Here is a 144,179-nt window from a genome sequence, read left to right on the forward strand (position 1 = left end):
CCTTGAGCCCATACCGGCTAACGGAAGTGAACCAAGAACTGACTATAGGATGCTGCCTTCCCATTTGTTTGGCCAGAGATTTGCATCATTCTGTCCCATCCAGAAGGTGTAAGATTTCCATTGCAAATAGAGATTGTGGAGAGGGGACGGCGGCTGGACTAGGGGAGTAAGATGTCACTTTACCTGGTGGTCCTTTGGATTTTGCTTCGCTTTCCGACGGGAGTGGTGGTGCACACCTGTAATTCCAGTGGCTCAGGAGGCTGAGGTAGGAGGATTTTGTCAGTTCTACCTTTGGTTAAACAATCCCTGCGAAAGGAAACCACATAAGCAGTAATAAATACCTAGAGCAAAGGACTCATCAGGTTATGTAAAGCCAAATCATAGAATAAGGAAAAAATAACAAAGAATTTTTATTTTAAACCATTAAGTTTATTACACAGTTAACTAAAACACACAGTGCATCTGTTTCTACCTGATGGATCATCTCCTTTTATCCTGAAGAGGTTCTTTTAGCATTGTTAATAGTAGAGATCTATTGGTATTGAATTTTCTTACTTTTTATTTATTTTAAAATGTCTATTCTGCTTTCAGTTTTGAAGAGATTTATCCTGGATTAGCAGTTTTTGTCTTCTAGCACCTTAAACCTTTCCATTAACTTTAACCTCTCATTTCTGATAAGAAGTCAGCTATCATTTTAGTCATTTTTACCAATGCATAACACACCACTTTTTTCTAATTGCCTTCAAGACCTTTTTCCTTCTAATTGATCATTTACAGTTGACTCTGATGCATCTAGATGTGATTTGCTTTGTAACTAACCTTAGTATTCACTGAGTTTCCTAAATCTCTTGACATCTTTTTTGTTAATTTGGGATAATTTTAGTCATCATTGTCTTAAATATTTTTTTTCTGTACAATTTATGCCTCTATTCTTCTAGAAATGTAATTATATGTATGTTAGGTCACTTTGTATTGATAGTAACCAAGTCTCTATTTTTTTCTTTCTAATTTTTAGACCAGATAATTTTTATTGGTCTATCTCCAAGTTAACTTTTTGCTGTTTTTGCACTATACAATCTGATGATAGATTTGTTTCATGAATTTTTCGTTTCCAATACCGTACTTTTTATTTCTTTTAAAAGAAATTTTTCATTTATATGTTGACACCCATATCTACGTATTCATTATGATTAAGCTTTTCTTTAACTCCTTGAAATTAGTTATAAAAACTATTTAAATTTTTTCTGCTAATCCTAACATCTGGGTCAGCTCACGGAACTTTTTTTATATGTGATATTTTCTCTTGTGGTTCTCATTTTTCTATCTTCTTTGCATTCTGGCAAAATTTAATGATATTCTACATGCCTATAATCCCAGCGACTCAGGAGGCTAAGGCAGGAGGATCAAGAGTTCAAAGTTAGCCTCCACAACTAAGGGATGCACTTAGCAACTCAATGAGACCCTGTATCTAAATAAAATGCAAAAAAGGGCTGAGGTTGTGGCTCAATGGTTAAGCACCCCTGGGTTCAATCCCTGGTACCAAAAAAAATTTTTTAATTATATTCTGGTCATTTATAGATGATACATCATAGGAAGTCTGGATTATGTTTTCTTCCTATAAAGGATATTCTGTTTTATGTGTCATGCAGGCTAATTACTGGTGAATTGTTTTGATCATATTAGATTTGGTATTATTATTATTATTATTATTATTATTATTGTTATTATTATTATTATTTGGTTCCAGAGATTGAACTCAGGGTACTCAATTACTGAGCCACATCCCCAGACCTATTTTGTATTTTATTGAGAGACAGGGTCTTGCTGAGCTGCTTTAGCACCTCTATTTACTAAGGCTGGCTTTGAGCTCGTGATCCTCTTGCTTCATCCACCTGAGTCACTGGGATTATAAGCATATTCCGTGCCTCACTAGGTTTGGTATTTTTCTTTATTTCCATATTTCATGGTGCATTATACTTGTACATAATGGTGGGATTTGTTGTTATGTTTTCATACATATGTACAATATAGTGATAAAACTTAGCCAATATCATTCTTGAGTATTTCTCTTTTACCTGCTTTCCTCTCTCCCCTGATCCCTTTCCTCTATTCTACTGATCTCCCTTTGATTGCCCTCAGATTCCTTTCACACACACACACACCTTTCTTTTCCTTTTTCCTTTCTGGCTTCCTCATACATTTTCAGCATGAATCAATTTTGGTTTCAAATTTAGGTCTACCATTTTCCCTTTACTCTTTTTTGTGTGGTTCTTTTTGCTAAGGCTTATTTATGAACTCTTAATTAAGTACCTGATATATTAGTGAAGCTGCTGCAACCTGACTCTGCTGAAAACCTAATTTCTTCCAACATTGCCATTTAGCATCATCTTCAGTCTCCTTTATAGCAGTCAAACTCTGCTAAGACTTAAAGAGTCTCATCTGGTACATTCATATCAAAAATAAATTTCCTCCAGGCTTTTAGTATTCTCTCTCTCTAACACACACACATAATCACATTGCACCCACCATAAATAGCTCAGACATTCTTGTCCACAAAATTCCAACCACTATGATAATCTTGCACTTTGATAATTTTCTCCTTAACTCAGTATGACCACCATCTTACTTGAGCTTCATCTCTCTGAAATTAATACCTGAAAATGTTTAGTTTTTCTAGTTTTATACTCTTTTGTGTCAGGAAAACAAATCCCGTACAGTAGAACTATAACAGTTTCAAGTAAAAGTACTAAATTAGTTATATCCTTGCCCATCAATAGTGGTAGAAGAACTTAGGTGAACTTACATAGAAACTGCAACATCTTACATACTCAACAACAATTTCATTGCCCATGGAACCCAAAATTAATTGAAAGAGTAAACCCCAAAATGGATATCTGAAAAATAAACTGGTCAAAATTAGTAAGGCAATCAGAGTTAAATAATCATATATTTTACCAATAGCACTAGCTTAAAAGTATGGGTCTACAATAAGTAGAAAAATACAAGTTAATGGCTAGAGTCATAAAAGTTTCTATTATGATAGGCAGTCTCTTATGATGCTTTAATATTATATGATAGTTGTGAAATGATTACAAACTAATAATGAACATGATCTATTTGCAGATTAAAATGTTCTTCCCTGTATTATCTACAAATTTTAGATACACCTCAAAATGCCCTGGAAAAGAAATTTCTTAAGTCTCATCAAAATGAACTGCCAGGTTTTTTCCTACATTTGACATGACACAGTGCCAAGATTTCTAGTCCTGAATACACACTTTCTATAGGGAAGAGACATATATCTTGGCAATTAATAGATCATTTATCTCATTTCATACAGCCAATTTTAGTCGTAAGAAAAGAAATGTTTATGTATTCATTCTGCTGACTTTAGTCTATAATCTAATCATGGATCAACAAACTTTTTCTGAAAAGAGACTGATAATAAACATATTAGACTTTGTAGGCAAGTCTTAATTGCCACTCAAATGCCAGTGTAGCACAAAAACAGCCTAGACTATGGGTAAATAATATAAGCTTCTGTGTTCTAATAAAACTTTGTTTACAAAAGCAAGTGTCATTGTTGGACACCGTGGTGTGCTCCAACAGTCACAACTACTCAGAAAGCTGAGGCAGGAAGATTACTTGAGCCTAGGAGTTCAGGCCAGCCTGGGAAATAAGAAAGAAAGAAAGAGAGAGAGAGAGGGGGGGGAGAGGGAGGGAGGGAGGGAAGGAGGGAAGGGAGAGAGAGAGAGGAATGAATGAAAGAAAGAAAGAAAGAAAGAAAGAAAGAGAAAAAAGGAATAAAGGGAACAATTTAAAAAAACAGTGTCAGGCTTACAGCTATGATTTGCTCAACACTGTTCCAGAGTATTAATGTTATGCTCACAATAGATGTTTGGCTAGGCTGTATACATACATACATACATACATACATACATATATACATGAAAGCAATTTTGTTCTTTTGTTTGCTTTCTTTTATTTTTTCCATTTTTTTGTTGATACATTATAGTCGTAAATCATGGCAGTATTTGTCGTTACATATTTCCACATGCACAATATAACACTACAGTTTGGCCAATATCATTCCCCAGTATTTTCCCTTCACTCCTCCCTCTCCTGGTCTCTTTCCTACACTCTACTGATCTCCATTTGATTTTCACTTTTTTTTCCTTTTTCCTCTCTTGCTTCCACATCCGAGAGAAAACATAGGCTCCCTTGATCTTATGAGTTTAGCTTATTTTGTGTAACAGAATGTTCTCAAGTTTCATCCATTTTCCAGCAAATGACATAATTCACCTTTATGGCTGAATAAAGCTCCATTGTGTGTATATGCCACATTTTCTTTATTTATTCATCCTTGATAAGCACCTAGTTTGGTTCCATAGTTTGGCAACTGTGAATTGTGCTGCTATAAACATGGGTATGCATGTACTACTCTAGTATTATGACTTTAATTCATTAGGATAAACATTGAGTAGTTGTATAGCTGGGTTATATGGTGGTCTCCTGCCTAGTCTTTTGAGGAACCTCCATACTGATTTCAATAGTGGTTATATTCATTTATAATCCTATCAACAGAGAAAAAAGTGTCCCTTCTTCTCCACATTCTCTCTAGCATTTATTATTGTGCATATTCTTTTTTTTAAGTAGTTGGACACAATACCTTTATTTTTATTTATTTATTTTTAATGTGGTGCTGAGGATCGAACCCAGGGCCTTGCACGTGCTAGACAAGCAATGTGCTGTTGAGCCACAACCCCAGCCCCATATCGTTCATATTCTTGATGGCTGCTATTCTGACTAAAGTGAGATGAAAGCTCACTGTAGTTTTGATTTGCATTTCCCTAATTGCTAATGATGTTGAACATTTTTATAGATTTGTTGTCCATTTTTATTTCTTCTTTTGAGAAGTATCTGTTTAATTCATTTGCCCAATTAAGCTAGGTTATTTGAGGTTTTGGTGTTAAGTTTTTAAAAGTTTCTTATATAGTTTGGATATTAATCCTGTGTCAAAGAGTAGTTAGCAGGGTTGGGGATGTGGCTCAAGCGGTAGCACGCTCGCCTGGCATGCATGCAGTGCAGGTTCGATCCTCAGCATCACATACAAACAAAGATGTTGTGTCCGCCAAAAACTAAAAAATAAATATTAAAAAATTCTCTCTCACTCTCTTAAAAAAAAAGAGTAGTTAGCAAATATATTTTCTCCAATTCCTTAGGTTCTTTCTTCATGTTACTAATTGTTTCCTTTGCTGTGCAGAAGCTTTTTAATTTGATGCCATTCTGTTTATTAACTTTTGTCATTATTTTCTGAGCTTTAGGAGTTCTAATAAGAAAGTCATTGCCTGTACCTATATGCTGGAGTCTCAAATGTATATTTTCTTCCAAGGATTTGCATAGTTTCTGGTCTAATTCCTGGGCTTTTGATCTCTTTCAAGTTTGTACAGGGTCTAATCTTATTTGTCTACATATGGATAACCAATTTTCCTGGCACCACTTGTTTAAAGCCTGTCTTTTCTCCCAATATGTTTTTGGCATCTTTGTCAAGAATCAGATGAGTGTTAACTGTGTTGGATCTTTTTCTGTGTCTTCTCTTCTTTCCCATTGGTCTATGTATCTGGTTTTATGACAGAGCCAATGCAGTGGTTATTTCCATAGCTTTGTAGTACAATTTGAAGTCAGGTATTGTGATGATGCCTCCAGCTTGCTTTATTGACTTAGAATTGTTTTGGCTATTCTGAATATTTTATTCTTCCAAATGGATTTCAGGACTGTTTGTTCTAGTTCTGGAAAAATGACATTTATTATTATTATTATTATTATTTTAAATTTATATATGACAACAGAATGCTTTACAATTCATATTACATATATAGAGCACAATTTTTCATATCTCTCATTGTATACTAAGTATATTCACACCAATTCATGGGTATTTTGATGGGAATTGCATCAAATCTGTATGTTGCTCCTAAAACCAATTTCAAACATATACAATCATATTAGTAGTGATTTTAGTGTCCAAAAAGAGATCTACTAAACAATAATTACTGGGCTGGTTTGGTGACTTGTAGTCCTAACTACTCAGAAGGCCAAGCCAGGAGGATTGCTTGAGTCCAGGTGTTGGAGATCAGGTTAGGCAACATAGCAAGACCCCCATCTTAAAAATAATAATAATTACTGATGTCAAAACACATCTCAATCATTATGCTAGTTACCAACTCTTCATTGTTTTCCTTGAAACTCTAATATACAATTAGTGAATGTCAATTTAGGACTAATTGTGCTGTTTTATAGAGGAGAAAGCTGATTATAATAGTAAGTGAAATCATCTGTCATGAACTGATTTGTGTTTATTTAATCACAATTATCATGCTGATGACTCTACATATTAAGTCTCCACCTATAGTCCCCTAGGTGCTAATTTTAAAAAACGTGAGTTTTCATTAAAAATAAGAAAAGAAACCCCTCCATATGCATTTCAATAATTCAAATTGTATCATAATTTGACTATTAACACAAGGGAAAATCAATGCAACTAATTCAGATTTAAATTCAAGATTACACAGTGCAAAAGAGGGAATAGTCTTGGAAAGGGAAGTAGAAAAATGTAAGATCCCTCTTAGAGGTCAGAAAAAATAAAATTTCCTTCAGAATAACAACTGGACATAAAGCTTTCAAGAAATGTTAGCTACTAGCTTTCTTCTCTGACAATCGGTTTTGTCAGTTGGTTCCCACTAAGTTGTGGACTTTTTCCGACCAGGACCAGATATCTTGTCTTTTGATTTTCATCCACTCCCACACCATGCTAGGGCTTTGGTAGCACAAAATGAGAATTAAAAATATGGTTTTGAATTAAATAATTTCTTCCCTTACGGATAAAGATAAGAATCTCAAGATCTTAGCCTGAAGACTAATGTCCATCTCTCTGCCCCCACCTGTCCCCACCTTAAAAAAAAAGCAGGCCACTGTCTCCAGTTTACACCCTCACTCACAGTTCTATTCACCTTCCCCTTTCCTAATCAGAGGGATCTTGGGGTGGGGCTTCAAGGAACCTCAAAGAGATTGAAGGGGAGGGAGCCTGGAACCATAGACTAGCTGTGACAAGTCATGGGTGGGATTTGGTAGTTCAGAAAAGGAGGTACCAGACCAGGAATGGGGGATGGGAGTGATGGTGAAGTGGAGTGGGCTAGTTTAGGATGGACCAGAAATGAGACATTAAGGAAAGCCAGAAAGGACCAGTTGGCAGGGGGGGGGGGATGGGTGGGTGACTACTAGAATCATGTGGAGGGTCCCTTGTGAGGTCACAGGAGCAAAGGCAGGTGATTGGATGAGAAGGAGAGTTCTAGTTGCCAAGGCAGCGACTAGAGGAGAAGGTCTTCAGTCCATGAGAAGGTCTTGACTAGAGAAGGACGGAGCTCCAGCTCCGTGTGTTCTCCAGTAGAGTCTGTGGATTGACCCCCAGATATCCCTGCTGAGGTGTCACCCGGGAAAGGCTTAAGCCTTCCCGGGCGCCACCCCTCTGTGCTTTGCTACCCACCCCACCCGCCCCCCTGAGCCCCGCCTCCGCCCCCTGACGCCCGCCACAGCCTACTCCACCCTGTCACCGACTCCCCAAGGTGACCACAACATGGCTGCAGCGCCAGTGCTGCTCTTCTTGCTGTTCGTGCTGTGGCTGACCTGGCGAGTGCCGGGCCAACTGGACCCGAGCACCGGCTGGCCCTTGTGGAAGCACAAACTCTGCAGACGACGAATGCAGCAGTGAGTCCACAGGTGGGTGGGCAGCCCAGGGTCTCCGTGGTGGCTCTTTGGGGCTGCATGGGGCTCTGATCCCCCGGTCCCCTGCCCCGTGGGCTGGGCTAGGGGGTCGTAGGATGACGGGTGGGGCGCAGGAGTGACAGAGCCTCAGGACCCTGCGTGTGTCCCCTCCGGCTCTGCCGGCGCCTCAGCCAGCCCGCTCAGGTTGCTGAGATGCTGAGCCTATGGTGCAGACTTCACCAGCAGTCAAATTCATAGACCAATAGTGAATGGAGGGCCTGGGGTTGTAGCTCAGTGGTAGAGCACTTGTCTAACATGTGAGGCACTGGGTTTGATTCTCAGAACTGCATACAAATAAATAAAATAAAGGTCCATCAAAAACTAAACTAAAAAAAATTAGGCAAAAGCTTAAAAAAATAGTAGTGAATGGGAATCTCAGGGTTGAGAAAGACCTTAGAAGCAACTGGTCCAACTTCTTAATAACTGCATGTTGGACTCCTGCTGTTTAATCAAACGTACCCCAGGCTGTAACTCATACTGAAATTCCACCCCTACAAGCTCTCAGTTCTTACTGGAATTCTACCTCATTCACAGAGCCTCAATGCAGGTCTGTATCCAATTCCCTTTAGTCTCTCTTGATATTACTGTGTTCTTTTTAAATAGCTGTCATCTGTGCATTCAATAAATAATTGTTGAGTATCTCTGCCAGGTGCCAGATACTGTGTTAAGCCTTGGCTCATTCCACCTGCAAATCTGCAAACCAAGACTCCCTCTATTTCAGCTTTCCTAAAATTTTAAACACAAGGTTTCACCAGCACTAAATCCATGTTTGTTGAATGTGACCCTGGTCTATATATCTCTGGTTTTAAATTTTCCCTTGAGTGAATATTGTTCTGGTAGCAGTTCTATGGCCATTGAAGTAGTGGAGAGTAGACTAGAGATTGTTCATTTTATAATTGAAGGGTCTAATAGCTCTAATTAGGATTATGAAGTTTTCTTCTCTGTGTTAATTGTCTTTAGGAGAGCCAAATATTCCAGGCACTGTGACTCATATATTTAGTGAAACACTCGATGAATATTGAAACTGAAGAGAGACAATTCTTATTCTATAGCATAAAATAAAATAGCCATTTCCCCTTTCAATTTTAGAGCTACTTATAACAGAAGGTACTCCTGTTGATGCTGCTGATACAGAAAACTAACTAGAGATAAAGGTGGAAGAGCCAGAAGATGCCACCACCATACTTTTCTTATTACATTCATTCTTGCTTTATTTGTCTAAGATGGTAAGTTTGACATAGTTTCTTCAATTAGAATGTTGATTATTTATTAGTTTTTAAGTGGCTTCTGGTCATGAAGTGAAGAACTTAAAATGTCTTTATGAAAATTACTCCTGATCCTTTGAGTAGATAGCTCCTGAAACAAAAGCCATAGGGGTGTGGCTTTAATGGCTACTTGGTTTAGCACATGAGGAAGATTTGCTGTCTACCAAGGCTGGACATTTGCACACCTATAAAAACTTGGTTCTTCCCCTCAGAACCTTTCATTCTGGCAGGGAGATAACAGCATTCACTTGAAACACAGTAAGATAATGACAGAAAGAGAGGTATTTATTCGATGGTAGAACATTATTGTCCATAAATGCATTTATTATGGTTGGAAGGGTGATCAATAAGGTCAGAAAGTGGTTGAGATGTGTTTGAAGCACAGGCAAAGGGCAAACAGGAGTCTGACATGTGGTTTGTTGTTGATTAGACAGGCTGGGGTGGTGGGGGAAGCTGGCAGTCAGAAGAAATGTGTTCAGAGAAATGGAAACATGAAGAAAGGATATTTGGGGAGGGCAGGAGAATGTGAATAGTTGGTGTTGTAAAGTGTGAAGTTGGAGGGGGATGGGCCTGTTGGAGAGGCCAGCAAATCTTAACTGAAGTCATGAGCCAAAGTAGCATTAGACCATTAATAGTGGGGATCCTTAGAAAGTTTTAAGAATGAAAAGGAATTAGGTTAGATCTGTTTCTTATAAAGAGTCACTTAAGGCTGATCTTTCTAAAGAAAATCATGATTCAAACAAGACATTTAATCTGTCTAGAAGCTTATCTAAGCATTTTAGGACTTACCTCCCCCCCATTGGTATTTGTTGATATTGGACTTTTAGAATTTAATTATAGGAATGAGAAAGCTTTTAGAGGTTGGAGGTCCTAGGGCCTTTGTGACAGTAATCCTCCTCAACTGAAGTTGTTTCCTGTAGATTGTGTTATTTCAAGGCTTGTGTAAGAAAGATGATGTTGTTGTTTTCCTTGTAAAATGTATAGATTTTGAAGCCAGGTAGATGTGGTTTCAAATCCCAAGGTTATCATTTAGAAGTTTGGGCAAATAAGTAAACTTTTGAAAAAAAGTTTTCCTCATCTGAAAAATGTAGATAATGCTTACTCCAATCATAAGAATTAAATGATTTGACAAGGTAAAATGTCTGGTGAGGTGTCTGGCATTTTGAAGGGTTTTACCCCTACGCACCCCCTAATTCTCATGTAGGCAGTCAGAAGGTGGTATAAATCAATGAATACCTGGGGAGGAAAGACCACCAGGGTGGAAAAGATGTGGTGGGGAGAAACAAATCATTTTTCAGTTGGCTCCATGTTTGTTCATGATGGTGGCAGCCACCTGGGTAAGGGGTATGTACAAGCCAGGCAGTTAGAATAATGATATTTCCAGTGATTAAAGCAGTCTTCCACAGTCATAATTTGATTATCAGAATGAATCAGCATCACTTGGAAAGTTAACAGCCTCACGATATGGAAAGGATTTCTTTATTCATATTTTTAGGTATGCACAGAGCCCTCCTCTAGGTCTAGGTCAGGGGACACGAATGTGGTGCAGGTGTGTCAGTGATTGTACGGTGATAGGTAAGACATAGACGTGAGTGTCAAAGAAGAGGCACAATGTTAAAAGACTGATTTGAAAGGAGATTTCAAAAAGGCATTTTGATGGCCCAGTATGTACAGGACATTGTGTGAGGACTAAAAGAGTCTAACAGGTGTAAGGCATGATTGTGATTTTTGAAAGCCTTAAGAAAAGGACTTAACAAATATATGCAAAAATTATGAACAAATCAATGTAAAATCTTAAACAAGTAGTATGATATCTGATAGGACTGGAGAGTAATAGGCTCTGATGTGTTTGGGAGATGTGCACCAATCAGGTTCATTGATCAATGGAATCTTAGTAGAATCTTAGTGTTAGAAGAAACCTTGGAAGGCTGTTAGTCTAGTTTCTCACTCATTGCTGTTATTTTCTTTACTGTGGCCCTGACGAGTAGTTATGAGGCCTGTACACCAGTATTTCCTAGCATGAGTCACTCTCTTACAAGGCTATATGTTCTTCTGTTGTCTAGTTCATCCTTGTATTGACTCCAGATTTTCCTCCACATGATTTCCTCTATAAAACTGAATTCTTTTCTACATAGAAATCCTTTAAATATTTGAAGTTATATCTTAATTTAAAAATTATTTTTAGTATTTTTATCATGGAAACTTTCAAATAAGAGCAGAGAGAATAGTAGGGGACTATAGGTAACCATAACATACTGTACATTTTAGAATACTAGAAGAAAAGGTTGTGAAAGTTTTACCATAGAGAAATGATGTTTGAGGAGGTAGATATATTTAACTGATTTAAACGTTACATAGTGTAATCATGCATCAAAATGTCATGTTACCTACTTCAATAATTATAATGTTTGTTTCTATGTACTAGTTAAAAAATAAATTTAATTAGAAAAGCTTTAAAGAAAAGCACAGAGAGTAGTATAATGAACCCACGGGCCATCACCCAACTTAACAGTAATTCCTTGATAGCTAATATCAGTGAGTTTTTTTTAATTTGTTCTAATTGGTTATACATGATAGCAGAATGCATTTCGATTCATTGTATATAAATGGAACAAAACTTTTCCTAGTTGTACACAACACATTTGTATTCCTACATGTACCTCGGGTAATAAGGTTCATCTCATTCCACCATCTTTCCTATCCCTATGCCCTGTCACCTGTCCTACCTCCCCTTTGCCCAGTCAAAGTTCCTCCATTCTTTCCATGCCTCTTACCACCCACCTTACCCCCATTATGGGTCAGCATCCACTTTCAGAGAGAACATACAGCTTTTGGTTTTTGGGATTGGCTTACTTCCCTTAACCTGATATTCCCATTCACCCGCAGATGCCGTAATTTTTTTCTCTTTTAAGGCTATAAGTAATATTCCATTTCATATATGTACCACAGTTTCTTTATCCATTCATCTGTTGAAGGGTTGGTTCCACAAAACTATGGAATGCTTCACAAATGTGGGTGTCATCCTTGCTCAGGGACCATGCTAATTTTTTCTGTATTGTTCCAATTTTAGTATATGTGCTGCCAAAGCAAGCACACTCTGAGTTTTAACAAATGTAGATACCCATGTAAAAACTACCATAATCAAGATATAGAACAGTTTTTTCATTAGAAAAGGGGTTTCCTTGGGATCCTTCCCAGTGAGTTCCTTCACCACCTGTTCCAGGCAACCACTGATAACTTTTTTTTTAAACTATAGATTCATTTTTCCTACAGTACTATTTCATATATATGCCACTATAAATGGACTCATTTATATCTAGGAGTGCAATTGCCTCCTACGTTTAATGTATGTTTTTATCTTATGTGATACTGTCAAGCCATGCTAAAAAATGACCACAATCATTTTATACTTCCACCAGCAATTTAGGAGACTTCCACTTGACTTCATCTTCACTAGCACTTGGGCCATTCTAGTGGGTATGTCTTTGTGAGTTTATTTCCTGATAATTAATGATATTGAGTGAACTTTTTTTTTCTTTTGAGATAGGGTCTCACTAACTTGCTTAGGCCCTTGATAAGTTGCCAGCCTCAAACTTGGGATCCTCCTGCCTCAACCTTCTGAGTTGCTGGGATTACAGACATGTGCCATGATGCCTGGATCAAATACTTCTTCATGAGCTTGTTGACCATACTGTTTTTGTATGTCAACTCTCTCTGGCTAGCTGGAATCCAGACTTCTCCCAGCTCAGTGCCAACTGTGGGATTGGTTAGCTTATAGTTGTTCTTGGCCCTCGCAGGTACTGCTTAGAATGTAGCCCCAAACTGAAGACCACCTCCATGCAGATTTCTGGAACTCTCTTTCTTTGTGGCTCCCATCTTTCTGGTAGTTTTCTCTACATATTTTTGGCTGCTTAATCTCCTGGAACTCTGGTCTCTCTCTCCTCAGTGAGACTGTTATGCCCTATTTGGGTTCCCCTTCCCAAACTGAGGTCTAGAGGGTGCCTCCAGGTGAAATGCTCATCTATTTGTTCTCCTGCTCTTAGGGGTGACAGTTGCATGTCCCTTGTGGCTTTCTATCTGAAAAATAGCTCTTTAAAAATATATTTTGACTGGGCATGGTGGCACATGCCTTAATCCTAGTGGCTCGGGAGGCTGAGACAGGAGGATCATGAGTTCAAAGCCAAAAGTGAGGTGCTAAGTAACTCAGTGAGACCCTGTCTCTAAATAAAATACAAAATGGGGCTGAGACTGGGGATGTGGCTCAGTGATCAAGTGCTTCTGAGTTTAATCCCTGATACCAAAAAAAAATATATATATATATATTCCAACTTTCTGGTTGCTTTCAGTGGGAGAACAAGTCTCATATAAGTTACTCTCTATTGATTTATCCTTTTGTTGTAACTTTTTGCGATAATTGAAAAAAATATGTTTGTGGGACTTCTAGGATATATTGTAGCTTTGGTGAATAAATGACATCCCCCTGGTACAACAATTTAACCTGTTTTCTCTATTGCCTTTTTTTTTTTGTTTGTTTGTTTGGTGGTGTTGGGGATTGAACCTCGGGCTCCATGCATTCTAGGCAAGTGCTGAGCTAACAACCTCAGCCTTTCTCTGTTGCTTTATATTTCTTGGAAATTGGTAGTCAGGTTTAGGTTCAATTCTGTTTCTTATGAAAACTTAATAAAATATTGCATTGACATCTGCATGTCCTCTCCTTTGATGTTGACTACTAGTCAACAGTGACCTTGGTGAGATTTGCTAATATATTACAGGTTGCAAAATAGCAATGGTCTGAGTTGCTGGGATTTTTCTTTCTTCATTTAAAGGCTGGGATGCCTATACAAATAAAAATTTATGATTGATTATTCTTTCTTTCTTTCTTTTTTTTTTTGTACTGGGGATTAAACTCAGGGGCACTTGGCTAGTGAGCCATATCCCCAGCCTTATTTTGTATTTTATTTATATACAGGGTCTCACTGAGTTGCTTAGCAATTCGCTTTTGCTGAGGCTGACTTTGAACTTGCTATCTTCCCTCCTCAGCCTCCCGAACTACTGGGATTACAAGTGTGTGCCACGACGCCTGGCTATGATTGATTATTCTTTACACAGATATTTGGTTTGTATAGTTAAGGCAGGAGATAAACATTTGATTCCTTTTCTTCATTACTTTTCAGAATAGTAAGGTGGTATTCTAGCATTATCAAATGATACCCAAAGGGGCTTTTGAAATCTTTTTAACTTTTATTTAAGAGTCAATATGACGTCATGCATTTAAAAATATTTGGTGTGTTTAATCCAGTTAGGAATAGTAATTGTTCTTACCTGATGCTCAATTTCTCCCCCTTTTGCCTTGTAGAAGCCTCTTTATCTTGGCTCCTGGGACCCTTTGCCACCACCTAGTGGTCATTGTTACCTATTTCACTTGCTTTTGAACTATGAGATATTCCAAGTTCATCTTAAACATTCCCTGTCCAGACCTTGAAGGAACTATTTCTCTAAAAGAACTTTGGTTCCTTTCAATAGGAAATGATATTTAGAGGCTACATTCCAAGTACTAGGATTGCTTATTGCTCAAATTGACTGTCATTTGTAGGCCTTTTTAGTGAACAAAGCTCAGAAATATGTGGGGATTTTTCATCATGTCATTTAGATAATTCCCATGAAAATTCAGGAGAGATTTTACTTCACTTCATCTATCTTAGATTTGTGTTTTCTTTCTCTGATGTTGGAGTTCCAGTTTTCAATGACATCAGTATAATTGTTTACAGTCTTGTGCCACTTAATGACATTTTGGTCATTAGTGCATAATAATGGAGCTAAAAAATTCTTGTCACCTAGTATTTTTAATATCTTTTTTGTGTTTTGATATGTTTAGATATATAAACATTTACAATGTTACAATTGTCTACAGAATTCAGTATAATAATATCTTATAGGTTTTTATCCCCAAAGCGATGATATACCATATATGAATACCTACGTGTGGAAATGGCTATATTTTCTAGGTTTGTATAAGTATGCTCAATGATGTTTACATGCTGAAATTGCCTAAGATGTGTTTCTCAGAATTTATTCCCATCATTAAGCAACACAAGACTATATTTATGTTATTTAAAATACTTTCAGGAATGTATTCCTGAAATGAAATTCTCTTGTCTTTAAGCTATATCCCACTAAGGTATGTTTGAACTAATTCATTTCTGTGGTTTGTCACCGATGTTGAGAGCCACAGCCAAAGGGGCCCCAGCAAACTTCCAGCTGCCAGCAAGCTTCAGACTGCCCCAGCAACATCTAGCTGATTGGCTCCTCTGCGGTGATGTTCATTGGGCTGTTTCCCTGCCCTTCAGACTGCCAGCTGATGATTGGCTCACAGCTGCCCCAGCAACATCTAGCTGATTGGCTCCTCCACGGAGCTGCTCATTGGGTGACTTCTTTGGCTCTGCCCACGCAACCCAGCCAATCGGCCTCAAGAGGAGGAGGATTGTGGGAGGTTGAGAAGCTGGTGTGGGGGAGAGAGGCTTGTGGAAGCCGGTGGTGGCAGTTGGGCTCTGAGGGTTTTTCCCTGGAGCTGTTTTGTTTGGCGTTTGTAGTTCTAAAAATAAAGTTAGTTTCTTTTTGACAAGTGGCTCCTGATTTGTGCCAAGCCAGACTTCGGCATTTGGTGGCTCGCACGGGGAGCAACTGAGGGTAAGTAAACTGCTCGCCCCTGAGGGCAGGGCGAGAGGATGGGGAGCCATTCTAAGTCTCCTCTTTTGTTTTGCTTCGTTTTTGTTTTAACTTTCCTGTCCCTGGAGATGAGTAAGAGGGAAGAAAAACCACTCACATCTGAGGAAAAACTATTTGCGTTTGAGGAACAGATAGGGAGAAAGGACGGATGCATATGTCAGGAGGATAGAAAGGCTGTTATAATGATTTTGTGTGGTTCCCTTTTTATTGGATTCTGTCTCGGTTTTGTTTGGCGTCATCTTGTTGGGTTGTATTATAGTAGAAATACGGGATCAGCAATTAGTAAAAAACAAACCGAAAGAGTGTTAAGTAAATTGTTAGAGGAAGGAAGCTTCCCAGTAAAATCAAGAGCAGTCAGGGCATACGTTGATGTAATACAAGAATATAGCCCATGGCTTTTTAAGGAGGAGCTGTTAGATATATCACAATGGAACCATCATGGTGAAGATTTAAAAAGAATAGAAAAGAACAACCCAGGGACTCTGCCAGTTGGCACATTGTCATTGTGGACGTTGGTATCTAGTTTGCTTAGTCCAAAGCCTTCAGTTCAGACAGAGGTAGAGGAAGAAGAAGACATATTGATTCAAGTAGAAGAGGAAGTCTCTCAAGTTAGTCAGAAAGAGGAAAAGATTCAAGTGAAAGAGAAGGTCTTTCGAGATAGTGAGACAGAGGAAGAAAGTTTAGAGCAGAAAAATCTATCAGGGGAAAATTTAAAACAGGAGACTGCTAATAAGACCCTTTTATTAGAGAGCGTAAGTGTCCAACCAACAGCACCGCCTCTACAGGAGACTGCTACTAATAGCATTCTATCACCAGAGGGCGTAAGTGTTCAACCAACAGCGCCACCTCTACTAGAGACTGTTACTAACAGCACTCTATCACCAGAGGGCATAAGTGTCCAATCAACAGCACCACCTCCATATGCTAAGAGACTCCCAACCCCCGCAGTTGATAGTTGGGATCCTGAGACAGGATCTCAAGTATGCCCTGTATTTGAGGTAGGAGGGCAGCGAACTTACCAGGGTTTAAATTTCAAATCAGTGAAGGAGCTAAAAGAGGCTGTAGCAACCTATGGTCCTCAAGCACCCTTCACTGTAAGCTTGGTCGAATCCATTACCAACTTAAGCATGACGCCAGCAGATTGGGCTAGTTTGTGTAAAGCTGTGCTAAATGGAGGACAATACCTGTTATGGAAGGTTGCCAATGAGGAATTTTGCAAGGAGACGGCTAGTCGAAATGCAGCAGCTGGTTATCCTCAGAGAAATCTAGATATGTTGTTAGGAAAGGGACCTTATGAGGATCGGCAGCAACAACTTGCATATGATCCTGGTGTATATTTACAAATTGCTGTAGATGCAGTTAGGGCATGGAAGACTTTACAAGAACATGGAGGTTTACAAGGTCAATTATCTAAAATAATACAAGGAGCTAATGAACCTTACGCTGAATTTGTAGATAGGCTTATTCAAACAGCTACCAGAGTTTTTGGGAATACAGAACAAGCAATGCCATTTATAAAACAACTGGCTTATGACCAAGCGAATCGTTGGTGTAGAGATATCATTAGACCATGGAAACATGAAGATTTAAACACATATATTAAATTATGTAGAGACATTAATGAACAAGGGCAAATTGTGGCAGCTGCAGTAAAACAAGCTTTAGATGCCAGAGACATTAATGAACAAGGGCAAATTGTGGCAGCTGCAGTAAAACAGGCTTTAGATGCCAGAGACATTAATGAACAAGGGCAAATTGTGGCAGCTGCAGTAAAACAGGTTTTAGATGCCAGAGACATTAATGAACAAGGGCAAATTGTGGCAGCTGCAGTAAAACAGGCTTTAGATGCCAGGCCAAGAACATGCTACAATTGTCAACAAACAGGACATTTTAAAAGGAATTGCCCCATAGGAGGAGGGTTTAACAAAACTAGGTATCAAACAAGTAGAATACCGGGTATTTGCCCACGATGCCGTAGAGGGAGACATTGGGCTAATGAATGCCGTTCTCAAACCACCATAGAGGGTACTCCATTATATTGGGCTAATGAATACCGTCCTCAAACCACCATAGAGGGTACTCCATTATCAAAAAACGAACAAGGACAGGGTGTTTATCCACAATATCGTGGACAAAGGCATCGGGCTCCGTTGCCAAAAAATGGACAGGGGGCCCCAATGCTCCGGGGCCCCAAACCACAAATATACGGAGCACTGGAGGAACCCAGCAACCCCATCAAGGTAGTGCCCAGCACATCAGATCCCTCATCAGACAAACCAGAGGGAGCGCAGGGTTGGACATCTGCGCCTCCACCAAATCAGTACTAACTCCAGAGATGGGAGTTCAAATCATTCCCACAGGGGTAAAAGGACCTCTTCCCAAAGGAACAGTAGGCTTATTATTGGGACGCAGCTCTTCTACTCTAAAAGGACTTTTGATAAGTCCTGGGGTAATTGATTCCAATTATGAAGGTGAAATAAAAATTATAGCCAGTTCTCCAAAGGGTATATCAGTAATTTCACCAGGAGATAGAATAGCACAGTTACTAATAATACCAAGCCTACATGATAAATTTTCCAGTCATGTTGTAGAAAGAGGTTCCAAGGGATTAGGCTCCACAGGTGTAGATTGGGCTATGCTTTCTTTAAATTTAGATTCTCGCCCCATGCTAAAACTAAATATTCAAGGACATGAATTTAATGGGCTACTGGATACAGGTGCAGATCTTAGCATCATCTCTCGTCAAGAATGGCCAAAACATTGGCCATTACAACAAGCCACTCAATCGCTTCGAGGCCTAGGAGTGGCGACTAATCCCGATAGAAGTGCAATGCTATTAGATTGGAAGGATCCTGAAGGATGTGAAGGAACTATACAGCCTTATGTATTGGATCATCTTCCGGTAAATTTATGGGGACGAGATGTCTTAGATCAATTAGGTTTGACATTAACAAATAATATCAATCAAAATGCACCCACTATTATGGCTAGACAAGGTTTTAGGAAAGGAAAAAGATTAGAAAGACAAGAACAATGTATAGCAGCACCAATACAAATAGATCAAGGAACAGACAGACATGGGTTGGATTTTCACAAAGGGCCACTGAGACAATAAAAATTACATGGAAATCAGAAAGACCAGTATGGGTTCCTCAGTGGCCCTTGACTAAAGAAAAGACACAAGTAGCCCATGATCTGGTCAAACAACAATTAGCGGAAGGACATATACAACCTTCTGTATCTCCCCATAATACTCCCATTTTTGTCATCAAAAAGAAATCTGGTAAATGGAGATTACTGCAAGATTTAAGAGCCATTAACAATGAAATGGTCATTATGGGACCTGCTCAATCGGGGATTCCTCAATTGTCTGCTTTGCCAAAAACCTGGTATGTTTTAGTTATAGATATTAAAGATTGTTTTTTTTCAATTCCAATTCATCCTGAGGATAGTCCACGTTTTGCATTTACTATCCCTGCACTAAATCATGAAGGTCCTGATCAGAGATATGAATGGAAAGTACTCCCTCAAGGGATGGCTAACAGCCCAACTATGTGTCAAATTTATGTTAACAAAGTAATCCAGCCACTTAGAAATCAAAATCCTGAACTACAAATATTTCACTATATGGATGATGTGTTATTGGCACACAAAGCTAAAAACACATTGCTAGAATGTTATGCCACACTTACAAACTTATTAAAAAATTATAATCTAGAGATAGCAATAGATAAAGTACAATTAAATTTTCCAATTAATTATTTAGGAGTTCTATTATCCTCAACCATGGTCCGTCCACCAAAAATTCAAATACGAGTAGATCAACTCAAATCACTTAATGACTTTCAAAAGTTATTAGGAGACATAAATTGGATAAGGCCTTATCTAGGTATTCCAACAGGAGAATTGGGACCTTTATTTGATATCCTAAAAGGTCCATCAGATCCAAATTCACCCCGAATGTTAACGCCTGAAGCAAGAAAGGCATTAAAAATCATTGAAACATATATGGAAAATATGCATTTGGATAGAATTGATATAAGTTTGCCTTTATTATTTATTGTACTACCAACAAAAAATATTCCTACAGGAGTATTTTGGCAAGAAGGTCCATTATTATGGATACATTTATCTTATTCTCCTAACACTATTCTTACTAGGTATCCTGAGGCTGTAGGACAATTAATACTCAAAGGAATAAAAACAGCAAAGGCAGTGTTTGGAATTTCTCCCCATAAAATTATTACTCCATATACTATGAATCAAATTGATGAATTAGCTAATGAGTTAAATACTTGGGCAATAATAATGTGCAAATCTAATGTTTCATTTGATAACCACTTACCATCTAATCCTTTATTGTCTTTTTGGTCATTGCATCCTGTAATTTTTCCAAAAATGACAAGAAAAACACCTATCATGAATGCTCCAAATATATTCACTGATGGGTCAAATAATGGTACAGCAGCAATAGTTACACCTGATCAAACTTTTACATTTTTAGTACCCAAACAATCAGCTCAAAAAGTAGAGCTTAATGCAGTATTACAAACTTTTGTGATGTTTAAAGATTCTGTATTTAATTTATTTTCTGATAGCCAGTATATAGTTAATGCTATAGTATCCCTTGAAGATGCTGGTAGAATTTCCCCTTCTTCTACTGTTTTCTCTTTGTTTTCCACTATACAAAGTTTAATCTGGGACAGAAAAGATCCATTCTTTATAGGACATATCAGGGCACATACAGGATTGCCTGGAGCCCTTAGTTTAGGCAATGATTTAGCAGATAAAACTACACGTGACATACATATTTTCTCTGTACTAGAAGAAGCTATAAATTTTCATGAAAGATTCCATGTCAATGCTAATACTTTACAAAAGCGTTTTAAAATAACTAAGGAACAAGCTAGACAAATAATAAAACAATGTCAAAATTGTGTGACCTTTTTACCACAAGTTAATCTTGGAGTCAATCCTAGAGGATTGATGCCTAACCATATTTGGCAGATGGACGTCACACACTTGCCAGAATTTGGAAAATTAAAATATTTGCATGTTACAGTTGATACTTCTTCTGGATTTTTGATGGGCTCCCTTCATGCCGGCGAAAAAACTAAAGATGCTATAGCTCATTGCTTACAAAATTTTGCCACTGTGGGCATTCCAAAACAGTTAAAAACAGATAATGCCCCTGGTTATACGTCTACTTCTTTTAAACAATTTTGCTCATCATTTGGCATTACTCATATAACAGGAATCCCATACAATCCACAGGGACAAGGCATAGTTGAAAGAGCTCATCAAACTATTAAAATGTACTTATTAAAGCAAAAAGATGGAATTGGGAAGGGGTATATATTCCCCAAAGATAAACTTAAAATAACCCTTTTTACTCTAAACTTTTTAAATTTGGATTCATCAGGACTTAGTGCTGCAGAAAGGCATATGTGTCCAAAAAATGTACATAAGCCCAAGGTACTTTGGAAAGATATTCTAACAGGACAATGGAAAGGTCCTGACCCAGTAATTGTCTGGAATCGGGGGTCTGTTTGTGTGTTTCCACAGGAAGAACAGCAGCCGATTTGGATTCCAGAGAGATTAACCAAGGTTCTGACCCAGAACAGCAGCCGATTTGGATTCCAGAGAGATTAACCAAGGTTCTGACCCAGAACAGCAGCCGATTTGGATTCCAGAGAGATTAACCAAGGTTCTGACCCAGTGATTGTCTGGAGTCGGGGGCCTGTTTGTGTGTTTCCACAGGGAGAACAGCAGCTGATTTGGATTCCGGAGAGATTAACTAAAATCCTGACCCAGTGATTGTCTGGAGTCGGGGGTCTGTTTTTGTGTTTCCACAGGGAGAACAGCAACCGATTTGGATTCCAGAGAGATTAACTAAAGCGATTTCTACAGACCAAAAAGAAGATGATTTAGCTCAAATCCATAATAGCTGATATCCAAAACTCTAATTTGGCTATCCTTACATCTGCGACAGAACCAGGATGCTTTTTTCAATATCTATTTTATTATTGCCCTTTCCCATATCATGAAGTTTTATTTTATTTTTTTGAGCTCATACAGACCTAGGTTAATGTTTTGCTGATCAGTTCTATTTTTTTTTTTTTTGACTATAGAGTTTTTAAACATTGCAATAGAGATTTTACCTGTAAAAAGTTATAAGGCCTTTACTATTATGTTATGTGTTGTATGTATTATATTATGTGTGCACACTTGTGTTTTGTGTTATATGTTTGAATTTATGTATGTCCAATGTACGTATTTCCATATATCATATATGATGAGCGCTCATGAAAAGATGGATCCAAATTTTTTTTTTTATTCACGTGATTTAAATGGTTTAATTTAAATTGGGTAAATAACTGTTAAGAATTGTTTTAATATGTAAACAAAAAAGGAGGTTAACAGATCTGTTTGTTTACTCTCACCTTTCGTTTTCATTATATTTAATAATTCTCTTCACTATAATGTAAATTGTTAAGAAAATTGTTTTCTTTTAGTGCCTTCTGAAATGTTACCTAATTTTTTCTTTAGCCATTATTGCCAGAATTTCTATCTTCAGATGAAGATAATATAAATTGTTAAGAAAATTGTTTTCTTTTAGTGTCTTCTGGAATGTTACCTAATTTTTTCTTTAGCCATTATTGCCAGAATTTCTATCTTCAGATGAAGATAATATAAATTGTTAAGAAAATTGTTTTCTTTTAGTGTCTTCTGGAATGTTACCTAATTTTTTCTTTAGTCATTATTGCCAGAATTCCTATCTTCATCCCTGTGCCGGTGAAGACAAAGATAAAACTAATCTACAGTTTCTGCAATAGCCATCACTGAACTGCTTACAGAACTTGCACTGAACTGCTTACAGAACTATGTGTCATTTGTATGCATTGTGAACTATCTGTTGGTGCAGCGACTTGTGGTAGTGTTGGGGTATTTTTGCTGATGATTTCATCGGTGGTACAATTTTCCCAAAAGGAGCCGTCAATTGACTTGGTATATCTTCCTCCCTTCTGCTTGTCATGATCATTCAGCTAAAATTTGAGGGTCAACAGAGGTGAGGCAAAGAACCTCACCCCCCCCCCTGCTGAGACCTCTCCACAGGTGTGGCTGTATACTGGACCGGTAGTCAATGACGGGTAAGATCCAATTACAATGGTACCAACCTAAGACAGGAGGCTGACGCCCTGAGGTCAGCTCATCCGAAGACGGGTAAGGACCATATGTATTGGACAACCTAAGGCAGGCACGGTCCATAAGCCACATGCTTGTTGTTTAAACAGAGAGGGGGAGATGTTGAGAGCCACAGCCAAAGGGGCCCCAGCAAACTTCCAGCTGCCAGCAAGCTTCAGACTGCCCCAGCAACATCTAGCTGATTGGCTCCTCTGCGGTGATGTTCATTGGGCTGTTTCCCTGCCCTTCAGACTGCCAGCTGATGATTGGCTCACAGCTGCCCCAGCAACATCTAGCTGATTGGCTCCTCCACGGAGCTGCTCATTGGGTGACTTCTTTGGCTCTGCCCACGCAACCCAGCCAATCGGCCTCAAGAGGAGGAGGATTGTGGGAGGTTGAGAAGCTGGTGTGGGGGAGAGAGGCTTGTGGAAGCCGGTGGTGGCAGTTGGGCTCTGAGGGTTTTTCCCTGGAGCTGTTTTGTTTGGCGTTTGTAGTTCTAAAAATAAAGTTAGTTTCTTTTTGACAAGTGGCTCCTGATTTGTGCCAAGCCAGACTTCGGCAGTTTGTCACCAACTTGATGTCACAGGTTGTTTCATTTTTGCTTTCAATATTTAGGTATTACTTTATAAAGATTTTTTTGTTTATTTTACAATTATTTAAATATTTAGAAGAGCCAAAGTTAATTTGTAAAAATAAGTTGTTTCTGTTTTCTAGTACTGGTGATTGAACCCAGGGCTCCTATCCACTGAGCCACATACCTAGCCTCTTTATTTTTTATTTAGAGATAGTTCTCACTAAATTGCGTAGGGACTTGCTAAGTTGCTGAGGCTAGCTTTGAACTTGTGATTCTCCTGCCTGATTTTGAAAGAATTCTAGCTTTTGTCCCAGTTCTGTCTACCCTGATGTTACTCTCTTTTATAGTTAACTTTTAAAATTTATTTCATTATGTATTCTGTTATTAAAAAATAAGCAAATGAGAAAAGGGATATGTAGCTCAGTGGTAGAGCACTTGCCTACCATACATGAGGCCATGTGTTCAATCCCCAGCACCATAAAAAGAAAAAGAAAAGCAAATGATTTTTACATCTAGCTGTGATAGCTTTATATAGGTACTGGCTTCACCTTCCCAACTGAAACAACTAAAATAAATATGAAAAAAAACCCACAAACAGATAAAATTTGAAGATCCAGCAACATTGAAGATCAAGCAACAAAGAATGATTCTGGAAACATAAGGAACAAATGCTGTGAGCTCTTTAGTTGTCCCAGCTTTTACTATGTTAAGAGATTCCCAAGCCATGACAAAGAAGGGGAAGTCAGGCAGAACCAGAGGATACCATGAATTGAGAGATGGTGCTGAGATTCCAGGAAAACCGAAGTGACTAGAATTCACAGGGTGGAGTACCAAAAGAAGGTTGCTACATTGAGAGACAATTCTGGAAATCTGTGAAAGGCTCTCTGAGTGTTCAGCAGGGTATTGATCTGCACATAAGTGTGATGAAACTGCTTAGCAAGTCAGAGAAACAATCTTAAGTGATTAGAAGGAACAGGTCCTAACACAGGGACCAGAATAGCACCTGGAAAAAACTATCTAAGGAAGTTGGGTAGAATAATCAGAAGGGCGTTACCTCGGACTGACTATTACAATTTATGTAATACCTAGCAAATATTCAGACCCAAGAGAATCAAATTGTTTCCAGTAATTTAATTGTATACAAAATATTAAGAATAGTAATTCGTAATGTATGGCATCGAATCAAAGCTTACCAGGCATGCAAAGAAGCAAGAAAAATACAATCCACAATGATGAGGAGAAGAATCATCCAATCAAAGCCAACCGAGAACTGCCGGAGATGTTAGAATGAGGTAATGGCATTTTTTAAAAAGTTATTACTACTATATTTCGTGTGTTAAAAAGGTAAAAAGAGATATAGAAGATACATTTTAAGAAAATCAGACTTCTAGAGTTGAAAATATATGATAAACACAGTGGATGGGATTAATGTCAGAATAAGCATTTGTGATTAAATTGTTAGTGAACTTGAGGACATAACAGGAGAAGTACCCCAAATGAAACACAGGGAAAATTTCTTCTGTTAAAGAAAAGTGAACCAGAGCATCAGTGAGCTGTGGGACAGTTTCAAGTTGAGTGTTGAGAGGTATTCAGAAAAATATTTTAAGAAATGATGGCCAAAAATTTTCAAAAATTTGTGAAAGCTGTACATCTCCAGATCCAAGATATTAAAAGGAACTAGAGTACAAAAAGCATGAATAAAGCTATATCAAGGTATATTATATCATAAATAAATTGCTCAAAACCAGTGATAAAGAGCAATCTTAGCAGTTAGAGAAAACATTTATGTAGAGAAGAACTAAGGATGACATCAGATTTCTTGTCAGAAATTAGGCATAAAAGAATATAGTGGAGTGATACCTTTAATATATTTGAAGAGTAATAATGTTGGCCGATAATATCATGCCCAGTGAAATATCTTTCTAAAATGAAGACTTGTACTGACATACAAGCTGAAAGAATTCACCCTACACTTGCACCAAGACAGCAGATGGAAATAATGGAATAAAGGAGTAAAGAACACTGAAAATGGTGACTGTGTGCATAAATATTTAAAATAATTTTTCTTATTTGAACATTTTAAAAAGTCATTGACTGTTTAAAGACAAACATCAGTGTAGTATGGGATTTAGAAAACATGTAAAGTAAAATACATGACAACAGTATAAATCTCAGAAGGGTAGTAATTATTGTAACGTTCTTATTGAATATGTGAAGTAATACAGTATCATCTGAAGGTATATTGTGACAAATTAAAGATGTACATTCTAAACCCTGAAGCACTAAGATTAGAAAACAGAGTTATAGCTTAATAAGCCAATAGAGGAATCACTAAAAATACCGATAGTGGTATTTCTGCAAAAGAAGACAGAAAGAAAAGAAAAAGAACAAAGAACAGAAGGAACAAATAGAAGATTATATTAAGCTTACACCTATGCACAGCAGTAATCCTATTAAGTGGAAAGTATCTAAATACATCAGTTAAAAACAGAGATTGTCATATTGCCTAAAGAAGCAAGACCCAAATAGATGTCTAAGGGAATAACACTGTAAAGACACAAAGAAAGACACAAAGAAGTCAAAATTAAAATGATTGAACAAGGTATCTCATGTTAAACACTAGTCAAAGGAAATCTGGAGTAGCTACATTAAACCAAAAGAGGTTGTGGGGCAAAATATATCATCAGGACTAAAGAAAGTTATTTCCTAATGATAAAGGAATCAGTCAAGATTATATAATAAACTTAAATGCTTGTACTTTTAATATTAGACCTTCAAAATACATGAAGTATAAAAATTGATAGAATTATGAGGAAAATGATGAATCCTATAGATTACATTTAGAGATTTTAATATCCTCTCCTCAGCAATTGGCAGAAAATGAAAAATAAAAGTAAGATTGTAGAAAGTGTGAATGACATAATCAATCCATCCATTTGAAATTAATTGACATTTATAGAAAACTCCCAAGGAGCTTAGTGCACATGGAACATTTACCAAGATAAACTGTATTCTGGATCTTAAAAAAATTATCAGTAAATATAAAAGTATTCAAAGTCAGGCAAAGCTTGTTCTCTGAACACAATAAAATGAGAAATCAATAATGGAAAAATCTGGAAATTTCTCAAATATTTGAAAACTTTAGTGCCAGACTGCTAAATATATATATATATATATATATATATATATATATATATATATATATATATATATATATATATATATATAAATGAACAACACAGTACATTTATTTTTATGTGGTGCTGGGGATCGAACCCAGTGCCTCACACATGTGAGGCAAGCACTTTACCACTGAGCTACAACCTTAGCCCCCACTGCTAAATAATTTTTGAGTCAAATAAATCAAAGAAGAAATTCATATTTTGAGTTCAATAAAATTGAAAACAACATATCCATTTGTGCAATGTCACTAAAGCGTTATTGGAAAATTTATAGCACTACCAGGCCCAAGATAGCTTTATTAAAAAAGAAGTCTCCAGTCATTGACTTTAGTTCCTACTATGAGAAACTAGAAAAGGAAAAATAAGTTAATCTCCAAGTAAGCAAGAAAAAAAGATATAATAAAGACTATAAGTCAGTAAAATTTTAAAAAAGGAAAATAAGAGAAAATCAATGAAACCCAAAGCTAGTTCTTTAAGATGAATAAAATTGATCAACATCTAGTGAGGGAAATAAAAGAGGAGACACAGATTACCAATATCCGCAATCAGAGAAGGGATATAACTACAGATTTCACAGATACTAGACTGATAATGGGGATATTATGAACAGTTTATGTTAATTAACTTGACAATTTAGATGAAATGAAGAAATTCTATTTAAGCCACAAATTGCAAAAGTTCACTCAAGAAAAACAGACAACTTCATAAACCTTGTTGACTATTAAAGAAATTGAAGGTATAGGTAAAAACCTTTCTACAAAGAAAAAAATATAAGACCCAGATAGCTTTATTGGTGATCCAATTCCTGTAAGGAAGAAATGATACTAATTCCTAATAGTATTAGTAATACTAAACCCTTGTAGAATATTAAAGCAAGGAAATATTTCTCCTATGAAGCCAGTGTTATCACTACACCAAACCAAGACAAAGATATAACAAGAAAAGAAAATCACATACCTCTCAAGAGATCTCCAATGAATCTGTACAGAAATTCTAAACAAAAATTTAAGTCGAATACAACAATATGTAAAAGGAAAATACATCATAGACAAAAACTAGACTGATGATGGGGATTTATGTCAAGAATCCAAAATTTATTTAACATTTGAAAATCAATGAAATTTACCACATTGATGTACCTAAAAGCTGAATAAGAGAAGCCATAGAAAATACATTATTCCATACACATATCCCATACTCTTGTTTAGCTCAAGAGATACAAAACAAGCATTTAAAAAATATAGCAGAGGGGGGAAATGTTGGGGAGTAATATTGGCCAAATTATATTGTTATTTTGTGTGCATGTACAAGTAGGTGACAATAAATCCCATCGACATGTAAAAAAAAATCAGCCCTGATTATTATTTAAAAATTTTTTTTAGATTTTGATTGACTTTTATTTTATTCACTTATTTATATGTGGTGCTGAGAATCGAACCCATTGCCTCACACATGCTAGGCAAGTGCTCTACCACTGAGTATCAACCCCAGCCCCTCAGCATTTATTATTGATGTAGAAAAACAAATAACAAACTAGGAATAGAAGGGAGCTTAAAATATCCTCTGAAAAAATGCAGCTAACCTCATACTTAATGGTTGATAATTGAATACTTTTCCCCAAGATCAGAAACCAAACAGAGATGTCCACTCTCATTACATCTATTTAGCATTGTACTGGGGTGCAGTAAGGAAATAGCTAGTATACTAAGGCAAGAAAAAGAAATAAAATGCACTCAGATTGGAAAGAAAGAAATAAAATTCTCTTTATTTTCAGATAACATGAATATATATAGATACAATCTGGTATGATCTAGAAAAAAGCTATTGTAAGGTTGACAGATAAAATTTACATCTAAAAGCAATTATATTTTCTATATATTAACAATGAATAATTAGAAATTGAAATTTTAAAGATTTCCATGTACAATAGAATAAAAATATGAAGTATTTAAATATAAACGTGGCAAAAACTAAAATGTATATATTAAAAACTATAAAATATTGCTGATAAAAATTAAAGAGAACCTAAATGGAGAGATATACCTAATTTATGAGTCAGAAGACTAAGGTTTCCATTCATCCCAGTTTAATCACCAGAGTCAACATTATTCCAATCAAAATTCCTGCAGAGTTTTGTAGAAAATGACAAGCTGATTGCAACAGACTAGAATACGTGGCTTCAAGACTTAATCTAGGCCTGGGGATGTAGCTCAGTGGTAGAGCACTTGCCTAGCATATGCAAGGTCCTGTGTTCAATCCCTAGTACCATAAGAAGAGGAAAAAAAGAAAAAAAAATATTCTAAAGCTACAGTAATCAGGATTGCAGACAAAACATTGGAACAGAGCCAAGAATTCAGAGATAGATACACAATATATATGGCAACAGTCATTGACAAAGATGGAAAGACAAGTAGAGAATGGAAAGTTTTTCAGCAAATGGTACTGAAATTACTGCATATTTATATGCAAAATATTGATCCATGCCTTGCATTAGACACCTGAATTAACTCACAGACTTAAATATTAAACTCAAAACTACAAAACCTCTAGGAAAAAAATAAGAGAAAAATTTTTGTTGAACTTAGGTTTGGCAAAGATTTCTTAAATTTGACAACAAAAGCATTAAAAAGGATTTGACAATGTGGGATTCATCAAACTAAAACCTCTGTAATTCAAAATACACTTTGAAGTGAATGAAATAGACAAAACACAAGCTGGGAGGAAATTACTGTAAAGCATTTATCAAGACTTGCATCAAGAATATATGAAGAACTCTTAGAACTCATTAGAAAAAATATAGTCCTGTAAAATAACACTTCATCAAAGAAGATAAACAGATAGTAAATAAAGACATTAAAAATGCTTGACATAATTATCAGGGAAATGCAATTTTGAAGCATAAGAGTTACCACTACACACTTATTAAATATCTAATATTAAAGACAATTGTGCTGAGTGGTTGGAGATGGAGGAACTGGATGGGTACACAGCTGGTGGAGATATAAAGTGGTAGAATCACCTTCTTAAAAAGGTAAACATATACCAGTCATATCCAACCATTCTTTTCCAAAGAAAAGATAAGTTATATAGCAATAGGAGGAATTTTATATTTGTAAAAGCCCCAAACTGGAAAAAAATCCAAATGTCTATCAATAGATGATAGACAAATTGTGGTATGTACATATAATGAAATGCTACTCAGCAATAAAAATAGATGATAGATAAACTGATGTAGATGAATCTCAAATTATGCTGAATAAGAGAAGCCATAGAAAATACATTATCCTATACACATAAAACTTGAGGAATACAAAGCAATCTATTAAGATAGACATTTTGCTGGAGGAATGGGAAAGTGGGGGGCAAGAAGGAAGGGTGACAAAGGGCAGAATTACCTAGAGAATGAGAATATTTTTGGAAGTAAAGGATGTGTATATTATCTTGATTATAATGGTGATTTCATAATTTCATGTTAAAATTTATCAAATTGCACACTTTAAATACATGTAATTTATTGCATGTCAATTTTACCTCAAAGCTATAAGAAATAATATACTCATCTTTTTTCACTTTCTAAGATACAATTAGTATTCTACAAATATTTTTCTCTACTTCATTTTAAAAATATATATTCTGGAAACCAGCTCTTAGCAGTATTTAAAATTATTTTCTTTCTTCTTTGGTTTATTCAACAACTTTCATTGATGACGGTTGTTTCAGCCTTTTGTGACCATCTTGTATTATTATAATTAATGCTTGAATAACATAGTTTTGTAAATACAAGTTTTAAACATTTGTTGTTGTATTCCCAGTATCTTTAGAAGTTAGGGCTGGGGGACTATAGCTCAGCAGTAGAGCACTTGCCCTAGATACCCTTCCCCAGCACTGAAAAAGTTAAAAAAAAAAAGTGCGATTGTTGAGTTAATAGGTAAATATATAAGCAGTTTTGGGAGATGTTGCCAAATCTCATTCATAAGGGTTGTATCATTTTGTATACTTATCTGAGAATTTGTATTCCCCCACATTCTCTCACCTACTGAGTATGTGGTCAAACGTTTGGATCTTGCCAATGCAAGTGAGAAATGGTATCTTGGTGTGGTTTAATTTGTATTTTGTTCATTATGAGCTAAGCAGAGCATGTTTCCATATGTTACAGCTATTTGCATTTCTTTTCCTGAGATCTGTTTATTTCTTCAGCCCATTTTTGTATAGGTTTGCTGGCCATTTTATTTATAATGTTCTTTATATTTCAGGAACATGATTCTTTGGACAATAATAGGTTGCAAATATTTTTTCTCAGGTTGTCATTGTCAAACTGTGTGTGTGTGTGTGTGTGTGTGTGTGTGTGTGTGTGTGTGTAGCAGGTTTAGATACAGCCAGGAAAGATTTTTTCAATGAGGCAGGTTTTGCCCACTCATAATACATAGAAAATTTCACCCAATATTTTCTAGTACTTGTTTATTTTCTATTTTTACATTCATGTTTCTTATCCATTTGTAGTTTATCTTTTGAATAAGTAGAGAAAAATCCAATTTTATAATTTTCCATGTGGTAACGCTACTTATTAGAAAGTCTATTTTCCCCAAACTAACTTTTATTGTACCCCAAGTGTCCAGTTGGTTCTGTTTCTGGATTCTCTATTCTGTCCCACAATCTCTATGTATTCTTGGGCTTGGACGAGGGTACATGAATTAATTATATAGTCTGCCCTCCCTGTACCCTTCATTGCTCTTCTTTTTCAGTGCTTTCCTGCTTATTCTTGTTCTTTTGAATTGACTATAATCAACTTGATGACAGATTTTTAAAGATCCACATATGTTCATTCCCTCCCCAAGTTAAACGTCCCCAGTTTCTTCAATTTTTAGCACGTGCTTTTCGGGGGCTATTCATGATTCTGTTCTTTTCCACAAGTCATGCAACCTTAAAATGTGGCATCCAGAAATGAAGCCACCGGAGTGGGGTGATAATGACATGATTCCTTAGGGTAAGGCTTTTTAAAAAGAGTGTCATCCACAATTGGAGAAAGTAACAGGACTGGATTGAGCAGGGAAGGAAAGCCCAGTCCAAGCAGTAGTCCTTTATAAGGGAGCAGGAGAAGCTTCTCCTCTTCTGTCTGCACTTTTGGGGCAGGTAGGTACCTGGTGTCTCAACACGTTGACAAAAGGGTTTTGCTCTGGGAGGAGCTGGGAGGCCTGACTTTCTCCTTTTTCCTAGTCTCTGCCTATAATCCCCTTTTGCTAGTTCCCTGGCTTCCTCCAGGGCCTTCTAAATCGCTGGTCCTCTCCCAGTTCCGGGGACAGGTGAGCCTCTTTCCTTCTGGAGTCCTTTCATTTGGACTCTTCTGCTGGGCTCTCCTTGCGCTGTCCCCCGCTGGGCTCCGCAGTTGGTTCTTTCTGCTCCCTGCCCGCCCCTCTGCATCCTCTGTCCTCTCACTGCTGTGGGCCCAGGGGCTTCCTCTGATGACGCGTTTTACTTGCGTTGGGCGGAAAGCGCCTGCGATGGAGGAAGGCAAAGTTCACTCCCAGTACCCGCCCTCTGCGCTGGGTCCTACCGAAGTAGGAAACGGTGAAAGAGGGTCCTGTGCTGTTCTGCATGGAAGCGTTGCTTCCGCTCAGCTGTCCCTACACCATGGACTCAGTACCTGCCACTGTGCCTTCTGTCACTGCTTTCCCGGGGGACCCGGAGCTCCTGGGACCCCTGTCGGTGCTCTACGCAGCCCTCATTGCCAAGCTACTGGAGGTGACGGTCCCATTCCCAGGGAGGGACCCCAGCTCTGGCAGGCGGGTGGCTGAGTTCTGGCGGAGTGGGTGCACTGACTGTCATGGCAACGGAGAAATGGAGTGTGTCGGGCCCAAGGCAGGCAGGACTTGAGTGTATTGTTAAGCGAGGCCGGTGAGAGTGTACTTGAGCTTTCCCCACTTGCACTTTTTTTTTTTTTTTTGACGGAATAGAGGTGACAACCTCATGGTATGTTCCGAAATGCAGCCAACAATCCAAACAGCTAAGGTTACTACAGGTGTTTTCCCTACGGAGACTGCTGGGGAATTGGGCCCAAATGACAGTTATCTCCTATTACGTGTAGAGGGCGGTGAAAACAGGGAAGAGTAGGCAGGTGTTTACTGCACTGCCTTTGAGCAACCATTTAAAATTAGGCTTTGAATTTTATAGAAGGATGTTAAATTCAGAGAAGTTTAAGCCAGTTTTCAAGAGTTGTCTGAAATTACATGTCACTTATCTGTTTATATAAGAGTGGAATGGAAGTAAGATTTAAAATCTTATATCATCATTGTTTTTATTTGTTGCCATAAAATTAATTAGTTCTTTCATATATTTAAGTTTTTGTCTTAAATGAATTTTTTAAATTATAAAAACCAGGTTATCTAAGAGAAAAGAATGATCCAGAGGGATTCTAGCCAGGTGTTAGACAATGTGATGATATAGGGCCTGTTACAAACTGGAAATGTATGCTCAATTTAAAGTATTTAGATTCGGGCTGGGGTTGTGGTTCAGTGGTAGAGCGCTTGCCTAGCATACATGAGGCACTGGGTTGGATCCTCTGCACCATATAAAAACAAAACAATGTGTCCACCCTAAAACTAAAGATACATAAATAAATATTTTTTAAAAAAGTATTTAGATTCATTATACTTGAAAACACTGCAAGCCAACAAAAAATGTGAGACTGCCAGTATCCTCTCTCTTGAAGAAGCTATTGGAAAATATTGAGGAGGTTGATTTCTGATGAGGAGGTTGGTTTAGAATTGCCATGATTCTTTGTGACTGTTTTGTTATAAATTTAAGGTTTCCCATTTCTTCTAATTTGTCTGTTTCAGCTGTTTACTACATTGCCTGATGATACTCAACCTGGGCCTGATTTTTATGGACTACCATGGAAGCCTGTAGTTTTCACTGTTTTCTTTGGGATTGTATCCTTTGTCATTTTCTTTTGGAGAACTGTTCTTGTTGTGAGTAAATTAACTTACTTATACCTCAGCACATAAGCACAAGGATTATTTTATATAGTCACTGCCCCCCCCTTTTTTTTTCTTTTTCAGTTGCTAAAACACAAATTAGTGGTTTAAGTCAAACTAACCTTATAAAATAATTTAGTGTGGGTGCAGTTGGTAGAACTGGTAATTCTTACAGCCATCCTGACCAGTAGTTTCATATGTATCAGAAGTCTTAAAAGTGGGATAAAAGATGGGATAGGTTAGATAAATATCCTTTTATGTAGCATATATGTCTAGTAATCTATCTTAAAGAAATAACTATGCTTTGAAGATTTTGGTAATGTTTTTCAATGGAACAGTGTATTAGATTGAAGACTTAGCACAACATAATTCATTTAGGGGTTATTGTATGTTCAATTAATGGAATAGTAGGCAGATGTATTTATTTCAAAGCTTTAAGGTACAGAAAATGCTCACAATTAAATGTGAAGTGGGGAAAAAAAGCAGAAACTAAGATTTAAATGTTGATGAACTGTATGTTAATATAAACACATATAAACAGGGGGAAATGCTGCAAAGAAATACAGTAAAATGAGAAAAAGGAGATGAGATAATTTTTCCAGTCTTTTATATAAATTTTTCCCAGATTTTATGATTTGATCATATGTTCAGAAAATACCTTTTTATTTGGAAGTATAGATTATGTGTTGTCCAAAAATCCATTAAATGTTTTGTTCATTAAGTCTTTTTTTTTTCCTGAGCAGAATTAGTCTATCTCTGTGTATATGTGTACATATATGTATAAGTGTGTGTGTGTGTGTGTGTGTGTGTGTGTGTGTGTATATATATATATATATATATATATATATATATATATATATATGCTTATACATACTTATGTTTGTACTGTAGGTCATTCTGTTTCATAGTTATTTAACATAATTGGAAGAAAATTATTTTAGGTAAATGGACTTTGCATATGAAAAGCCTAACAGTTAAAGAGGTCAAAAGCATTGGATACAAATCTTTTCAAATCTGATTGTTCTTTTTCTGATTTCTTAATTATATCAGACATATCATTGTTAAGATAAGTTTCCTCTCCTTGTACAATTGAGTGTAAAATCTCCTAGAAAGTATTCCCTTCTTAAATAGAAGAATCGTTTGCCTGGATTCCTGTGAGGAATTTTCTAATCTCATTGAACTTTTTCTCAGCTAAAAGGAAAAAGGAAATAGAAGGATAAAGAGAAGGGAAAAACATGACAACATTTTATATTTCTCTCTCTTGTTTCTTTCATTTCAAAAACCCTGGTACCTGTTTCTCTTTTCACTAGGTTATGTGGGATCTGGTTCCTAGCTTGTTGCTCCTCAGTTTCAGCATTTGACTTTGGAACTTTAGTCCTTACCTTAGATGACTGCTTTTATGCTACTTCCCATTTTCCTCTGTTGTCATTTTGAGTAAAAGGTTAGCAAGGCTATGACATTAAAGAAATGTTCATTTCTTTCTGTGTTGGAGTTTTCTGAATGCAATTTCCTATTACGAAGATCCCATGGATGATCCATGGACACATCTGAGTATCCCATCACCATTTATAACATTTGAAAGGACAAGTAATATGCTAAGTTATAAAGAAATTTAGTGATGTTTTAAAAAAATTTCTGCTTACGTTTTATTATCAGGTAGTTTATTGCTGTCTTTTGGAAATGATTGTTTTTGTCCTTTCCAGAATATGTTAATTGTCATTTCTCTTGTTGCTTGTGCATTTTCTTCTAGCAGTCTTCCCTTTCAGAATTCTTGCTATACATTTAGTGGTTTGCAGAAATAAGATGATGTAGCCTCTTAGTTTCTAAATTCAGCCAATAGCCAAATTTAAATTGGAGTTCTAAGATGTTTTCTGGTGAGTGAAAGTGGCATATCTTAGTACAAAGATTATGCCTTTAATATTGTTTCCTCAGATTCCTTTTGAATAGTCATTGTTTCTAGACTTTATCCTGGTTATTTAGAATTGTCAAGTAAATGATTTTGAGTACACACACACACACACACAACACACACACACATACACACATACACACACATATTTACTGTGAAATAAGGTGCATATCTTAGTGTTTTTATGTCAGAGGCTATTTATGAAATATAACTACCAATTAAATTTAAAAGGCTTGTTAACCTTTACTTATTTTTAATCCTATAAATTATTATCCTGAACCAGAATGTTATTAAATTCTCACTTGGTTATGATTCTGATTGTTGTTTTAGGAATGCTGTTTCTATTGAGCAGATGTTTGATATCAAATTTAATCTTTTTTCTCTCTTCTAGGTAAAAGATAGAGTATATCAAGGTAAATTTTTAGGTCTCTTAAACTTGTAATAACCCTTTGTATTGGTGTTTGATGTGTGTTTTATGTATGTTAGAAGTAGATACAGTGACTTTTAATGTCTATTATCTTTTTTACCTCCTGAAAATTTTACTGTTCCTAGGTTGCTAGCATGGATAATAGAGTAGATGATGATGGTTCCAACTCTGAGATAGGAGATAAAGAGGAGGAACAAATTGTGGATAGGGAGATGATAAGTTTTAATTTGGGGCAGATTAACTTTGAATATTGATATAATGCAGATGTATTACATTTGAAGAGTATTTCTATGCTAATGATTTAATCATGCATAAAGTAATTGAGTAGATAATTTAAAGAATGGTAATGTGAATCAGTATGTTTTCATTTCTGTTTTTCTTTGCAAAGAATTAAATGATTCCATTTTCTGAAAAGAAAGTGTTTTGAGAAGGGAGGAATATCAAGCTACAACACTTTACTGTATTTCCCGTCTGTGAAATAAGCTTAAATTGAAATATCATTTTGGATGGGAGGGGTACCTGGGATTGAACTTTGGGGCACGCTACTGAGCCACATCCCCAACCTCCTATATTTAGAGACCAAGTCTCACTTAGTTGCTTAGTGTCTCGCTCTTGCTGAGGCTGGCTTTGAACTTGGGATCCTTCTAGCTCAGCCTCCTGAGCCACTGGGATTACAGGTGTGTACCATTGCGCCCAGCAAAATATCATTGTTCTTATATTTTTCTTAAATTTTAATAATTTTTATACTCTTATTGCTAATAAGCATAGATTTCTTTTTAAAAGCATAATAGCTATGCTAAGAAGTATTTCCTCATAGTACCATATAACATGTCTTTGCTTTTAGTAGATTGAATAATTGAATTTCATTTAGTGATTGTAATAATCTTGTATATTTCCCCCTTTTAGTCAATGAACAGCAAATTTCCAAAAAGGTGAACAATTTCATAAAAGAAAATGAAGAACTAATGCAGAAATTGTCAAATTATGAACAGAAGGTATAATTATTTTTTTGTTTCTTTCTCCCTTGGTTCTAGCTTGAATCATTTCTACCTGTTTTAATTTAAAAATCGTATTTTAAAATTTTTTTCATTATTTCCTACAAATCATCCAAATTCTAAGCAGTCATGTATTAAGTACTGCTTTCTTCTGGAAAGGGTCACTTGTCTGGAAGTAACTTGTATAGTAGCACTATAATTTGTGTATCTTAATTCTGAATGCTTTATTTGCATAGGTGAAGGAATCAAAGAAACAGGTTCAAGAAACCATGAAACAAAAAATGATTCTTTCTGATGAAACAACTAATTACAAGGTAAAAATCCCTTTTTTGGGGGGAATTACATTCTAAACTCAAAAGTAAATGTAATGAGTGAGTAATCTTGACACCTATTTTTTCCAGGATAAAATGAAGCTTCTTGAAAAAGCTAATGAACTTCTGGATGAGAGAGCTAAAAGTCTTCATGTTATGTTAGAATCTGAGAAAGAACAGAAAGCTAAGAATCAGGACTTGGTAAGAGTTTTGCTGCTAAGTGTTACTGCAATTTGGCTTTTGGAATATTTTGTAAAATTGGTTAAGTTAAACTTAGTCTAGCTGTTAACTAAAGTAAGATTAGGAGCCAAGGAAGTTGAACCCACTTCTGCCCATTTTGTGGAACTTTTAAGTACTGATACAACAAATTATTTTTATGGGCCTAGGAAATATTTTTATTCTCAACCTTGGATAATTTTCATATTGCTTTGCTCTGCCCTTGGAAACATGCAGAACAACTAAAAAACTATTGTCCAGTTGAACAGTATTTGTTTACTTTTTACTTGAAAGAGTAATGAATTAATCAATTTTCTGTACTTAAAAAAATTTATTTCATTTTCAATTAATGTTTCATTTTCAATTTTTATAAGTTTCTATAATTACATAAAAATTGCAAAAGATAGTAGAGAGTGTGTTCTAAAATATCCTACCCCCAAGTAAGCTTGATCACCTAGCTGAGGTAGTATTTATCAGATTTCTCCACTGTAAAAATTCTTTCCAATCCTTTTCATATTGTATTCTTTGGAAGTTACCATGCACAGCCCACAGTTAAAGTATGAAGAGTTACAAGCTCAGGATGCAGCTCATGGTAGAGCACTTGCCTAGCATACATGAGGCCCAGGATTCAATCCCAGGCATTGCAAACAAAGATTGCAGAGTTATATCCACTTCCTTAAGGAGCGGGTATATTTATAAATTTTTTGTATTTCTTCTGTATGTGAGATTAGTCTATTCTTCCTTAAATTTTATCATTTTTTACTTCAGATAAGAAAATTTTAAAAATGATCTTGGGAAATTTTTTTCTCTATCACTAGAAAAAAATTACTAATTTGAACTGGTTTACTTGAAACAGTAATTAATTAGTTAATTTTCTATGCTTTAAAACATTTTATTTACTTATTGCATTATGATTTTCTATACTTTGACCTTTTTTTTCTGGTTATCTCATAAACAGTAAGGTTGTGGATGCCATGAAATATTTATGACTTCATTTTCCCTCATCTCTTTCAGTTCTTGATTTTTTGCTTAGTCCAAAGCTGGATCCCCTGCATTTACCTGAAATGTAATGGGATGGCTTGACAAAAATTTTGTTGTGTTTATCTTTTTAGTATATATATGTGTGTGTACACACACACACATATATATATCAGTATTTCTACTGAAATCCTAATGCATATTTTGTGTTCTGTTTTCACCTGGCAGATAATGGAAAATAAGAAAACTATAGAGAAGCTTAAAGATGTCATTTCAGTGAATACTTCTGAACTTTCAGAGGTAAAGCTGCCAACTCTTGCTAACGGATATTAATACTATATCTTAGTTTTGTTGCAGACCAAAAATTTGAGGTGTGCTAAAATGTGCAAAAAATGAGAACTGTATGATGTGTGGTTTGGGAAAGTATAACTTTGTTTTTTCTTTGGAATTAATTCACTAACTGTAGTGTTTTGCATTAGCTTCACATTGTCCTTAATGAAGCTAAGCTTTGTGAAGAGAAGGTGAAGTTGGAATGCTGTCAGCTTCAGAAAGAAAATACCATGCTTAAGAAGAAGAAAGAGCAGGTAAATAAAATTTGATGTCATACATAATGTAAACTAGAGAAGTGAATATCATTATCTTGTATCTTTTTTGGATCTGTTTCTGAGGTAAGGAATATTCATGTAGGACCTTTTCTAGATATGCAAAGTTTAAACAATGCTCCCCAAATTGAGTGCATATATATGGTCTCCATCTGTTTTGGATTTTTGGATTATTGCTTTTCTTATCAAATGTCAATCAGTTATTAACTTGCATAGCCTCAAAGAAACTTTTTAAACCAGAAAATTAAGTATTTTATGATCCTCTTTTGAGTAGTTACTGATTCACCGGCCAAGGGAAGATTACATGATAAGGAATCTAAATTTAGGAGACAGTCATATGTGCCCAGCCATTCCTGCTGGAGGAAAATTATTTGAATTGGCAGCAATTTTCTGGGGAATGCAATAAACAGGGTCAACTTACTGATAGCTCTGATGTTCTTACTGCAGCTGTGAGAGTTGAGGCCACTCTGCCCTCTTCCTTAACCAAGGTCTCAACCTCCTAGATTGAGGGAGGCCACCGAGGAGTATGGCTCTGTATTTCTTTGTCTAAGTCTTGTAGTCCTGATGTATCCAGTGCAGAAACCCCTCCCTAACCCATAGGAATTCATTTGTTTTGACTTTTCAGTTGCAGCAGGAAGTGAAAGACTGGAGTACATCACACGCTGAGCTCAGTGAACAAATGAAATCATTTGAGAAGTCACAGAAAGATTTACAAGTAACGCTTAGTCTTAAAGATGATACTATTAATGTAAGTTTATACTCCAAATACATGTTTCATCTCATGAATTCTCCTGAAATCTTTGAATTAAAATTGAGAGTCTTCCAACCTTTTGCTTCTTTTCTAGGCTCTAACTAATTACATCACACAGTTGAATCGGTTACAATGTGAATCTGAATCTGAGGATCAAAGTCGAGATGAGTCAGATGAATTAACCAATGGAGAGTTAGCAGGTAAGATCAGTCTCAGGGAGGTTGAATCCTTTTTTGCTTTCCTGTCTTTAATTAAGTATACAGATGCCACTTTTCAGCTGGCTGAATTTCTTCTTAAGCTTCAGGGTTGTAGACACATATCACTGGATCTATAGATATGTCTGTTGCATTGGCAGAGGTGGGTTGCTGGGGTATAATGTAGCAATAGGCATGTGAAGAACACTTGACTTTTTCTATCCCATTGAAAACTAGTAAGTACACTGCAGCTACAATAGTCACATCCTAAACCTCTAAGTATTGAACATTGTACAGTAAGAGAAATTTATTTCTTAACTTATGCAGATGATACTTGATTTTGATACTCATCATCTCTATGGCTCTGTGGTTTTAAGTCCACAGTCAGTCTTAAGAGTCCGGAGGTAGTTGGAACCATAAACTAAGGCTGTGAGAACAGAGGCTAGAGACTATCAGAAAGCTAGAGAGGGAGTGTAACAGTGTTTACTGATGAGGAAAATATTTCCAGATGTTTTCTCCCAAGTTGGATATTGCTTACATAGCAAGTATTTCAAACCACACCTGGTAGTAGATTCAGGGAGAAAATAGAGGATTGAATCTTTCTAAACAAGACACTTACTTGCCCAGGTGAAGATAGATCTGAGAGAGAAGAAAAGCTTTTATCTTACAAGAATAACATAGATAACATTTTAGTTGTGCAAACTAGAAATTCACCTTTTTTTTTAAAAAACAGACACAGTACTTTTATTTATTTTTATGCTGAGGATCAAACTCAGTGCCTCACACATGCTAGGTGAGCACTCTACCACTGAGCCACAACCCCAGTCTGAAATTCACCTCTTTCTTTTTTTTTTTTAAATCTAAGCTTGCAATTCTCTTAAAAGTCATTAGTCTAATCAGTTTAATTATTTAATTGATTTTTTTTCTTCTGGTGTTTGAACACAATCATTTTTTAGTTTGGGGAAGTTAGGATAATATAGAGTTAAAAGTAAGGAAAGGAAAAGCTAAAAGTCTTTTGTTTTTTAGGTGATCGGAACGAGAAGATCAAAGATCAAATTAAGCAGATGGTGGATGTCTCTTGGGTATAGTTCTTTGTAAGAGTCCCATAGTGCCTGTGAATTCTTCCTGTGCCTCACTTTTAAGAATACCTCTCTTTTCTGCAATTTTTAGACACAAACTACAATATCAGTAGTTGAAGAGGATCTAAAACTTTTACAACTTAAGCAAAGCACCTTGATGTCCACAATATGTAATCTAGAAGGTGGGTTCTTCTTGAGAAGAAATTGCCATGTTGAAAAGACTTAAAATTTTATTGGAAAGATAAAGAATGGCTTCTTGCTTTCATGCTTCTTACTTTTCTTGGCACTACTCCCTCAAACAAGTTCTTAAGTCCTTGTACACATATAGAGATAAGCTGTTTTATCCTTTACAGACCAAATAAAGAAATTAGAAAGTGACTGCAATTCACTACGGTCTTCTAAAGCTGAACTGGAAGAGGAATGCAAAACTCTTAGGCAGAAAGTGGAGATTTTAAATGAACTCTACCAGCAAAATGAGATGGCACTCCAAAAGTAAGATTTTCATTGTTTGTTATTGTTATCACTGTGTGAACTAACAGATAATTTTATCTTTTCTTAAGATTATTTACAATTTTTTCTAGTTGTAATAAGTAGAGATTTGTCTTTTCTCCTTTGTGTTTTGTTTCCTATAAGTTGCATTTTTCTTTCCATCATCAGTCTTAAGAGTCCTGAGGTAGTTGGAACCATAAACTAAGGCTGTGAGGACATCGTAATCAATTGTCAAATTCATATGAAGGCAGGAAGTGGTAAACTGGTATTAACAGTCACTGATGTGGAAATACCTCTCAAAAGATCTAGGCCCTTTCTATGATCCCACTATTTATTTTAATTACCTTTCATTGTGATCAGTTATGTAATTCTAATGTTTTGAACTTTTATCTCTAACTCTGGACCTTTAAAAATACTGAGTGATTTGGAATGACATGTTTTAGTAGAATAAAAACTTCAAAAAGGAATAATATTTACTTATTGATGGTACAAGTTTTGGACTTGAATATCTCAGATGTTCACACTAAAAATTGAACTGTGGCAAGGACCTTAGGAGTTATGATTACAGTAGTACTTGTTTGTAGTATATATTTATATATTAATCTTCTCAGTGTGGAGCTAGTTATTTTTTGAAAGTTCATTTGAAGTTTTTAATCCACAAAAATACTTGAATTCTCTAAAAATAGGTTTTTTGTGTCAGATTTTGTTTGTTTGCACCTGATTTTACTCTTCGGCATATATATATATCTTGTTAAAGCAAAGACAGACCTTCTTATAGACCTAACTATTTTTAGGTATTTTGACTTCTGTTGCCTAATTAATGCATTAAATATTAAAACCTTTCCATTAACTTTTCTAAAATTCTGTGATCTCCAAGCGACCTTTTTAGAATCTCAAATTTTTGTTCAGGCCAGTTCTAAATGCCTGGCCTGTTTCAAAGAAACATTTCTCATTTTATCACTTTTTATTTGAGAACACTTGTTTTCTCTGTCCCTACTAGTAATATGAATGACCTAAATGGCAATTAATTTTCTTTGTAATGCAGTTAAATTATAGCACTATTTTTCTCAACTCCTCCAAAATTCATTCAGTCATCATCTGTGGTTTGTACTCTTTTTACTCATCCCCAGGTACTATGTTAGTTCATGCCTGTGTCATCTTTTCTGTTTCTAACCTAGGTCATCTGTCTTCATTCTCCATTATTTATATTTTTATATAATTTATTTCAAATTCTTAGTAATTTTCTCTATAGCTGCTTGAGTGGACTTTCTAAAATATGTCTGTCCATGTCAATATGTGCCTGTGGTTTATGAAGAATTTGCTTTCTATTTGATGACCTGTTCTTTTTTTCTTCCTTGTATCTTTTTAATAGTTTAAATATTTTTAATTATTTTCCTCATCCCCTGTATAAGCTTGATGTAATCATAAATTATAATGGAATTATAATTATATAATTGTAATTATATAATTATAATTATAATTTTATTCATCTTCTCATAATTTAAAGGCCATGGTATATATTCTGGATTTAATAAAAACCTGACATAGATTAATAGGTTTATTATTTTTTTTATGGGCTTTAAGTAGCTCCCGAATCAGATAACTGTTGTGGCATTGTATGTTAGTACTTCATATACTGTGAACTCCATAAGACATTCATTCAATTTATACACATATTTAAAGTTTCTGTAGTTCTGCATTCTACACTGTTGGTTTCATATTTGAAATTATTTTCATTCTATTTGAACATTGTCCTTTAATGATAGATTTGATTAGTGTATCAAAGTAGTACAAGGATAAACAGAATAGTATTTTATCCACTAAATATTGCTACCTTTATAATCTGTATTAGGTTGACATGAACTTCATGATTAGAGTTAAAACCAGTTTCCATTTTTAAAGGATCTCTCTTTTGGCTACTGAATTTTGACTGTTACTTAGTTTTAGCAATTTAAAAATATCCAATTAATTACCATCTGTTCTAAATTTTTTCTTTAAGGAGTCCATTATCATTGTTGTTTGGTCTTATCCCTCCCCTAGTTCCTGTAGTCATTTCTCTGGTTTTTTAACAGTTTTATTGGGAAGTGCCTAGGTGTAGTTTTCCCCACCCCACCCACTTTTTCCTCTTGCAGTTATGTTGTTTGGGACCATTAAATATTTCTTGAGTCTTTTTTTAAATGTTGATTTTACCTCATTCTCTCGATTATAATAATGCATATTAGAATTTGATTTCCCCTGCCTCCTACATTCTGGATTTACTTCTTCTGGATATTTTCTTCTGACCTGTCTTAAAAGCGCTAGGATTTATTTTACTTCCCAAATCTGCTGCAAAAATCATTCATTGAGTTTAGGATTTTAAAAAGTTCAGGGTTTAAAATATTATTTTAGTTGTAGATGGACATAATATTTTATTTTATTTTTTATAGAATTTTTTTAAGAGAGAGAGAAAGAGAGAATTTTAATATTTATTTTTTAGTTTTTAGCGGACACAACATCTTTGTTTGTATGTGGTCCTGAGGATTGAACCCGGGCTGCATACATGCCAGGCGAGCGCACTATTGCTTGAGCCACATCCCCAGCCCGACACAATATTTTATTTATTTTATGTGGTGTTGAGGACTGATCCCAGTGCCCCACACATGTGGGGCATGTGCTTCACCACTGAGCCACAACCCCAGTCCTATTTCAGTACTACAGCTCAAACCCAGGACCTTGAGCCATGTGCTCTACTATTGAGCTACCTCCCCAGACTCCTTGCTCTTTCTCATAAGGGACTAGTGTCTTACTGCTTTCCAAGCTATCTTTAATCTCATCATTCTGCCTCTGCCTCCTGAGTATCTTCGATTGTAGGTAGGTCACCACACTCAACTATTTCTTGGTTTTATAGTTTCTAATCCTTTGACAAAATTCATAATCTTTTTTTTCCTCTTTTGTGGTGCTGGGGTTTGAACTCAGAGCCTTGTGCATGCAAGGCAGCACTCTAACAACTAAACTATATTCCCAAACCTGAAATTCATAATCTTGACTTTACTTTTTTGAGTATATAAAGCACAGTGATTTTAAAACATGTGCGGATAACCCCATTAGGTGGTTTCCTTTTCTGTGGGATTTTTTTCTCACAGAATTTTGTCTTATGGAGTGCCTGATCAGTTTTGATTGGCTAACATTGTTGTGATAATTATAGATGAAATTTGAGGACTAAGATGAAGTTATCTTTTTATAGAAAAGTGTTGAGGTTACTTGAGTAAGATTGTCTGTCACTTTAAACTTAGTCAGCAATTAAGATAATTCAAAAATGACTTGTCTTTTCAATGTTTCAGTATTATTCCTTTTGGATTTTTTGCCTGTTCATCACTTAAGTGTGCAGTACTTTCTAATCTAAACTCAAAGGCTAGGGCTTTTATTAAGGGTCCCTTTATTTGTAGCCCCAAACACTTGTTTTTTCCCCTAAGCCCAGGAATTTGATGAAGGCTTAGTTCAGACTCATTATATCTTTGTGTTATCTTCAATATGTGAGTAAACCTAGGAGAAAAGTACCTTAAAGTGCCAGCCTTACTTGTAATTCTGAGATTCCTTTTTCTAATGGATCTTGGCCACATACATATATCTTCACTGCCTTTTTAGCTTGGATCCTTTCAAACACAATTTTATATTCTTATAAAGATGTTTTGATTGTTCTTAGTACTCTCAGACTAACTCTTTGATAATTGGAAACAAAATTCTCTCTGTCCTTCAAGATTCAGTTTTCTCCATATTCCTTCTTAAGCCAGTGGGGAAAATTATTATATTCCTTTAGGTGTCATTTGTACCTGAAACAGTGAGCTCTTTTATTCTTTAGCATCTTACAAGGTAACTAGTATATTATAGCCACTCATAAAATACTTGCTGAAGAATTAAATGAGAAGCTATATAAGAATATATAATCCCCTTTTTCTATTTGGTATCAATAATCCTTTTTTACTATAGTTCTTCTGATTTATGGAAAATTAAGTTTCAATTTAATTATCTTTTGAATTAGAACTATGGCTAAAGTAATACAAGGATAGCAGAAAATAGTATTTTTTAAATCATTAAATGTGGCTACCTTTGTCTCAGTAGATGAACATCTTGAGTTTCATGATCAGAGTTAAAACTTGTCAGTAGATAATACTCTGATCGTGGGTCAGTTTGGCTTCTTTTCAGACATTATCAAAACTCAGATTTGTCTTTTTGCTTAATTGCAATTCTTTTGAAATAGATATCTAAAGTGTGAAAAATGTTCTGTCGTTAATTGCATAGCTAAAAAGACATATTCTAGAATATTTTTTCTTTGACTGACTATATCTTTATTATGGTACCAGTCTTGGATTGAGAAAAGAGTTCCTCCATGACAAAGATATACTTAGTGTCCTACCCATGGCAGAAACAAGAAAAGAATTATCCCCTGCTTTATCCTAATATGTTTAATTATGTTAGGTTGATCAGTCCTGATCTTCCACATTGAAGTAAAGTAAAGTGAGTTTTTATTATCTTACACACAGGATACTTGCCCTTGGGGCACATGTTGTTTTCACATTTATTTTATTCACTGGTAAGTAGAGAATTAAGAGGAGAAGTTAGAAAATGTAAGTGATTTGCCAGAGTTTGATTTACGAAATTGCAGGTTTGAATTTCTATTTTATGTGCCTAAGCATTTTATAGAATTGTGGGAAGTGATATTTACAAAGAGAAACTTTTGATTTGATAACTGGCTTTATTTTAGGAAACCAAGCCACGAAGAATATGAGAGACTAGAAAAAGAGCAGCGGCTGTCAGCTGCAGATGAAACGGTGGTTTCCACTGTACAGGAAGTTAAAAATTACAAGTGAGTTCAGTTTCTAAAGGAGGGTGTCAATGTCTAATGATCTAGTGTTAGCTTTCTTTTTTAATCTTTTTTTACATTATGTAGATAGAAGAAAATAGCATGGAAGTATAAATAACGAGAGGATATGAATACATTCAATTCACACAGGAGAAAAAATAAATTTCAACTTTACAAATGAAAAATGTTAACAAAAAATTTACTTACACCCAATGGGAAAGACCATAGGGAACTTGGTCAATGCAAACAATTCTGGGGGTTTTGATTGTTGTAGTAATTCTTTAAGAAATCAGTTTGCTGTGTGATGTATCAAGACCCACAAAAGTGTGGCATTTGATAGACCTTGGAAATCTTCTATGGATATAATTTGAAAAAAATAAAAAATGTTTTAAGGAGGAAGATATTTCTAGCAGAATTACTTGAGAACATACTGATGAACAGTTATAGAAATTATAATTTATCATTCAGAATCTTTAGCAATTAAATGATAAAGAAGTTATTAGTATTAGGTTTTTATTTTATTTATTTATTTATTTTTGGTGCTTTACTACTAAGCTACATCCTTAGACCTTTTTTTTCCCTTGAGACAGGGTCTCAGTTGCATAGGTTCCCACTTAATTGCTGAGACTGACCTCGAACTTGTGATCCTCCTGCCTCAGCTTCCCAATCATTGGGATTACTGGCATGTGGCATTGCACCTGGTCTGTAGTATTAGTTTTGATCACACTGGATTCATATAACTATAGAAATGTTTTTCTTATGTATGATAAAGTCTTTAAAAGTATAGCTGATGGAATAAAGGGAAAATGGTCAGAATGTTTCAAATGTTATTCAATTGTTGTAATTCTTAGGTGGAGAATTGAAGAACTGGAAGAAGAACTACAGAAAACCGAGCGCTCATTTAAAAACCAGGTAGTAATTAATACTGTCCTGTAGTTGCAGAATTCTTTGTATCTAATACAGACAATTATAGGCTATTATAATGAGTCCCTAAAAACATATTTTTTTAATGTGTTGTCTTTTTCAGATTGCTGTGCAGGAGAAGAAAGCTCATGATAATTGGGTAAGATTTTTTTCCCCCTTTTCTTCATTTTGTGCATAGCCTACAGCAACTGAATTTGAATATTTTCTCTTTAATAGCTCAAAGCTCGTTCTGCAGAAAGAGCTATAGCTGAAGAGAAAAGGGAAGCTGCTAATTTGAGACAGAAGTATGTGATTTTGGTATCTTACTATATGTTTTATAGTGTTTTAAGGTTATGCTAGATATTATCTATGAAGGAATAGATTGCTGTTTCATAATTCAGCCCATTCTTTCTCAATATTCAAGACTATTGGAAATGACCCAAAAGATGGCAATGCAGCAAGATGAACCCATGATTGTAAAACCTATGCTGGGAAGACCAAATTTACAAAATCCTCCTCTGAGAGGTAGGGGGCACTTTGTAAAAGGAGCTATTTTATTTCTTGGTGCAGAATGTATGTAAATTACTTTTTATTTCTGTGTGTAATGGTTATGAAATAATCTGAATGATTTGCTAAAGCAGGAGGTGAGGGTTGGTGTCAGGGAGAAGGCTACCTTAAAGTAGTAACACGGCATTGTTGTCTTTAGGTCCACTGAACCATAATGGCTCTTTTGGTCCATCCCCCGTGAGTGGTAGAGAATGTTCCCCTCCACTGACGGCAGAGCCAGCTGGGAGACCTCCTTCTGCTACTCTTAATCAAAAAGATATGCCCAGAAACGGATTTGGTGAGCATTCACATGTTGCTTTATAGTAAACTGCTTCAAGGTTTTGTTTTTTTTTTCCCTTTTGAATATTCTAATAAAAACATAGAATTTGGGCCTGTACAATACATAGAAGATAATTTCTTACGTTATCTTTGTGAATGTTTTCTGTAAAATCTGTTCTAGAATAGAAAACATTTTTTTTTCCTGGAGGTCCCTGTATTGTTTTTTTCTTTTAAATTTTACACTGTGAAGTGTAAACCTTTATCTTTAAATTAAATCTCTATGGTGTTCCTTTCCAAAATATTATAAAAGTAGCCTTAAACTTTATGTAGCATACATATTTCCAACATGAAATACTGAGTCTTATTTCCAATTCTAAATAGGACTGTAGTCTTGGTAAGATTGGAAGTCAGGTTATACAGACTAAAGAAAAAACAGCCTACACATACTTCAAGTCTATAGCTTAAAGTTTAGGACCAGTACTTATTAATCTGCTGTTCTATCAACCCAAGGCAGTTCTTTATTTTACTTAAGTCTCTTCATAAATTGTGATTTATGTATTGGGCAACCCATTTTTATTAAAAAAATATTTTTAATTGTAGATGGACATGATATCTTTATTTATTTTTTAAATGTGTGCTGAGAATCAAACCCAGTGCCTCACACATGCTAGGCAAACACTCTACAACTGAGCTATGACCCCAACCCCTGGGCAACCCATTTTTAATGTTGCTTTCCAGTTATTGTTGAACCCTGACCTGTCCACCAGTGGTTTATTTCTTCTGAAAAATACATACAAGGGCTCTGATCTTTCTTTCCCAAGGGTCAATGGATGGACCTTTACCTCGTACTGGTCTTCTGAGGCATCTGGGAAACCCGTTGCCTCTGGTAAAGGACCAAGTAATTTCAAAGAATCTGTAATTGTGGATGGAGGATTTTTATTCTTTTCATGTTAGAATAAGTCTGAATCCATTCTTTGATCTCTAACAGACCCAGGATGTGGTCCAGCTCACATGAACAGCAGCTCCAGAAGTTCTTCTCCAGCTAAGGTGACGAATGAGGGCAAGGTAAGTTTTGTAGTTACTGTGAATCATGTGGTCATGCAGGAACATGTAGCTTTCCTACAGTACTTTCTCTTTGCTTTATCCTTCTTTGTGTTCTATTTGTACTATCCCATTTGTTTTTTAAAAAGCAAACTGTTCCCCAAGAACCTGAGACCCCCCTCAGTCTCCACCATTACTTCTTTGACTGAGCATCCAGTTGGAGTAAGTACTTAGAGGTTGAGAACTGAATTGGGTTTTATTTTGTGCATTTCTGGGAAGGATATTCAGAGCATGACACTGATCTTGTTTGCTTTAAACTGCATGCAATATTGAGCTTACTTTTCTCCTTAACTTGGGAATGTTGCTTAAGTGTGTACAACTATAATGAACTACAGAATGTAAAAAGTTATCACTCTAACTTTATATGGTGTTTTGTGTTGAATCTTCTAAGGCAAAGTAAATTCATTATAAATTATATAATTCATCATTTTTATTTTTGTTTGGAAGAATGTTATTTAAGAATTCCTCCATTTGTGCAAACCCTATTTTGAGTGATTTGAATTAGATTGGTATCAGATTTTCTGAAAGTGAAATACTGTTTCAGTGAAACAATGATAATCTGAAATGACCTCTTGAGCCAGTCCCAAGCAATGGTCTCATTTGTTCACATAAGTGTATTCTCTTGTAACTGTGTTGCTATTATATCTGGTAGGTCTTCTGAAGCTCTATAATAAAATAAATTTTTAATTGTTTAGTTTCAAACCCACTACTCATAGGAAATGATAAATCAATATCTCAAATGGTGTACAGTAAATGAAAGTAAATATTAAAGCCTTTTCTTCCTAATTTGTGTATATAGCACTGTGATGGAAAATACTTCTCAAGTTCCAGTGTATATATATTCTAGGAATATACATCTCTGGAGAAATCTAAGGGCAGCTTAGATAAGACCCCAAACCCCTTTGTAGTAGAAGATTTAAAAGAGAGCAAAGACCCATTGTTAGAGAGGAGTAGAGGTGGGAAAAGCATGGCTTGGAGGCAAACCTGGGATTGAGTTTCTTTAATATGCAGTGTGGCCTTCAACAAATTATGATATTCCATTTGCTTTTGTTCCCTCTTATTTAAAACAAGACAGTCTACTTAAAGATCTCAGAGGTTGAATAATATATGAAAGACTTACCGAAGATACTCTGAATAGTAGCTATTATTACATGGGTAGAGAATGGATTTTTCATTTTATTCTGTTCATTCTTAATATGGAAGTAATGAGCTATTGTGATGAAAGGGAAGTGATGGGGAGGGGGGGGAGTCCCTTTGAAATAGATTGTAGTGAATACAACATGACATACTGGTCAGAAATCACCTCTGTTAACAACCTCTGCCAGTCCTCTTGCCTTTCCCTTTCCTGTGCAGATATAATCAGTAACAAACTGGTCCCTCTTGTGGCATCCTTCCAACTTCTGTAAGCTGTCAGTGGGAATACACAGGAGGGGTGGGTAGAGTTTTGTTGCACTGATGGTGTTCTCTGGACAGGTGCCTGTTTTGGGTTTTAGCTTTTATCGGTGTTGGTACTTTGTCTTAATACATAGGAATTTTAAAACTTTTAACTTCTTTCAAATCTTAAATTGCAGGTTCATATGGCTATGAAAGGGCCCCCTCCTTTCTCAGGGGTACCCTTCATGGGCCCCCCCATGGGACCCCCAATGGGATGGCCTCCACCACCTCCCATTCGGTATGGACTGCCACTTCAGCTCGGTGGGCCTTTTGGGCCTCGGCCAATTCCTCCACCATTTGGTATGATGATCTGAACAGTAGTGATTGACTTATAAATCACATTCATCTTCCACTTCTATTGCTTGCTAAAACAGTTGGTTGCTATCTCAGGTCTTAACAATGAAAGGATAAAGCTGAGTACATTTTAACTTTTCCTCCAGTTTTCTGGCACATATGGGACACTACATAATCTTATACTGAGATAGGCAATAGCTTTCTCTCATAGACAAGGATAAGGGGCTATATACAGAAAAGCCAGAAATATTACTTCTGCAGATGTTTGTTGAAAATCTGTTGATATGCACTGCAATAGATGGAAAGGTGGATGAGATGCATGCCATAACTTAAAATTTTGTCACAGATATGAAAATCCTACAACATAAAGTTTGTAATCACCCATAATGGAAGCATAAGCAGTAGGTTATAGAATATAGAAAAGGAAAAGTCAAACCCTCCTTACCTTGAGAAAAGTCAGAGGGAAGTGTTAAAGAGGAGGATTTAACAGTGATCTAATAAATGTTGCTGATTTAATTAGGTGGCTGTGGAAGGCCTTTTCCTGGAGGGCCTGCACCTTGATTCTGATGGCATGTGTAAAGTCCATGCTGAAATACTTCATGAATTTTTAATGGATAGAGTAATAAATAGTGGGATTTCCTTTTATCAAAATTTCTTTGATGTAGTAAAGTTCTTATTTCATAATCTATCATCTTTTCATGGTAATATAGTACTTCCAAATATAAATGGAGCTCTTGTGAGATAGAAATAATTCTGCAATTATATAGTAGGAAAAGAAAAACGACAAGCCTGGAGCTAGGTAGAGCCTTATTTAAATCCTTAATATGTTGCTTCATGGCTGGTTGGCCAAAGTCTATAACCTAAACTTGTTCCATTTCAGTTTGCCTCATCTGGCAAGTCAGGATGTTCACCAGTTGATGTTCTAGGCTTGAGAGAAATTAAAGACTATAATATCAACATACTTGAAATCACCCTAGTTCAGAAATTTCTGGGTATTTACATAACTTCCTTTTTATTTTCCAGGTCCTGGTATTCATCCACCAATAGGCTTCAGAGAATATGCACCAGGTGTTTCACCTGGAAAACGGGATTTGCCTTTTGACCCTCGTGATTTTTTTCCAGAACCTGCACCAGCACCATTTAGACCTTTAGGCTCATTTGGCCCAAGAGAGTACTTCATTTCTGGTGCCCCATTACCACCTCCAACTCATGGTCCCCAAGACTATGGGCCACCACCTGCTGCAAAAGACTTAATGCCTTCAGGCTTTAAAGATGAAGCTCCACCTACACCTGATTCTCAGGTGTGAGGGATGTTCACAGGCCTTAAAACAGGGCCTGTAAAATTAACCTCTGACACTTAGTCAGAAAATGGACTATGAACTATTCATCGAGTTAAAGGATTATTGGCTTCAAAATATAAAAGTTTATTTTAAAAGATTTATGTTTTTAGAATAAAGCTGCCTTGGCGCAGTATACATTTTGAGCCAAAATATTTTCCCCCTAAATATCCCCACTTAAGCTAGAGTATTCTTCCAATTTTAAAATGTGCAATAAGGAATATCTTTGTTTTAGTTAATGTAGCATATACAATTGCTAAATGATTTAGAATGTCATAATTATGGACATTTCTTGTGGAAATGCTTTAAGAACATGTATTTCCATTATCCTATTTTTAGTGTATTGCAGTTGATAACAGAGAAATGGTGTTTTATAAGCTTGATTTTTTTCTCTTTCAATATCTGGTCGCAGAGACTGTTACGCTAAAAATGTTTACTCAAAGATCATAAACTTCATTTTCCTTCTTGCTGAAGTTCTTTGTTGTAATAGTTCATAAAAAATTGTTTATTAATATTTCCCAAGTGTCTGTTGATTCATTGGATCGTCATGAGACTTTGTGCCATTGGGGAAGCATGTAAACTCACTCTCAGAACTGAAGATGGTGACTTGGCAGCATATTCCCTGTTGCTCACTGTTAAGGAGGCTGGACCTTGGTCAACTGTGGACTTCTATAGAGGATTTCTTTTACTTGTGAGAAGTCTTGTGGCTCTATTTTTGTAGCACATTCCTGTACTTTTTTCTAACCACTGTCTATGTGAGAATGGTTTTCTGAGAATGAGTTTACATTAGTAGCAAGAGTTGTTTGACCTGAAGTTCTACTGCTTTTGCCATTATTGCATTATAACAGTAAAATATAAGGTGGTATGTTGTGTCTATAAAATAAGGAAATTTCTTTTTAAAAATGTACACAACACACTCTTCTCTTTCCCATACCTTGCCACTGATTTTCAAGGAATATGATAAAAAAAATTAGAAAAGTATAATCCTCTAAGAATGAATGAAACTCATAAACTTATAATGTCTATAATCAGCAAATATGGGCTGAGTTAAATTCTTTTTTTGATAGATACTCAAATATATTTTATTTAAAAATCAATTAAAGCAAATCCTGAATCTGTAACTACTGTCTTTAAAACAATGTTTCTAAGAACTAGCTCTCCAGAACTGTAATATTAATTACGGCAATTTTAACAGTACATTTTAAGAGGTTTAAGATTTAAATAAAATTATAAAAGCCTAGTACTTTTTTTTAGTGCTAGACCATATTCTTCCATTCTTTTAAATTCTAGAAAGTAATAGGATTGTTAAAACCTAGAACATAACATATCATTGTTCTTTTTATGTCCCCTAAGTATTCTCAAAATAGGGGCAAAAGCTTCAGTGTGAAACAAAATCTCTAAACTACTGAAGATAACTCAGAATAAAAAGAATTTGAGTCCTTTAGGAAGAATTCAATCTACATAACCTCCATTTAATATTAGAAGCAGCAGCTGTGTGTGTAAGAGGAAAACCATATAATAGCTTATGCCATTTTTAACCATGTAAAATAAAATTTAAGTCACAAACACCAATTTTGAATGTATCTTTCAACCTCTACAGGACACAAGGCAATGCTGAAGTTACTAAAACTTCTAATTTTAAAATAGCATTTAAATAAAGGTGATGTCAGCTAGGAAGATAGATTTTCAAGGAAAGGCAGATTTATTATTTTATTCAAAGCAACAGTAGTTTTCCCTCTAAAGCCTTTTTTGTATTTATTCTATTAGTAAGTTATAATGCATTCTACGTAGTTTATCTGAGCAGTTCTGAACCCACCTATAGTTGCCTCTCCTTACATCCATCTGATTGTACCACTTCTGTAGCAAAGCCCAAGGTATCTGCCAATATACAGGTTGTGTAGAGAATACTGTCCCCTGATTCAATTATACTTTTGTATCTCAAAAGTTTTAGAAGTCCTCTCCAGCAAATTGTGTTTCAGTTTAGTTACTAAAATCATTTAATTTGTGAAGCAGTAGTGTTTCAACCTGAAAGTATTACTGCTATAGTTGTAATTATTGTCCAGTGACTCATCCCCTCCCACACTAGAAAGTAAATTTAAACAACTAATTTGTGAGATACAGATTGCTTTGTGTTAACTGCTTCAAGATAAAATCACCTTTTTTTGGGGGGGGGTTGGTCAATCAGGTCTGAATTAAAGCTAAGCTGACGACAATGTTCAATTTAAGTTTGTTTAATGCTGATGAAAGACATTCATATAAAGCATCCTCTTTTTTTTCAAATAACCCCATTCTTTGGTGGCAGCTGGGGTTGTGGCTCAGTGGTAGAGTACTTGCCTAGCACAGGCAAGGCCTTGGGTTTAATCCTCAGCACCACATAAATAAATCGAGGTTAAAAAAAAAGCATTCTTATGTGAAGGATGCTAAATATTTCTTCATATAAATTATCACTTTGAGGGGCTGGGGTTGCATGTGAGGCACTGGGTTTGATCCTCAGCACCACATATAAATATAAAGGTACTGTGTCCATCTACAACCAAAAAAAGTTTGTTTTTTTTAAATTATCACTTTGATATACATATTTTATAGTATGAGAAAACAGAAAGAACAATGTATCAGTTTTGCTACATTTTAATAGTAGATTTTAAGGGAGCAACATCAAACATCAGTAACATCAAACAAAAAGGTACTGAGCACTCCACAGGGTACAGAGTAGAGTGCTGCCAAGCACCTTGGAAAGTTTACATGACATGGAGAAGATGAGGCCCTTCTCTTGAGAAGTTTACAGTCTGGAAATTTTGACTACTCAGAGTTTCGGTTGAGTGAACATTTTATTAAGGCAAATTCTTCATTTCCTAGAACTACTGTATACTGAACTATTTTTGCACTTGTGAAATTAACCCAATCCAGATGAAAGAAAAGACTAAATTTGGTTGAGAATTCTTTCAGGCTCATATAGTTTTATTAACATTCATCTAGTAAACAAAACTGACCTAACAGACAACTGAAAAATTAAAGACTAGATCTCTTGAAGTGCAAGGGCTAAAATAACTGTTATTCGTTTTAAAAAGCAAATTGATGGTATGATTAGGGTTTACACTAGTTTAAAAATAGGTCAAGTATTGCATTCCCTTCATGCATTGTTCATTTAAAATAGTGAATATTAAAATACATGGGTTCTACATGTAACCCACAAAAAAGCTCCTCACAAATCTTTATTTTCTGTGTATCAAATATCCACCTTGTGTACTATGACAGTTTTATTTATGTCTCATCAAGTTAAAAGTAATGTAAATAGTGAAATTATAATAGGCTAATAACCTGCATATTTTCATATGAATGTCAATATATCTAAATAGGAAATAAATGGCAGTCGTATCTACCTATATTAAAAAAATAGAATATCTTTCCAAATTTTGCATACTCATCACTTTATAAAGACAAGGTATGCAGGTTTTAAGGTTTCACAATCAGTTGTCAGAAAAACAGCAGTTGTTCCTGCAGTATCTCATTAGCATCTGACTCAATTATTTTTAGATGACATGATTTAGACGACGTAAACCCACTCAAAAATTTGTAATTATTCTGAGAGAGATAGTTTTAATGTTAACCCTAGAATCATTTAATGTTAACCGTAGAAACAATAGCAATGTGATATAGAACAACTAATCAACATGACTAAAAATATGCTCACTTTCAGAAAAACAATCTGGTCATCTGGAAAAAAATCACAGCTACAATCTGGGGAACACTTCCATATAAGATATTGATCTGATCAAGGCACACTATTTCTAAGTAGAACTATCAGATGAGGGTGAATTTAGGCCAGCTCTAAGGAACAGCCTAAAAGACAGACCATAACTGATCCAATTTCCTTTCAAAGCAATCTAGTACTATCCTACCCACTTCAATTCAAAAGTTTGAAGTTAATTCAAATCAAAAGACCATATTGGAGCAAAAGTGAGCAAATGTGTAAACTCTAGCACATTCTTATTGCTGTATTAAGTTTGAAGATGAGCATACCTACCACAGCAATATTGTTCCAGGAAGCAGGGTAGGAACAGTGGTAAATTAGGAAACAGACTATTAATTGCACAATTAATAGAAAAGTAAAAACAAGTTTCAAAATCTACAATAAATCTGTATCTAAAGGAGTCATAACAATGAGGTGCTGGACTTTAGTTCTGTGGTACAGCTTTGCAATGGACTCACTGGCCTATAGATATGGTTCACTTCCTGCCTCCTGAAGGATGAATATGCTACACAGAGCTATGATGGTTTCTACTGAGTGGTAAAATTCACAGAAATTCCACATTACTCATGTCAGAATCATTCCTTGTGCAAAGTTTGATGTAGATGAAGATAAAGTGGTTTCTTGGTCAATAACTGCAATTTCTTTTAAAGTCAGTGGGTTTCTTGTATCTGTAACCACAATAGATTTAAAATACTTTGATGATTGATCTACTCCAATGTTACATTCTCGATAAGAGGGACTAAGAAGAAACATGAACTAGTAACCATTAGAACAGTATGAATCCTATATGTATATCACTTACAGTTCTATTACAGTTGGCCCAGGTTTAATCTCATCCATCTCCATGAAAGCAAAACACTTGATGCTGGTAAACCTTTTTTAGGCTTGTAGTGTTTGAATTCAAAGAAGATAGCTGCACCTAAGGAATTAAAACAAACAACATAAGCCAGAGACCACACATTTCTTATGTGTCACCAGAAGCCTATGATTTTACAAAGTAACATGTGTCAAACAGTCTGATGACACAACTGTTGATAACTCACTGTGGCTGTCACTCCAAGCTCTGGTACTAGCATGTCTGAGTGACATTTCTCCATATCATTTAATTCTACAAAGTACAACAAAAATGTATAGCAAGAATGTAAGTTATGTACACAGGTAGAATCATAAACTACCAAAGAATATAAAATATTAAATACCACAAGAAAAACAGAAGTTACTTAAGTATCAGCAGTACCTATAGAAATGGTTTCAATAAGCACCTGTATTAGATAGAATAGAAATTTAAGAGTTCCTTTAAAAAAAATTCTACCTTATATCATTTCTCTCCCTCCTGAAACCACGCCCAGATTGTCCTTTCCATATTCTTACAAACTAACTGCCAGTTATAGTATCTTTTTACCCAATGCATCTTATTGAAAGAAAAAAAAATAATTCTTTAACTGTTAGAAAGTAATCATTAGGTTCCTAAAAGGACTTAAGGTAATTATTAGGGAACCTGCTTCCTTAACTCTGTATTATGAGAAAAACTTCCCTATCAAATAATATTTAACCACATTTATTACACAACTAGATAATGCAACTGCTAATTCTCATATTTTAAAAAAATTTTGATTTGACTTTAAGTCAATATTCATAACTATGTGACATAAGATCTTGTGTTAAGTATACTATGAACACAAACCCAGATAAGTACTGTGTCCTTAAGAAGTCAGTAACTGATAATTACAAACCTTTGGTTAATTTTTCAATATGCTTCTGGAGCTCAATGTCCACATTAAAATGAACATATGTATCTTCTTTTCTTGAAGCCACAGGAGTATCTTGCACAGGAGTTAAATCTATGTCATTCAGATCTGGAGAAACAATTAAGTTTCTGCTTATGAGCATTCATATATACAGACGGAAAATATAGAAACTGCAAAGGTTACAGTTCCTAAAGAGGCATGGAAAGAGCTGAGAGGAGATTCTCAGGCTAAGAGATTCCTATTTGGTGTGAGCAAGTATGTGAGAGTTGTTAAAGTTCATGGGGTATGTGGAGATAAGTGAATATAGACTGGATAGGAGACCTCATGAAGGGGACAAGGAAGCCTTTACATGGCCCAAGTGGACAAAACTTGATCTTCATAGTGAAGTGGTAGGAAGCCTTTACATGGCCAAGTGGACAAAACTTGATCTTCATAGTGAAGTGGTAAAAAGAACAAACATGTTTTTTTTTTCATAGGGAATATCCCACTATATATTTCTATGCCAAAAAAAATCTGGAGTATATAATTTGCCACAATGGAGCTCTGCCACCAATTTCTAACTTTGATCAAGTATATGACTTATTTAGAAAAGCCTTTAAACCTAACCTTATCATAATTTCCCTGTTAAGAACCAAAAATGGATGAGAACAGCCAACAAAAACCCTTTGGTTAATGAATAATTTTTCATATATATTATCTAAATTCTGGTTATACTGTTTACAACATACCCTGAATTTACAACAACCAGATGGCACGTTATATATAGTTTTAATTTTCCGGGTTTAAAAATCTCAGTTTAGTCAAATTCAACATGGACTCATTTAATAACTCCTCAGTGTTTATGTGTTATTCATTTATGTGTCTCAAAAAGCTCAAAAAACAATTTAGTACATTTAATAATTAAAAAAATATTTACATAAAAATATTTCAGTATAACATATGCAAAGGTAATTTAACATTTACAACATCATTAAATATTTTTGTGTTTTAAGTATACTTTCTCAATGAGTATGCAGTTTTATAAATGGCCTATCAAACAATGTAAATATTTTCTGGTACACTATATATTTGATAACTGGTAACCTCGGAATTTAAAAGTGTACCAGTATTAGTACTGTGGATTATGTTCTTTAAATAAATGTTTTTCTTTGTGGTCATATTTTTCTTTTAATTAGCACTAATGAACCCATGGATCTGACTTTATTTCTGCAATTGATAAAAGTTCCTCCATTTAATTTCAGCACCGATCTGTTCCTTTGGTGCAAAACTACAGATTAAAATAAGCCGTTTGTACTAACTATAGTTATTTCTGTAAAATGGTATAATTTATTCCTTAATCACATCATCATCCCACGGGATTGCTTTCAGGGCATGGATGTTATGGTTGCACCCTACTTCCCTGTCCCCTGATTTTCATCTGCCTCTGTAGGATTCACCTAAGTAGATACCTCAGTAGCACAGGAAGAAGAAGGGGCTGAAGCAGGAGAGATGGGAAAATAGGAAATGGGGCTTTGTGGAGAGAAATGAATATAGACTGGATAGGAGAAGGTGAGGGGTGCTATTGTTAATCTATATCCTGAAGACTGTAGCTGCTGTTAAGGACAATGTGTATGTTTAGTCTGCACATTAGATGGAATCTGAAGAGCAAAAATCTATACAAACTCAAAAGCAAAAGTGAGTGTATAAGTAGGAAATATTTTTTGTAAGTCTTTCGAACTATGTTCTGTTATGATCTCTTCTAGGATTTTGCCTCATTATAGAATGCATTAAAGTAAGTTGTCACATATACAAGACCATCCCCTGTCAAAAACTTTGTCCCATATGAGAAAAAACATAATGCAATTTGCCAGTTATTTACCCTTTATACTAACTGTAATATAGGGATCGATGCACTGTCCAGTGTCTTTCAGACCAATTTTCTCAATCCTGATAGTGAGTAATGTCATTCCCGGTTCTGATGGCAACCTTGGTAATAAAGTACCTGGCAACAGAGAAACCTCAGTAAAAGTTAGCTCCACCAACAATTCAGAGTAAATACTTTGACAAACAGAAGATATAGCCTACCTCTTAGGAACTAGCTAGGCATTATGTATTTTTATTTCCGAAATTCATGAACATCTGATGTTATACTTTTTTAGAAAAATATTTAATTTTACACATAATATATCTGCATTTCCCAACCATAAATCACCTTTAAGCAGAAATAATCATTTCTATAATAATAGTATATAGTATGTATAATAAAAGTATGTTAAAAAGATTACTTGAGGAAGCCCAATTATACATAATTGTATAATATGCTCACATAATATTTATATTCCATATGTACTTCTATATTATACTCAGCATCTTAATATGAAGTGGTAGAACAAAGACGAGAAAAGCTTTTAAAATACTTGTTATACTGTTCTAAAGTCTGAGACATTTAATATCAGAGTTGATCAATACATTCTTCTCTTTAGTTACTCATAAAATGGCAAACTCAGAAGTCAATGTCATCCTTGAATCCTTTAAGAGACAGCAACATTCATTTGTTCAAAAGCTGAAAAGCTTTTGAGAGAGATCCCTTAATGCACAGAATCATTGTATAATTAATCACCTAGCATGTGGTCAAGAAAGAGATGCCACTTGGGATACTAATAAACATACAGTAAATCCATGACAATTTTAAGAGATTTTCACTTTGTTGATGAAAGCCTTATGATAAAGCATGGCCTAAGAGACATAATTCAACACAAGTGCTCTAATGTGGATTTTCAACAACAACAACAAAAAAGGCAGCTATATGTGTGTGCATGAACATTCCCTGCACCATGTGTTTAAATTCTCAATTCTTTAGTTTCTAAATTCCACCTTGTTACTGTTTTCTTATTAGCTGCACATAATTAATCTTTGTAAGGAGTCATTCTAGTAGGTGTAGTTAGAATATTTCACATCACTGTAGCTACTGCTTTTAAAACTTCAAAAACACAAGTACTTCATCTAATAAACTTTGAATAAGTTAGATTTTCTGTATTTCTAGGTATAAATGAGAAAGCCACAGCACTCTTACAAATGGATATGTCATTTAAGAGCTGTCCGAAGTTAAGAAACCCATTCCTAATCGACACTGATATTCATGTTTGTAACTGTTTAAAAGAAGCCAATGGCTTATAGTTGTAAATTGTATTAAAATGCAATGTCTAAAAAAGACTCTAGCTCATTCCTAATCATTTCCCAGTTATTAATCATTAGAAAACGATTCCAATATCAATAAGGAAATAATAACGTAGCACATACCATCCAAGCCTCTCAGAAAATGGTGCAAAATAATTTCACTTGGAAAAGGTAGAAAGAGGGTACAGATATAAAGGAGAGTTAGTGTCCTTGACATTTCATACTGAGACCCTAATAACTGAGGTCCTTGGTATTATTATTATTTTGCATTGCACATGTGAAATACATATGAAGAATAACCACAGAAATCGCCTTTTCCAGCTCTGAGAACCAGGCCCCAGAGGAAACTAGATAGCATAGAGTTAGCTAGACCTCCTAATGCAGAGGTGAACTTAACCCATCTAAATAAATAAAGCAGGTGCTGCATTTTGTGCCATGAGCAGCTGACTCTTTGGTCATCTTAGAATTGGGAAGCATTTAAGTCATCATGGGAGCCAAACATCTCTAAGATGTGTAGAGATAGACACCCCAACCTCTCCTCGACCAACCAAGCAAGTATGAAGAAGACCCTCAGACAGATGCCCTGAAGGGACCCATCTCACACCTTCTCCCACCTACATCCTGCTTTCTCCACCCTGACTCTAAATGAGAAAGAGGGCTTTAACTGGGCTTGGGGGTGCACACCTGTAATCCCAGTGAATCAGAAGTCTGAGGCAGTACCATCACAAGTTCAAAGCCAGCCTCAGCAAAAGCAAGGCACCAAACAACTCAGTGAGACCCTGTCTCTAAAAATAAAATACAAAATAGGGCTGGGGAGATGGCTCAGTGGTTGAGTGCCCCTGAGTTAAATCCCGGGCACAAAGAAAGAGAGAGGGGGGGAGGGCTCTTGATTGAATGAACTTTAAACCACATTTCATCACATCAGGTTTTCTCAAATAGCACCAGATCACACTGGGATAAATACTGCTGAAAACTAAGTGTTCACTAAATAGGGCTTGGACACTTCTTTTGCTTCCGGGAGAGGGTCATCACCATGGAATTCCTCTTCCTTTGCTCCTCATCATAGTGGACTCCTCTTTGACAGACAGAACCCTTCTCTAGTCCGACCACCATAACATTTCAGCTAGACCTCCCTATGGTATTTGTCACCCCCTGTTTTGGGTTATACTGGAGTTCATTTCCCAGCTCTTTCACTACGCTGGAGATGCATAACATTTGGGGTGCTGAACCCAGAAAATGCATAAACGTTCATACTGGTGATATTTTTCTGAACATATATTAAGCACTGACTTTTAGTATCTTCAGGCCAACTGAGTTTATCTACTCAGCCCAGTGATTTTCATACAGCAGGAACATCACAGGTTTTCATTTAATGATTCAATATAGAGGGGTAAAGGCAGGAAAATGGGGTGCAGAGCAGAGTGGTGAATTTTTCTTTCTTTCTTTCTTTCTTTTTTTTATACCAGGGATTGAACCCAGGGGTGCTTAATCACTGAGCCACATCCCCAGCCCATATTTTCTTATATTCTATTTAGAGGCTGGGTCTCACTGAGTTGCTTAGGGCCTCAATAATTTACTAAGGCTGGCTTTGAACTTGAAATCCTCCTGCCTCAGCCTCCTGAGCCACTGGGATTACATGCATGTGCCACTGCACCAGGCTTGATCAATTTTTCTTGTAAGTGATTTGCCCTCCTTCCAGGTCACATCTCTGTGAGCAGGACCAGCTGCCCTGAAATGACCTCAGGATGGGCTCTGGGCAGGATGCAAGTGAGCCAGGGGACTGGCATTCCCTATGAAATCTCTTTTCATTCTCTGATGAGAGAATACTGAAATTCTCAGGCAGATTCCAATACATCAATACCAGCACTTCAACTCTACAATTACCTCACTTTGTAAAGACAGAGTAGGGCTCAGGGCTGGCATCTACAGCAGTCAAGTGTTCCTAGCAAGGAGTTAATGACCCCGGGCCCCTTTTACCATCTGAATGTTTACAATACCTTTCCATCCTTTACCTTTGACACTGCTGCTCCATTTACAGTAACAAAATGAAGCTTGCATTTTAAGTCAATGAGTTTTTCTGCTTAACAAGCCAGTTAGAAATCCAAGTGAATGATAGCAGGTGGCGCCAAGAGTTGGCACCGGTGGCAAAGACGTGGAATAGAGGAGAATGTGGGCCTAGAGGACCACAGATTCTTGCAATTTGGGGAGAAAGGACAGCAGGAAATCTGCATGAGAGGACAGAAGCAGGGGGCTGGGAACAGAGAGTTTCTAAGGGTCCAGGGGGCAGAGAGGAGAATAATGAAGTGCGAATCCCACTGAATGTGGAAGCCAGGCATGACAGCGACTTGGCCCGCAGAGCCAGAGAAAGCTAGGCAGAGACAGGAAATCAGTGACATCCCAGCCAAAGTGACAAGCGAGAAAGGGGATTGTAACAGTGACATTCAGGCCTTGGTGGAGAAGACAGGCTATAAAAAGCAGAAACCCAGTGAGGGTTGCGTGGTGCCATGATTTGAAGAATGAAGAAGGAATTTTCCAGAATGGCAGGTGAAGAAATGAATCTCGGTGTGTTCAAGGAGAAAGCTGAAGTAGGTTTTGTGGCGCTTTAAAAGTCATGAAGGGACAGAGAGAACAGACATCGCAAATTGCTAAAAGCTAGACCACACAAAAGGTAATGTCTGCTAGAGTAAAAATACACTTTCCTTTTTATCAAAGGAAAACTATGGAGAAATTGAGGTTGCTTCTAATCCAGGAGCCCTGTGTTAGACAAGGTCCTCTAGAGAGACCAAATCAACAGGAGGTATGATTATAGAAAGGGGACTTATTAGGTTGGCTTAAGTGACCAGAAGCTGGAGAGTCCCCAGTGGCCATCTGCAGGCTGCAGAGCTGGAGGAACCAGCAGCTGCTCAGTCCAAGAGGCTGAAGCCCCAGAACAAGAGGGATCAATGGTGCTACCCTAGCCCAAGACCAAAGGCTTCTGGAGAATCACTGGCAGAGTCCACTTTGGAAGAGTGAAGAAGTGAGAGTCTGATATCCTCAGGGGATTGCAGCAGCAATCAAGAATCCCTTCAAGAAGAATGCAGCCTGCATCTGGTGCTGCTTCCTTATTCTTTCAGTTTTTATTCCATTCAAACCTCCCATGGGTTGGATGGTGCTGCCCATACTTAGGGAGGGTCTTCATTCCAGTTGGCTATCCCACATGCCAATCATTCCTAGACACACCCTCACTGATGCACCCAGAAGCCTCTTCTTCCTGGGTATCTCTTAATGCAATCAAGTTGACAATTCAAATTAGCCATTACAAGCCCCGCCCATTCTGTTCAGTGGAAAGTCTCTGGCTTTATTTCCACTCCTCTTCCTACCCCACGCCCTTCACAGGTCATTCTTGCCACCACACCTCTGCCATTTCTTGCATTTCTTTTTTTCTGAAATTGAAGAAAGCAGAATTTAACATTTATTTGACTTGAGATTATATCATCTAAAAATGAAACCTGTTCAGAAAAGTTGCATTTCCTGAATAAGGCAACCTTCTATCAGGTGCTGGAAGATTTATCATTAAAATAACTTCTGACATAGCATAATTCACAATAGCTAAACTGTGGAACCAACCTAGATGCCCTTCAGTGAATGAATGGATAAAAAAAGTGGCATATCTACACAATGGAATATTACTCAGCAATAGAAGAGAATAAAATCATGGCATTTGCAGGTAAATGGATGGAGTTAGAGAGGATAGTGCTAAGTGAAGTTAGCCAATGCCCCCCCAAAAAAATGATGAATGTTTTTTTCTGATATAAGGTGGCTGACTCATAGTGGGGTTGGGAAAGGGAGCATGGGAGGAATAGACAAACTCTAGATAAGACAGAGGGGTTGGAGGGGAAGTGGGGGCTTGGGGTTATAAATGATGGTGGAATGTGATGATCATCATTATCTGAAGTACAGGTTTGAGGAAATGAATTGATGTGAATATACTTTGTATATAACCAGAGATATGAAAAATTATGCTCTATATATGTAATAAGAATTGTAGTTCATTCTGCTGTCATATATAAATAAAAAATTAAAAAAGACAAAAATAGTAAAATTTAAAAACTCTGACAAAAAAATTTAAAAATCAGATAACCTGGGTTCCAGCTTTGCTGTTATACCTATTAGTTGTATTAGTTGTATTAACACCATGGAAACTCCTGAGCAGGACTGATGCTACCTTGCTTAAATAGCTAGCTGTTACAGATATCTCATTCAATGATGTTCACAGGTGGTCACTTTCATTCCAAAGCAATCTATAGATTTATTGATACAGAATTAAATTCACTGTCACATGACATTTTAGGGTTACATATATTGCATTCGACTCTTGAAGTAGGGTTTTTAATATGGAAAAATATTGCCATCTTCTATAAGTGCTTCTGGCACCACTGCAGGGGGACATCTGTGTGTGTTCTTCGGGAGGTGTAATAAAGTTTTAGAGACGTAGGAATGATAGCTTTCTCGGATTATAAGCACTGTGAGAAAGAGGATGCCCTAGAAGAATGTGGATGGCAAGATTTGAGAAACAGAGAATCAGGGACAATGGGAGGACAGGTGTCAGAAAGGCCAGCAGCTCATCTCTAATCCAAGAACAGTTGGAGAGGAAGAGTCCAGGAAAGCTCCCTGCTTTATACTCTGGACAGGCTTCTTTTCTACACTCTCCAACACAACAGGGAGATGGAAGGATAATGTGGCACTCACCACCCACTATCCCCTCTCCACTACAGGATGCTTTGAGAGCTCAGGTGGAGCGCAGTGTAGCTCAGGGTGATGTCCTCACCCAGGGCAAAAACTGCTTCCTTTTTCATTTGTGGCCATGGTGGATGAAGAGCAGGGAATGCAGACACTGTGACCTCCCCTCCTCAAGCCTTCTTCCCCAAGCCATCTAAGCAGTTACTCCCTTGGTCCCCATGTGTGGGCTTTAGCATGGGTGGCTCTTCTGACCCTGCAAAGGTCTTGCTAGCTCTCAGGAGCCCAAGCCTCTTCCAAGCAATGGATATACCCAAAGGGGTCAGAGCAAATAGCACCAGACCTGCCCCTCCAACTAAGAACCATGCTCTAGAGCATTCCCAGCCACGGCAAGGCCTCTTTTCTCTCCCCTCACATCCAGTATCTCTTTCTGTACAAAATCATGGGCACCTCATGGAGGCTGGTGGTGTAGCTCAGTGGTAAAGTGCATGGTTTCATGGGTTTAATTCTTAGCGCCCCCCCACACACACCAAAAACTGAAAAAAATAAAATAAAATAAAAATAAAACAGGAGCATCTAAGGCTTCCCAATTCAAAATTCACTCTCCTGTCACTCTTCCTTTTCAAGATCAAATAAGCATAAGATATTTAGAAAGTGGGGGATTAAAGGCAGCAAAAGAGGGCTTTCCTTGCAATGTCTTTTTGTTTTCCTTTGTACTCAATAATTCAGTAAATATTGATCACAGAGGGTGTATGAGTTAGCATTTTGTTGCTATAACAAAACACCTGAGATAATCAACTTATAAAAGATGAAGTTTATTTTGGCTCATGGCTTCAGTGGCTCCAGTTCATGATTGGCTCTGTCATGGTTTCAGGCCTCTAAGGAGGCAGCATGTCATGGTAAAAACATGAGGCAAAACTTCTCCTGGCCAGGAAGGAAAAAAAAAGAGAGAAAGAGGAGGGGCAGAGGGTTCTAGTATCCTCCTTCAAAGGCACAATCTCAAAGACTTAATGTCCTCCTCCAAGATCCCTCTTTCTAAGGCCCCTCTTTATACCTCCCAATAGTGCCACCCCCTGGACACACGGCCCTCTGGGGGATACTTATTCAAACTGTAGCAGGGATTTGATACTTCTGTCCACTTACTCCTTACTCTTTCCTTGTCTTTCTACCCCATCTACACGATTCCTCCAGCAGGGTGACAGCTGAGTGACCCCCTTTCATGTGAGCTTCCCCAGGACTAGGCTTTAAGATGACAGTCAAACATCCAGGTTTGATTCTTGGGGACAAGAGTCATCAAGCAAAGAGTTCAGCAACCTCACCAGGAAGACCAGTGAGAACCTTAGGTTACTTGGAAAAAAGGATCTCTCAGGGCTCTGCCTTTGGTCCCACAGTGCCAGAGGTGAAGCCAGCATGGGGCCACCAGCCATCCACTGATCAAACCCTAGGACTCTCACTCTTATCAGGTGGGACAGAAGAAGTCACCCAGTTGAGCCCTGTCTGAACTCCTGACCTAAAGAGTCATCTTTTTCCACAAAGCAGTGTTGTTTGGAGCGACTGTTGAGCCCGTGGGTTATTTTGTGGATGTATCCATAGATAAATGGAACCATATCCCTTTGCATTTTACATAAACTGTCACAAGGTCACATTTCAGAATGATTTCTTATCATTTGCCCTCTTAGCTACACATAAGTTTTCAGGTATTTTTTTCTTCGCAGTAACAAGAAGCTGGTTTAATTCCTTACCGATAACCCCAAGGATCATACATGCAAAATATGTATCTACTGGACCTATGAATGGTTTTAAGCCATCTGGTGAATTCCCCAAACAAAATTCATCGAAACGAATGATGAAGATAGCCTGAGCTCACCTTTGAAAGTTAACACATGGGTGCAGTATTGACAGAGCCCCAAGTGACAGTAATAAAAAGTCCTCCTCTGGGATACCTCCACTGGGAAGTCCAAAAACTCTATTGTAAATGGCAGCAGCTGCCTTGGCTAGTTATTAATGTGTTGATTCTAAAATCTGAGAAAGGTTCTGTTGCAGTCTGGCTGCAGCAAAATAACCGGGGGGTGACGAGCAACTTGCGTGCATTGATACAGCAGGAGTGGGAGCCGTTTATTGTAGGACAGGAGGGGTATATATACATTCCACACAGCTTATCTTAATTAACATAAACTAGATACAGCAGTCAACCAATAAGGAATCTCTACACTTAATGGCTTGTTGGTGTTACTTCACAAACCACTCCCTCTGGCAAAATGCCAGGCGCCATCCTGACTTGTTTACAGACCCTAATAAGGTTCAGTGCTTTGATGGTGATTTGCATTTAACCTAGTTCAACCACTCGATCCCTAGGCAAGTGGGTTTTCCACACAATTTTTAGATAAATGATCTCTACTCCTGGAATATCTAGTGGTATACCAAATTTTCTTTTATTTCAAACAATTTTATCATTTGTACATGATTCGGGGCTACTCATAAAGTCTTTCCAATTTCTGAGTTGTCTTTTCCTTGTCTTTTTAATCCCTCTTCTCTGATGAGAACACATTGGCGGTGACTTCTTTGGCCTGTGAAGGAATCAGTAATAAGTCCTCTCCTCGGCTTTCACCTCCAGCTCTGTCTTCCACAAAAATAAAAGACAATTGTGTTTGTGAGAATGTTTCTAAGTAAAGATTAAGCAGGGACTGACCGAGGAAGATGTTTCCATAAATGAAATGTTTGTGCTTCAGGGAATTTGTGCAGAGATCCAGGTGGCAACGAGATGCCTCTTTGCTTCAAATTCTAGATGCTGGCTGAGGACTTAACCTGGGGACCGGTCATTACTGTTGTCACTGATTTATCTCATCTTTTCTATATTTATTTGCTGCAGTAAAATAGCTTCGGAGGAACACGATCATTATTTTGGCAACATGTGTGAAATATTCACAGGACCCTGTATCATCCTGTATTTGAGGGCGTCTACCTGGATCAAAATAAATTAACATCGAAGGGATTGACACTATATGTTAATTACTATCATTTGCTAATAAAAATCAGTCTATGTAATTCAAGCCTCCAATTTTAATTTCTTTAATATTTTGGTAGACTGGAGTTAGATATATAATTATTTCAGTTTTCTCCTCTGGTTTTACAAGTGAATAGAGAATGACGTACATCCATTCCTTACCCCAGAACAAATCCATATGCAACCACCCAAATGAATCCATTTCATTCCTGCTTCCACCATCAAACAACCAAAAAGATAATGCAATAATGCGATGCCACCTTCAAAGGTTATACACTATAATGAAACCTGGTTGAATAAAGCTAGTAGACCATTCCACTCAGAAACCACAGAGTCGGAAGTACAGCCAAATTAGTCTCCCCTTGCAGAGAACACCTAGCTCCCTTCAGAGATAATCAAGAGACCCAGCTCACACTCCAAACGCACTTGGAAGGGATGCCACCCACCTTTCTGCCTGTCCCCACCAGCTCTGATTTTTGGAGGGACCACGGAAGTGAAGTGCATGCTTAATTGAGGCAGTAAATACCAGGCTATAGCAGATTGTTTTACTGTTAAATACAGTAATGGGTTTTTAATGGCTGCTGTCCAAATTTACAACAGAAAAAAATGGTTTATTAGTAATAATAATAGCTGGCATCTTTATCTTCAGAGCACTTCACAAATATTAGCTCATTAATCCTGCCTCTGCCACCGGTAAGGCCGTTACCACCAATGTTCCCATCCTTGGTTTACAGCCAGAGTAACAGGAAAATAGAAGAGAGTTGTTTCTTTTTTTTTTTTTTCAGCAGGTTTGTGTGCAGGGGTCAATTTCAAATTTAAACAACTCATATCAATTTTTGTACAAAAATAAATGGGCACTCACTCTGATGAGAGCCAGCCCACTTTTTGTGTGGACAGTGGTTAAGGTCAGACTCAATTTATTTGAATTTGTGCTCCCAGAAGCACACACAAGTTACACCTAAATTGCTCAGGGCTGGTCCCTTCGTATCACTCCAAGCAAATCAATTGGGCTCAAAATCTATTCAGACCAAATCAATTACATGCAGAAACTGGTATGCATAGAAAAGACAAGACTGTGGAGACCCTCTGAAATCCAGCTCCTCTGAGAATTTCCAGAGGGTGTGTCACAGTGTGAAATGGAATCAAAGTCAAATTTAAACATTTTTATTTGGGCTTTCTATTTTTATCCATTAGCTCAGATCTTTACTGAAAATAGTATGTCTTTTATCAGTGAACAATAACAAATAACTCCAAATAGTCCATTATCCTTGCAGCTGCAGGCTATACATGCTAAAATTATTATTTTCATGTGTCTGTTTGACTATTCTTGTGGTCAATGCTTCAGATTCATACCACTGGGCAATGCATTCAATATTCTTCACATCTTTTACATTTTCATCTAATGAATGAATTCTCTATTGTCTCCAGAAGCACTTACAGAACAAATTTAGAAAGTCCTTCACAACATACACACACATACACTCACAAAAATATATGTGCATTTGTGAAGTCAAGAGCTCTCTACTCCAGGAAAGCAGATAGGGATCAAACAAAAGCCCTATCCCCAAACTCCCCCAAATATAATCCAAGAAAATGGCATCTCCTATCTCATCCAAAAAGGAAGCAAACATGTCGCTGTGTATGGTACAAAAAAGAGCCTTTTGGAGTCACTCAGAGGTTGGGAATGCTTTTTATATCATGCATAATTAATTAATATTGGTTTCCAGACTAAAAAAATCAAAATCCACTCAAAACTCCCAGATACATTGACTATACCTGGAAAAGAATTGTACTTCCTCTTAAGCCTCATGATAAAGAAAGGGTCATCATCATGGTCCTGTCATTTTCAAGAATAGCAGCGCTGGGATATGGCATCTGCCAACGCCAACTATTTCTGTGTTCACCCCGAGTAGCAGATACTCCCTTTTTGTAGAAATGCCAACCATGTAATTCAATTGGTTACATATAAATTGAAGATGTGAGGGGACTCTATGCATATTGATATTATAGAGCATCAGAAATATTTTTGCCAAGAAAACAGGAATGGCAATGATGTCAAGCAAAAAGCTCTGGAGAAGAAAAAGGTTGATTTTTACATATACTGGTGCCCAGGGCCTGGAATAAGAACATTCAGAGCAACAGATGCTCAGATGACAAGATTTCAGGGAGGACACAAATGTCCCCCTCTGCCAATGTGTCTCCCACATGAGAGACACTTGGCTATTAATCCATCGCTTTGAGGATATTAAAACCTCATTTCAAATGTCACAATTCCTAGGATAGAATTAAAGTATCATGCAATGCCTTCAAATGTCTCCCTGATATCTACTTTCCTCGTGTTTACCTAGGATAAGTGCACACAGGACAGCTAAGTGTGCACGAACTACAGGCAAGAGAGCTAGTCCATGGAGAAGATGGTAGTTGGAACATTGATAGGCATTGCATATTTCAAAAATGAATGCCCAACAAAAGAACTAAACAGACACTTCACCAAAGAAGAAATATGATTGGTCAACAAATATATGAGAGAAATGCAAATTAAAACTACACTGATATTTCATCTCACTCCAGTCAGAATCGCAATTATCAAGAATACAAGTAACAATAAATGTTGGTGAGGATGAGGGGTGGGGGTACACTCATATATTGCTGGTGGGACAGCAAATTGATGCAAGCACTCTGGAAAGCAGTATGGAGATTCCTAAGAAAACTTGGAATGGAACTACCCTTTGACCCAGTTATCCCACTCCTCTATTTATACCCCAAAACTTTAAAAAAAAAATAAAGCATACTACAGTGACATAGCCACATCAAAGTTTGTAGCAGCTCAATTCACAATAGCTAAACTGTGGTACCAGCCTTTGTGGCCCTCGACAGATGAATGGATACAGAAAATGTGGTAAATATACACAATGGAATAGAGAGAAAGAAATTAGGGCATTTTGTGGTAAATGGATGGAATTGCAGACTACCATGTTAAGTAAAATAAGCCAGTCCTAAAAAAGGCCAAATGTCCTCTCTAGCAAGCAGAAGCTTACACACAATAAGGCAGAGGCAAGGCAGGGGGATAAGAATGGATGTTCATTGGATTAGACAAAGGGGAATGAAGGGAAGGAAGGGAGGAAGGGAATAGGAAAGAAAGTAGAATGGATCAGATATAACTTTCCTATGTGCATATATGAACACACAACCAGTGTAACTCCAGATCAAGAATGAAAAGTTATCCAGGCACCATGGCGCATGCCTGGGATCCCAGTGGCACCGAAGACTGAGGCAGGAGGATCGTGAGTTCAAACCCAGCTTAGCAAGGCACTAAGCAACTCAGGGAGACCCTGTCTTTAAATAAAAGATTGAATAGGGCTGGGGATGTGGCTCAGTGGTCAGGTGCCCCTGAGTTCAATCCCCAGAACCAAAAGAAAGACTGACAATGGGAAGCTACACTTCATATATGCCTGTTATGTCAAAATACATTCTACTGTCATGTATGACTAAAAAGAATAAAAAATTAGAAAGAAAGTAATGAACACCCAAGAGAGAGGAGAAAGGATGTTGAAAGAGTGTGACCGATTCAAAGCTGGCTCAGAGAGGCAGTGACAGCCAGGACTGGGGCTCTCCTGCTTTTGAGCCTGAGCCCCACCTCTGTCACTCACAAGCCATGCTGTGTAAGCTTGGACAAGGGCCCTTGCACATGGGCACCTCCCAGCTTACAATGGACATGATGATGAGGGTACCTTCTCCCAGTCGCTGATATGGAGATTGCAAAGCAGCTGGTCACACTTGAAAAATGAGAAACGGTGGCTTTTGAAAACATGCACCTTCACAGTGTTAGTCCCATCACTAACACAACGTAGTTATTTAATGAAAACCCCAAGGACTAGTCCTTTTCAATGTATCATAGAACCCATGTGCACCAAAACAAACAAATAAACAAATAAATAAAGAGTGTCATAGCAATAAAGACGCTTTGTTAAAAAGCAGAAAAATGACTGCTGACATTCTCAATATTCCCCAGACTCATTACAGCCCTTGGTTTGATACAGAGTAACTCTGGATTTTCTTTGAAAAACAGCAAAAAAAAAAAAAAAAAAAAAAAAAGATTCACTGTCAGATACCTGAGCAGTAATTCTGCTACTCACTACTGCGTGGCCAGGGGTCTGACCTTGGGTCAGTTTCTCCATCTATAAAATGTGATTGCAAGACTTTCACTCACCACACTGCTGTAAAAGTCAATTGGGATGATGTGAGGCAGTTCTCTGGGAAGCATCAAGTGCTTGAATCATTCTAAGTGATACTCTGGGTTTCATCAGAAATATGGCAGAATGTGATGGACATCATCATCCAAAGTACATGTATGAAGACACGAATTGGCGTCAACATACTTTATATACAACCAGAGATATGAAAAATTGTGCTGCGAATGTGTAATAAGAATTGTAATGCATTCTGCTGTCATTTCTTTTTTTTAATCAACTAAAAATAAAAGATATATCCATGGGTAATAGAAATGCAGCCTCCAGTGTTAGAGTCTTCGAAAATATTTATCTTCTCTTAAACCTTTTTTTTTCACATGAAATGATTTATTTCATTTGAATGCATCAATATTTAAGACATCCTACAATGAGATGATATCTCTTTACATTCTACAGCAAAGATCTTCCACACAATGACAAACTGTATTCACAATAAACCCTAATAGCATCAGATCATCGGAAACTGCCACTCCTGTCCTATCATGTGGGGGAATATATCCCCTTGCCTTTGGAAACATACATTCCTCACTTCAGTATTCTAAAAGGGCTTCCCTGACCTATTTTCTCATCCTTTTCCCTTGCACAAATATGTTAAAGAAGAGGAACCCTCCCCCACCCCCTCCAGAGATCCAAATACACAGGTCACTGTGACATTCCCCTGCCAGGCTGTCATCTGAGCGTTCCCTTCCCAGGCAAGACACCTGCAATCCCTTGCATGAGAATCACTGGCCCCTTACAGAGAAAGGTTTTTGTGAGGGAGGAACGTCTGCTCCAAATGCAAACCTGTTACCATAGAAGCTGCCTTTTTCCAGGCTTCTCTGGTGAATTGCCTCTCATCTTGGAACACAGAGTAAAGGGATGGGCAATCTGCTTTGAAAATTGGTGTGTGTGTGGGGGGGGGCTACAGCTAAAACCCACCTCTGTTCATGAGCATACCCATTCGGGGGACAACGAAAGGGAAGAAAGGAAAAGAAAGGAAGGAAGGACAAAGGAAAGGGGGGGTCAAGAAGACCCTGAATGAAAACATAGTGACTCTCTCTTTTGCACAGTTTTGCGTAACTTGAGCTCTGCCCTTCCTTACTTCCATTCCATATTGGAAGCCTTTGTGGTGTGCAGGGTCTGCTTCCTGAAACTTCCAGATTCCACGCTGCTGGGCTCAGGGAGAACTGACCTTGCGGACCACTGAAGCCACATTCTCTCGCCCACTAATAGGCTTTCTAAGCCATCCTGAAGGAGAAGCAGCCGTCCTGGGGCAGGAAGGTGGCTTTGTCTGGTGATCAGGCGGGAGCACTGCTCCTCTTTCAAAAGCCACAGGACCTGCCTGGCAGCCCTTCCCCAGAGCAGCAGCTCTCACCTCCACCTCCCACTGTCCCTTAGGATGAAGGGCGAGGAGGAGGCTCCAAGGCTGTCTTCGAAATCCATGTTGGTTTGCCTTGCTAAAAAAGAAGTGGCTCCCTTCTTAAAACTCCCTAAAACTGACCTGTTGGACGATGACCCACGCACCAGTAAGGACGAAAGAGAAGGCACCCGAAGGCAAGGTTTGACCCAGAGAGGATGCACACTGTGAGCTCTTCCAGGCCACCAAAGGGACATGCCACTCACTTCTGACCAATGGCTCACTCCACCTGGACACTCTCAGGTGGAGCTGCAGACGTTTGAGGGCTCAAGATAAGCCAGAAATGTGACTTATCAGGATCTTCTGTTTTTTTACACTTTGGCCAAATTTTTTTTCTCAAACATTCTTTGCATCAACCAAGTATATAATCAATTTGAGCTCAGTCCAAGGGACATTGGTTTGGAACACAGTTCCTTTCCTTCAGGAAAAAGAAAAAAGAAAGAAAAAAAAGGTGTTTCTTTACCCTACACCAATATAACAAAGACATTGAAATTCTCACCTATGCACCTTTTGCTTACACAATGAACTCCAAAACAACCCAACTCTCCCTCCCTTATTGGAAATCTCTGGGTAAAACAGAAACATTCATGAGTCCAAAGTTATAGGAATGTGGGTAGCTGGGCCTGTTCTAATATGAATCTAGTGAAATCATTCAATTTCAACATGGCTTACACATTACACATCTGCAAAATCAGTTTAATGTCTTTTTTTTCCCTACCATCTTCACAGAGATGTCTGGTTGGAAAAATGAAACTACACACAGGAAATGAAAGAACTTTTGAGATCATCAGAGAATAAAGTACTACTTAAGCCCCCCCAAAAAATTAGTTGTGAGACTCAGAGGTTTTCCTATACTTTTCTTTTCCAGCTAAATTCCAGGTAACCATGAGTTAATGCCTTAGGCCCACAGGATCTCATGGAAGAGACACTCAAATAAGAGGCAGGTCTTGTCCTTCTTGGCTGAATGGTAAAAGTCTCAATAAAAGCTTTAAAAGTCCAGATGCCTCTAAATGAACTGGTCTGGGTTGCTAAACCTCTCTAGGTGAATTAAGTTTCAGACAAGCTCCAGAATTCCTGCTCACACAATCTTTCTGACATGCGAAACAATCAGTATTCATCTATGCACATTAGCAGGAAGGAACAGTATTCCATTTGGTGGTAGGGTTGATCACAACTCATATTTATTTATGCACACACAGTGATGCACAAGCACACTCCATGCACTGGGAAGGTAGGAAAAGGTAATTGTGATTATAATAAAAATCCAGAATTTATTGAGCACTTAGTAAGTGCTACTAAGCTGTCTGCACAGATTGCCCCATACAATGCTCATGAGAACAACACATGAGCTAGGTATGGATGCTATTACTGTTTCCATGAAAGAAATCAGTCTGCGGTCAACATGACAGTCATGGCCACATATCTACAAGTCCACAAACATGGGCACTGAGTCTTGGAAGCCTAACTATACGGTCAGTGCATTTAACCATCATACCAGTGGCATCCCACTGTGCCAGACACTGTAAGGGTTTATGAGACCCATAAAATAGAACAATGTGTGCCCTCCAAGAGTCTATGATCTGAGAACAAAATTGTGTTGCACACTAAAATTCATAGACTGTATATGAAAGTGGTCTGACTGCTGTCCCTGGATTTAAGGCAGAGCTCTGGGGAATGTCTACTTCTGCAACGACAGAGCAAATAACATGCACCCAAATATTACTAGGGATAATGTGCTAAGACCACCAGGAAGACACTCTGCTCAAAGCACAGAGCATACACATATACATTTACCAAACTTGGTGTTTATTATTGCTGTCATTATCTGGCAACATCATTTGAACTGAATATTCACATGCACCCCGAATTTACCAAAGTGTGGCAAACTATGAGTGTGAATCCATCTCCCCTTGGACTCTAGCTTTGATTCTTACTGAAATTATTTTTATAAACACAGGCAAATGCTCCTAATACACTCTCAAAGAGATATCCAAGTTGTACTCTCGGGGGCAGGAATGGATTACATGAAAAAAAAATTGACACTGTTTACAGAAAATTTTTCAAGATGAATACAGAATATGCCTCTTTGTATTTTTATTATCTAAACACAATGGGAAGTTAAAAAGGCTCAGTTTTTAATCCGCAATACATAAAATCTCAATTAGTTATGGTCTATTTGTGCACTGACTAAAAACATTCGTTAACAAAACAGAATTTTCTAGTTTACTGGATAAATACACCAGAAGAAATTGCAGAATAATGTTGGGTTGCCTGGCAACCGGTGCTCTACTCTCTTGTTTGTGATCAATCCCCTTCATTCATCAGGCTTCCCAAACCAGTGCTGGAGAATTCCAACCAAGTTGTTTCTTGGGAAAATTATAGTGACTTTCTTTGGTAACACAATAACACTTTTATTCTCAGAAGATAAACTTAGATGTCCCTTGGATCAAAGGAATGTGTTAATTCATTATTCTCTTCATGGTGCTAATGAGAAGGCTATAATTAACTAACTGCACTATTGCAACACACATAAAATAAACTGCAGTAATTAGTAATGTTTAAGGTGTTAACCATCCTCCAAAATTAGAAAATAACAGAATCTTTCCTCCAATAAAGACATACAGAAAGGAGAAAGCACCATATCTAATTAAATTGAGAATTGTTTCCCATCCCTCCCAAGGGGGAGGGGAGAGAGACACATGATCACCAAAATGTGAGAGATTTCACTTTAATAATAGAGAAAAATGGCCCAATGCCGAACCTACTTGTAGGTAGACATAAAATGCTGCTAAATAATGTAATCTTTTCTTTCAAAGAATACTTAGCACAATATTTTTCCAGGAATGAATAGAAAGAATATCATGCTTTCACTCATTAGCTGTGTTAACTTAGCATATTGTATGTAAATCACCATAATAATTGCGTTCTGTTCAGAGTGAATTAGTTAGAATGAAGCTGTAATCAAAATGTTCATAATTGAAAATATAGTATTCTCAGACTTGCTCTGAAAAAAATAAAACAATGAACAGTGATTGAATCAGATAATACAGTTCATCACTGAGAACAGCCTTGGTGTAGAGAGAAGTTGATCCTCTTTATTATACCTCTGTATGCTAATTAGCTCCCCAAATTCACAGCTCAACATCTTCCTCTAAGTCCTGTTTGTCCGATGCTGCCCTTTGTCTTTAGCCTCACTTAAGATTTCCAAGTGCACCACTGCTTGGGTTTTTTTAAGAAAAATACAAAATGGTGAAAAGCTAAATTTTTGTTTCTAAAATATACTAGACTTAATAATTTCCAATAAATGGAACATTTAATGCCAAAGCTCCTGGGAAGCAATATGTAAATGATCACATGAATCTCAGACAAGCGGTCACACTAATTCCTCAAGGTACCTTTTAAAGATGACAGATTCACTGTGAAGATGAGCGTGTAGCCGATGGCAAACTTGAAGCAATCCTCTACTATCTGAATAGGAACTCACCTTATCTCTGACAATCATCCCTTCGAATCTGATGGTGTTACTTTTCCTTATTACTTAATTCTCCTAGTTAAAAACTACTAAAATTGGCTGGGTGTGGTGGCACATGCCTGTAATACCCTCAGCCCGGGAGGCTGAGGCAGGAGGATCGCAAGTTCTAGGTCAGCCTCAGCAACTTAGCAGAGCCCTAAGCAACTCAGTGAGGCCCTGACTCAATAAATAAATAAATATTTTTTTAAAAAGGGCTGGGGATGTAGGTCAGTGGTAAAGTGTCTCTGGGTTAAACCTCCAGAAACCTCCCCACCTTAAAAAAAAAAAAAAAAAAACTATTAGAATTGTACATCAGTCTTGAAAATTTCCCTTATTTAATTCTGCATAAAAGAGATCCAGGCTAAATTATTTCAACAAAGCAATTTTAGGTCAAATAATGTCCTATCTTCAAAGATTTCAGAAGTAACTGTAAAATTTTTTCTATCCAGTAAATATTTTTTTCTAAGTGAGGTCTCTTTCACAGAGGTTATTTGGTGATGGTTAATTAACTATCTGGCTTAATGGCTTCAAGTCTAACACCACCAGCCTATATTTTAGTAAGCAAATGTTCTCTTTTTTAAAATTCATTTAAAACCAGTTCATTTTTTAAAAACTTAAATGTAATAAGTATATCATTTGTAGTATCAGTTCCCATCAGATGTGCAAACAGTTTGTCACCAGGTAAGATGGTACGTCTCTGTGAGCATGAGGTAGCAATGAACATGGATGGCTTTTATTTAAAGGAAGGGTCCCCGCATCTAGATGCAACAGAGGGCAACCTGGGAAATACATATTAATCATCATGGTCCTGCGCTTCTTCATTGAAGTCTTTTCAAACCTATCCTGAAAGAGACTTTAATGAACTGCCATAGTCAATATTCACACCTGCCTGGTAATAACTATTTGTCTCCATTTATTCGATGACAATATTCAGGAGCCTGTACATCCTCCACACCCTGTCAGTTACTGCAGGAATATCTACTTGAGGCCACAACATGGAAAGCCAGGATATGTGCACTAGATTTTAGAACCCAGTTAAATTTATAAAAGCCACAGGGCAGTCCATCACCAAGAGACTGAAATTAACACAAATCCAACCACAACATCAGCAGGTCGAAGAGGAAACACAGAATCTTACACACACACACACACACACACACACACACACACGAGAAAAAAAATGCAGAATAAATTCATTTTCTTGTCACCAAAATTTCCTCAAATGGCTTTTTAATTTCTGTCAAAGCAATAAACTGAAAAACCAAACCAAAAGGTTTATAAGAGTTAGGATGGCCTGTAAATATTAATAGCAATTGAGATTATTCCTGAAAACCAGAAAAACACAGCATTTTGCCTACAAGGAAGGTGCAGAGAAATGAGAATATACCAGCCATGTGTAATTAACTTGATGGGTATCACCAGTAAATGTTCAGAACCACAGCTAACTTTTGAGTGTCTGTGATGTGCATCACAATCGGGTTTGCACTGTCCTCTGGGGTGATTTCTTACCCAGTCTTGGAACAGCCCAATGTGGAACGTACAAAGCCATCCCTATTGTTCAGAAGGGGAAACAGAGGTACAGGAGAGTTAAATAGCTCTTCCCAAACACTCGGAGGATGGGAGATGGATGAGAACCCACGTGGTCCGCCCGGGGAACTGGACCTTAGGTGAGCCTAGGTGCTTTACAGGTTGCCCAGCCCCTCACGCACGCTCAACCCCCGTCCGCGGGAGCGCGCCACCGCGCACGTGCCGGTTCCAGCTGCTACCTACGGGTCCTGGGGGATGGGGATCCCTCCTGCCCGCACAGATGAATCCCCAGCGCCCTTCTCCAGGGGCTGAGCCAGTGGCTGGCTCCCCGCAGAAGCGCCTAGCGCCGCAGCACGCACCTTCCACTGCACACCTGCCCGCCTCCTCTGCCCACAGCCAGACCACCCACCCTACACCCGGGGGATTTGGGTACCTGCCGCTGCTTCTCTTCCCACGGGTTTTTGCAGGAATTCCTCAGCCCTGCTCCTGGCTGGGCAAGGGCAGATCACTGAGAGCCAGAGTGGGAATGGAGAGGCCGGTGTTTCCTGCCTCTAGGCTCCAATCCCTGCTCTCCAAATTAATCACTTTCTGCCTGCTCCCTCCCCACGCACACTCAGAGAGAAAGAGGGAGAGGGAGAGCGAGGCACAAAGAGGAAAAAGGGATCATCCGTGACTGGCATCTCTAGCTCCCCAGGCTCGGCTACCAGGGAGCCATGGCAACCAGACCCCCTGGCCTGCCCTCTCGCCCCCACATGGGTCTGGGGGAGGTGTAGCGCCTGCGCCTCCCGGTTTTCTCAACCCACCCTCCTAACCCATATCCCTAGATCCCTATTCCAGGCTGCGGGCATTTACGGACCCCTATACGTATCTAGCTAGAATCCTCTCCTGAGAATAGGAGCAAGAGAAGGAGTGGGGGGCAGGTGGAGAGCGTCACGGCCGAGAGATGGCCAGGGGGACAGAGGCCAAGACTGATCCCCCTCCTAGAGAGGGCGGAATCTACGGGAGGGTATGGAATCCTCTCCAGAGGGTGGGATGGACACTGGGGGTGGAGGGAGACTGAGTGTCAACCTATCCGTGACCAGAGGTAGTAAGGGGGAGCTGGAGGATTCCAGGAACCCAGTCCAAATCCAGCCTCAGCCACCTCCCGGGCTGAGAGAGGAGGTGTCTCTACCCAGGTTAGGGCAGAGGGACCTGCAATCGCTTCTGTTTGGGGCAAGGACGCAACCGTCTATTGCTCACCATTTCTTTTCCATAAAGGGTTGACCCTCTCCGCCCAGGCGCCAACCCTTACTTAACCCTCCCTCCATCTCGCCCAGAGTAGGCTCCCGAGGAGTGGGAGAGCCCCCAGGGCTAGCAAGAGCCATGCAAAAGGACACACCTGAGTCTCCTTGGACACCCGATCGGTCCGGTACCTTCCCTCCAGGAAACTTCTCCCCAAGCTGCCCAGGAGTGAGGAGAGGTAGGAGCAGAGTCCGGAGTCTCATGGAAGATCCAGGGGAGTTTCTAGCCGGCCGCCCTCCGCGGATCCACACCGGTGTCTGCACGCAGAGATCCCGCCTCTTCCCTCCAGCTGTCAGCGCTGGTTTCTCCAAGACTGGACCTGTTCGGGCTTGCACCAGGGTCCACACCCTCCTGCCAGAGACTGTCTCACAGCCTCTCCCTCCTCTTTTTCCTCGGTTCTGCTCTGCCACCCCTCACCCACGCCACTGATTTTTCCCTGCCTTCACACACTCCCTTGGGACAGGGAGAGTTGCAAGCTTAAGACTTTTTATCTGTCACTCCAAGCAAAGAGCCTAAGCCAAAACTTGTCATTTGCAACCTCTCTTGGTCAGAGGAGGTAGGATCGCTGCTCCCCTTTGATCTGCAAGAGAGAAATTTAAAAGAAACCCCTCCTCTCTCTCCCTCCGGAGGGTTTCCCTCAGTTCATATTCCGCTCATGGGTTGCCAGTCTGGTTTTCAATGCTCCTGGTTGGAGGAGTGTGGTGCCATGTGTCTATTTAAAAATCCCCTTTTGGCTTTCCTTCGCCTTTAGAGGCATGGTGGGACTACTGAATTTACAGAAGATGGCACTACCATGGGCGATCAGATCAGTACATACAGAAATTAAGAGACCTTCCACTGCCAGAATACTTCAATTCTATGTTCACAATGTTGTTCTGTAAGATTCTTCTTGCATGCTCTCTATTATAGAAGAAATCCCTGTACGCTCATTCTCAAAGCAAAAAAAGACATTTCTGATGCTTTATCAACTCCATGGACAGATAGAAATGTTTATTTTAGAAAAGCCCCAACATAGCACTAAGTTACAGGCTTGGGCATTGTATCCAATTCACACAATTCTTTCATTTTCTTCCTCCACCATGATATTTTCCAAAGTATGCACACAAAAGTATGGAGGGGAGGGGGGGATCCTGTTGCATTTAAGTTCTCTTTGATGGTAACAGTCTTATTGACTTCAAATTTTTACTCCATGGCGGCTGTGAGATTGACCTAACAGTCCCATTTTGTTCTCAGGGAGGGCTTCGAACAATGAAGACATTTAGAGCTGAGAACTCCCCTCGGACTTGGATGCAGCTACAGAGAAGGGTACAGGGAGGAGCAAGAAGAAGGGGAACTCAGGATTCTGTGTCCCAAGCAATTCAATGGAATATTCTGAAAATGAATACACACACGTTTGCATTTTAGTTATTGGTAACCTTGGGGCCTGTATTCTGTCAGTTCTTGTGTGGGCAAGGTTCCTCCCCACTGCCTTGGCAAACTGCAAATGCAAGTGAGGACAGGATTCGTCCTAACTTTAAACTGTGCTGCTGGAGTGATTTCCTTCCCCCGGGGGCCATCATTATTCATGTGGCATGTTTTCTAAAGAAGACACAAAGAATAATGAATAAAATTCCAACAAGGAAAATATTTTGCCTGTAGGAAACCGTTTCCAGGTAAAGAAGCCACTAGAGAGAGACACAGTTCAGTTGGTCTCAGGACTTTACTACCTTCTGGGGAACCATCCAACTGGGCAAGACCCAAAACTCCAATTTTGGCCAGAGCAACAGTGTACTCTTCGCCATAATAGCTCTTTCCTTCTCTGTAATCTGTTTGCCTGACATGAGGCTAATTGGAAGTGTGTATGTATATGTGCGTGTGTGTGTGTGTGTGTGTGTGTGTATGCACTTGTGTGTCTGGAGAGAGAGACAGAAAACTTATATTTATTAATCACTGAATGCTTTGGGTGTTAGGGTTATGAAAGGAAACTCAGTAGACAAGACCCATCTCTTCTTTTTAAATCAAATATCCAAAACTATGTTAGCTAACACCAAGGCCCAATACCCCAAACAGGGAGATGAAGTATTGGTTGTTAAATACAGAGGTTTTTCTTAATAGGTGTCCTTCTGAGTATCTGATGTTGCATATAATTGTGGAAATGATACCCACCTCTGGCTCACTAAGAACGATAATTAAGTCAGCATATATGCAACACACTGTAGCCTAGGCAATGAAATTTTAACAAAGAAGAAGAGAGGTAAAGGTAAGGAAGAAGAGAAGGAAGGAAGGAAGGAATAGAGGGAGGAGGGCAGAAGGCACCAAGATGATGAATAAAGAAAAAAACATGTTTGTTCAGAGGTGTGCACTGTGGAGGCCTCTAGCTTTAATTTTGACATCCAAAAGACACCTCCTACCTATTATCTCCAAGGATGGGCTCATATTTTTAATATATTATCAAACACAGACATTCACACGAGGTTTTTCTGGCCCTGGCATCTTCTAGCTCCAATGTTCAGCCTCCAGGAAAGTCAGAGGCAGCAGACAGCTCTCAGCCAGAGCAGTTGTGTGCAAAAGACACCTTCTGCTGTTGCTGGGGACCTCTCTCCTGGCCCTCTTACACTGTCTGACACTTTATTCAGACCCAGTTCCCACTCACACCCAATCCTAATCTACCAGGTGTCACCTAGCTGCACATAGGCACTGGAGCAAGACTCCAATTCTGGGGTGTCACGTGGACATGTATCACATGAGCTTGGAGAGGTGTGAATTCTCTCCCATGCAATTGAGGAAAATCATGTCAAGTGAAAATACTCCTCCTTGGGAACCACCCATGGAACAGGGGAGGAGGGAGGAAAGGGTTATCTCCTGAATGGAAGCAGAAGGTGAGCGAGACAGGCCAGTCAAGTGGGAAGACATTAAAGACAGGAAGAGCAGGGGTATTTTTCAAAGCTTTTTCCTGCTGATTTACTGCCCACCCTCTGCCTGAACCATCATTTGGTACCATTCCCAGAGCAGGGGCCATTGGAGGAGTGTCGCTTCCTGGCAAAGCAGTGTTGCTAGTGATAGGGCAGCTTGCCTAGAAAAATCATTTAGCAGAAGAGCGGTAGTTTTGGAAATGCCATTTCAGTCTAGCAGCTGCGAATCGTTGTCGTAGATCGACAGGGGCTTTCTGGCCAACTGCTATCATCAAGGAAAGCAGGCTGTTCCACCGAGAAAGGCGTCCTTCAAACACAACCTTGGAAGTGCAAAAGCAGCCGCCTTCATTCCCTCTGCAGAGTCTCACTGCCAGTCAAGAGTCATTTTGGAGAATCCAAGAGCATTAATTCTGGAACAAATAAAAAGGTAAAATATTCTGACTCATACCAGGGAATCATTCATACCTCTGATTTGGCCCTAGGAGGTCATGAGAACCCTGGCTTTTAGCAGGGATTTCTTCATTTTACAGGCATTAATTAGATTATCCCATGTATCCAAGATAATGGTGTTATCGAATCATATGCCGTCAGGCCTCCATTGATTGCTTGTACAAATCAAAAATATTTGTCACCCTCCAATCAGAGGTGGCTGCCACGGCTTTCCTCTTGGTCATCTGCTGCAGATCCTTGCAGTAAATTCTTATCTCAGAGGCCTGTGAGCTGGCCTATGAAGCAGAAAAACTTTCTATATGTTCTGGGAGAGTCCTGGTATTTTAGGGGGAGGAGGGAATTACCGGGTGTGGGGAGCCATTCTCACACGTGACTGGGCAACTCCAGGTTTGGGTCTGAGGCGCTCTGGTTAAACTGTATCAAAGCTTTCCTGACCCTCTCCTGGTGCGAGAGCCAGTCCGTGTGGGGGTGTGACTGACCACTGGCCCCAGGGGCCAATCACTGACCCTGACCTTGGAGTGCTGCCCCCCCCTCAGCCTTCATTAAAATTGTTCTAAAAAGTTTAGCATAAATATCGACAGGCGTAGGAACTGACTTTTGTTGTTGATGTTTGTTTTGAATGATGATACAAAGGTACATTCTTTGTAGGCGTATTTTTAGCAGTTTCAAAAAGTGCTGTGGAACCAGTTAGTCTATGGAATATTTAGAGGCCACAGTTCATTCTTTTAATTAAACTTTCTTTGCTGCAAAATAAACATATTAATTAGCAGACACGTTCTGCAATCACAGAATACTATTTTGTAATACTCTGTGTGAGTCCAGAGAACACATTGGACTCATTTTCTTTTGAGGGTTAATTAAGAGTTGGAAATTTACTTTTTATATTGTTTTTCAGAATATAGTAAACAGAACCACTAAGACATTCAAAATGCTATTGCCACAGTACAATGAGCTCACAGCGATGGTTCCAAATCTCCTGTTTGTATTGACATAAAAGATTTGTCTTATCTTACAGGGATTAGTTTCTTTATCTTCTGCCCTGTCCTTCCTGTTTTTCATCCATGTAATTTTTATTTTTTCCAGGCTTACTAAAACTTAGGTCACATGGCCAGGCATGAGCTGTACTGACCACTTGTATTTCCTACGTATAGCATTTATTCTAGGCAAGAAAGATTTATGGGTCTGGATGTCTTCTCAGCCCATTTATAACAATACAAATGTGAAATAAGTTTGAAATAATTCCTTTCTTGCATATAGGAGCTTCTTAAAAGTTTCCTAAGAGTAGCAGATTTGAATGTCTCAAATGTGAGTGAAAGTGGAAATTTCATGATGAAAATCTCAAGTATCCCTAAACATCTAAAATGCTCTAATACACTTGTCCAAAGAAGAGACGAAGAAGATAACAAACATTACAGAATATATTCAATGTAAATAATAATGAGCCAATACATATCAAATTAAATAACATTTTGCCAATAAAAATATAGCAAAGTCAAAATATAACTGGATTACCAGTTTCTGGATGGGTGCCATTTTGGATACCATAAATGCATGCAAAAATTCTAGAAAAAAATCACATTTTATATCATTTAAATTAAATGATACTGTCAGCTATTTTATTCCAGAGGTTTCAAGAGGTACATAAATTTGGAACCAAGCATTTCAATGTGAGACTCCATGCAATACAAATAACCTGAAATAAAGAATATTTCTATATGTCTATAGATATTCAAGGATAAAATAAATTATAAATACATATAAGTGTATTTACTAGCCTGAGTCATATGAAACAGCCACCATTTCACCATTTCTTATGAAAATGGTTATAAATTTGACTTATAAAATTGACATTCAATTGGATACAGAATACTGTTCAACCTAATAAATTATTCCATAATCCTATGATGAAACAGTTAATAAAATGATGTTTTCAAAGATGTATAAGATGAGGGCTTGGATTGTGGCTCAGTAGTGGTGCACTCACCTAGCACGTATGAGGCACTGGGTTTGATCCTCAGCACCACATAAAAAGAAAATAAAGGTATACTGTCCACCTACAACTAAAAAATAAATATTAAAAAACCAACAACACTAAAGATGTATCATGAAAAATTATTTGCAATGCAAAGTTACAGACTTTAAGAGATAGATCCTTTTCAGGACCGGATGTTCTGCAGACAAAACCATGATAGACAAAATACAATAAATACTGAGGGCTCTGGAATGAGACCCACATCAGGAAGTTGCTGAACTAGGGAAGCAACTCTGGGAAAGAGACAGTCCCAGCTGACTTTCCTGATCTGCAGATCTAGTTGGAGGTCAGGATGCAGTCTACCTATTGTAGGTGAATAAAATAAGGAAAGAAAACACATGGTTACTAGCTTCAAGGAACAGAAGACACAGTTTAGGAAACCTGAACAACATAAAAAAATGGAGAAACCTACCAAGCAGACAGCCAGAGAGAGGCTTCTCCAAATTCTACCAATAAGTGCTGTCTGGCATCTGTCCATCCTCTGGAATGAACATTACTAGGTGCTAAGGAATGAACAGTTGGGCCACCCCACCCCCCAGATCCTTACTTTGAAAATGAATCCATAATGAGATGGCGTTTGGACATAGAGCCTGTTGGAGTGGCGGGATCATGAGGATGGAGTGTTCACCAATGGATTTAGTGCCCTTGTAAGGAGCTCCTGGAGAGAACCTCTAGCCCTTCCACCATGGGAGGAGCTGGTGCAGAGACGGTGCCTATGAGCCAGGAAACAGATCCCATCACACCAGCCAGCCAGCACCTAGAGGTTTGGCTTTCTGGCCTCCAGAACTCCAAATTTCTGTTGTTCATACACCACCAACCTATGGTATACTGTGATAGCAACCAGAATGACATAAGAAAGCCAAACCATCTCTGTATGGCCCTGCTGAGGTTAAAAAAGTTGAACTAAGATTTCAACAACCAGGGGCTGGGGATATAACTCAGTTGGTAGAGTGCTTGCCTCGCATGCAGAAGGCCCTGGGTTCAATCCCCAGCACCACACACACACACACACACACACACACACACACACACACACACACAAGTATTTGAGATTTCAAAAGATTCATTGGTAATTATCTTATATACAAGGAAATCAGCAAAATTCTTGTACTTCAAACAAGTTTTATTGGCTTTATTGAGTGAAAGACACATCTTGGGGTAGCAGCTTTTTATTCTCAAAATTAGATGGGATAATGAACATTAACATCCCAAAGAGGATGATTATTTGAAGATCAGACACAATCATCTTAAACCAAAAGAAAAAAGAAAAATATTTTTTTTCATGCCATTTCATCCTGTATGGTACCATCCATGCAAGAGTTAGATATCATCGGCAGAAAAGTATCATTTTTAATTTTTCATAATGATGAAATAACCAATTACCTATGAAGGTATAAGTGTAATGCATTTTTATGAGATTTCAAAGTGACAGGTAACTGTTAAGAGTCCCTGGTTACAGGTAGGACAGAAATTCTTAAAAAGTTTGTTTTATTCCCATAACTCTTTTCTTTCCATTACTAAGGGGTTGAAGGCAGGTGTGTTCTACTATTGAGACACATCTCAAGCCTTTTAATTTAAAAAAAATAATTTTATTAGTTGTTGATGAAATTTTTATTTATTTATTTATATATGGTGCTGAGAATTGAACCCAGTGCCTCACATGTGCTAGGAAAGTGCTCTACCACTAAGCCACAACCCCAGCCCCAGGCTTTTTAATTTTTTATTTTGAGACAGGATCTCACTAAGTTGCCTAAGCTGGCCTTGAACTTGCAATCCTCCTGCATTATCCTCCTGAGTTGCTGGGATTACAGGCATGGAGCCACTGTGTTCAGCATAAACTTTTTCTTTATAAAGTATATGTTTAGAGAATACTGTGCTTTTTAGTACATATAAAAACATCTCAAATCTAATGTGACAGAAATAATAGATAAAAGAAAAAAATAGTTTAATTCATACGAAAATGCCTCATGTAGTAAAAAAAATTTCTACCTTTATTTCATATTTCTTGAAAAATATGGACCTATCAATAAAATGTATAGAAAATACAATTTTCCTTTAAATGATACTTAAATAAAATGCTAAATGTTTTTATACTGGGATAGTATCTAGCGATCCAGTTCAAAACTCAGATACAGTAAAAAAAAAAAACTAAATTGCTTCTCAAAACATGTAACAAAGCATAAATAACACATTTTGGGGAAAAACAAAACAAAAAAAAACTTCTTTTGAAATAATGTGTATTTTGGTAATAAGTGTTTTTACTAGGGGTAAAACTGCAAAGCTCTGCTAACTAATCCTGTCTCCACTGATTTGAATATCAAAATTCTGGTGCCAGGTTTTGAAGGTGATGGTTGGCAATGAACTTTCTCTCAATGCTCGGGAATCAAAGCATGGTATATGTTTCACACTTGTCGGATTTGCACACATCCATTACAAGACCTCCAAAAAAAGGCATCCCTATGCCAACCTTCAAACCATGGAGGAAAATCTGATCCAGCCATAACTCCCAGGGATGACATAGCAAACCCCCATAAAATGGGGAACTTCAACCAAGGGAGTGTTTGCAGAAAGGTCAGATGAGGTTCCCTTAAAATGTCGTGGAAGCCCAACTGTTTTGTCCTGTTTTATACCTAACCTAATAAACTCCTAAGTTATAGGGGTTTCTCACGGTCACATGGTCCAAGATGGAAGTGTGAAACACAGCCCCTTTCTGAAGGATCTCAAAGGGGGAAAATACAATAGGTTCCCTGAAACCATGACTCTGGTTTTGTTCACAGAGTTGAGCAAAAGAATTAGCCTCCTTGGGAATTCAGAGTTAAACGGAATTCCAGACCTGGAGAGCTTCACTGGGTTATGAGCCGAGTTCTGTTGGTAGATGCAGTGTTGTGTATTCATTGAAGGTGGCTAACTTTGGTTTTGCCCTTGATTCCCAAGAGATTTAGCTTTAGTACAATGGTATATGAAGTGCAGTCTAAGAGGGCAATGGCAGTGCGTGCTAAAGTCAGGAAAAAAAGAAGCCTGGAAGGTGAGCCAATGTTGCCTTCCTAAATTAAGTAGAAGTACCAGGAAGAAAAAGGGGGAAAGAAAAATCATAAACAGCTCAACATATACTAAAAGATACTTCATGTAGAAAACACATTTTTATATATTTATCTCACATTCCTTAAGAAGTCATTAGCCCTATCTATAAAATATTTGGTATTTGGGGGTTCAAGTGGTAAACTTAACATGAAGTCATCAAGAATTTAAAAGGGAATGAGGAAATACACCCAGACCCATGATGGACAGAGAGTCAGATGCATTTTATGAACTTTATACTTTATAAGCTTTTTTTGGACCTGCAAGTGAAGAATTAGATGAAACCATATTAATGAAGTCATTGATCTTTTTTAAATTAATTTAGTTTTTTCTATTTTATTAGACATGACAGCAGAATGCATTTCTATTCATAGTACACAGAGCAGAATTTTTCATATCTCTGGTTGTTCACAAAGTAGAAGTCACACCATTCGTGTGTTCATACATGTACTTAGGGTATGATGTCCATCTCATTCCACTGTCTTTCCTACCCCCATGCCCCCTCCTTTCCCCTCCCTCCCCTTTGCCCTACCTAGAGTTCCTCCATTCCTCCAAAGCCCCTACCCCTATCCCCAGTTGGAGAATATTTTGCTAAGTGAAATCATTGTTCTTATAAATTATAACAGGAGAAAGGAACAGCGTGGAATACCCACCGGATCATTGTCCAATACGAGCAGCACACATACACACGTCCATAATACGCACATAGTCAACACGGTGTCTCTGCTTGAATGAGAATAATTTCCTTTCTAAATATTTGGAACACAGGGGCCATCAATAGGTCTCGAAATTTCCTCTGTGATTAAAGGAGTTGAGATGAAAATGGCCACAACCCTCTTGAATATATTAAGGAAACAATAGCTCCTTTCTGTATCCCAAACCGGACAAAGTCACTACCTAATCCTCACCCAAGTGGTGTCCCGTGGAGATGTTCAGTGTGGACCATTATAGGGATTGCTTTCATCTCATGAGGCTCTGGACAAGAGGACTTGGGAGGATGCTCAGAGCAACTTGCAGCATGAGCTGCAGAGCATTGGCACCCTACAGGGCCAACTTCAAGGCTCTAAGGACAGTGGTCTTTCCTTAACAGATCCACACAGCTCTCACCAGGTGAAATGCTTTCCCTGTTGCTGATTCAACTTCCAGGACACAGTCTCCGGGGGTGCAGACCTGATTCTTCTGCATTACCATTTCATTAAGGCCCTCAGTAAACATGGGCTTGACATAGCAGCCGGCCAAGTTCTGCACAACATTTATTGTCTTCTGAGAGGTGAACTGTTTTAAGTAGCTGTTTGGCATTTATAATCACAGATTGTGATCAAATCAATGGACACATAAAATCGTGCCAAATAAGAGACTTCCACTTAAATTAGGGACTTATTCTCAAAATGAAGAATAAGAGTGAGGATGTTCATACGGAGGCATAAGTCAGTAGAATAATTAAGTTCTCAAAATGGAAGAGTGCTTCTCGGAATGATAATCAACTGATTTTGTACTTTAATTTACTTTTATCGCAGTAGAAATGACGTGGCTGCCATCTGAAGACTTTTTCTTTTTTTTTTTTCTTGTAAGAAAGCACCACACACATTTTTTTTGGACCATAAATCAGCTTCTATTTACTGAGAAACAACCTAACCCTGGAATAAAATGAAGTCACCTCCCTGATACAATGTGATCCCATGAAAATCCTAAACTATCAGTTCCGATCAAAGAAATTCTATTTCAATCAATGGTGAGTTGCTGAATAGCTCCTCTATACCAAGAGAGGAACCCTTCCCGCAAAAAAGACACAAGTCCTTTATATTCCTCAGGGAACAATGAGATATATAAATGGGAAAATCTGTAATCGGCCTTAACAGAGGTCAACTAATAAGATGATTTTTAAAAGATTTTAAAATAATTTAAAAACTGATTCTATCGTATTTCTCTCCTGCTTAAAAAGTCTAAAACGCCTTTGCATGGTGAACAGGAAGAAGTTCACACATCTGAGTTTATGATCAGGTCATTGGCCACCATATTCTCTCTTTCTCAGTACCACTCTCCAAGGTGAAAACCTGTCCTGGGGTGTCTGGTCATCCAGTAAACTGGCCCTGAGGGCCACAGCTCACCTGTTTCTCTGAACCATCGTAATTCTAGAGCACTGGGTTGTTAGTTGGCAGAACAGTGCAGTAATAGTGTTCTTCTTAGTTTTTTTTTTCAGTGATAATGGTAATGAGGACCATACAGCTAACTTGTATTGAGGGTTCCTTATACATCTGGCTCAGTGCTAGAGCTTAGACACCTCATGTATACTCACAAAACATATATAGTATTTGCATCATTGCTGAGCATTTCTCAGAACTGTTGAGAGCCTTGTATAAATTATGGGTTGGTTTGAGCCATGAAGGCCAGAAAGTTGCTTTTCTGGGACTCCTAGCTAAAATTTCCCAGTTCCAGAAATCCTGGATCTTGCTGGCACCCTGTCTTAGCTCCCAGACTTAGGATCAAACACAGATGCTCCGAGATGGGCGTAACTTGCCAAGCCCCAAGCAACCTGTTTTTTTTTAAGATCCCTGCCACACTGAAACCTTTGATGTACTTCCCCTCAAATAAAGGCTTGGGGCCTTGCTCAGTTGTTCAGTTCCAGTTCCTATGAGGGCTGGAAGAGCCATCAGATGCCCACCTTTTGAATCCAATTTTGAGATTTGTCTTTTATTCCTTACTGATTATTTCAGACTTTTTATTTTCATAGGTGGCTCACACCCTCCAAGCAGAGATCTGCTGTACCTGGGGTGCTGGTAACCCCCACACAGAACCATGAGAAAATGAGCCAGGAAGAGAGAGGTCAATAAATAACCTAAGGTTACAGAGGTGGAGGGATCCAAGGTTTTGACATTAGACATTTTGACTCCAGGGTTCTGGCATGTGGTCAGTGTCGAGACTTCCCCAAGAGAATATATGTTTTCACAAGCTGGGGTGGATTCAGATTTCATGTTTCCCTCATAGTTAAGACCTCCAAAGACTGGACTTGTCCCGTATTGGTAGATTAACAATTGCTGAATTGTTGAATGAATGGATGTGTGGTAGGATGGCGGCGGGGGCGGGTAGGTAGGAGGGACAAGGAAATAAGATTTTGGGGGAAGGGGTGGTACCAGGGATTAAACTCAGGGGCCCTCGACCACTGAGCCACATCCCCAGCCCTATTTGGTATTTTATTCAAGGACAGGGTCTCACTGAGATGCTTAATGCCTCACTTTTGCTGAGGCTGGCTTTGAACTTTCGATCCTCCTGCCTCAGCTTCCTGAGCTCTGGGATGACAGGTGTGTGTCACAATGCTTGGTGGAAATCAGATTTTGATGCAGAAGTTCCACACCTTTAACAGGCCAGTCACTCCCTCTGCCAGTCTCTCTTTCAGATCTGTCACTCCAAATACCTGGGAAATATAAAAACCAATCTGTGCACTATTAATTAACCTGGTAACAAATAGATTAAATAAAGACAGATGTGATATTTTGAGAAATGTATGATTTAGGGAACTTCTCAGTGTGATCCACTAAGAATGAAGACCCTGTAGGCCTAAAGACCTGGAAATTGTCCAGGTCACCAGAAACTCTCTTAAAACTACCAGATAGACCTAACTCCTCCATGCCTGGCAATATCTACCCCTCACCAAGCTTCCTTTAAAAGAAGAGCCATGAAACCTTTAATCACATCTCTCGCTCTGAAGATGGTCCTCATTCTCCTATGAGCATGTATCCTTTGCTTTACTCAAAGAGAATCTACCTCTCTCTCTTAAGATTGGCCACATTATCCCTTGAATATGTACCTGCTCTCCTAAATAAACCCATGTCTCTGAGAATCTCTCTCTGAGATTCCTGTTCATCATGTAAGTCAAGGACACCTCAGGCCCTAAGGTCAGTTCCCCGCTTTCTCAGATCCCTCTTGGGAGAGACCTCTTCGTTCATGACAGATGGATGGGTGGATGGGAGGTCAAGTGCGGAGATGCTGGAGGGAGAATTCAATGCAGTTATGAGATCTAACGTGCTTGTAAAGGAGATGAGGAAGAAGGATGTCATTGTTGGAATTTAAAATGCGCCCCCCAAGTCCCTTTTCTCAAATTTTTATCTCCAGCCTGTGCTTCCTCAGAGAGGTGGTAGAACCTTTAGTTGAAACCTAGTTTTAAGAGGTGAGTCCTTGGAGTCATGCCCTTGAAAAGTATATTTTGTAATTGGACCCTTCTCCTCTCTCTCTCTCTCTCTCTCGAGATATATATATATATATACATACATATATAATTTATATATAAAATATATAAAATTTATATATAAATTTATATAACATAATATATATAAATTTTATATATAATTTTTATATATACATTATATATAAAACTTATATATAATATAAATTATATGTATATAAAACTTATATATATAAATTATATATATAACACTCATATATATTTACATATATATTTATTTTATACATATATATGTATAAAATCAAGAAAATATTTACCAAAAATATATATAGAGAGAGCAAGAGATATGAACAAACTAGAAACTAAATGTCATCTTGAGAAGTACCTGAAATATCGATGGATGGTTGTCTCCCATAAAAAAAAAATCATAGCCACTCATTTTAATGCCATGGGTATACCCAGTAGAGTGAATAACTGAGATATTATCCAAATAATTCAGAACCAATCCATTTTAGGATGAAATATCCCGGCAATTTTCCTTTCTGAGTTACTCTGTTAATTGATTGTACTGTGAACTCCAATTGTGTGGAGAGCCTGCAGTTTCCAAATCAATATCACTATTAAATCCGAATCATTATTTAGGTATACATTTTCAAAGTTGAGAAGGAAATTCCATGAGTCGGCTCCCATGTGCACAAGGGGTTGGCTCTGAAGAAAGACAAGTTTTATGATCGACACAGTAACAACACTAACGAAAAATCAGAGTGATTGTCCAAACTGATTTATTTGAAACCAGAGAACTGTGTTTGCATGCATACAGTAGCTTGAATCTCACTTTCTCTGGGTGTGAAGAGCATGGTGGCGAAAACTGATGGCTCAATCCACAAAACTTCATTTCCCCAGGTGTATTCTGTGGCAGGAAAATGAGTCTCTGGGCCCCAAATGAGCATCTTTACATTTCCAAGGAACTGTCTTTGTCTGACGAAATGCATATGGACAAAGATATATGGGGTGGTGGCCTTTGATTCTTCCAAATGAGGAGATGCTTACAATGCATGTAGAAGGCATGTTGGCAAAAGGCAAATGAGATCTGAATTTAGCTCGAGCTGGGGTGCATTGGATAGAGTGATTATGGCTGTTCATTCTGATGAGGTTAGTAGCTTGGATCGTGACCTCCTGAGAAAAACTAAGATGGAGCGTTCTAATGGATTTTCCTTAATCTAATGTAGAAATGACATTGAATGATGGTTCCTAATTAGCACCCTCCTCTTCACTCAAAGTTGGTAGGAGACTCCCACGTTTGCCTATGTGTCTGGGAAACCCAGAGCCCAGCCTCAAAAGGCCAGGTCCTGGGAATAATTGACAAATTTAAATTGGTTCTGTGCAAACAAAGAAAGAGGTGTTGGCTTCTCACTTTCCACATGCAGCACAAATTTGTCTTGCTATGTGATAAGGATCATGGAAAGTGGACCTCCTCTCATACATCTAATTCCTTTTTGAAATTACATGGGTCTTGAATTTGTCACTCTTCAGATATATAGCATTTAAAAAAAAAAGCAGAAAAAAATGAAGTGGGTATCGACTGTTTACAAACACTTTGTACTCCAGAGTGGATGCCTATCTACCCTATGTTTAAGGATACTAGGAATGGGTGCCAGATTTGTTTTCTCCTTATTGCTTAATGAAACCGCCTGTTACCCATCATTCCCCTCTGTGAAACCAGAAAGGATAAAATATGCTCAAAGCCTTTCTTCAATTAACTCAGCATCTGATTTTTAATCTTTCTCTAACATGGTCTTTTTCTCTGAAGCATTTATTTAGGTTTCTTTGAAGGTTTTCCTGGACTGAGGCTACTGAAGCTCTTGGGAAGAGTAGGGGGTTTTGTGGGGGTCAGGGGGAGAAGAGGAGCTTGCTTTTCTGACCCCTGTTTTAAGATAACCCCATATCAGGAATTGAATTCAACATTCAGAATCCATTCTAGTTTCTTATCTTTCAAGCCACCTAGAGCTGGTCATTTGGAAAAGCCGGATGGATAAATGGAAAACTAGATTCTGATTTCCTCAGGAGGATCAGGCTGTTAAATCCCTGTAGGATCATGGAAATTAAGTATCCCCCCCCCAACACCAAACTTTTCTTTTGCCCTAGGATCACCTGATCAAATTTCTTGGCTTCATTTTGTCTGTGCGGCCTGCAATCATGTGAATCTGCAGAGGCCCTGGCAGATCTAAAGCCCATTTCAAAGGAGGGCTAGATCCTCAGGGGAAAGGCGTCCACACAGACTGGAGACCATGTTAATAGTTAAATCTCCTCTTCAATTGTCACCAACCATCTTAAGAGAAAGCAATACAGGCAGCACGCAAAAGAGAGAGAAAAAAAATAAAGCAGAAACGAATAAGGAGGGCACAGAATAGAGACAGAGGAGAATCCGTGGGGAACACAGTGGCAAATAAAAGCTCCTACATGTTCTAATAATCTAGCCACAAGCGAGATTCTACCAGCTCTGCACAAATAATATGAAACATTCTTTAGGCTGATATCTGTGTGAAAATATTAACTGAACGTGGTATTTCAGATTCCTCAAGTTATTTAATCAGATGCAAAATTTCGTGGATATTTTCATAGAAAAAATATTGTATTTAAATAACACAATAAGAATTACTAGGGGAAATAGCTATTGATTTATTGACTTCGTGATACTTCATTTGGTAACATTGACTTTCAAATCCGTTGTGTTGAGGGGGAAAATTTAGCTAGCAGCTATTAGTAGCTGTTAGCTAAATAGTAGCTTTCTATAGTGTTGCTATTAGAGATTATTATTGTGAATTATATTATGTATAGAGTGTTAAATACTATGCTAAGTGTTATGCCACAGCAGTGGAACATACCTCTGCTTCTAGAGACTTAGGAGGATGAGGCAGGAGGATTTTTTTGAGACCCTGATTGAGACCCCCATCTCAAAGTAAATCATAAAAAAGGGCTGGTAATGCAGCTCAGTGGTATAGCGACTCTGGTTTAGTCTTCAATACCAAAATTAAAAAAAAATACTGTCAAATATTAAAGTACTATAAGGAGAGCTACTTGAAGATATTGTAGCATTATATGAATATGAATGTCGAATAAAATATCATTATTGAGAAAAGGTACAGAATAGAACTATTATTATCTAAAGATCTCTTATTTATTTATCCGGTTAAAATGAAGTGGGAACAAAAGAATCAAAAGGTATGCAGAGGTTAATCTATAAATCCAACATAAATTCAAAATAAAATACCGCAAAATCCACATTGAAATTATTAAGAGCACTGTTTACTTAGGCAGCTTCTCAACAGCTTACTTGAGCTTAATTTATTCTGAAATTCTCAAGGAACCAAAGGAAAAACAAAGGTTTATTTTCAGTTGTTTAATGATCCAAGATATGCAATATGCAGAATACACAAGTCACAATTTCATGCCCAAAGACCACTCATATCCTCATTCATGGGCCAGACACATGGGGGGGGTGCCATTGTTTATCTTTCTTGCTCTTATGTGTGTGTGTGTGTTCTGAGAAGCTCCCTTTTCCTTTGTTTGCATCAAGTGTAAACATCTAGAATACCAAATCATTAGAGTGACAATCACTGCACAACCTTCATTGGTCATTGCCTGTCTCCTAATTAGGTGAACAATAGTAATGCTTCCAGATTTTCTTCTTTCTCGGCTGCATTTCCATCCTTAATCCATTATGGTTTTGCAGACGGAGCCAAGTATTTAATTAATAAATTATCTGGACTGGTCACACAAAAAAGAGATTCTGTACATGTGCATGCTGGTGTATGTTTGTGCATGAGTGAGAGACAGACAGACAGAGATACAGATGAAAGAGATCCCATATCAAATATCAAGTTTGTCTTTTTAACCCATGACTTTTACCAGAGATTTTTGCTCATTTTATGGCTACATGGTATAGTGGGAATATCATTCGACAATTTTCTTTTGATTATAAATGACAAAAAAAATCAAATTCAGCTATTTTGTTGTTGTTCTTTTTTTTCTTTTTTTTTCTTTACATCTTGTGAGTGTGTGTGTGTATGTGTGTGTGTGTGTGTGTGTGTGTGTGTGTGTGTGTACGCATGCACTAGGGAGCAAACCCAGGGCTTCTTACATGCTAAGCATGTACTCTAACTCTGAGCTGCAAACTCCATCCGTCACTGTGATGGTTTGGATATGATGTGTGGCCCCAAAGCTCCTCTTACTGTGGGAATATTCAGAGGTAAAATGATAGGATCTTGGGAGCTGTAGCCTAGTCCATTCAACCTAGATTGACTAAGTGGTAACTGTCAGTACAGCTGGAGAAGGTATGTCACTGGGACATGCCCTGGAAGGGTTTTTCTTAGTGTGCTACCTTTCTCTCTCTCCTCCTCTATGCTTCCTGAATCCCCCCTTGAGTTGAGCAGCTTTCTTCAGCCGAACTCTTGGCCCATGATGTGCTGCCTTGCCTCCCCTTAGGTACAGAGCAATAGGCTTGACCATCTATGTACTGAGACCTCTGAAACTGGGAGTCCCAAAGGAACTTTTCCTCCTTGAAGACTTTTCTTGTTGGGTATTCTAGTAATAGTGACACTAAAGCTAAATAAAAGACAAATAAACTTGTGTCAAAAGGTGGAGTGGTTGCTCACCTTGTAGTTTCCAAGCCTCTGGAAGTGTGTGTGTGTTGGGGGGTATTTACTGGGGATTGAACCCAGCAGTGCTTTATCACTGAGCCACATCCCCAGCCCTTTTTATTTTTTATTTGGAGACAAAGTCTTGCTAAGTTGCTAAGGGCCTCAATAAATTATTGAGGCTGGTATTGAACTTCTGATCCTCCTGCCTCAGCCTCCTGAGTTGCTGGGATTACAGGCATGCAGAACCACTGAATATGGCTAAATCAAAAAATTCTTAAAATGCACAGGGCCAAACTACTATAAAAGAAACCTCCAGTGAACTGATAGCTTTCATTTGCTCACTGAAAATTCCAATCAAAGTAAAATAATAGTAACTTGTTTAATTCCTCAATAGGAAAAATCACTTAAAAATTCAGCAAACACCTCTAACATTATAAAGGTTTCTGAGAAGTAAGGAGAGTTAAAGGCTACCATGAATGCTGAAGAAAAACACTCAAATAATATCGAACTCTTCTAGATCTTGCCCTATCGGGATTATTAGCAATTTACAGAGAAAAAAACCATTCTTTTCTTTGAGATTACAACGAATTTTCATTGCAGTGTTTCAGATGGAAAAATAGGTTTCAAAAATATTTTTGTTTATTAAAAATGTTAGACAACATTTTTCCCTGAACATACCCAACTTGTTCACTCTACTTTTCCATTGGGAAATGGAAAAGTCTTCTTATCAGTTCCTATATAAAGATGACACAAATGTAAAGAAGGAAAATTCCAAACAAAATTTTTAACACAAGTTTAAAAAGGAAAAATTTTTTTTTTCCATTTTGGCTTTAGAACATTTTTATGTTTCCTTTAGAAAAGCAATGTATTAAAAATTTGAGTTTATAGCAATGTATTAAAAATTTGGGTTTATACTAATATTTTTAATGTTTATAACTAAAAATGTAACAAAAATTTTCATTTTAAGCAAAAATACTAAACAACATTTGAACATATGTAATATCTGTGTTCCAGTATCAAGATGTATATTCTAGTTCTTGAAGGTACATTGAAATCAGTATTTAAGCTGTTTGAATGGAAGTAAATGAAAAGTTCATAATGTGGTGTATATACATCTAAAAACATATAATCCCTCAAAACAATTTAATTACTTTTATTTTTAGGGACAAACTTTTAACTTAAAGGGAAAAAATATATTTCAAATAAGAAACCATTGGTTTGACTTTTAAGAAAACTGAGTAAAGAAGCTTTTATAAAGGTAAACTTAAATATTAAAATAATAGGCAACCTTATATTTCCTCAATAAAGAAACACTTGTCCAAATGTTAGACCTTCCCTCTTTTTCTTTCTTACATTGATATATTCAAACCTAAGGAATTAATCATTTTTGAAGATTTAATCATATCCTTCCTTATTGATAATAAAAATTTACTTCCATACTACCAGAATGACCTATGCTAAAGAAGTTTCCTCCAAATATTTGTTTTAACTCTTGTTAAAAGGTTTATTAAATTCATTTAGAGTAATTTGAGGGGGAAAACACAATTCCTGTACACACTGTCAAAACCTGACTTAGAATTAAAGACTACAATTTTCTACATTCTACTTCTTTGTTGCACAAAAGATACTAGAAATGAGATCTTCAAAATCCTCTAGTTAAAAGTTTCATATTAAGTTTCCACAAAATGCAGATTTGTAGTTTCTACTGTCTAGGCAGAAAATAAATATTCTACATTTGAGTTCAAATTATTTTCATAGAGTATTGCTTATTCTAAAAGAAAAAAAATGAGGGAACTCGTTATACAACTTTCTTTAAACACACACTCCCTGAATAAATGGCAACAGTAGTTAAAAATCTCACTCAATGTTCAACATTTCAACATCATAGCTCTCCAAGATGTGGCCCTCATGATAAAGAATTGATTTCTTTTATTTATTTAAATCTCTGGTTGGAGGCAGTATGCTTCCCCTTATCCCAGTCTGTTCCATCACCTGCACTTCTAGATTCACTGTCTCCTTCCTCTGACGAAACCAAGAAGTCAAACTGCTTCAGAGCTTCTTTTGTAGCTCAGTCTTCACTGCTATCAGGCAATGCTTTTTTTTCTAAAAATCTAATGAAAAAACATGCTAAATTAAAATATAAAAATATTTATGAATTTTTATATTGAATTTAAATATAGGAGACCATATCCTTTGGTCACTGAATAAGAAATGTTATTCATTTTTTTTCTTCAGAAAGTATGTCTTTGGTGTATTAAACTGTACTACTTAACCCAGTGAAAAACACAGATATCATTTTTAAAGGTATAAATAATGTATCTTAAGCCAATAATTTAAACTTTGTTCAATGGTATGACGGCTTGTTTTAAATAAACAGAAACCTACTGACGTCACTGGCATATTAGAAACACATTTAAATTGCAGATATTTGGAAGGCTGAGGTAGGAGGATGACAAGTTTGAGGCCAGCCTCAGCAACTTAGCAAGACCCTTTCTCAAAACAAACAAACAAACAAAAAAATAGTATGGTCTGGGGATTTAGATCAGTGATAAAGTGACCCTGGGTTCAGTACCAACAAAACAAAACAAAACTAAGATTCAACTGCAAATATGACAGGAATTAGGTTTCACTTTTATATATTTAGAAGTATCTATGGAATTACAAATTCAGTTAGAGGGTTAAAACTTGAGACTAATGCATGCAGACATGATTTCTGAGACCAGCATGTCTATACTCTTCATGAATTATCTCCTTTTTGATTACATCAACCAACATGAGTCCTAAGAAACTAGGATAATGGGTCTGCAGCTTCTTTCCATAAAATATCACAATATCTCAATTTTCCAGACTTTAGCTTTCTTTTTTCATGCAAAACAGAAATAGCATGATCTAATGAAACTTCACCCCTGGAATCTTTTGAGTGGTATAAAATTGTAAAGTTTCAGTAGACAGATCAATAGGACAGCCTAGTGAGTCCAGAAATAGACCTTAAGAATTAGCAAACACACACCTGACTTGTATGGCCCTGTTCTCACTCTCATATGTGGAATCACTTATCAATCACAGCAATTTACAGCAGAGATGAGATACAGCCTCAGAAAGCCATCTTATAAAGTACTCTAGGAAGCCACTACCAAAGGAATAAAACTGACCTCACAGATGAAAACAATCTGTCTTAACTGATCTGGTATATATAAAAACTGAACAGAAGAAATAAAGATTATTTAACGATGCTAGAATAATTGGCTGAACTATTTAAAGTATTTCCATAGTTGAATTTACTGAACTATTTTTATTAAAGAAATGACACATTTTAAAAATAATTTTATTCTATTAACATTTTAATAGGATAATTTTTGGCCATTCTCTTCATCTATATTACATATATTTTCTAAGAACATGCTTATTCACTGTTACAAAGTTTGATTTTTAAAATGCTTGTCATATAAACTTAGTGTAATATAGTGTAAAAATTACCAAAACTGTTAAAGTCAGTTATTTGAAAAAAATTTTTTTTCTTGAAATACTAAAAAACTTTTTAGTCTAGTATTTCAAAGGGGATAAGTCTCTTTACATTAGATGCACCTTCATTGCCTGATCACAGAACTGTTATGATCTGTACCAACCGGAAGACAGAACATTTAAAAATTTGATTTCTTAAAAACAAAACAACAAAAAAACCCCACTGGGCCTAATTCCATAGGCTCAGAAGGCTGAGACAAGAGGATCACAAGTTCAAGGCTAGCCTCAGTAATTTAGCTAGGCCCTAAGCAGCTTTTAGCAAAACTGTCTCAAAATAAAAAATAACAAGGGCTGGGGATGTGGCTCCGTAGTTACACATTTCTGGGTTCAATCCCTGGTATCAAAACAAACAAACCACATAAAACCCCCAAATGTATAGGAATTAGAAAATTAAACAGGTTGTTTTTTAGAACTTTCTAGGCTGAGAATTCAAACTGTTTTAATAATTTGTTTATAGATTTTAAATATTTAAGTTGATATAATCACTAACAGCATCATAGTTATTTACCACTTAGCTATAAATAAGGTATTTTTTTAGGAAACCAATATTTCAATATAATTATCTCATAGGAATCATAAGAAGTTACATAACTTTCAGATGACTAGGGTAGAAAAAAATGTCACAGAAGCTTAGGCTTTTTTACTACAGTAAATTAAGACACAAGTTATTACTATTCATTCGGATAAGAAAATGTTTGAGTAACTATTCAAAGTTCTAATAATATCCATGGCAGGACTATATCAGTAGAGCACTCCTGCATAGTGGCTCAGGGAAACAATAATCTGGCAGTAGTCCATCTGAGAGCACCTCATGGAGCTCAGGAAGCAGAGGGCATAAAAAAAGTTACACTTTATAGTTGAAGCTATCATTTATATAGTGTCTCCTTTGTTCCGCACAAAATCTTCAGGATATTCATTATAGTCTTCATTTTTATAAACTGTAAAAACTAAGCCTGAAACATTAAAAAGCATAATTAAGTGGCAGACCTGGGACGTAAACTGAAGCATTTTAACACTTAGTCTGCTTCCTATTTCTTTACTTTCCCATTCTTATTTAAAATAAATGTGAAAGGAAATTTAAACATTTTTCTGAACAAAGTAAAACATGTCCTCATCTCCTTCTTAGAAATGAAGGAGGAGGAAGAAAAGGAGGAGAAAAAAAAAGAAGTGAAAAAACTGGTGGGGAAGTAGAGGAAAAATTAATGGGGATAGAAGGAAAAGGTGAAGAGAGAGGAAAGGAGGAATGAGAGGGGGAAAAACATGGAGACGGAAAGAGAAGTAAGAAATAGCAATTTAGAGACAACTTTAATTCCAGGAAATTGCTAGGAAAAGGTCAATCAACTAATAAAGACCTGAAAAAAATTACAGAAGATCCTAAACAATTTGAAGAAATGTAATCAAAAAGTTTTAGAAATCTGTAGGCCTGACCTACCAAAGAAACTCACAAGAGAGACAAAAACTGCATCAGAGCTGATGTTAGGCACCATAATGGATTATATGCCAGTTCTATTGTTTTACAGCAGCCAATTACATTGTAATAATATTGTAACACTAGACTGCTATAACATGTTTATCATTTTTTAAAATATTTTATTTTTTAGTTGTAGTTGGACACAATATCTTTATTTTATTAATTTATTTTTATGTGGTGCTGAGGAATAAATCCAGGACGTCACACATGGTAGGCAGGTGCCCTACCACTGAGCCACAATCTCAGCCCATATCATTTTCATTATATTTATCAGCTCATAAAATGTTATCATATTCAATAAGTTAAAAAAATTCAAGTGAGGATCTTTATGGCTATAATATTAAAAGCATTCTTGAATTTGAAATCTATACCAAAGCTCTTTCCAATTTCTCACACAAAATCGTAAAAGATTTATATTAAAGAGCGTTATTTGTTTTTGGTGTGTGTTTTGTGTGTGTGTGTGTGTATGTGTTTGTGTGTGTGTGTGTGTGTGTGTGTGATGGTGCTGGGGATTGAACCCAGGGCTTTTTGCATGCTAGGCAAGCACTCTACCAACTGAGCTATATATCCCTAACCCCACATGAATTATTTTTAAAGTAAACATAGTCCTTAAAATATATATTATCTGAGTTATTTAACTCACTGTTGAAGTATCAATGACACTTTTCTCTCTTTCCTCAATATCACCATCTTCATCTTCATCACTGAATTTAGAACCTGCACTTTAAAGGAATTTGAAATTATCCAGCACAGAAGCAGAATCTGTTAACTCAGATTTTCTGGTTTAAAACACAAATAATCATGCTCCTTTACTCTTTTTAACCTCAACATAAAATCAATTCATGATAAGTTTTACTAACTTACATTTATATTATATTATATTATATTATATTATATTATATTATATTATATTATATTATATTATATTATATTATATTATATTATGAGTCTAAAATGACATTGATTCTCATCTATTACAATTCTATGGATTTAGAAAGCAATATAAGAAGTGGCTATTCTTTTAAAAGTACTTTATAATCATAAACTTTTTTTGTACCTGGGCTCGAACCTAGGGGCACTTAACCATTGAGTCACATTCACAGCCCTTTTTAAATTTTTTATTTGGAGACAGGATCTTACTAAGATGCTGGGACTAGCCTTGAACTTGTGATTCTCCTGTCTCAGCCTCCTGAGTCACTGGTATTACAGTGCCAACACACCTGGCTCAATTATCTTAATGGCTAGGATTGTGCCTCACATGGTGGTACACAATTTTAATTCTAGCAATTTGGGAAGCTGAGCAAGAAGATCACAAGTTTGAGGCCAATCTCAATAAGGAAGGCCCTAAGCAACTTAGCAAGAATCTGTATAAAAATTAAAAGGACTGCAGACATAGATCAATGTATAAAAGCACTCTAATACCAAATGAACAAACAAAAATTAGTGATAATCTACTGAAAAGAACTCCCTCTCAAGATGCAGATTTACTTTGATCCTTATATCAACCTTAAGTGTATTTTTGAAAATATTTCTCTCATTATCTCTGCCTCCTTTTTTCCCCTATGTATTTCTTTCTGCAACTTTTCAATTAACTTCTTACATGAGTTTTTATAACTAAGTAACTAGTAAATATGTCATGTTTCTCTCATCTTTTGTTAAACAGCTAGCTAAGGAGGTAAAAAGAGCAAATGTACAAATAAAGTTATTGAAAACAATATACTAAGAAAATTAAAAATGAAAGAAAAAAAGAAAGAAAATAATATACTTGTCAAATTGATATTATTGTAAGATTTGACTCTGCCAATGAATAAACCATGAATCTTTTAGAAATGACTAAATTTTCAAATATAAGGCTTGAACATAGCTCCCTCAAAATAAATTTAGTTAACACTTTCTTAAGGGCCACAACAGAATGATTTCTCTGTAGTTCATCAGAAAATGTTTTAGATGAGAAGGCATTTTTGATGGGGGGGAGGAAGGACTATAGTCACAACTTTAGGCAAATTTTTAAAAATAGCTAAATATTCAATTTCAAATCTGCTGAGAGCTATGATTTTGATTTTTCCTCCTTTTCTTTTTGAGTTTCTGACAAACTCAGACTAACATCCTTTTCAGTTTAAAAGACAGGTAAACACAAAATAGAAAATAGCGTCATCTCTTCTGAAAGTCATTACTGAAGGTTTTGTAAAAGTATGCATTACCATCCCTAAAAATTATATTTATATTACCTAAGTTAACTTAATGACTTAGGTTAATGTAAAAGGTAAAAACAAAACCAAGAATAATACCTATATGGTCTATGTCTACAGAAAAAAAATCCATACTTTCATTTGTAAATACAAGTTAATACATTCTTCTTTTTTTAAATTTATTTGTTTATTTATTTATATGTGGTGCTGAGGATCGAACCCAGGACCTTGCAAGTGTGAGGTCAGCGCTCTACCACTGAGCCACAATCTAATTATTAATGAACACTTTTAAGAAATCCCCAAAGACTTTTTTAATAAAATTCCTACATTGTATCTTTACCTAATCTTATAATTTTAGTTTATATTTCAAATAACAGGAAATATGCTCTCATTAGAAAATTTATAGCATTCAATTGAAACCATTCTACTAGCCTAAATATGGGTTAAAATATAATACCATCATAATTAAGACTTTCAGAGAATCTTAGGCTTTTTATTCAATTAAGAATCATTGCAGAGGCTAGGGTTGTGGCTCAGTGGTACAGTGCTCCCCTAGCATGTGTGAAGCGCTGAGTTTGAGCCTCAGCACCAAATAAAAATAAAAAAGTAAATAAAATAATAATTTTTTAAAAAAGAAAAAATCATAGCAAAATTTTTTTCCAATAAAGAATGATTACTTTATTGAACTGTTAGTGTTCATTTAATTAGAATTATATACAACTGTATAATAATAATAAGTTCAATAAGAAAAATATTTCAAATTATTAAATTTTTCAATATAACAATATGTATGTTTAAAGTAGATATTTTACATAAAAGAAAAGATGAGTTACAGAATTATTACATTAAAAAAGTGATTAAAAAGGTTTCTTCTAAAGAATTGTGAGGTATTTTTATGATTTCTTGGTCACTTATAATAGAATTTTATTCTTATAGATTACCACTGCATTTCAAATCAAAATATTTTATGAGGTTCTAATAGTAGTTGACTAATCTTCAAGATATTAAACTATCTTATATTAAATAAATTTAAAGCCTAAATTTATTTAATATAAGAATAAATTATATTATTTATTCTTATATTAAATAAAATAGCCTAAATATGAAATTACATTCTTGAACTAAACAGTCTCAAATGCTAACTTCAACCCCTGTGTTGCCTTCTAACCAAATAAAACTTTAACTTATTTCCAAATCCCACCTAAAAATAATATTTAAAATAATATTTCAAAATCAAAAATATTAAATTTGAACTAAGTTACAACTAAAATACTTTCCAGACAAAATACTTACCCAATCATTGCTGTTTCTTTAACTTCAGCCTCTGTGTCATTTATAACTGAATCCTGAATTTGTCATCTTCCCTGTCAGTGATATTACTTGAAAAGCCCAGTAAAGCTCGTACTCGTTGAGATTTCACATCTAGAATAGTATCTGTGTAACTCATCTCCTGCAGATACCTGTGTGAAGAGGATCCTTACAATTCAGTCATACAGGAATCAGTATTCTCAATGTAATGTGTAAATAAAAGCAATTTTTCTAATCCACTGCCTCCATAAGACCTAGGAGCACTCTGCTAGTTAAGACTTCTCAATAATGTTCCAGCTGCAGATGAAGCTGTCTCCTGCAGTACCACCCTCTACAGTCACTGAGAAAAATCAACTCTACAATACACCATTCATTATATTTATACTACGCAGAAACTGTTCCTCAATATTTCATAGCACATTCTTCCCACAGGATCAGAGCATGTTCACTACCAAATTCTACCAAATTATGATTTTATAACAGTGATTGCAACATTTTTATATTTCAAATGTAAATTGTCATGGATCAACTGTTTTTTAAAAATATATTTTTAGTTGTAGATGGACACAATACCTTCATTTAGTTTATTTAGTTTTATGTGGTGCTGGTGATCACACATGCTAGGCAAGTGCTCTACCACTGTGCTACAACCCCAGCCCCAACCCCATATGTTTTCAGTACAAATGGTTTCCTCCACATCATATAAGAATATATTATTTTCCCAAAAGTCACTTCTGTAGAACAAAAAATCTATACTTAAATAACTCAAAAATAAAAATAAACTACAATTTAATTGTGGGATAGAGGGTATGTATGTGAATTCGTGCATGTTGCAGAAAGGTAGCAGCACAGAAAAAAAAAGAGCACAGGCTTTATAGTGAGAGTTAGACCTAGGTCTTACATGTATTTCTGTCACTTATTTGCCCTATAACTTTAATTTTCCCAAACCTGAGTTTTCTTTCCTTAAAAACAGACACAACTAATACTGTCTCTGGCATACAGATAGCACTTGAATGCCTATTGTTTTTAATTCTTATTAGTTGTAGTTGGACACAACACCTTTATTTTATTTGTTTATTTTTTCTTAATGTAGTGCTGAGGATTGAAACCAGGCCTCACATGTGCTAGGTGAACTTTCTACCACTGAGCCACAACCTCAGCCCTTGAATACCTATTTAACACCAAAGTTAATCAAAAAAGTCCAAATGGCAGGGGCAGGGCCATGGAAAGGGCAAATGCCATTAATAAATAATAGAAAAATATTAGGCATTAATATATGTTGATATCAAGTCTACTGGACAAAAGAAAACAAAGGTTGACAAGATAGTTTATTTGTTCAGTTTATTTGAAGATTTGGTTTCAAAAGTTGTTAGAGCAGAAATATATCACAAAGATATGTGATCAAATGGAATAAGTGTATCTTACCAAACCAAGATGCTCATTTTTCAATCCTAATAAATATATATAGAAAGTTTTGATTAAAATAATAAACTTCCAACTTTCCTGAATTTAATCAGTTGTACTTACAGACTACTACAAAAATATATTTTTCTATTTTTAGCAATAATATTTGATGTGTACCTCACTTTGGCAACAAAACCATATAGCCATAAGAAACAGGCTAATAGTTACTTTGTAACTGATAAAATGTTACCCTTTTTTAAGACAATTATAGGCCTTTTCAAGGTTTTAAAAATATATCTTGGATACATAATTATGAAATCACTTTTTTAAAAAAACCAGCATTTTAAGAAAACTTTCCTATTTTTAAAAATCAAAATACCTAAGTCATACTTCAGACCAAAGTGAGAACACTAATAAAATTTAAATTTAAAATTTTCAGATGTGAAAAGAAATGTTGAGATCATTTAATTTCCCATCAGAAGAGGCCTAAATCCTTTCTATGCCATCCTCATATATGGTCAAGTGACTACTTTGGCAGCTAATGATGTTGTGTGAGTATGGTACATTGACTCAATAAGAACAAGGAATGAACAACTGATACCCAACCAACATGGATGATTCTCAAATGCATTATGTGGAGTGAGTTAAACCAGATCAAAAAAGGCTATATTCTGGGCTAGGGATGTTGCTCAGTGGTAGAGTGCTTACCTAGCATGCATGAAATCCAGAGTTCAATCCCCAGCAACACCCCCCCCCAAAAAAAAAAGGCTATATTCTATAAGATTCTTAAATTCGTGATTCTGGAAAAGGCCAAAGTATAAAAATGGAAAATAGTTTAGTGGTTGCCAGTAGATTAGTGGAGAAGGAAAGGTTGACTAAAAAGAATAATAGTTATAGACTATGTGTTTGTGAAAACACTAAGGATGATAAATTTTACTGTACAGAAATTATACTTAAAAATTATGCCTTAATAAAAAGTAAGTTAAGACCAGTCAAAAAATAATTCACTTCCTTCCTCTTAAAAGACAAATTACTCTTATTCTTACATGGTAGGCCAAGTCGTAGTCCTTTCTAGTAAGTAATTATCAACTATCAGATTCATTTTTGCTTTACGAAATTTTAAAAGTAGCTTTATATTAAAGTAAGGATTTTAAGGTATCTCTGGCACAATGGAGAACACCTATAATCCTGTTGTGTCAGGAGGCTAAGTCAGAAGGACCAGAAGTTCAAGGCCAACCTCAGTAAGTTGGTGAGATCCTGTCTCAAAACAAAACACAACAAAACAAAAATGACAGGAAATGTAGCTCAGTGGTAATGCCCACCTGGGTTCAATCTCCAGTACCAAAATAAATCAATCAATAAAGTAGCTAATAGTTTAATTTCTTGATAATATGACTTCTACATCCAGTATAGTTTCTGTAACAGGGACTGCATTGACCCTCCTGTCTGAAACACAACAAATGTGCTGGGCATAGTGGCACAAACCTATGATTTCAGCAACTCAGGTAGTAGGATCACAAGTTTGAGATCCGCCTCAGAAATTTAGTGGGTCCTTAGCAAAGCCCTGTCTCTAATAAACAATGGAAATGGCTCAGGTTGTGACTCTGGTTAAACATCCATGGGTTTAATCCCTAGCACCAATAAACAAACAAAAACAAATGAAACAGTGTTTTCCAAAAGATAGTGATCCTTGAGAGAAGGCAAGCAAACGGATGAAACTTTGACTGTTCCAGCTACTGCCTTGATAAAAGAGTTTCTATGAGTTTCTAGCTTTTAACACAGGGAGGAAAGACAAAGACAGTATCTGAAGAAATAATGACCAAAAAGTTCCAGATTTTATAAAAACTGTAAACCCACTGGTCAAAGAAACTCATTAAACCCCAAGTCTAAGAAACACTGTGGAGAGAAGTAACTACAGTACATCATAGTAAACATTTTTAGATCATAATAAACATTTTTATTTTATTTTACAGAACATCATAATAAACTTTTTTAGCTCAATATGTTGGCACATGCCTATAATCCCAGGTACTTGGAAGACCAAGGCAGGAGGATCCTAAATTCAAGGCCAGTCTCAGCAACTTTGTGATACCCTGTCTTAAAATAAAAGGGCTGGGATGTTGTTCAATGGTACAGGATTTCCCTAGCATATGCAAGGCCCTGGGTTTATTCCTCAGTTAAAAAAAAATAAATTTGTTTAGAACCAATAATAAAGTGAAAATCTTAAAAGCAGCCCCCCAAAGGGGTACATTATATACAGAGGAACAAAGATAAGCATAATAGCAGACATCTTATTAGAAACAATGATAGCAAGATAAAACCTTTATCAGATAAACAAAAGCAGAAAAAAATTATTACCACCATCCCATATCACAAAATATGTTAAAAGAAGTTTTAAAGGGAGGAGAAAAATGATACTAGATGGAAATACAGTTCTATACAAAGGCATTATGAGTACTAGAGATATAATTTTCATATTATTATTTAAATTTCTTTAAAGAAAAATGACTTTTGCAACAAAAAAAACCAACTTAACCAAACCCTTAGTTTTTCTGAATGCTACTAACTCCTAGTGAATTTGTTTTCCTCTTCACAAACAGTATTATAAATCTTCTCTGCTTTTCTTAAAAGTCTGATCAACTCTTTGTAGATAATGTCTCTCGTACATAAAGCTAACAAGAGGACATTCCCTCAAATATCCACCAGACAAAGTGAAACTCAAACTTACAATCTGTTACATGACTTTCTATGTTTCTATAATATAATATTATTATATTTCTTGATAATAACAAGAAATATGTTCTTCCTCCAATGTGTCTGCCGTTATGTTCAGAATCCAATCCCAGTCATTTCTTCAGATACCTTCCTAATCTGAGTATATCTACTCTTTCCCTTTTATTGGCTCCTTATTTATGAACCTTCCCCAACCACCTACACACAGTCTCTCTGACCCCAGGTTATCTTTTAGCTGTTGCCCTTCAATCCTTCCTCACTTTCATAAACTAAGCATCTAAAATGCTGACTGCATTTGGTCTTCATTTTATACTGACATCTTTGATTCTGCCCTCACCTATTTCTTAACTGCTTCCAATTATGTTCTCAGTGACCCAATGAATGACCTGTGTGCCACTAATCCTGACAGATACTCTTTAGCCCTCTAGGAATTAATTAATCAGCAGTGATGAACATTCCTTCCTTTGGAACTCCCTTCTGTTAGTTTCTACTCTCCTGGTATTCCTTCTGACATTAAAGTAGTCCTCATTAGTTTTCTTTTTAGGTAGACCTGGATTCAGTTCTACACTCCATTATTTAATGGAAATTTGGAAAATGTGTCCACGTCTGTGAGCTAAAATTACACATACATGACATGAGAACAATATTTTATTTACTGAATAACTATTTTAAGAATTATAGTTTCTATTTGGAATGGAACCACTATTTGACCCAGTTATTGTACTCCTCAAATCAGCATACTATAGTGATGTAGCCACATCAATGTTTATAAGAGCTCAATTCACAATATCTAAGCTATGGAACCAACCCGGTACCCTTAAATAGATGAATGGATAAAGAAAATGTGGTACATTTATACAGTAGAATATTATTCAGGTATAAAGAAGAATGAAATTATAACATTTGCAGGTAAATGGATAGAACCAGAAGCTATCATGATAAGCAAAATAAGCCAATCCCTCCCAAAACAAAGGTTGAAGGTTCTGATAAGTAGATGCTGACTCACAAGGAGGGGGTGTTGGTGGAGGTTAACCAGACTGGGACGAGCGAGGGGGGGGATGAGGAAGACAGCAGAATTAATCAGAAATAACTTTCCTATGTTTATATATGAATACATGACCAGTGTAACTCCACATCATGTACAACCACAAAAATGGGAATTTATACTTCACATATGTATGATAAGTCAAAATACATTCTACTATCATGTATAACTAAAAATAATAATAAAATAATTATAGTTTCTAAAGCTCCTAGCATAGGTAGAAATTTCAGCAAGTGATATAAATTACAGTTTTCAGTACTTGAAATATGAAGAAAAAAATCCTTAGATATTTGAGGAATTTAATCTGAAATCATGTGATAACTTCTGAACAGTTTTTCTCACTTTCCCTTATACCTACTAATAAGTGAATTATACCTATATTGTTTACAAGTACTACTTTCTATTATTTGGTGGGTAAAGAGGAAGAAAGGGGAAAGAAAAAGAAGAAATAATATAAAAAAGATAAATGTTTCACCTGTTAAAACATGTTCTGACTATAGGATAGAATTTTCTGTGCATGAGAAAGGCCAAAACAGTCTGAAACTGAGCAGTCAGAGTGGCAGCCACCCCCCCTCCCGCCCATGAGCTGAGCATCCCCTCTCAGCCTTGAGTAAAGGGGGTGTGGACTAGAACCACACGCCATGCACTGTACAAAGCAAATGACCTTCACGAACTTCAGCTGGCAAATAAATTTGCCTCAGCTCTGGACTTGAGCACTACCAATGGAACTGGGCAGCTCCCTTAAAACCTTATCCCCTGCCTTATTCGATGTAGAATATTCTATCGAAAGTCCTTTGTTGTCTTTTCCCTATAAATAAAGTGATTCTGGGTGCACTGGCTCTCTTGCCTTCCAGAGCAGCAGAGGACCCTTGAGGTGGCAGAGCCATGCTGTCCCCCACCCCATGGCCGCTCCTTTCTGAAAATCTGTGTCCATGTGGTTTTTCACCTCCAGCCCAAACCACACAGAGTGATCTGGCCTCCATCCCCCATGCAGGCGCTAAATCAGGTTTAAAGGATTAGGAATTCCCCTGTGCTTTGAAAAAGAAATCAATTACCTTCATAGTTCCTACTCTTTCTCAGGATGTCAAGGGCATCATGCACTTTGTACTGTGCATCTCAAAGTTTCCATCAATACTAGAAGGACCCAGCAAGACAAGGTTATGTTGGTGCATGTTACCCCATGAAGCCTGAAACTTTCCAATAAGTGTAGAACATAAGTAGAAAATAGGGAACTAAAAGAAAGAGGAAGAAGGAAAAGGAAGGAAGGTGGTGGGAAATTATCTACAGGATAAAAAATGATTAGTGCCAACAGATTAGCAGATCAGAAAAACTTGCAAATGATTAGAAATTAAATTACATTTATAAATGTTGTTGCTAAAAAATATTAGTCATTAACTTCTTTTTATTACTTAAGCTTCCTTTAAAACTAACTTACCAGATTCATAGTTTGGAGGCTTCATATCTCCTTGATTCAATTCTGTCCCATATTTCAACTTGTGGTATTTGGCTCTAACAAAGAAATGACAAAAATATCCATCATCTGAAAACACATTTAAATGAACTTTATGTTATATAACAGGAGCAGTTTATGTGGTAGTCCTGGCAAAACACTCCTAGAATTTTCAAGGCTTAAGTTCTTCCATGGTGTTAAAGTCATTATCACAAAACCACCTGCCTTTTTTGTTTTTGTTGTTATAATATCAGTGTCATCATAACTAATGAATAGACTAGGAATCATGAATCTTCCTGTAATTTTAAATCAACCACTTAACATTCTAGTTTCTACAGTATTCAAATTTTCTTAATGACTTAAAATTGAACTTTACTATAAATCAAAAGAAATAAAAAGGGGGGGTTGGATTACGAAATAAATGTGTTAAGATCAACTTTTCCCAAAATTGAGGTTTTGTTTTTAAAATACAGTAATTTAGATTATTTACAATTTTTCATGAATACTTATGGTGAACCATTAAAAGTATTGAATCATCAGTATTGAATAAAAAATTCTAGTAGTAATGAAAAAAAAATTTCTTAGTCAAGATATCCTTTGTCTTTTATTTAGATCTGTCAATGAAAAGGCTGTGTCCTGCTATAAGTTAACAAACTGCCATTATTTCTGGTTACTGAGATTTACACATCTGAATTAACCATGTCAGATTTAACCACGAGATTAGAAAAATAATCCAGATACAGAGAAATTTTTAAAAGGATGATTTTAAAATGGCCATATCTGATTAATGCATTTATGTATTTTGATTAATTTTCTCCCCAAAATACTGAAGCCAGTGATAAATACTCATTGCTTTAAGACTGAGATAATAATAAAACAAAAATAATTTTAAGATAAGAGGGGGTGGTGGCAAAGGGGGCAGGACATCCGTGCTTATTGTCCTTCGCCGCAGCGTCTGGCGCCCGGGAAGAGGTGGTTGTGAGGGAAGCGATCTCACGGTTCTCTGGCTTCCGAGGTTTCTGGTTTGTCCTGCGGAGGAGGCAGCCAGTGAGAAGAATCCTCTGCAGCAGATCCTCGGCTACTCTCCTGCTCACTTCTGCGCGACGTACCCGCCACGGCTGTTGGTTGGAGGTTTTATGGTCAGCATTCTTCCTATGTTCATGGTGGAGTAGATGCTAGTGGAAAGCCCCAGGAAGCTGTTTATGACCAAAATGATATACACCACAAAGTGTTATCTCTGAACTTCAGTGAGTGTCATACTAAGATTCGTCATGTGGATGCTCATGCAACCTTGAGTGATGGAGTAGTTGTTCTGGTCATGGGTTTACTGTCAAACAGTGGACAGCCAGAAAGGAAGTTTATGCAGACCTTTGTTCTGGCTCCTGAAGGATCTGTTCCAAATAAATTTTATGTTCACAATGATATGTTTCGCTATGAAGATGAAGTATTTGGTGATTCGGAACCAGAACTTGATGAAGAGTCAGAAGATGAAGTAGAAGAGGGACAAGAAGAAAGACAACCATCTCCTGAACCTGTGCAAGAAAATGCTAACAGTGGTTACTATGAAGCTCACCCTGTGACTAATGGCATAGAGGAACCTTTGGAAGAATCCTCTCATGACCCTGAACCCAAGCCAGAATCTGAAACAAAGACTGAAGAGCTGAAACCACAGGTGGAAGAAAAGAACTTAGAAGAATTAGAGGAGAAGTCTGCTACTCGTCCTCCTGCAGAACCAGTTTCTCTGCCACAAGAACCACCAAAGCCAAGAGTTGAAGCTAAACCAGAATTTCAATCTCAGCCACCATGTATGCATGAACAACGACCTAGGGAATGACCTGGTTTTCCTCACAGAGGTCCAAGACCCGGCAGAGGAGATATAGAGCAGAATGACTCTGACAACCATAGAATAATTCGCTATCCAGACAGTCATCAGCTTGTTGTTGGTAACTTGCCACATGATATTGATGAAAATGAACTAAAAGAGTTCTTTATGCATTTTGGAAACGTTGTGGAACTTCACATCAATACCAAGGGTGTTGGGGGAAAGCTTCCAAATTTTGGTTTTGTGATTTTTGATGACTCTGAACCAGTTCAGAGAATCTTAATCGCAAAAACCATTATGTTTCGAGTGGAGGTATGTTTAAATGTGGAAGAGAAGAAAACCAGACCTGCAAGAGAGCAAGAAACCAGAGGTGGTGGTGATGATCACAGAGATATTAGGCGCAAAGATTGAGGTCCTGGTGGTCCACGTGGTATTGTAGGTGGTGGAATGATGCGGGACCGTGATGGAAGAGGACCTCCTCCAAGAGGCGGCCTGGCGCAGAAACTTGGCTCTGGGAGAGGAACTGGGCAAATGGAAGGCTATTTCACACGACAGCGTCGCTGAAGCTCCACGGTTGGCAAAGGCTTGGCAGTGGTACATTATTCATCATGTTTGCATTCTTGTTAATTTTTTGGGCTTTGGAATGTGATACAACCTTTTTGATCATTTCTTTGATGTGAAAAGCATCTTTGGTTCAGTTAAATTGAGGTGGACATTATTTCCCCAATTTCACAACAGGATTTACATTGTTAATTTATAAATCTAGACTTGGAGAAGTAAGGACTGAGAAATGACCATATCTTAAAACTATCTACAACAAAATGAACTTAAAAGGACATGCCCACTGAATTCAGGTCCTTTGAGTCAAAAAAAAAAAAATCTTCTGCTGCACATTTTGTTTAAGTGTTACTGTTTCTGCCTATTAATGTTGGAAACACAAATAGTGTAATTTGTGCAACTGGAGAATCTTGATTTTTTTTCTTGGCTCCCCCCCAAAATACAAACCAGCAGAAACTTATGCACTCATCAAAATGCACTATTGGGTACTCTGAACTCATTGATAATGACATCTGCAACAGGAGGCAACAGGGAAAAAAATCTTTCATCTTTTTTCCAGTAGAGAATAGTTTGTGAATGAGGGCATTTTATCTGCTTGCTGTGACAAGCATGTGTACTCTTAAACCTTAACAAGACTACAGAAATATTCCAGAAGGAAGTCATTTAGTTGTGAACTAAATAACAAGTCAGAACTTCAAATGTTATGGTCTTGAATATTAGACCAGATTTAGTAGTTCCATAAGAGTTTTCTACCTGCCCCTCTCCAGTACAGGGATGGATGGCTGCTCAACACAACACTCCTCCTCCCCTTTTCTTTCTTTAAGCTGTGTACAGTGGAAATTGTCTTTCCTGTATTTTTGTTGTCTGGTAATGTAATAAGCATGATGGTGCCTTGCCTTCTATTAATACATCATTCTAGTCTTGCTGGTAATTTTGTACAGTATAGTTTATGAATTGCTGTGCTGCAAAGCCAAACAGCTGCAAAATGTTGAAAAATCATTGAAGTGTATAAAAATTGCAATATCTTTAAAATCAGTAAAATAGACGCTTATTACTTATCTTGTTTTTCAGTTAACAACTTTTGTGTTTTTTGTGGGAGAGAGTCTTGTGTGTTTGGAATGGAGAGGGAAGAAACAAGTCAGTTATTTGAGTGTCTAGTTGACTTTTAGCTTAAGTGTGAACGTTGAAACATCATTTCAACTCTTGGGAATGTCAGTCAACTTGATGTACATTTTTAGTGACATTTTAAAAGCAGTCAGATTCCATATATGGCAATTAAGCCTAAAGTGAGGATACTGCAATTTTAAGAGGAAAGAACATCAGCTCTTAAGTGTTTGCATTTTCTATTTTGGGGGCAGGGAACTGTCAGTAATTTTGCACAATTCTTGAACTGATGTCAGCCCCCTAATGGCTCCTGAATTTAAGTCTGGGATGACATCTTTTTATTTTTAAATGAATCTCTAAACAATTCTGTAGGCAAAATTTGTAGCTGCTGGATTATTTTCTGTCTTTATAGCAAGTTCCAGTATACCACAAGTATGGCCAAGGTTATCTAATTTTTATGCTTGGAGCAATCAGTACATACCAGTTTCTGATGTTTCAGGCAAAAAGTGGGGTAAATAAGTGTGTAACCACTTAAAGTTACTTGTTGGCATGGAAGACTTTTCCATTCTATCTTAGTAAAAACAAAATCTGCACTTGACATAGTAGCAAATTGGTTCTCAATTATGCAACTGTTTGCTATTTAGTAAACTAGCAAATGTTGCATGTATTTTGTTTTTTGTGAACTGGGCAATATGAATACAATTAAATCTTGTCTCCCCTCCCCTTAAATGAGGTCTTCCATGTTGGAGGAAAAGTCTTGCACTATTGCATATATTTGGGGGGACATAGATTTTCTTTTTTGTGGGTTTAAAGATTTTATTTGTTTGTTTTGTTTGTTTGAAACAGTTTTACACTTTCTAATGTATAGTACTTGAAGTTCTTACCAGAAAATTACTTTGAAGTTTTGAAGTCTTCATCCAAACTACTTTTAAATAAGTGGTTAAGTGGTTATATATATATATATATATATATATATATATATATATATATATATATATACACACACACACACACACACACACACACACACACATACACACATATATGTAGACATTATATATATATATATATATATATATATATATATATATATATATATATATATATATTTCCAATCCAGGATATTGCCCTTTAACCCATTAAAAACTGTTCTGGCACCAAAAGAAGTGACAAATGTTAAGTGTAATAGAAAAGTAGAGCAAAGAGCCATTCAGCTTCAGTTTTTACATACCAGAAATGAAACATTAAAACATCATATGGAGAAGTTTACATAGTGATTGTTCACCTGCAGTACTGTGGACTTTTAACATTTTGTCCCCTTTTAGGTGAAGCAGTAAAAATATTCATCTATCATTACTATTATTTTCTGATTTTATTTTATTTTTTAATGGCAACATTCTATCCTTATGACACTATTGCAACCAAATTGGCTTTACCATTTTGGCTTTAGAAGGTATAGAAGACAATGTATTACCATCTTTATTGCTATAATGTGTTAAGCATTATATGCTAGTAGAACCTAGTTTAATTGTTTCAGGTGGAAAGTATTGTTTTTGAGCTTCCATTTTGAATGTGTTTGGACTAATCCAACAATAAACTACTGATGTCTGCAGCAAAAAAAAAATAAATAAAAATAATTTTAAAAACCAAATGTAATACTATAGAAGTAAGAAAAAGAAAATGGTCAAATAGAATTTTTTCTTTATTAAAAATTATATCAAATAAAGTAGAATTCAAGCCAAAGTTAATAAAAAGATAAAGACAGACATTGCATACTCCTTAAGGGAACCATACATCAACAAGACATAACAATTATAAATATATATGTCCCAAACAATGGAGCATCTATGTTCATCAAGCAAACTCTTCTCAAGTTCAAATAAACCACAACACAATAATTCTGGGTAACTTTAACACACCTCTCACTACTAGCTAGATCTTCCAAACAAAAGCTGGACAAAGAAACTATAGAACTTAATAATATAATCAATAACCTAGACTTAACTGACCTATATAGAATATTTCATTCAACGAGAAAATACACTTTCTTCTCAGCAGCACATGGATCCATCTCTAAAATAGACAGTGTTGGCATTGCAAACTTCTCTATAGGTTTAATGCATGCCAATCAAAATCCCAATGGCATTTCTTGCAGAAATAGATAAAGCAATCATGAAATTCATATGGAAAAATAAAAGACCCAGAATAGCAAAAGCAATTCTAAGCAGGAAGTGTGAATCAGGCGGTATAGTGATGCCAGATTTCAAACTATATTACAGAGCAATAGTAACAAAAACAGCATGGTACTGGTACCAAAACAGGCAGGTGGACCAATGGTACAAAATAGAGGACACAGAGACTAATCCACAAAGTTAAAGCTATCTTATATTTGATAAAGGGGCTAAAAGCATGCAATGGAGGAAGGATAGCATCTTCAACAACTGTTGTTGGAAAAACTGGAAATCCATATGCAACAAAATGAAACTGAATCCCTTCCTCTCGCCATGCACAAAAATTAACTCAAAATAGATCAAGGAGCTGGATATCAAATGATAGACTCTGCGTCTGATAGAAGAAAAATTTGGCTCTGATCTACATATTGTGGGGTCGGGCTCCAAATTCCTTAATAGGACACCCATAGCATAAGAGTTAATAACTAGAATCAACAAATGGGACTTACTCAAACTAAAAAGTTTTTTCTCAGCAAGAGAAACAATAAGAGAGGTAAATAGGGAGCCTACATCATGGGAAAAAATTTTTACTCCTCACACTTCAGATAGAGCCCTAATATCCAGAGTATACAAAGAACTCAAAAAATTAAACAATAAGATAACAAATAACCCAATCAACAAATGGGCCAAAGAACTGAACAGACACTTCTCAGAGGAGGACATACAATCAATCAACAAGTACATGAAAAAATGCTCACCATCTCTAGCAGTCAGAGAAATGCAAATAAAAACCACCCTAAGATACCACCTCACTCCAGTAAGATTGGTAGCCATTATGAAGTCAAATAACAACAAATGCTGATGAGGATGTGGGGAAAAGGGTACACTTGTACATTGCTGGTGGGACTGCAAATTGGTGTGGCCAATTTGGAAAGCAGTATGGAGATTCCTGGGAAAGCTGGGAATGGAACCACCATTTGACCCAACTATTGCCCTTGTCGGACTATTCCCTGAAGACCTTAAAAGAGCATACTACAGGGATACTGCCACATCGATGTTCATAGCAGCACAATTCACAATAGCTAGACTGTGGAACCAACCCAGATGCCCTTCAATAGATGAATGGATAAAAAAAAAATGTGGCATTTATACCCCATGGAGTATTATGCAGCACTAAAAAATGACAAAATCATGGAATTTGCAGGGAAATAGATGGCACTAGAACAGATTATGCTAAGTGAAGCTAGCCAATCCCTAAAAAACAAATGCCAAATGTCTTCTTTGATATAATGAGAGCAACTAAGAACAGAGCAGGGAGGAAGAGCAGGAGGAAAAGATTAACATTAAACAGAGACATGAGGTGGGAGGAAAAGGGAGAGAAAAGGGAAATTGCATGGAAACGGAAGGAGACCCTCATTGTTATACAAAATTACATATAAGAGGTTATGAGGGGAATGGGAAAATAAACAAGGAGAGAAATGAATTACAGCAGATGGGGTAGAGAGAGAAGATGGGAGGGGAGGGGAGGAGGGACAGTAGAGGATAGGGAAGGTAACAGAATACAACAGTTACTAATATGGCATTATGTAAAAATGTGGATGTGTAACTGATGTGATTCTGCAGTCTGAATTTGGGGTAAAAATGGGAGTTCATAACCCACTTGAATCTAATGTATGAAATATGATATGTCAAGAGCTTTGTAATGTTTTGAATAACCAATAAAAAATAAAATAAAATAAAATAGACTGTGTTATTCCACAAAGCAACTCTTAGCAAGTACAAAAAAATAAAGATACTAACCTGCATTCTATTAGATCATAATGGAATTAAATTAGAAATCAATGATAAAAAAATAAAAGCTACTACAACACCTGGAGACTAAATAATATGCTATTGAATGAACAATGGGTTGCAAAAGACATCAAAGAGGATATTAAAAAAATCTTAGAGGTAAATGAGAACACAGATACTACACATCAAAATCTCTGGGACACTATGAAGGCAGTACTAAGAGGAAAGCTTATTGCATGAAGTTCATTCCTTAGAAGAAGAAATAGTCAAATAAATGAACTAAAGTTACATCTTAAAGCCCTAGAAAAAAATAATAAATAAACACCAAAAGCAATAATAGACAAGAAATAATTAAAATCAGAGCTGAAATCAATAAAATTGAAAAATAAGAAATAATTTAAAAAATGACAAAAAAGTTGTTTCTTTGAAAAAATAAATAAATTGATAAACCCTTAGCTATGCTCACAAAGAGAGGGAGAAAACTCAAATTACTAACATCCGTGATGAAAAAGGAAATATGATCATATAATTCTTATCTTTAAGTGTATTGATGTGATTAATTACATTTATTGATTTATTGATGGACACTACAGGAAGAAATTTCTAATTTGACTATTATTATTATTTATTGACAGACACTACAGTGCAGAATACAGAAGATAATCAGAAATTATTATGAAAATTTGTACTCCAATAAAACAGAAAATATCAAAGGCATTGACAAAAATCTAGAGTCATATGATGAATGTGGATGATATACACAATTTAAACAGATCAATTTCAAGCAATGAAATAGAAGACACCATCAGAAGCCTACCAACCAAGAAAAGCCCAGGACAGGATAAATACACAGCTGAGTTGTACAAAAACTTTAAAAGAAGAACTAATACCAATACTCCTCAAATTATTTCATGAAATAGAAAAAAAGGAACACTTCCAAATACATTTATGAGGCCAATATCACCCTGATTCTAAAACCAGACAAAGAAACATCAAACACAAAAACTTCAGACCAATATCTCTAATGAACATAGATGCTAAAATTCTGGCAAACTGAATACAAAAACATATCAAAAGATAGTACATCATAATCAAGTCAGGTTCATCCTGGGTATGCAAGGTTGGTTCAACATAAGGAAATCAATAAATGTAGTTCATCACATCAAGGTTAAAGATAAGAACCATATGATAATCTCAATAGATGCAGAAAAAGTATTTGACAAATACAGCACCCCCATGTTCAAAACACTAGAAAAAATAGAGAAATAAGGAACATACCTCAACATTGTAAAAGCTATCTACACTAAGCTCCAGGCCAACATCATTCTAAATGGAAAGAAATTGAAAGCATTCCCTCTAAAATCTGGAACAAGACAGGGATGCCCTCTTTCATCACTTCTATTCAACGTAGTTCTTGAAACTCTAGCCAGCGCAATTAGATGAAAGAAATTAAAGGGATAAACATAAAAAAAGAAGAACTCAAAAACTATCACTGAAAACATTATTCTGTATCTAGAGGATCCAAAATAAACTCTACCAGAAAACGTATAGAACTAATAAATGAATTCAGCAAAGTAACAGGATATAAAATCAACACATATAAATCAAAGGCATTTCTGTACATCAGTGACAAATCCTCTGAAAGAGAAACTAGAAAAACCAGCTCATTTACAATAACCTCAAAAAATTAAATAGAATGCTTGAGAATCAATGAAAGAGGTGAAAGACCTCTACAATGAAAACTACAGAACACTAAATGAAATTAAAGAAGACCTTAGAAGATGGAAAGATCTCCTTTGTTTTGGATAGGCAGAATTAATGTTGTCAAAATGACCATACTACCAAAAGCACTATACAGATTTAAGGCAATCTCAATCAAAATCTGAATGACATTCCTCACAGAAATAGAAAAAAAAATCATGAAATTCATCTGGAAAAATAAGAGACCCAGAATAGCTAAAGCAATCCTTAGCAGAAAGAGCGAAGCAGGTGGCATCACTATACCAGATCTTAAACTATACTACAGAGCAATAGTAACAAAAACTACATCGTATTGGTACCAAAACAGATTTGTAGACCAATAGTATGGAATAGAGAACACAGAGACAAACCCATGTAATTATAGTTATTTCATATTAGACAAAGGTGCCAAAAATATAATATGTTGGAGAAAAGATACCCTATTCAACAAATGCTGCTGGGTAAACTGGAAATCCATATGAAACAAAATAAAACTAAACCCCTATCTCTCACCATGCATAAAACTCAACTCAAAGTGGATCAAGGACCTAGGAATTAAACTAGAGATACTGTGTCTATTAGAAAAAAAAAGTAGGCCAAAATCTCCATTACGTCAGATCAGGCCCTAACTTCCTTAATAAAACTCCTTTAGCACAAGAAATAAAATCAAAATCAATAAATGGGATGAATTCAGACTCAAAAGCATCTTCTCAGCAAAAGAAAGAATCAGTGAGGTGAATAGAGAGCCTACAGAATGAGAGCAAATTTTTACCACATGCACATCAGATAGAGCACTAATCTCCAGGATATATAAAGAACTTAAAAACAGCAAAAAAAAAAAAAAAACAACAAGAAAACCCAATCAACAAATAGACCAAGGAACTGAAGAGACATTTTGCAGAAGAGAATATACAATCAATCAATAAATATATGAAAAAATGTTCAACATCTCTATCAATTAGAGAAATGCAAATCAAAACTAATATTTCAATCCAGTCAATGTGGCAGTTATTTAAGAATATAAAGACCAATAAGTGTTGGAGAGGATGTGGGGAAAAAGGCACACTCATACATTGCTGGTGGGACTGCAAATTGGTACAGCCAATATGGAAATCAGTATGGAGAATCCTTAGAAAACTGGAAATGGAATCACCATTTGACCCAGTTATCCCACTCCTCGGTTTATAACCAAAAGACTTAAAAACAGCATATTACAGGGACTCAGCCACATCAATGTTTACAGCAGCACATTTCACAATAGCAAAATTGGGAAACCAACCTAGATACCCTTCAGTAGATGAACTGATAAAGAAACTGTGGTATATATACACAGCAGAATATTACTCAACATTAAATAAAAATAAAATCATGGCATTTGCAGGTAAATGGATGGAGTTTGAGAATATTATGCCAATTAAGCCAATCCCCCAAATACAAATGCCAAAAGTTTTCTCTGACAGGAGGATGCTGATCCATAATGGGGATGGGGGAAGGAGCATGGGAGGAATGTGAGAACTTTAAATAGGGCAAAGGGAATGGAGGGAAGGTCAGGGGGTGTAGAGGTAGGAAAGATGGTAGAATGAAATGGACATCATTACCCTAAGTATTTTATGAAGACACAAATGGTGTGACTCTACTTTCTGTACAACCAGAAACATGAAAAACTGTGCTCTATATGTGTAATATAAGCTGAAATGCATTCTGCTGTCATGTATAACAAATTAGAATAAATAATTTAAAAAATTAATTGAAGCATTTACATTAATGTTTTTATAAGTCAAAAAATATAAAGGAAATGAAAATTATTTGTTCAGATGTTATTCAAATCTTTCATGATTATGTTGCAATAATACTCATTTTGCAGTTACAACAGAAAAAGTTTTTTTTATTTTTTACTTGCCAGTTTTATATAGAGAGGAGTCTTTAAAACACCTATAAAAATTATAGGCAACTAATGCTGGGTACATGAGTATTTCTTATCTGTCTTTATGCCTATGTATATATAGAAAAGTTTTTGTAATATCATGCAACCAATTAAGAAGGAATAAGAAAATAAGAAGCAACAAAATTTATATGCTAATAATAACTGATCTCTAAGCTTAAGCAAAAATGCAAGATCTAAAATATTATACACAACATGCCTCCGTATGTGGTGTGGGTGTAGGGGTATGTGGGGGGGTGTTTGTGTGTGGAAAAGAGAATTTCACATGCACAAAATATTTTGGAAAGATACATGACAGATAAGCCATGAGCTAATATGATTTCCTTGGGAAGAAAATCAGTAAACTAAAGCAGAAGACATCTATTTTTGTAGTTATTTGATTAATTTAGTTTTTGTATCTATCTTTAAATTTTTTTTTAGTAAATATATTTGGCCCAAGTTATATCTATTTCCTGTGTGTCAATTGTCTTTGTTCACTGGGGATTTCTATTCCCAATGAGAAATATTATCACCAGACTAAATTTTTTTCTAAATCTATTTCAACATATTTATAATAATGTTGATCATAAGTAATAAAGATTTATGATTAATTTGACTTACAATTACCAAAAAGTAAACAAGATTCTTAATGTCATTTCTATTTTTCAGGTTTTCAAGAATTATACTTTATCTTCCATAAGACAAAGTAATACTATTTCCATAGGAGCCCAAATAGCAACTGAACCTACATGGTCTAAAGAAAGGTTAAATTAAGGCTTTTAAAATAAAGTGAGACGAAAATTTATGAATTTATATGTCTACATAAAAACATAAAAGGAAAAAGAAGAACATTTATAAGCAGAAAATATTACATTCTAGTCGTCTTAGGAAAAACTGCAGTGCAATTAACAAGAAGGAACAGAAAGCATTCTACAAAATAAATATAACAAAAACAATAACATTAAGAAGTAACATTTTTCTGGGCATCTTGGCACATACCTGTAATCCCAGTGACAGAAGCTGAGGCAGGAAGATCACAAATTCAAAGCCAGCCCCAGCAATTTAGTGAGGCCTAACCAACTCAGTGAGACTCTGTCTCTAAATAAAATATAAAAAGTGCTGGGATGTGACTCAGTGGTTAAGTACTCCTGGGTTCAATCCCTGGTACAAACAAACAAAAAGACACCCAACATTTCATAAGAATTTATATAAACATGCACAAGGCTGGTTTCAATGCCCAGCCCCACACATACAAAAACAAAATATGTAAAGAACTATTGAATCATGCTCTCTCTACTGACTTTTTAAATTCACTAAGAAATATTTTACAAAACCCTCCTTAAGCCTAATAATATACTTTTGAAGCCAATGTTAAAATATACTTCCTCACTCATGGTGCTTCCCGTTGTTTTAATACTTCAAGCTCATTGTGCTAACAAAGTATCTTCACTATCCTCTGACTATAGGATAAATAAGCAGATTTCATGTCTAACAACTCATATTTGACAAAAGAGTCAGGTTCCCCTCAATTGGCACTTATTGAAAAAAAATTGTTTGATAACTGTAATAAAATAAAGAATTTTCATTCTAGCTTTGTTGTTAAAGTATGTTATAATAATGTGCTGGAAATAAAACATAGTATCCCCAATAACATCTTAAATGTTGATGCTTTAAAAAATGACTAATTTCAATTAACTATTACTGAGTTCCTACAATGTACAAGGCAGTGTGCTGTCTGCTGGGAATAACCTGTGGCTTTCAGTCAGGTAGGGATGGAAGTAAGAAGATGCCTAGGGGACAGGAATATAAATAACTATAGCACACTATGAGAAGAACTTACAAGGGTTATATCAAGTGTTACAGGAATATAGATAAGGGATTATCTAATTCTATAAAAGGTCATGTCAAATAAAGCTATCAAAAAGAAGATAATGATTTTACCTAAGCCTCAAAAGAACAGTAAGAATTTTCTAGTCAGACAAATTAATTAATAGAAGGGGGTATTTCTGTCAAAAGGAGTGCCATAAAAGTGAATAAGAAAAATAGACAGTGGGTCCAACAGAAGTTTTACAGTGTATTTAGTATTAGAAGGAATGGAGTTCTGTGAAGGGACTAGAGAAAGGACCTAGTTGCAAAATAACTTTGAAATTGGCTAGATATTTTTAAGTAGGGCTATAACATAACTATTCCATTTGTGTTTCAGAAAGTGAGTCCTGTGGATAAGGAAAAAGGACTAGAAAATATTAGAGGCAAAGAAGACAGGTGAATTCTTACATTCATTCAGATAAAAGAAAAGTTGCAGTGAATGGAGAAAAACAGCACTGGAGAAATGTTGCAGAACTTTATTTTATATAGTATTTGAAGTTCCTCAGAATAAATGTTTCTGAATAAATCTTGGATTATACACTTTTTATTCTTGAAAAACTAACTGGAAATTTGCTTATTTTGTAACTTTTATTACACTTTAAGGAATACTTTAATAATAGTATAATGATAAAGATTCAGTTTTCAAATATTTTTTAAGAGAGAATTTTTTTAATATTTATTTATTTAGTTTTCGGCAGACACAACATCTTTGTTTGTATGTGGTGCTGAGGATCAAACCCGGGCCGCACGCATGCCAGGCGAGCACACTACGCTTGAGCCACATCCCAAGGTCTCAAATAATTTTTATATTAAAGTGAGACTACTTAGAAAATCTGCACAGCAACACAACATCACATGCATTAGTTCTTAGGTATTTATAGGCAAAATGATAAGACGTCTGGAATTCACGATAAAACAAGAATGACAAACATTATCTGTTAAATCTTAGAGATGTACATTAAAAGGTACTAGTCTTTCCATTGTTTGGTCTCAAATTTTCCTCAATCAAAAACATTTTCTTTTAAATTCTTGGCATTTAAGCATTAGGAAAACAATTTTAGAATGGAAAATACTGGAAATATTCTAGAGCTCCAGGCCTTGAAGAAATTTTTTTTTATTATTCCTTAATTTATTATACTTAAAAGATGCTGTTAGTTGAAGATCATTTTGGAATAAAAAGAACTTGAAAATTGTCCATGTTTCCTAGCACATGTAAGGTAAAAGTCTGAACTCCTTAGGTAGCTCTCCTTTGGTATTCTAAACTCCATGATTTGACATGGCCCTCCCCTACGATGTTATCAGTGATGAAATGACAAGTAACAACTTACTCTTTACAGGCAATGACTACAATTTTCTGAATACACCAAAAGGCTTTGTTCTAGGTCAAACATGTTCTCCTTCCTGCACCTTGCCTAACTGGCACCCACCTTCTTATTATCTATGGTGCTATTGAAGCCTCACCTCCTCTAATTATGCCCTCCTTACTACTTCCAGATAATATCCAGTCCCTTCTTTGTGACCCCTTGTATAGCCTATACATACATCTACCATAGAAACTATCACACTTCATACACTTTAGTGGATCACAAGTCTGAATACACTCCCATGCACCTGCTCTGGTTTCTTCAGTATTTGTGTATTTCAGTTCTACTTTGCAAGACAGTATAATATACTGGTAAACAATATACAACTGTAAAAGCACCAATCCCTTTTCTACCTAGCATCAAATTTCTACTCTTCTCATATAAATACCCCCCTACCCCCGTGTATCCACAATGGGAACTGTGGTTTTGGGAATTTCAACTTTCAGTATTTTGAAATTCAGAAACTTAACTTTTAGGGATTGCCATTTGGAAGACTTTAGATGTTCAGAACTAGTATCACTTGACTTAAGGGAGGAGACTTAAAAATAAACCAAACTCCATTAACATATTAATAAAAATGCTTATACAACAGTGTGTTTGAACTATTGAATAGGAAAATAATAATTTAACAAAAGGGGAGTGCATTAATTTTTAGAAATAGAATGTATACTTAGAATACTCAGAAAGTTAGAAAAATTTAAATACAATAATTTAGCAAAAAAGCAGGACATAAAACCAGTTCATAAAACCAGCACTGTTCCTCTTTTCTACAGTTTAGATGGTCATCTTCCAAGAATAACAATGAAAGCAACATAAGGTAGCTCAATAGTTATTATAGTTCTCTATTTTAAATGCAGTCTGTTAAGTACCTCACTAACAGATCCTTGGAAAACTCAAGTTCAGGTATGATAGCCACATATTTTGAGGCCTAAATTGTATAACAACCTATTTTTCAAAGCAGTGATGTAGAATACATACATGGGAGTCTGCATGGAGAATATAAAGATGGACACAAATTACAAGAATTTTCCATATATACTTAATACAATTCAAGCAAAGGAGATACAATTAAACTGGAAGACATGAGGTTTTGGGTCACTGCACAGGTATATATTATTACAAGAATAGTTTATCAGGATTTTCCATATTCCTTTGGCCCAATCCAAAACCAAATTTTGATCAGTGCATATTAATTATACAGAATAACAAGTTTCATTGTGGTATATTCACACATGTATATTCATAATTACCCTTTCTCACCCACTCTCCCTTCAATTCTCCCCCCATGATGCCCTTTTTCTTAAAAGTCTCGCTTCTACTTTATCTTTTTTCCCTCTAGATCACACATGACAATACATGTGATATTTATCTGAGTCTAGCTTATTCTTTATACCATGTTTTTCTCCAGTTCTATCCATTTGCCTACAGATCACGATTTCATTTTTCTCTATAGTTGAATAATACTCCATTGTGTATATAGTCTCCATTTTCTTTATCATTCATCCATTAACAGGCACCTAGGCTGATAGCACATAAGAGTTAATGTGATATGTGCTGCAATAAACATAGGTATGCAGGTATCCTTCAGGTATACACCCAGGAGTAGTACAGTTAGATCATATGATATTTCTATTTTTAGGTTTTGAGGAAACTCCCCACTGATTACCACAGTGGCTGTACTAGTTTACACTCCCATCAACAGTGTATAAGTGTTCCTCTTCTAATAGGTCCATACCAGCATTTATTTTTTGTTTGTTTTTGTGTTTGTATTGGGGATTGAACACAGGGGCACTTTACCGTTGAGCTACATCCTCTATCCTTTTTATTTATTTTGAGACAAAGACTCAGTAAGTTGCTGAGGCTTGCCTCAAATTTGTGATCCTTCTGCCTTAGCCTCTCAAGTCACTGAGATTACAGGCATATGCTACAGTGTCCCGCTATTTTTTATATTCTCGATGCTAGCCATTCTGACTGGGGTAAGATGGAATCTTTTTTTTTTTAGTTGTATATAGACACAATATCTTTATTTATTTATTTTTATGTATTTTTTTAAAGTCCTTTGGGGTAACTCACAGAACTTGATAGATTTATGACAAAACTTTTACAAAAATAGGAAATCCAAAGAATCCTAGGAAGTAAAAAATAAAAGGAAAATTAACTGTGATGAAAGCAAATACATACTAGATTTTAAAACATGCTAGAACAGCCCCTTCCCAAAAACTTACCAAAAACAAACATTATTTTTAAAAAAAAACCTACAACATCAAGAGAGAATTTTAAAAAAGACAAATGTCAAGTGATAAACTACCTATTTTTGGAAGGTAGAAAACAGATTCAGAAAAAGTCATTAAACTGGGCTTGGAGGCTCAGTTTACCAGAAAGGCTAAAATATAGTTGCAATTTCAAGCATTGTGAGACATGTCTCAAAATAAAATGTAAAAAAGGTTGGGCATGTAGCTCAATGGGAGACTCCCCTGGGTTTCAATTCCCAGAAATACAAAATAAAAAAATTAAATATTTATTTCTTTAGTTTTTAGGTGGACACAGTATCTTTATTTCACATTTATGTGGTGCTGAGAACCAAACCCAGTGCCTCACACACTCTAGGCGAGTGCACTACCAATTGAGCCACATCCCCAGCCCCAGGAAAATTTTGAAAAAGGTCACTAACTCAGCAGCTCAGAAATCCAAGGGAGTTCCTAAAAGAAGCTAGTATATTTTCTCCAAAGTGTCTTAAAAGCTTAGAAGTCAGAAATATGAAATGCATAGATGAATCATGTATTTACAAGACTTAAAACTTTTATATGAAAGTATGTAAAGTAGTCTGATCTCCAAGGAACCTGCCTCTCCTTGCAATGTCTCTAGGAGACATCAGACTTTGGTCTCTGAAGAAACTGAAAGGAACAAGCTCCAACTTAACAGAGTCAGGTATGGTATAGAACAAGAATGAGGCACCTCACCAAGAAATAAGTAAATAAAAGGTTTTTGAGGGTGAGACCTAGAACCTACTATCCATATAGGTTCCAATAATACCTATTAGCTAAACTCCTTCTCCCAAGGAAAGTAATTGGAAAATAATTTTTCTGGAAAAGTGAATAAATCCGAAGAGGGGGCACTTAAACATGACTGACGTTGAGGGCTCTCCCCACAAGAAAGCCGATTCACCTAAATAACACTGTCCAAGAGTGAAGGCTGGAACATCCTTTAGGGAAGAGTTCATGTCAATCCACCAAAACTACAAATAGAGAGCTTTGTGTAACATTCTTAGTGTCATGCTTACCAACCCTGAGCATGCTGCTCCAGAGGGCCTCTGCCTACAGAGGGTGCTTTTTTCTAATTAACACAAAGGTGCTGAACGGGTGGGTGGGGCCCTGGCTCCTCTTCCCACTCCCATCCCCACCAAGAGGCCCCGGAGGAGGAAGGGGACTGGAGATGATGCACTCTGCGAGCCTGTCCCAGCTGAGAGCCTGGGTTTGTGAGCTGCATGTGACACAGATCTGGTGAGTGGAGCCAGCTTGGGACAGAGGCTGTTCCAGGTGTGCAGAGGGACTGTGTGTGAGGATCAGTGACAGGAAATGAAAATTGGGGATGGTCCTTGGGGGAATTGGCTACAGATGATGTCAGAGAGGAGGTGGCCTCCTGGAGAGCAAGGGACTCAGATGGCTTCAGAATGGCATCTTTGGAGGGGGGCAGGAGGTGTGAGAAGGAGGAGCTCTGTCCACTGTCCCCCAAAGACCACCTTTAGGCCCCACTCAGACCACCTGGCTCTTTGCCCCTAGCCACCTCCTAGCTCTGCTGGCACCTGGGGAGGTGCATTCCTGTGGCTTTGGTGAGGGCCAAGCTTCAGTACCCAAGTCTGTCCTCTTCTGGCCTTCTCTGGAGCCTCTCAGTCCTCAGTGAGGACAATCTGAGGGTCAGCCAGGATCACACACTCAACGACAGGAACTTCACAGGTTAAGGGCAAAGCTGAGGCCAGAATCTAAGACTCAGCCTCCCTGGCTTGCCTTCTCCTGGCTTGGCCATGCTGGGTCCAGTCCGAGTGGGTGGGAGGAATGGCTGGTGGATATACAGAATAGGGCCTGGGATCCCTAGAGCGTAAGGCAGAGCCCTCCAGGGTGACCAGAGAAGGGGCAGCTGGGACTGTTCTGGCATGTGGAGCAAGACAGAACATGGGCATGATGCCTATCAGAGGAACAGGTCAGATGTCACTTGAATATCCTCTGCCTTGGCTTCCTGGAGCTTATCCAGAGCTCAACACCTGACTTAGGGGGAAGGGAAACAGGCAGGAGGGGGACCTAGGATGGGCAGGAATCCCCCTCCACAGCCAGTCCTCCCAGCCTGCCTCCCTGCCCCCACCGACAAGCCCTCACCCTGATGCCAATCATGGCCTGGGGCCTGGCTGAGAGAATATCTGTGAACCTTTACTCCTTGACCCTCTTTTCAAGTTGACTGTCCTACCGAGACCCAGGTGTGAGCATGTGTCCACTTGGCTTCTCCCATCGACCAAACACGTTGCCTGCTCCTGTAGAGCCATGCTCAGGGCTCTTAGTTTTGTAGAGGTGTCCAAAAAACTGAGAGAAACCATGTCTGTATGGTGACATTGGAGTCCAAGAAGTCATGGGAGCAGATAAGATGTCAGGGCTTGGCCTCAGGGAAGGCCTCGCAGAGGAGGTGATATGTGAACTAGGCTTGAACAATCAGTCAGGTGTAGATGACAGAGGATAGAAACGGGTTCCCTTCAGCCCTGGGAAAGCTGGAATGTGCTTTGCTGTTCTAGTGATTCTTTACAACTTTGGGATCCTGGGGCCAGAAGGAGGCACTTGCCAGACCAGGCACATGAGCGAGGCTGCACTTGAACACAGACCTGGGTTCTCTACCACCTCGGGCAGTGACGGGACCTAAGACAGGACCATCAGCCGTGTCGCACCTGACTTCCCTATCCCTTTATCAGTCGTGGGCCAAGACCACCTGATGTGACCTCAAGTTCCACACTGCACAGACTCCCAAGTCTTCCTTGGTTTTCTTTTTTGTTTTTGTTTGTACTAGAGATTGAACCCAGGGGCACTTAAACCCTGAACCACACCCCAGGGCCCTTTTTGTATTTTATTGAGAGATAGAGTTTCAGTGAGTTGCTTAGGACCTTGTTAAATGTTGAGGTTGGGTTTTAACTTACAATCCTCCTGCCTCAGCCTCCGGAGCTGCTAGTACCATAGGCATGCGTCACCGTGCCTGGCCCCAGGTCTTCTTTGGTCTTCATTGTGAACCTTATCTCTGCCCATTGCTCCAATCTGTTCCAAACCCTGGACCCCACTCTCTAACTACAGGAATTCCATAGATGGAAGGCCCTTTCCATCTTCACTTTTGCTTCAAATGCAGCTTGAAGATCACCTTCCTTTGGTGACTTCTCACCTCCTGAGCTGTTCCAGGACTTACTATAACCTTCCTGGATTATTCCTGTTGTAGGGACTCCAATGGCATCCAGTCCCGGTTTTCTGAGCATGCCTCCCTAGGCTCAGCCAGGGCCACTGTGGAGAGCAGTCAAGGTTGCAAACTGCACAAGGTTAATGGCCAAGGGTGAGGGGGGGCTCCCTTCCCTGATACCCAGCTTGAGCCCAGCAGGAGAGCAGGAGCCCTGGCCTCCAAACTGAGCTTCCCCACTGACCTGCTGAGTGACCTTGCTCTTCTCATCTTTCTCTGGGCCTCAGTCTCCTAAGCTGTGAAATGGGCTCCAAGCACTTTGCCTTCCAAATCACCTGCATGTGTATGACTCAGGGCCAGGATGTGCTATTGGCTGTGCTCCATGGGAGGCCCCCATGTTTCTCACCGGTTGGGTCTGGCAGGGCCCTTGGGAGAAGTCAGGGCTTTCCAGGGCTGTGCCAGGTGCTCTGCATTGGGCATTGAGTGGGAATTCTTCCTGCTAAGGAAAAGCAGGTGGGGAAATCTTAGGTTATAAAGCTGTCTTCTTCCTCCTTATGGAGCTTCTCATATAATGTTGTCATTTATTGAACACAATAATTTTTTATCGAGTATCTTCTATGTGTCAGGCATTTTTGAAGAAACTAAAGAACAAGCAGTGAGCAAAATGCAAGAATTCTTGCCTTCATAGGACTGAGATAATAGGGGATAGATACATAGGAAACAGGTCACGTTCCTTAATAAACCAGTTCATCTGAGTGTGGGGTGCATACTTGTAACCCCAGTGACTCAGGAGGCTGAAACCAAAGGATCACAAACTGGAGGCTAGCCTCAGCAAGTTAGTAAGGTCCTAAGCAATTGAGTGAGACCTTGTCTCAATAAATAAATAAATAGGCTGGTGATGTGGCTCAGTGGTGAAGTATCCCTGGGTTCAGAGTAAGGGTTGATGGCAGGAAGCAAGGCCAGGCGTCTCTGGGTCATGCCAGGTTCTCTCCTCCCAGGTATTGCCCTCAGAGGGGAGCCCCTCTGCCCTTCCCCCACAAAAGCCCCTGTGCCCACACTAGGCCAGCCAATCTCTGTGTCTGGGTCCTGGAAGGAAAGATGGCCACATTCAGAACTGGGAACATGCTCCTCCCTTGCCCACAGTGCTCTACCTGTGTGGAAGAGAGATGCTGCCCTGTGAGGTGGCTCTGAGTGGGCCCCATGTCTGTCCCGTGCTCTTTACTCATGTTCCTGGTCACAGAGGGACTGAGCTGCTAGGGCCCCTGATGCCTGAGAGACATGGTGGGAAGACTGTGAATGAGGGGTCAGATCAGCCAACTCTAACTCCTGCCTGCCACTCACTCCCCAGCACACAGGGGGCAGGAGATGGATCACTGTTCACATTGGTTGTCAGAAAAAGGGTGAATGCAAGGATGTAGGAGAGATGACTTTGCAAATGGCAACTCTTCCAGACATGAGCGTCTATTAGAGTCTGTCCTTGCATTTTCCCAGGTTCTTTCTTGAAGTGGGACTGGAGTAATTCTCTGTGGACTGAGTTCTTACTTTATGCAGCAGCCTCCTGGCTCCTTGGCCCACAGCACCTGGGTTCCCGATGCAGCTGAAGTGCAGACAGTCCAAAGCAGGGGGGTTTGCTCTGCAGACTTGACCCTTTCTTTGGATCTGCCATTTGCCTGGTTGTATGTCCTGGGCCACAAGTCCATTGGCTTTCTGAAGCTCAGGGAATATAGAGCCATTTTGTCCTCCATCAAGGTTTAATTGGGACAATTATTCTCAGGGCCAGATTCAGGAAGGATCTGGCACAGCAGGAAGGGGACTTCCCAAGAAGAGCCAGGCCTGGTGCCACCAGCCAACCATCCATTCTGTCGTGGCTCAGCATGGCCCCCAGACATGGGTCAAAATCCCTGAAAGTGTCACTGGAGCATGTTCCAGATATCCATGCTCACTCCAGGGAGAGGCAAGATGAGGGTCATTCTCAGCCCTCACAGGGAGCACAAAGAGCAAGGGAGGGCAACTTGGAGAGGAGGCCAGATCCAGAGCTCAAGAGAGAAGAAGCCCCAGCCACTGAGAGACAGAAAAGTCAAGAAATGGGTGGTGGGTGTGGGGAGAAAAAGTGGCATGAGGTGTACAGACAAGCAGAGACTGGGGGAGTTGGGAGACTGATCGAGGGATCAAGGCAAGAGAAGGATCTGGAAGAATGTCATGTACTAATATGTGTGAGACAGAGAGATGGAGAGATGGGAACTCTGTGAGTCATTTGTCCCATGGGGAGTGAGCATGAGTGTGAATGTTCCCATAAACCAAAGGCTGAGCTCAGCACAGCTCTGCTCACCTGTAACCCCAGTGACTTGGGAGGTGGAGGCAGGTGGATCAAGAGTTCAAGTCCAGCTTCCAGACAGTGTCAAAATGAGAAAATAAAAGGGCAGGGGATGTAGCTTAGTGGCAAAGTGTCCCTGGGTTCCATTTCTTAGAAAAGACAAAACAAAACAAAAGACAACAGAGTTAGAAAGCCATGATGGGGATTCCTTTTGCCTGCCTCTCAGTGCAGGCCCGGAGCCTGGGTTCTGGGAAGCAGGCTTAGGCTGCGCAGGGTGGGGCCAGGTGGTGTGAGGAGTTAGATGTGGCATGTTGAACACTCCAACATGTCAGACTCCCTGGTCAAGAGAAGCCCCTGGGACATGGGGCTTCATTCTCTTTCACTGCATCCCACCACTGCAGTGAAAGATGGAGAGGGTGCTGGAAGGAAAACAGAGGTGGAAAGTGGAAGAGGGTGGAGCTTGGCACAGGTAGTGGACTCTGCAGGGTCAATTGCAGAGGTCCCTACCTCTCTGACTGCAGGCTTTTTTGCAGGAAATGGGGCAATGGAGATGGAACTCATGGGTGCTTTACCACCAGACTACATCCTTAATTCTTTTTTTTTGAAACAGTAAGTTGATAATGGTTGCACTAAAATGCTGAGGCTGGCCTCAAACTTGTGATCCTCCTGTCTCAGCCTCCTGAATGCCTGATTACAAGCTCGTGTCAGAGAGCCAGGTTCTGCCTGCAAGCTTTTTCAAGGTTGCTGGAAAGGGGTTGGGATCTGCAGCCAGTAAACCTGCTGCCCCTCTGGACAAGCTGAGGCTTCTTCTAGGCTTAGGGCTTAGCTTCTGTGGGGCACGGTTTCACCCCCTGATTGACCACTTGTCCTAGCCGAACTGACGTCAGTCACCAGGATCAGGGAAGATGTTTAGAGTTGGTGGTGATTGGCAGAGTGGGCCAAGTGGGAGAAGCCGACAGCTAAATCCCAGCCCTGTTGTCCTGCTGCCAAGGAGGCCTGGAGGATACCCCAGCAGCTGTCCCTGAGTGCTCCTGACCAGGACAGAGGATCCAACACTCTTACTTTCCAGGTTCATGAACGGAGGCTACAGAGAGATCCCAGCCACACTCTCCTCATTGTCTTCATTTGGCAGGAGAAGGTCGTTCTGGTTGGCCAGGGGCACCACTCAGAGCATGCCTGTCCCCCAGAGGCTTTGTTTCTAGAAGGTGCTGGTTCCTTCCCTGTGGTTCTCCATTTCCCCTAAGGATCTGAAAGAAAAGTTGGTTCTGTAGCAAAGACCAAGACATATGATAGTACAGTTCCCAGCACGCAGGTGCAAACACTGCGTCTCAGGGCCCGGGGTGACTTGTGCACAGTCACACAGCCAGTGAGAGCTACAGTTGGGACAGAACCTCTGTTTGTGTTGCTCCAAATCAGCCAGTTTTCTTCGTTGGTTGCTTTCTTTTGTTTCTTCATTTTCTTTTTTTGAGGGACAGAGGAAATGATAAAAGCAATGCACACTTTCTATAGAGATTAGAAAACCACACACAAGAAAATAGAACCTAGAGTCCTACTAACCAGGGAAAGCCTTTGGTGACTTTGTTTTCTTTTTATTGGTCTGGGTACTCAAGAGTGCACTACCATTAAGCTAAATCCCCAGACCTTTTCATGTTGAGACAGGACTGTGCCAAGTTGCCCATATTGGCCTTGGATTTGTGCTCCTGCTGCCTCTGGGGCAGCTGTAATAACAGGCATGTACCAATGCACCCAGCTTAACTTATTTTTTCTTTTTGGTACTGGGGATGGAACCCAGGGGCACTCAATTACTGAGCCCATCTCCAGCCCTATTTTGTATTTTATTTAGAGACAGGGTCTCACTGATGTTGCTGAGGCTGGCTTTGAACTTGTGATCCTCCTGCCTCAGCCTCCTGAGCTGCTGGGATGACAGGCATGTGTCACTGCGCCTGGCTAAAATCTTCCATCTTGGAGGCCTGAAACTCTATACCCACTGCACAGCAGCTCTGCATGCTCCCTCTCTGCCAGTCCCTGCAGCCATCCTGTTCTCTGATTCTATGAATCTGACTATTTCACATTCCTCATGTGAGTGGGATCCTGCAGATTTTGTACTGTGTGTGGCTTCTGACACTATGTCCTACAGGTTTACCCATGTTGGAGCATGTGACAGGATCTCCATCTATTTTAAAGTTGGATGATATAATGTTGTATTGTGAATGTGTGTATTAGAGAGAGAGAGAGAAATCTCCAGAAGCAGGCTTGCTGGATCACCTGGTAATTGTATTTTTGTTTGTGGAACCTCCATGCTGTTTCTGGGTGACTGCAACCTTGGACGCTCCCAGCCACAGCACACGAGCCTTCCCTTTCTCCCCGTCCTCCCCAGCACTGGCCATCTTTTGCTCATTTTGATGGTGACCCTCGGAACAGGTGCAGGGCGGTATCTGATGGTGGTTTTCAAATATGTTTCTCTTGCCATAGACCTGCAGGCCATTCGTTTCTTTTCTTTTGGACACCCCCTTTTGTACCCTGGTGTTCCCATATGCCATCCACCACAAACATTTCTCCACATATTTTTTGCTCTGTGGCCAGGCACAGTGGTGCATGCTGGTGATCCCTGCAGCAGCTTAGGATGCTGAGGCAGGAGGACTGCAAGTTTGAGACCAGCCTCAGCACCTTAGAGAGACTCTTTGTCTAAACAAAATATTTTTAAAAGGTGGAGCTGTGTATAGCTTAGTGCTTAAGCACCCCTGGATACCCAAAAAAAAAAACCAAAACAAAACAAAAAACTAATACTGGTTCTATACAACCCTTTCCAGGAAATAGAAGAGGAAAGAACATTTCCCAATTCATTTTTTGGAACTAAAACCCTGATTCTAAGCTCAGACATGCACAAAAAAATACCCTGAAAAATAAAGAACAAAAATGCTGCCAGACACAGTGGTGCACACTTTTAATCCCAGCGGCTCAGGAGGCTGAGGCAGGAGGACTGCAGGTTTGAAGCCAGCCTCAGCAACTCAGTAAGGCTATAAGCAACCTAGTGAGACCCTGTCTCTAAATAACATTTAAAAAGGGCTGGGGATGTGGCTCAGTGGCTGAGTGCTCCTGGGTTTGATTCCCAGTACAAAAAAAAAAAAAAAAACATTTCTTTTTGCCCCTTCCTTCACCCTGAAGGCAAGGATGTGAACTTGGAGAGCCTAGAATCCCTGAGATGCCTCTGTCAGTTCCAGCACAGTGACAGTGGTGTCAGGCTGCCAGGGGGAGAGGTGGGGATCAATCCAAGGCAGTCTCTGTAGCACTCAAGCTGGGAGAATCAACCTTGGTGGCAGACAATCCGACGTTCAAGTCCAGATTTTGCCACTTGCAGGCTGCCAAGCTGTGGGCCACTGAGTCTGCCTGTGACCCCCTGGTTTCTCCACCTATAAGACAGAGACAGTGGTGACCTCCGGTTCCTGGCCCTTGTGTGTGGCCTTGCTTTAGCTGGTGCATGCCACAACCTCGCCCACAGGGAGGCCCTGTGGAAGTCAGCTGTTCTCACTGTGAGAATGGCTCGGCCTGGCCAGTGCCCACAGCTCTCTCGCCTCCTTTTCTTCACTCCTGCTGTTGTCATGGATGCGGTCTTTGAGGCCTGGTGTTCTCGAGATCTCCATGAACAGAGGCAGGAGGGGGGTAGGTGCTGTGGACGAGGTGATTTCTGCCTGTCTCCCCAATCTGGGTGTTGAAACCTTCACCTCCAATATCATGAGGACATTGTCACCCTCCTAAGAAGGGACCCCACACTAAGGAGCTGGCTTCCTCTCTGACATTGTCCATGCAAGGATACAATAAGAAGGCCATCTCCAGACCAGGAGGCAGGTTCTCAGCACACTGGGGCTGTCAGCTCCATGATCCTGGAGTCCCCAGCTTCCAGAACTGGAAGACATCAGTCCATTGATGGGAGAGAGCCATGGGCAGAAATGGAGGTGTGAGGCACACAGGGACCACCAGCTCCTCCTTCTCCTTGTGGGTCAGCCTTGCCTCCAGCAGCCCGTGTCCCTGGGGTAGAGGCTCATCTAGGCTGTCATCCAGCTGGGACGTGGTGGGGCCTCTGGCCAGAGAAGGGCTAGGCTGAGCTACACTGCTCTAGAGAGCCATGCTGTGGGTCTGGGTCCCATCCATCAACACCCCGGGGAATGCAAGCATTGGACTGTGGCACCTGTAGGGAAAGTTACAGGAAAGGAAGAGGCCGGGGCCCCTGAGGCTGGGATCAAGCAGAACTGAGTTGGCCTCGCCCCATTTCAGAACCAGTTGCTGAATTTAGCTTTATAATGATAGAGGCAACATCTCGTAAGGGATTACTGCCAGCTCTGCTCCCACATTATAGATGACAAAACTAAGCTCAGAGATGGCAAAACACTTCCCTAAGGTCACACAGCTAGTCAGTATCCACAAAGCTGCAGACAACCATCACAGTACTTCCAGGCAACAGGGATATCATCTTTGAGCTCAGCTCTCCGAAGATCTTTCTGTTGTAACTGTGCCAAGGTCAGTCTTTGAAACTGGCCCTCCTCTGGCTTGCAAGAAGAACTTAAACATGGGAGAGTGATTGGAATGTGTTGAATCTAATTCTTCCCATTGTACAGTTAGAGACACTGAGGCCAGGAGAGGAGAAAGGATACGTGTACATTGACCATCACTTCCATGTCACCAGGTAGGGCGCAAAGGTGAGTACTGGTCTAGCTTCTATGGAGATCACAGGTAGAACTAAAAGGTACATGGGATATAGGTCAGGTAAGAGGATGAACTTCCCTGCAAGTCTCTATGATCATACAACCTTAGCATGTCCCCGCAGAAAGGAACCAGAGGAAGATTCTAAGCCATAGGTTTGAAAACAAGTTGCAGTCACTGCATAACTTGAACCCTATGCAGGGAACCCCACTCCAGCATCATTATCAAATAGCCTGTCATGCACAGAAACTTAGAGCTATGGCTCTGAGTCCATGTCCCACAGGAAGCACTGATTAGCCCCTTTGGGTATCCTTCCTAAGTGCACTATGCCCTTTAGTTGATCCCCTTGGGTCTCCCCGCTGCTGACCTGCCAGCTCTCTGAGAAAAACTCTCCCGCTGTCTTTAGCGTCTCCCTCTAGTCCCTGCATCTCCACATCCATTGCCAGAGTCTGCATGGACCATGGGTGGCCGGCCAGCGGGCAGGGGACAGGGAGGGCACAGGCAGAGCCATGGCCAGGGTTTTGGCAGCTGTGGCCATCTGGAGACACAGATGGCTCCCCCTGCAGTCTGGTACTGTGCCCGGGGAACTGCCCTTTGTCTTTAGGCAATAAGATACACTAAGGCGGGACATGTCAGTCCACACAGCCGCCACCTCTGGGGCCAGCGGACTCCTGCAGTCCCTGCACGTGGTGCTGGGAATTGTGACATGAACAGTGCAAGCAGGAGGCTGTTCATTCCTCATCAAGTTCATTCAATGGCTTTCCCTTCGCCCCCCCCCCGCCCCGGGGCATCAAACCTAGGACTCCTGAGCACATGGGGCAAGTGTTCTACAGCTGAGCCACACCTCTTGCCCTAGGTGACCATTTTGCATCACTCCTTCTTGAGGCCCAAGAGTTCCTGGGCCCCTTTCTCTGGGTCACATTCCAAGCAGAGAAGGAGACTAAATTGGACAAACTGAGCACCTAGTATGTGCCAGGTTTTAGATCAGGTGCTTCTCTTCTATGTTTCTCTTTCATCCTCAAACCCATGAGGCAGGTGTGACGGTCCCCTTTTACAGATGAATGACCCAAAGCCTACAGGGGTTGGACAGTATTGTCTAAGGGCACTTGGAGCACACAGCTGTCCCCAAGCCTTCCCCCACCTCCACCGCCCCCACCAAGCAGGAAGACCCAGCAACCTGCATGGGGGAAAGGGGAGTAGGAGGAACAGGCTAGGAAGATGCAGAGAGCTGACCCCAGCCCCGAAACGGCCAGCTCGGCCTCCTGCCCGGAGGGGGATGGCTCTGGAGGGACCTTGTGGGAACAGAGAGAAATTCATTAGCATATGTGCATGTCCCCAAGTGATTAAAGATCAATACTCTGGGCTCCATCAGCAGGGGTTTGTGTTTATTATCGGACTTGGCCCAAGGCCCCCAAGTCCCACCTCTCCACACTTCTTTCCCCTCCTTCTGAGATGCTCGGGCCCACTCCATCTGCCTCCTCCTAGGCCTCTCTTCAATCCACACAGCCTAGGCCAGTTCCCAGGACAGACACACTGGGGATGGAAGTGGTGGGGAAGGACAAGTGGCAGGGTGCCGGGATTACCTCCTGAACAGCAGGCTCATTTGCTAACCTGAGCTTTGTTCACTTCAGGGACAAAAGAGGACTTCATTTCCACTTTGGGAGAGGCCAGAAGGAAAGAGAGTGTGGTACTACAGCAGGAAAGATAAAGGATGGATAATAAGAGAAACTTCCAGTTGCCATCTAACTTTGATTCCTGGCCTGGGGTACACGTCCTTCTTGGCTGTGGGAAAAGGGCTGAAATGGAAATGACACAGGCTGGGCCTGTAGCCAATGGGACCTTCCCCATAGAATATGCCACTTAAAAGTGTCATTAAACCCTCAGGACTCTTAAAGTGGAGAATAAGGAAACTAGGAACACCCTTTGAAGTGATATGGAGAGTTCCCAAGAGACAGCCTTGTCTTTCTCGCTTCCCCTGCCTTGGGATGGAGACAGGTGGCTCCTGCCATGCCCCCTCCCACCAGTTTCTTCTCTGTCTTCCAGCCCAGCCCTACCCACCCTGGGGCCTTGAGCCAACAAGTCCACGTTAATTCAGGGGCTTCTCTGGCTCCATCTGCCTTGGTTGGATTCTGCCCGTTGAGTGGTTTTGGGGGAAGAAAATAAAGCAGTAGGGACCATGGTCTTCCACCTCCAATCGGCAACTTCAACCTTGGGCTGGGAACATTCCTGGGTTCCATTCTCTCCAGACGAGTAGATTGGAAATTAGGTGCACTGCTACTCCCACCATCTTGGGAGCCAAAGGAGAAATGTCACCCCAACCTCTCCTCGCCTAGCTCTGATGTTACTTCCCCATCCATGGGGCTTCAGGCTCTTCAGTCCAGGAGACTTAGCTACCTGCCTCGGTGGTGAGTCCCACATTCTGGAAGTCTTTTTTGATGTCTGACCTGAAGCCTTCTTGCTGCAACCAGCTCATTTTTTTCTCCTCATTCTGTCTACAGAAGTGTCAGAGGGAGACTTCTTGTTGAAGGTCACCTGTGAATGGAACTGAGAAGACTGGGAAGCATAGGCTGGACTAGGAAGCCTAAAGAAACTCAAGAGTCAGACTGGGGCTGTCGCTCAGTGGTAAAGCACTTGCCTAGCACGTGTGACGCAGTGAGTTCTGTCTTCAGGACCACATAACAATAAATAAAATAAAAGGATCGTGTCCATCTACAACTAAAAATAAAAGTTTAAAAAAATGAAGAGCAGAGTCTGCTAGTGTGGGAGCCTCTCCTTAGCTTAGTGACTTTGAACAATGCTACGCCTATGGTCCCCGGCATTGGCTCCCAGTTCAGCATGCTGTCCCTCAACAGTCTCTCCTGCTACCATTAGTCCTGCCTGTTAGTCAATTATTCAGTCAAGGGCTGTGTGCTCCTCCCAACCCGTGGCACTACTGGGGGTAGGGTTGGCACTGTCAAGGAGGGGACCCATGCGGCCAGGCTGTACCCTTCAGGGGCTCCTAGCCTTGCGGTCCTTGCTGGCCTCACCTCTTCCTCCACCCAGGCTGGGGGGTAGGGGAAAGAGGTGCTTCCAGTGCATCAGAATTGGGTCATTAAAATCACTCCTCTACCCCTGACAGATGACCTCCAAGGTCCATTCCAGTCCTGTGATTCCAGGATCCCAGCTGGGGGATCCAGTTAACCCTTGTGATGCTTGGCTGGCGACACGGGCTATAGAGTGGGAAGGGGTGGGGTGGACGAGGCCTGAGGAAGACCACTCTCAGCACACACCAGCACACACTGTCCCCTTTCTCCCGTCCCTCCCTTCTGCACCAGGCCCTGCCAGGGTGCTGTCCTGGGAATTCAAGTGCCAGTGGAAGGAAGGACAGCACTATCAGTGGTTGTGGGTCAAGGCCAGCTCTGGCCATGTGTGGGCTGGACCAGGCCTTTGGATCAGGCTCAGGCAGAGGGTGTCCCCAAAGCTTTGAAGAACAGAGATAGGAGGAGGTGGGGGCTTTGGAAGGAAAAGAGAGAGCAAGACCCCTGGCCAGTAAATGAGCCATCCAGGGGCCTGGCATCTTGGACCATGTGTCACCACCCATGCAGTGCGAGTGCCAGGTGGCTTTCTCCTGGTGGAACATTTGGCCAGTTCTCCAAGGGCATGACATTGGGCAAGATTTGGACTCTGCTCAGGATGCTGATGGAGCTATCCATGTGCCAATGGTCAGAGGTGAGGTGGGCCCCAGAGACGGCCATAAACAGGCATCTTATTGGCCACTTAGAACCTTCTGAGTGTCTCCTTTGGCTCCCATCATGCCTACATCAAGAACAAATGATGTGCCATCATTGAAAGGAGTTTTCTACATAAAAGTCCAGATTTATAACTTTGAAAATAAACTCTAACAATCCAGTAATCCTGGGCTCACACTCACAAGGCCATAGACAGCTGGGGCTGAGTGGCAGCTGTCTGGGCCAGGGCACATACTCTCAGCTTCTCCATGGCCTTCACCTGCCTCAGTTGGCTCTTCCTGGGGTGAATGGAAAGATCAAGGCCCACAGAGAAAGGAGGGCCCTCCCTGGAGATTACCCAGAGTTAGGGACAACATTCCCCCTTCACCTTCCTCCCCAGAGCTTGGCCAGAGGCTCTGAGGCCCCTCTGCCACCACTGTCCCCCTCTGCTCTGGAGGACCAGCAGCCTCTGTGGCCAGGCTTTGCTGGCTGCCTTCCTGCATAGCCCCCTCAGCCACCCGGGCCCCAGCCCAGGCCCAGGCCCCCTTCGGGTGGAAGCAGAG

The 144,179-nt window shown here is 38.1% G+C and overlaps 2 protein-coding genes, 2 long non-coding RNA genes, 1 other non-coding gene and 1 pseudogene across 9 annotated transcripts in view; 2 read left to right on the forward strand and 4 right to left on the reverse strand.

The window, feature by feature from the left end:
- Window positions 1-5,651: 5,651 nt before the first annotated feature.
- LOC144375122 (axin interactor, dorsalization-associated protein-like) lies at window positions 5,652-80,106 on the reverse strand. Of its 2 annotated transcripts, none has more exons than XM_078038683.1 (5): window positions 79,902-80,105; window positions 59,767-59,889; window positions 57,894-58,016; window positions 56,963-57,079; window positions 5,652-5,789 (listed from the first exon to the last, which is right to left on the reverse strand). In XM_078038683.1, exons 2-4 carry the CDS (start codon window positions 59,852-59,854, stop codon window positions 56,970-56,972), a joined length of 321 nt encoding a protein of 106 aa, XP_077894809.1. In that variant the 5' UTR covers window positions 59,855-59,889; window positions 79,902-80,105; the 3' UTR covers window positions 5,652-5,789; window positions 56,963-56,969. The 2 variants fall into 2 exon arrangements, with proteins under 2 accessions (XP_077894809.1, XP_077894810.1); XM_078038684.1 differs by lacking the exon at window positions 5,652-5,789 and adding an exon at window positions 55,022-56,828 and having other exon boundaries at window positions 79,902-80,106.
- LOC144375545 (U6 spliceosomal RNA) lies at window positions 12,074-12,180 on the reverse strand. The gene has a single exon (XR_013435612.1). It is a non-coding gene; the product is annotated as a U6 spliceosomal RNA (small nuclear RNA).
- On the forward strand, window positions 32,248-52,923 carry LOC144375121 (transport and Golgi organization protein 1 homolog). 4 transcript variants are annotated; one of them, XM_078038678.1, is made up of 22 exons: window positions 32,248-32,492; window positions 33,587-33,718; window positions 36,025-36,046; window positions 36,967-37,055; window positions 37,292-37,369; window positions 37,457-37,567; window positions 38,789-38,860; window positions 39,040-39,144; window positions 39,788-39,910; window positions 40,008-40,113; window positions 41,134-41,189; window positions 41,278-41,368; window positions 41,540-41,678; window positions 46,417-46,518; window positions 47,367-47,427; window positions 47,543-47,578; window positions 47,656-47,723; window positions 47,843-47,943; window positions 48,125-48,262; window positions 49,232-49,308; window positions 50,916-51,078; window positions 52,096-52,923. In XM_078038678.1, exons 1-22 carry the CDS (start codon window positions 32,346-32,348, stop codon window positions 52,377-52,379), a joined length of 2,301 nt encoding a protein of 766 aa, XP_077894804.1. In that variant the 5' UTR covers window positions 32,248-32,345; the 3' UTR covers window positions 52,380-52,923. The 4 variants fall into 4 exon arrangements, with proteins under 4 accessions (XP_077894804.1, XP_077894806.1, XP_077894807.1 ...); XM_078038680.1 differs by having other exon boundaries at window positions 50,916-51,016; window positions 52,096-52,319; XM_078038681.1 differs by lacking the exon at window positions 50,916-51,078 and having other exon boundaries at window positions 52,096-52,319.
- A 23,479-nt stretch (window positions 80,107-103,585) lies between the features above and the next one.
- LOC144369815 (uncharacterized) lies at window positions 103,586-113,512 on the reverse strand. Its single transcript, XR_013429602.1, has 3 exons — window positions 113,128-113,512; window positions 106,496-106,662; window positions 103,586-103,735 (listed from the first exon to the last, which is right to left on the reverse strand). It is a non-coding gene; the product is annotated as an uncharacterized LOC144369815 (long non-coding RNA).
- Window positions 113,513-113,742: 230 nt separating this feature from the next.
- Window positions 113,743-144,179, reverse strand: part of LOC144375125 (uncharacterized) — a 72,104-nt gene continuing 41,667 nt past the window's right edge. Inside the window, exons 6-7 of the long non-coding RNA XR_013434561.1 lie at window positions 125,249-125,410; window positions 113,743-114,338 (exon numbers count right to left, since the gene is read on the reverse strand). This is a non-coding gene — a long non-coding RNA (uncharacterized LOC144375125). The remainder of the gene's footprint in view (window positions 114,339-125,248; window positions 125,411-144,179) is intronic.
- On the forward strand, window positions 114,244-115,528 carry LOC144375124 (ras GTPase-activating protein-binding protein 2 pseudogene; annotated as a pseudogene).

The sequence above is a fragment of the Ictidomys tridecemlineatus genome, chromosome 2, assembly GCF_052094955.1.
Source record: "Ictidomys tridecemlineatus isolate mIctTri1 chromosome 2, mIctTri1.hap1, whole genome shotgun sequence".
Classification (NCBI taxonomy): domain Eukaryota; kingdom Metazoa; phylum Chordata; class Mammalia; order Rodentia; family Sciuridae; genus Ictidomys; species Ictidomys tridecemlineatus.

Bases quoted from the DNA above. Each gene is read 5' to 3' on its own strand.
- LOC144375121 (XM_078038678.1), top strand. From the start codon at position 32,346: ATGGAAGCGTTGCTTCCGCTCAGCTGTCCCTACACCATGGACTCAGTA. The intron at 47,579-47,655 runs GTAAGATTTTTT...TCTCTTTAATAG, and splicing joins AGAAAGCTCATGATAATTGG to CTCAAAGCTCGTTCTGCAGA. The intron at 47,724-47,842 runs GTATGTGATTTT...TCAATATTCAAG, and splicing joins GCTGCTAATTTGAGACAGAA to ACTATTGGAAATGACCCAAA.
- LOC144375122 (XM_078038683.1), bottom strand. From the start codon at position 59,854: ATGACATTACTCACTATCAGGATTGAGAAAATTGGTCTGAAAGACACT. The intron at 58,017-59,766 runs GTAAATAACTGG...TTGTTTCTCCAG, and splicing joins TATTACAGTTAGTATAAAGG to ATCTGAATGACATAGATTTA. The intron at 57,080-57,893 runs GTTTGTAATTAT...TTAATTCCTTAG, and splicing joins TATTGAAAAATTAACCAAAG to GTGCAGCTATCTTCTTTGAA.